The sequence below is a fragment of the Crocuta crocuta genome, unplaced genomic scaffold (assembly GCF_008692635.1).
Source record: "Crocuta crocuta isolate KB4526 unplaced genomic scaffold, BGI_CrCroc_1.0 scaffold32, whole genome shotgun sequence".
Lineage (NCBI taxonomy): Eukaryota > Metazoa > Chordata > Mammalia > Carnivora > Hyaenidae > Crocuta > Crocuta crocuta.
The window spans coordinates 3,433,234-3,557,178 of NW_027529424.1; the positions used below are offsets into that span (position 1 = coordinate 3,433,234).

The window sequence follows — 123,945 nt, forward strand, 5'->3', positions numbered from 1 at the left end:
TGGTATATTCAACTCGCGGGCCGTGTCCGGCCCCGCTGACCAGAGGGCCGTTACGGGCGCCCGGCGTGCCTTCCCGACCCCCGACTGCTCCTCGCACACAAGCTCCCGCGGTTGAATCCGATGTATCTCCACATCCTTGTTTGCGTAAGTCACTGGAAGCCCGAGTTCTTCGTGTCCAAGACCAGCATCTCGATTTCCCTCGTCTTTTGGTCTTTCCCGCCCAGAACATACGTTTCCTGCCCCCCTGCCTGCGGCCCACGCTCCCCTCCCCGTCGGCCATGCCCCTGCAGTGCCCCTTGAGGACACCCGCACAGCCCGATTCCCGCCCTTTCCGCCCCTGCCTGGCCCCCCAAGTCCCAGTCAGCCGCGTCCCCACCGGCCCCCTTGAGGGAGCCTCATTTATCACCACGAGGCACCTTTCTCCCAACTCCTCTGCTTTCAGCACAGAAACCGGAAAACCACTTCAAACGCTTGAACCATCATCTCGCTTAAAACCGGGCCCGGCTTCCCGCGTTGCGTGAGCGTAAATCCCAACACCTCAGACGCGGGGCGCGGTCCGGCCCGCAACGCCAGCGTCCTGGGCGTCGGCGTCGGCGTCGTGTGAGCGTGTGAGCGTGTGAGCGTGTGAGCGTGCGCACGGTGCCCTGCCCCCACCCCAAGACAGCGCGGGCTCCTCCTCAGCCTCAGGCCGCCCTTACTTAGCGCCACCGCCCGCAATCCCTTCTCACCAGCGCGGATGTCCGTGTCCACAGCCGCGTTACTCGCGACACACAGTGCCGCCTCCTTGGCTGCTGGGCCACCTGGCGAGGCCCGCGAGGCAGGACGGCCCCGATGCCCTCACAGCACCTGACACCGGCCTGCCCTCGGCCTGAGGGACGAGGGACACGTGGCTGCCGGCGCCCTCTCACCCGCACGGGCTTTTCACACACTTCCAAGCGCGGCTCTTGGTGTCCCTTGATTGAAAAGCGCCGCACGTGAAGGCGCGCTCTCATGAAGGCGCGCTCTCGAGGGAATTGGTGCCAGACTCGCCGCCCAGCCCCGTTGTCAGGTCTCCCGTTTCCTTCTCCCGAGGTTCTCCGCGTGTGCGCCTGTCGCCTGCGCTGCGGGAGCGGGGCCTGCTCGCCGCCACCGCCCGGCACGACTCCCTGCCGCTGGGCCGCAGGAGCCAGCACGCCCGCCGTGTAAGTCACATAACGCTTAGAGGAACTCGGTCTCAGAAACGTCTAAAAGTCGTTGTCACCGCTCAAGACCAGTCTGGTTAATATAAACATGGAATTGAACTCATCTTTCAAAGACGCGGATTTCTTCCTTTAATTTCCTTCCGTACTCTTTTCATCAAATTCTTCCACACAAATGTGAAACGAATTTGTACTTACTTTCATTAAAAAAAAAAAAAATTCCTAGCTACATACACTTGTGGTAAACACATGTATAAACTTGTGGAATCACTGTTGTGCACCTGAAACTAATATAACGTGTGTCCAACTATACTCAAAAAATTGTTTTTAAAATTCCATTAATAATTTATTCTGGAGGAAACTTATCTATAAAAATATTAGGTTAAAAGCCCTTAGAGAATAGCATTAGAACAGAAGTTCTTTTATGGCCCTGGTTCTGCTACAATTTTGGACAAGCGTTAACTTCTCTGGGCAGCAGTTTTCTGCTGTTAAAAAATAAAAGGAAAAAAAGGACAGGGAGGAGGGAAGGAGGATAAAAGGAAAAGAAACTGGGCTGAATAATCTCTAAAGCCTTTAACCACTCAAAATTTTCTTGATTCTATTAAAAAATCTGCCTCGGGTCGCCTGGGTGGCTCCAACTCTTGATTTTGGCTCAGGTCATGATCTCACAGTTGAGAAATCGAGCCCTGCGTCTGGCAGTATGGAGCATGCTTTGGGATTCTCGCCCTCCCTCTCCCACACGCACACACGCATGCATTGACTCTCTCTCAAAACAAAACAAAACTCCATTAAAAAAACAAACTTGCCTTTAACATAGAGTCTGCGAAGCAGAATGACAATGGTAGCCTATCATGTGTTGGGTTTAGAATGTACAACACACTATGAAAAGTGTTGCATGGGCTCTCGTTTAACAAATGCATGAACTTGTGGTTATTATTCACCTAACTTATAGGTAAGAAAACAGACTTAAGCTAAAAAACTCAGTCATGTAACGTGTTGTTTTTTTTTTACATAATCCTCAATTATTATAAAGAGAAATGACTGAGTAGATGGGAAAAATTTATGAACCAGAAAATGCACATCAAAACGAGACTTAAAAACAGAACTTTTGGGGGTGCCTGGGTGGCTCAGCGCCCAACTCTTGATTTCTGCTCAGGGTATGTGAGCGGCGAGCTCTGAGCTGACATCAAGTCTGTTTGCAATTCTTTCTCCCTCTCTCTATGGCCCTCCCCAGCTTACACTCCCTCTCCCTCTCAAAATAAATAAATAAACATTTTTTAAAAAGTAAAAAAACACAACTTTTTGGCAACATGTGCTCTACTGGAGGCCCATCCTACACACTATTTACTGTTCTGTAGCACAAAGTAAACATGTTTATTCCAACCTGACTAAACAGTTGGAACGTCTTCTCTTCAGAAGGTAGGATTTCAGGCCCAAGCCAATGAATTCACTTTCTAAATTCAACACAAACCTGAGGTACCTCAAAAAAAGAGATTATGCCAATAAAATAAAAAAGAGAATTCAAAACTAATCTTTAGAGGCATAAATGATATTTCAATGTAGGAGAATATTTCTTGCATATTATCCTATATTTACCATTCACATTAGGATAACCAACCAAAATTAAATATACTAAGAGGACAATGTAAAAAAGTCGATTTTTAAAAGTGAAATTTGGACTCAATGCCTGAGGAAAATTAATGCAAAAATTTAATGAGTCTTGCACCAAGAACTGTACTTTTTATAAAATATTTGCTAAATTTTGCTTGAGTCTTTTTATTATTTATAGTCCAATTTTTTTCAATTGATAGTAAAATACATCAACTTTTTTTTTTTTTTGGACTGGTGAAGTACCACCTTGAGGAAGCCAGCTTCCAGAGCTAAGTTTAAATCAACTCATGATAATAAATCCCTCCATTATGAGTTAACAGTCAAGTCCCTCATGAGCAGTTTATTTAAAAAACAAAAGTATTTTAAAGCACCTCAGTTTCAGACAACTGGCCTCAGGAATGGCATATGATATACTGAGTACAAAGATCGCAAGTTGACCTTTGTTTTTTTATTTAAAATACTAATATCCAAGTGATTGTAACTGAGAACCACACAAAAAGCTACAGTTTGAAACAACTGAAAAATAACTTTCTTTCTTCATTTTGCATAATCTGCCTTAACCACACAGAAAGGGGAAAACTCTGCTCCATTTCCCCATCTTCCTATGGGAACATTCATATGTGTTCTCCTAGGTTGAAAAGCTTACCTCCAACTAGTAAAATATTCCCTAATACACATTAGATAGATACCCTGGGAATGATTTCCTTCAAGCTAGTCCACAATGTAAAACAGTACACAAAGATCACGCAGCAGACTGTCTCAGCATAAAGCAAGTACTAAGTAAATCGGTATCATTGATAACCTCATCACCAATTAGAACACTGAAAAATAATTACTAAAATGGTGGCCTACGTGAACCTACCTCCCCAAATTTCCAGTATTTTTTAAAAAGGTCAAATTCTAATTCTCTGATAGTTTTACTAATACATTTTATACTAGTTGTACTATACTGATATTTTCATGGTTCTCTGACAGCTTGAGAAGTCCGTATTATTTTAGCGATATCCAAACCAAAGATGAACCAATAGAAAAGTTTTACGAAGATTCTCTCAAAGTAGGAAAAATATTTTCTACAGTAATATAAAGTTCAATGTTTTTTTGTGAAAAAGTAATGATTAAACAAGATCCCATTTCTGTATAACAAATATAAATTCACCCACCTACCCAATAGGTATAAAAACAGCACAAGAAACATAGATAAATCTAAACAGACTGAGCCAAAAGAGTGAGGTATTTCACACAAGGTATTTTATCATCAGAACAGTATGCTTTCCTATGTTTAAGATCTATTTATTATTTATTTTTACAAGTAGCAAAGTCCCTCCATTTTTTTTCTAGCTTAATATACATGGATATAAAAAGCTATTGATTCCACACTGTCTCCCACCCTGACCCAAGTGGGGTAACAGGAAGTTGTGAGCTCAGAGTAGTCTTCTGACACCAAGGTGGTCTCCTCTTTACCTCGGACTTCACTCTGGTGTTCTAATCAGTCATCCTCTTGCTGATTTCTTTTCTGTCAAGGGAAACCAAGATACTTAAAATGGCACATTCTAGGTGGGGTATATGTTCGGCCAAGATCATTTTTCCTGTCAGCAAGTATAATTTCCTAGAAGCCTTAGCCAAAGATATGGTTGAAAATCATAATGGAAAAACATGACTTAACTAATTCATCAGACAAGTTTATCACTTCGGCTCCTGGGCACATTATCATCAGGTATTTGAATACTTCTTTTTCTTTCCCATGCGCAAACATTCCCACACAGAAACACACAAGTACAAATACACATACTCCCCCTGAATAACCACAGTAGACATCCGGATCTCATCTTGCCCAATAACAATATGCAGACTTCCTTCAAAATCGGAAGTATTATGGGGTGCCTAGGTGGCTCAGTCGGTTAAGCATCCGACTTTGGCTCAGGTCACGATCTCACAGTTCATGAGTCAGAACTTCACATCGGGCTGTGTGCTGACAGCTCAGAGCCTGGAGCCTGCTTTGGATTCTGTGTTTCCTTCTCTGCCACTCCCTTGCTTGTGCTCATTCTCTCAATCATTAAAAAAAATTTAAAAATCAGAAGTATTGTGAAAATTATTAAAAAAGCATAAAAATCATAAAATACATTTTCTATCATTCTAAACAAATTATCCTTCAGCCTACTTTATATGTATTTCTTAAAAAAATTTTTTTTTAATGTTTTATTTATTTCTGAGAGAGAGAGAGACACCATGAGCAGGGGAGGGTCAGAGAGAGAGAAAGATACAGAATCTGAAACAGGCTCCAGGCTCCGAGCTGCCAGTACAGAGCCCGATGCGGGGCTCAAACCCATGAACGTGAAATCATGACCTGAGCCAAAGTTGGACACTTAACTGACTGAGCCACCCAGGCACCCCTATATTTCTTTATAAAATGACCTAACTCAGTAATTCTGCCCCTTTAATTCAGAATCACCAAATAAAATCTGGGTAGTATATGACTAAAATGAAATATTACAAAGTCCATTTGAAAATCTGAAAACAAAAGTGTACACATATGTGTACTAAGTATATATATACTTTACCAGTTTAAGAAAATCTATGAGTTTGTGAGCATCCTCCCCAGTAGACAGGTCTACAAAGTCCTTGGGAAGTCGGTAACTCAGATAGGGGCTGGGTTGAACTGTCACCTCACTGTTTGTGCAACGGAAAGCTGGAGAATCCTTTATAAGGAGGAAAAGCGAAAATCTGTGAAAAATTATCTTTTTAAGTTTATTCTTCAAAGTGAAAAAAAATCGTAGTATAACAATTTCAACTTCATATTCTCTTCTGTACTAGGTAAGGAAGAAAGTAAGATTTTTTTTTGAGACAGAGAGTGTGAGAGTGTGTGCACAAGCAGACAAGGGGCAGAGGAAGAGAGAGAGAAAATCTTAAGCAGACTCCACGCCCAGCAAGAAGCCTGATTTGGGGCTTCATCTCACAACTATGACCTGAGCCAAAATCAAGAGTCAGACGCTTAACCAACGCCGACTCCCAGGTACCAAGAAGATAAGATGCCGAATTAAAAGAAATACCAAGATTTTAAGAATACTTCCAGATGGGGGTGCCTGGGTGGCTCAGTCGGTAAGGCATCTAACTCCTGGTTTTCGCTCAGGCCATGATTTCACATTGCGTGAGACTGAGCCCTGTGTTGGGCTCTGCATGGAAGGATGGAGGCTCCTTGGGATTCTCAACTCTCTGCCCTCTCCCTCCACTCAGGTACACACTCCCTCCCAAAAATCTCAAAACTAAATAAGTAAACCTAAAAAAAAAGAGAATACTTCCACATCACTAGAAAATAAATATATAGTGTCTGAAAACAGTGTCCTCATGGGAGCTATGGTCGACCCCTAAATGCTACCAGCCACTGTGTCCTGCGTACGGGCTGTGGATTCCGTGGTCCTGGACTGGGCCCGGGGCCTATGGCCTGCTCTCTCCGGCCTTGAGCCATCTCACACAGGCTGCAGCTCTGTCAGTACTACCATTTTGTGCAGGTGCACAGTTGAGAAGTACTGCCCTGGAGAATAAAGTTAACAGTGAGGGCAAGCAAGTGCTATGAATTCCTACACTTCTCTGCTTCTCTGAGTCATTTAACTTACTTATTGATCTCTCTCAGCACCTATGGAAAACTGCCGATTTGAGTTTCATATTTAACAAGTCTTCACATTCTTCAATGTAGTTGCTTAGAGTCTTGCATTTAATATTTACATGTTGCCTTGTGCCAAACAAGGATTTCAGGGACAGAAGGCCTCGGGTTTGGACTTCATGGGTGGCGGATATTTAGGTGAGGGATGGACGGTGTCCAGCAGATGGAGACAGGCCGGGAACTTGAGTGGAACAGGACCGCAGAGCCCTAGAAAGCAGGCCATATCCTGTGACAGACAGACCGATCATCTGACAAATACTTGGGACACACCCACGTAGTGCTCACCTTGTCCTACGTATAGGAGACCAACTGGTAAACCAGACTGGCAGCCAGCCAATAAACGAGCCAATAAGTACAAGAGCAAGATCACTTCAGAGAGTAAGAGGTGTTTGGGAACTCTGACAGGGACTGAGCATGGCCTGGAAGGCAGTGGGCACAGCCAGGGCTGACTGCGAGGCCCAGAAGGAAAGTCCGTTCTCTAGCATGGGGGAGTAAGGATGGGGAGACAGGCAGGACGGAACACCGGGGAAAACGCAGGAGCCAGTTCAGTCCCCTGTCCTCCCCCGAACTCTGGTATAATGTTGTTTAAATTAAAAAGAAAGAAAAGATTTGGATCAGAGGGTGAATTCTGTACAAACTGTTTCTATCCACTGAATGTGACCCTCATCTTTAAAAATAACCCTGTGCTGAATAATTTACATTCTCTTTCCTTCACGCTCAGATTGAATGGCCCCCAACTCTTCAGACGCCAGCGCAAAGAAAATTCTTTCACTCGTTCATTTCACAAAACTCCACTGTGCCAGACTTGTGCCAAGCCGCACAGACATGTGGAGAACACGAGGGATCCTACCCCCGTGCTCAGAATCTTAGTCTGAGGCCTGACACAGACAAGTAAAGCACAGCACGGCAAGAGCCACAACAAGGAAAATACCCGTCGGAGCCACATCCACAAGAAGGAGGCCCAGGAAGGCCCAGGGCAGGGACGCCTTTGAGAGCTAGACAAGAGGCAAGACGCGCACACTGAAGGCGAGGCGGAAAAGCAGGAAGAAGCCCGGGAAGAGCGCTCATGTGACGGAAATCGAGGGGAGAAGTTAGGTGAAAACCTGGCGAGGTGACACTGCCGAGGAGCTAAGTGAGAAAAGGCGGGTGCATCGTCCACTGGCATCGGCAACGAGTCAGCGGGGCCCTTGCCGAGCACGGTTACCATGGGGCGGCAGGGACGGGGGCACCCTGGCTGCGGGTGGGGGGTGCACAGCTGGGAAGCAGGAGGCAGAGGCGGCCCCGGAAGGAAGCTGGCCGTCAGATGTACAACTACCAGGCAGCTACAAAAAGCAGGTCATGTACTAGTGTGAGTGAGGCTGCCACGGTCCCACTAGTGTGAAAATGTGTGTGTAGGTGCATACAAAAGCCTGCCCGGACAAATGTTAACGGAAGTGGTAAGGACGGCAATCCAATTCCGTCTGTGAAACTGAGCGTATAAAAACAAAACTTTTTAAAAACTATACAAAAAATATACACAAGGTAACACGTATGTAGTACCATCTCATTTAAACAGTTTGTGTATCGTTTACGGATGTTATACATACCAAATATGATATACCATAATATAAACCATGGTTCTCAAGGAGGTAGGATTATGGGTAATTTCAGATTTTCTTTACAAATGAGCATGTACTGGGACGCCCTGGTGGCTCAGTCGGTTAACTGTCTGACTTGGGCTCAGGTCATGATCTCATGGTTTTTGAGTTTGAGCCCCACACTGGGCTCTGAGCTGACAGTGCAGAGCCTGCATCAGGCCCTCTACCTCCCTCTCTCTGCCCCTTCCTGGCTTGTATGCTCTCTCTCTCAAAAATAAACATTAAAACGGGGGTAGGGGGGAGCATGTATTACTCTCCTAAGTAGAAAAAGGCAACACAAAGGTGTTGTTCAAAGAAAGTCTGGCTGTGAAGATGAGGAGACAGAGAGAAGGGCTGGCTGAAGACATGGCATTAAAAGGGGTTTGTCTTTAAGACAGAAGATGTGTCCACACAGATGGGAAGGCGCGCAGAGAAGAGAACGGGGAGCAGGAAGGAGTGATTGGCAGCACAGGTATCAACAGAAGCAGGAAGGAGCGGTGTGCTGAGCGTGAGGAACAATCAGACTGAGGATGAGGGACGCACGGACACTGGTAGGTTTGAGGACAATTACATGGAGTCAGTTCACTCCAGGGGATTTTCTTCCCGAGAAGAAGGACATGAATCATCTGCTGAGGAGGAACGGGACGATGGCCAGGGAGGTCTGAGGGGCGTGGAGAGGTGTGGGATGGCCACCGGGGGTGGAAGAAGTTGGTGAGGCAGACACCACAGCAGGGGCCCCTTGATGGGGCCATGACTGTGCCGAGACCCCAGCTCGGGCACCTGCAATTTTCCTCTCTCAGGGGGCGGCAGGAGGGGTTAGGATCAGAGTCAACATATGAAATGACCCAGGGTCAAGATTCTTCCATATGGGCAGGCCCAAAGGAGCCAAGAAAAAGAAAAACAACTAGAGAAATATATAAAAGAAGATCATTATTTGTTTTTAAAACCTTAAACGAATGAATCGCAATGCACACCCTTTGTTGGTTACCTCCACAGGTGAGTATCTATTGGCAAATCTGCGTTCGTGTTTGTGCCTAAAGAACAAGCAAGCAGTTATTTAGAGGAGGACAAGGTTTCCTGGTATCATCTTACCTGCTCCAGGCCTTCTCCTTCACTAAAATCACCTCTTAAGTTTCTTCCAGATATCAGTTCTTCCCAAGTAAACAGCAGTGAATCAGTTACTTCACCAAACGGATTAAAATCAATCAGCCACACCTTCCCCTGGAGTGAAGAGAGAAAACTTAGTAAGCACAGAAAAAAAACAAACACTTCCAGTCTGTCATCTGTCTTATCCAGAAGATCATCTACACCTTATTTTACCCAATGATAATCTTAAAAATCTTTTAACTTGTTTCAGAAGACCGTTCCTCCAGGTCCCAGATGAGGAAGGGTCACTTGCTTACAGAAAGCCAGGCGCAGACAGAAGGCTCCTGCCGATGGCAGAGAAGGCCGGGAAGGCAAAGGCCGCCTATGCCAACTCCTGCCCAGAATCACGCAGGAATTCAAAGTCAAAACTCCAAGCAGGAGAAAGGACAATCTCACAGCATAGTTCTACCCAAAGGGCATGACTGGGACGCTTGCAGGGTTGTCTGTAATTCTCTCTCCCAAGGAAGCCCGCCAGAGGCAGGGCAGAGTGGGCAGAGCTGAGAGCACCCTCCTTACCTTTGAGATCCTGCGGCAAAGGGGGAATTTTTTTTTTTTTNTAAAACGGGGGTAGGGGGGAGCATGTATTACTCTCCTAAGTAGAAAAAGGCAACACAAAGGTGTTGTTCAAAGAAAGTCTGGCTGTGAAGATGAGGAGACAGAGAGAAGGGCTGGCTGAAGACATGGCATTAAAAGGGGTTTGTCTTTAAGACAGAAGATGTGTCCACACAGATGGGAAAGCGCGCAGAGAAGAGAACGGGGAGCAGGAAGGAGTGAATGGCAGCACAGGTATCAACAGAAGCAGGAAGGAGCGGTGTGCTGAGCGTGAGGAACAATCAGACTGAGGACGAGGGACGCACAGACATTGGTAGGTTTGAGGACAATTACATGGAGTCAGTTCGCTCCAGGGGATTTTCTTCCCGAGAAGAAGGACATGAATCATCTGCTGAGGAGGAACGGGACGATGGCCAGGGAGGTCTGAGGGGCGTGGAGAGGTGTGGGATGGCCACCGGGGGTGGAAGAAGTTGGTGAGGCAGACACCACAGCAGGGGCCCCTTGATGGGGCCATGACTGTGCCGAGACCCCAGCTCGGGCACCTGCAATTTTCCTCTCTCAGGGGGCGGCAGGAGGGGTTAGGATCAGAGTCAACATATGAAATGACCCAGGGTCAAGATTCTTCCATATGGGCAGGCCCAAAGGAGCCAAGAAAAAGAAAAACAACTAGAGAAATATATAAAAGAAGATCATTATTTGTTTTTAAAACCTTAAACGAATGAATCGCAATGCACACCCTTTGTTGGTTACCTCCACAGGTGAGTATCTATTGGCAAATCTGCGTTCGTGTTTGTGCCTAAAGAACAAGCAAGCAGTTATTTAGAGGAGGACAAGGTTTCCTGGTATCATCTTACCTGCTCCAGGCCTTCTCCTTCACTAAAATCACCTCTTAAGTTTCTTCCAGATATCAGTTCTTCCCAAGTAAACAGCAGTGAATCAGTTACTTCACCAAACGGATTAAAATCAATCAGCCACACCTTCCCCTGGAGTGAAGAGAGAAAACTTAGTAAGCACAGAAAAAAAACAAACACTTCCAGTCTGTCATCTGTCTTATCCAGAAGATCATCTACACCTTATTTTACCCAATGATAATCTTAAAAATCTTTTAACTTGTTTCAGAAGACCGTTCCTCCAGGTCCCAGATGAGGAAGGGTCACTTGCTTACAGAAAGCCAGGCGCAGACAGAAGGCTCCTGCCGATGGCAGAGAAGGCCGGGAAGGCAAAGGCCGCCTATGCCAACTCCTGCCCAGAATCACGCAGGAATTCAAAGTCAAAACTCCAAGCAGGAGAAAGGACAATCTCACAGCATAGTTCTACCCAAAGGGCATGACTGGGACGCTTGCAGGGTTGTCTGTAATTCTCTCTCCCAAGGAAGCCCGCCGGAGGCAGGGCAGAGTGGGCAGAGCTGAGAGCACCCTCCTTACCTTTGAGATCCTGCGGCAAAGGGGGAATTTTTTTTTTTTTAAACATATGCAAGATGCAGGAAAATGCTCTGTGTTCTTTAACCTTAATGTAGCATGGGCTTTGTCTGCATGATAGAGCTGGTGGCCCATGAATGGAAGATGAAAAAATAAAACAGATGAATCTTATTTAAAAGAAATTTCTATCTTCTGTTCTGAGTAGTGATGGGCAATCTGATAGGCTCTAGCCTCAGGGTCACACTGAGATGCACACTGAGTGAGGTGCATCTTAGCATATAAAGCAGCAGAGCACTGTCAAAACAGACCTGGGGAATCTGTGAAATCCTGCCAAGAGAGATTAAAGCCACCGATGATCACAGAGATGCATGTGACATTTAGTAGATTGAGTGTTTCCTTGAAACTTTTATCTTTGCTCCTCTTGATTTTTCTCATGGAAACATTTATAAAACTGAACTGTTTTGTTGCTGGTAATTAATTTTTTCTGTAAATATGTAATCCCATCTTGATCAGATGTACATGCACAAAATTACATACACCTCAGGAACTGGCCTGCCGAGCCGGGACTGTTAGTATCTAGTACTGTTTGTCAACCGAACATCCGGGCTACAGGATAATTTTTAAGGAAGATGAAACATCTAATTAAGACTACCTTCAAACATCAGAAATGTCTAGTAAGTAGCCAAGAATCATTACAGAAGTTTGGACCACACACCTTTTGGTAAGTTTCCTACTATATACAAACCCAAGGAGAAAGCCTGTAACTCTTTCTTGCCTCTTGTTTCCTCATAGAGATTCTACGACCACTTGTACGTTGTTTGACTCCATGAAATGTCAGCCATTAATCATCTTCTTGTGTGATGTTAGCTTTTGCCTTGGGGTGATTACTAAGATGTCTTTAACAAACTGGATGTTATTTTAACAAAATGGGTATTTTCTAACCTCCAAAATCTTTCTACTTGGATTTTTATAACCAGTAAAACTACCACATTATTAAACGGGGTGGGGAAGACCCTACCGTACTTGTTAGTATAGGAATATTAAGCTCTGTAAACTAAAACTATGCCGTACTATAAAAAACAAGCAAAACAAATAAAAAACGAAAACACATCACCACTGTTAGGACTGACAGCGGGCAGGTGTGTTCTGTAGCTCAGAAGGCATCTTGCATTTTAAAGGAAAATGAAAGCAGCTGTAATAAGGCACGAAGCAAACCATCGAGATGAGGATTTTACAGCTGTACCATGTTTTTTATGTGACAGCTCAGGCACAAGACATCCTGAAAAATTCTGTTTTTTAGGCAATCCATCAGATAAGAGTGATCACGCTCATCTTCCTGATATCCAACAACTAACCACCCCCTCACCCACCCAAATAAATCTCTATGCACCAAACACTGCTAGGCACTGGAGCATAGAGACTGAGAACACAGATCTATTTCTTCAAAGAGCTCAGGCCAGGGCACGCATGTGTGCGTGCACACGTGTACAGGATTGTTCACAGGAGTTTGTGTAACACTACAAATAAGCTATGTATTCACTGACAGCAAAATGGCTAAACAAGGGGCGCCTGGGTGGCTTAGTCGGTTAAGCGTCTGACTTTCGCTTAGGTCATGATCTCGCGGTTCCTGGGTTCGAGCCCCGCGTCGGGCTCTGTGCTGACTGCCAGCTCAGAGCCTGGAGCCTGTTTCAGTCTGTGACTCCCTCTCTCTCTGACCCTCCCCTGCTCACGCTGTCTCTCTCTCTCCTAGAAATAAATAAAAAATATTTAAAAAAAAAAAGAAAGAAAGAAATATGGGGAAGATATATAAGAAACTAATAAAAGTGAACCTGCAGGACCACAGAGGAACAGGAGGAAGAGTGAGATTTTCTAATATATTTTCACACTGATTTAATTTTTGAGCAATGCAAATGTGCTATCAACCAAAAAGTTTAAAACTCAGAAGGTTTTACAGAGCAGTGTTTGCCAGAGGCTAGGGTACAGGGAGGGTCATGAGGAAATGTGGGGCAGTGAAGGAGTTCTACATGTTCACTGTAGCAGGGATTAACAACTGGATGTATTTGTCAAAACTAATAGAACTACACCCTAAAAAGGATGAATTTTACTCTATGCAAATTACTTCTATAAAACTCTAATTTTAAAAATGAAGTAGTTTCATTAAAGGACTGAAAATATAAAAGAAATCAAAACCCAAAGACAAGATACTATGAAAAAAAAAATACAAAGAACTGAAGTTACCAAATAGAACCTACAGAAATGACAAAATGTAGTGAATATAATTTACACTTAGTGAAAGGTTAAGTGTATCCAGTCGGACACAGCTAAGAGAGAACTAGTAAACCAGAAGATGTATCAGAAAATTACACAACAGAGTACAGAAAAAAAGGTGGAGAAAAAGAAGTTGCCACATATGAGGATAAAATGAGATGCACTAACACTCCCTCTAAACAGATTTCCAAAGGACAGAACACAGAATGAAAGAGGTAACATTTGAAAAGATAGCTGAGGGACACCTGGGTGGCTCAGTTGGTTAAACATCCAACTCCTGATTTCGGCTTAGGTCATGATCTCACGATTCATGAGTTTAAGCCCCATGTGGGGCTCTGTGCTACCAAAACCTGCTTGGGATTCTCGGTCTCCTCTCTGCCCCTCCCCTGCTCTCTCTCTCAAAAATAAAGAAACTTAAAAAAAAAAAAGATAGATGAGAATTTCTCATAACTGACAAAGGAAATGAATTCTTAGACTTAGGAAGTATTCAAAAAAGACAAAAGAAAAGGAAAAAAGACGCCAACAACAATGGAGCAATGTCTTCAACATGCTCCAGCAAAAGAAATTGTCAACCAAAACTTCTATACCCAGCTAAGCCTGCCATTCATGCTTAAAAACTAAAAAACTCTTCCAGCCAGTGGCTGAGCGAATTTCAACTGAAGAATATCCTACCAAAGAGAAAATGGGTCCAAAAAGCAGTGGTAAGAGACACTGGTAAGCAAAGCAAATGAAGGGCAACAGTCATGACTAATTTAGGGGTATTAAATACAAAGTGGAACTAAAAATCAGAAATCATATGTAAAATGCAAGTAGGTGCTGGGAATTACCAGGGCCTTATATCATGAGGGCAACAGGAAGTGAGATTAACTTTTGAGTTTCTTAAATATCTTTATTAAGATGTGACAGTAACTACCAAAATAAATAAAAACCAAAATTTCAATGTTTACAGGAAAAAAGGTAGAGTGGAAAGAATAAACAAAAACCAGTACTATAAATGAAAGGAGAACAAAAACACAGAAAAGCAAATTGAAAACTCAACATGGTATAAAACATTCAGATAGCAAACATAATATATGCCAACTATACTCCCCTGTTTAAGCCAGAAATTGTCAGTGATTAAAAAAAAACAAAACCCAGCAATGTGCCACTTATAAGATACATGCACACACTTAACACCTAACAGCTAAAACTAAAAGGAATGAAAAAAAGGTAAATTCTAAGACCAAAAAATAACTATAGTAATACCAGACAAACATACTTTAATGTGAAAACCACAAAAGCATTCTTAAGGACAGGGAAGGTCACCGCCTAACGATGAGAATTCGCTGGGAAACAAGACCACTATAAACTGGCATTTGTCTAAGAACATAACCTCAAAGTATGTAACACAAAAACAGAATTAGAATGCAGGAGATTTTAACATACCCTGTTTAGTAACTGATAAATTAAGCAGACCAAAAATTAGGGAAGATACAGATATTTTTTTCATGGTTTTTAAAGTTAAAAAAATTTTAGATGGAAAAATTTAAATACATACAAATTAGACAAAATAGTATAAAGAAACCGATAAAGCTACCACTTAGTTTCAACAATTATCTTGATGAACCGCATGGCCAGTCTTGTTACATCTCTATCCCATCCAGTCTCCCCACATTTATATTATTTTGAAGGTCTCCTCAGACATCATTCCGTCCATAAGACATAGTAGATTTTCACATTACTACCAGGCTTAATTGAACTAGCATCTACAGAATACTTCATACATTAGTTGTAATTTTTCAATCACACATAGAATAGTCACCAAAAAGGCGATCAAGTTGCAAAGCCAATCACAATAATAACAAAGACTCAAGGTCAGACAATTTCAGTCTGTAAAGCAATGAAAGTAATAACAAAACAACAGCCATCACTACAAGAATACGGAAGGAGACTGGAGTAATTTTTCAAGTTTCTGAAGCAGTTTTTCTAAATTCTAGTTATGCGTTGTCATCACTTAAAGAGCTTCTTAAAATACACTATTCCGAAGCCTCATCCCGGACCTACTGAGTGTACAGGCCACCTCTGACATGTATGATGGTTGGAATCTAACAACACTGAGTCAACTTGACCAGCTGCAGTGAGAAAGTACACACATCAAAGTGCTGCCACGCTCCAACACACTTTAGTCCACTGCATAGGAAACACCACCAGAGAGTTAGTATTCTACAACTGTCATTAAATCATGTATTCAAAAAAGTTCCTAACAGTGATACGTGTGCCACTGAGTAAATGCAAATGTGTTTTACATCATGGTTGAAATCTCTTCTCAGAAACTGTCAGGATGTTTACACTAGCATGCTTCTCACTTGAAAAACATGCAACCACTTTCAGTTCTGTTAGATCCTAGCAGTAATTATTTCTGTACATGTCCAACTTCAATTAAGGCGTTTATATAACTCTTTCACCAAATTACACATTTGCACCATCCTTCCACCATTACTGAATCAAAGCAGATCTTGACTTTTGCCAGGGAAATATGGAGACCTGGGAAAATTCCAAATTTTTAAATGCCATTAAAAGAACTGCATCAAAATATAATTGCTTCAGTTTTAATATCTGTAAAATGAGAACGAGTAATACATAACTCATAGGGTTATATGGATAACCTGAATTAAATACAAATAAAGTTCTTCTGAGCTGCACAAGAGAGTAACAGACTAGGTCTACGCACTAACTGATTTGATCCTGCATGCCACCAGGCCAATTCCCTGGAATGTTTAAGGCTTGAAGATAAGCTCCTTGTAGGACAGGACATCATCCTGCTGGAAGCTTCTTGTTAGAAACATAGCATCTGACAGTCCAGGCTCCCTATAAATGTTGGCTGCGTGAGTGATCGATGTGATCAGTGTGTACCTATCCATTAGAAGCAGAGCCAGGACTTCAGCCTGGGCTCCTGTTTGTCAGCTCCAATTTCTGTCCATTCCATCACACCAGCCTCCTACCCTTTCTCTAAGGTTTCTTTTCACTAAATAGAAAGTGTGAGTAACATCTCTCTTCCTTATCAAGTCTCAATTTGTAACTCCTCTTTCTAACTCTTAATATGTATCATCACTCTTGACGACAGGTAAAAACAGAATAAGTGATGTCTTTTGGCTAAACAGAAGCAAGTCAACATTTAACAGTTATTTTGAGACATGACCATATGGGCCATATCCTTGTGTCCAAAAATGATTCTAATGTATCGCCAGCATCACGACAGTGAAGCTGATAGGAGCTTAGAGAGGAAGTGAGAAATAGGTGGATAACATTTGGAAAACGAATGGTCACATATTCGGAAAACACACCTGCTGTCTTTTCAACAGCTTAGTAAATAAGCTCTAATCACAGAATGTTTAGTGACCCAATTTTCTTTGAAAAGATTGCATGTCTTGGGAATGAAATCTCTGCTGTGAAATTTATATGAAGTCAGGTTTTTGTTTTCTTTTTCATTACACAAGCTTCCATCACTTGGAAGATTTAAAGAATACACTAATCCTCATCTTCAGTCTAAAGATATAAGTGATTCCAATCATGCTAAGGGTATTTTAGTTGACTAAAAATAATTATCTAAATGTCAAATGAAAACTTCCTGGCCACATTTAAGTGCACAAACTGAACTTTTTAAGCAGGACTATACCACTGACAAAAGTGGAGAGCAGGATATAAGGCAGCCATTTAGCCATCTGCTAAATTAATAATCCTTAAACTGGTAAGACATCCAGATGGCCTACAGACACATGAAAAAATGCTCACCATCACTCATCATCAGGGAAATACATATGAAAACCACAATGAGATACCACCTCACACCAGTCAGAATGGCTAACATTAACAACTCAGGCAACAACAGATGTTGGTGAGGATGCAGAGAAAGAGGAGCCCTTTTGCACGGCTGGTGGGAGTGCAAACTAGTTCAGCTACTCTGGAAAACAGTCTGGAGGTTGCTCAAAGAATTAAAAATAGAACTACCCTACAACCCAGCAATTGCACTACTAGGTATTTATACAAGGGATACAGGTATGCTGTTTCGAAGGGACACATGCACCCCAATATGAACTATGAACAATAGCCAAGTATGGAAAGAGCCCAAATGTCCATCGATGGATGAATGGATAAAGAAGATGTGGTGTGTATATACAATGGAGCATTACTCAGCTATCAAAAAGAATGAAATCTTGCCATTTGCAACTGTGTGGATGGAACTAGAGGGTATTATGCTAAGCAAAATTAGTCAGAGAAAGATAAATATCATATGACTTCATTCATACGAGGACTTTAAGACACAAAACAGATGAAAATAAAGGAAGGGAAGCAAAAGTAATATAAAAACAGTGAGAGGGACAAAACATAAAAGACTCTTAAATATAGAGAATAAAGCGAGGGTTCTGGAGGGGTTGTGGGAGGCAGGATGGGGTAAATGGGTGAGGGGCTTAAGGAATCTACTCCTGAAATCATTGTTGTACCATGTGCTAACTAATTTGGATGTAAATTATAAAAACTAAATAAATTATAGAAAGTTAAAAAAAAAAAAGAATGAAACCTTGCCATTAAAAAAAAAATCCCTAAACTTGTGACACAAAACTACTGAAGATACTGTGTCTCCTGATGCTAAGTATATGTTAAAGGAGATTCTTGAGGACTGTGAATTTCAAACACCTTAGCTGGTTAGAGAAAATATTTTTTGAGTAATGGGCCCTTTACATACATAATGGCTAGGTACTCTGTAGGACCAGCCCTGATTTTAAAGCATGTCAGACAGATGTTACTTACCCTACTGTCTCTATATACGTCGAACACAACTGTGAAGGAGAAAAAACTCAAAGTTAACAATGAACTAACAGTTTCATTATCTGAGTCTCCTTTTGAAAATTAAAATGCATATTATTATGTTATACAATTAGCAGAATATAATTACATTGAGAACTTCATGCTTCTTAGTATCAAAACTTTCAAACATGATAAAGTAGCCTACAGTGTTTTACTTATATAATTTTGTTTTCCTTTTGTCTACCCTCAGCCAAAATCCTTTATACAGCTGATCATTAAACAATGCGGAGGCTAGGGGTATGGACTTCCCTCAAACTTAACTACTAACAGACTATTGGTGACCCAAATCCTTAACAATAACAAACAGTGGAATAACATATTTCATATATGTATATTAAATACTATATTCTTATAAACCAAACACATCATCTCATCAAATTCACCATTATAAACAACTTATACATACTTGTGAAAAAACATCAATCACTTAACTCATTTTATGAGGAATGATGTCAATACAACAGGAAAGCAAAAAATCGAGCTATGGTTATAGCATGATGAATCTTTTTTATAATCATCTGCCACAGAACCCAGGCTTGGCAAGCAAAAAAATACAAATCAGAGCAGATGCAATTTTAAGATCCATGAAAATTCTCATACACAGTACACTTTCTTAAAAAACAAGTCACAAATGTTTACTTTCTAACTGGTGCTATCTGATAATTCAAATAAAAAATCTAGAAAGGTAGATCAGTCAATTAACTAAGTCTGAATAAAAGAAGCATTTCGTTCTCTGTACACAGCTCTTTAAAGTAAATAATAAAATATCTACAGAGAGATAGAGAGATAACTACCTCGGTATTAAAAAGTGACTTTGATTAAATAAGGTAAAAATTAACATTCAGACCATCAGTAATACCAAAGAGTAATAAAGCGAAATGCTGAAAATACAGTGTTTCGAATCCAATTTTAAAATATGCGCCACTGTGAAATAAAGTTCAGTAACATCATGTACTTCATTTCTCTGGGTCGATAAAAATACTCACAGTCTTCATCTAAGAATTTGTACTGTATGTGCTTCTTGAAAAAGTCTTGTATGCATCTGCAAATCTCTTCCTTTTGTTTAGAAATATGATCATAGTACTGTGTATAGTCCCTTTGAGAAATACCTGACAAGAAAAATATTTTAAATCCATTATCATATAACAATCTTTTCAAAAACACCAAATTGTGATTTAAGCCTCTTTTTGAGAGAACCATAAAAGTAGACCAGATAATGAAGAATGCATGAGACATGATTCAGCATTTTATATAAATCTAAAACTTAACAGTTGTAAAAACTTACTCATTCAATGAGTTGTATCATAAGTTGCATATCATGCATTCTTACTTTAGAAATAGCGGTTATTTTTATTTAATACAATGGAAAGAACTCAGTCATAAATACGTTCATAATGTAGAAAATGAAAGGAACGCTTTTAAACCTTTGCTTCTTTGATTTTTTTCTACCAAACTCTCTACAAATTGGTATTCTTTTCCACTTTCCTTTGGGAAACTTAAAATATTCCATAGGTCTTCCATATTCATATTGTATTTCATAGCAACAGGCTATTTTTCCTGCTCATACATGCTACCTTGCCGTCACAAGCCTGATGTTTCAAGCCATGGAAAAGTCAACATTCCTTTCTTCAGAGTTACTTGCTGATTCTATTCCAAATACACTAAAGGGATTATTGTAAAAACTCTCTCAGTTTGCTCTAGGCCAAGGAAAAAGTTTTCTGCTCTGAAAGAAGGGTTTCCACCCAATTTCTTAATCACATGCCAATATGACTCCCTTCTTTAGCTGGACTTATACTGCAGTTTTTCCAAGAATACCTAACAATATGATAAATTCAGACACCCCAAGTTACTTTCAGGTAAATTAAAAGATATCAATATCACATTCACTAAGACTGTTGCTTTGATTCTATTCAAATCACACTTTTTTTTGGGTGAAGGTAAGTTTTACTTCACGGAAAACATGCAAAGACCAAAAAAATAAAAGAGATTTTCTTCACTATTTAACTTGAATACATCACAGCAAACAAAATAATAATCTGAGAGGAAGAAAATGGGTGTTTTTTTAAGTAATGCACTTACTTGTCCACATATTTCCTCTGGCTAGAATAATAAACACTGCTCCAATAATAGAAATAAAGATCCCAAAACTTGGCTTTTTATGATGCTTAAAATAAGCAGTGTGTCACTAGTAATACTTAGGAAAATCCCAAAGAGAAAGCAGGTAATAGGATACATCTTCACATACCCTAAATTGGGGATGGTCAAGACCATCACTTCCATCTCCAGAATCCAGACAGACATGATTAATGGACAAGATTCTTTTCTGTAGAAACTGAATATGGCCTCAGGATCATTGTCAATATAGAATTCCAAATTGGAGTACAAACTGATTAGAGGTATCAGAAATATAAACTGATTATTACCCTGTCCTAGTTACTAGAAATTCACTTCCATCAAAAGCTTGTCTTCTTGGGGCTCCTGGCTGGCTCAGTCAGAGGAGCATGTGACTCTGGATACTGGGGTCATGAGTTCGAGCCCCACGTTGGGTGGAGAGATTACTAAAAATAAACGAACTTTAGGGATGCCTGGCTGGCTCAGTTGGTAGAACATGCAACTCTTGATCTTGGGGTCATGATTTCAAGCCCCATGTGTGGTGCAATTTACTTAAAATAAAATTTAAAAAAAAATTAAAATAAGTAAACTTTAAAAAAATCAAAGGCTTGTCTTCTTTTAATGGGTAAAAAAAAAAAAAAATCACAACTCACCAATAAGCTTGTTTTCCTTGACAAAACATCGGAACTCAGCCCCAGGAATTAATTCACACCATTTTCGAAGAACAAGCTGTAGACAAAGAAAAAAATGTAACACAACTAGGTAACAAGGGAATGTTTACTGGTCTAACAAACAATTTTATATCAAGAGTATATCTTAACAATTGCCATTATCAAATAGTTTGGGGGGGAAATAGGCATCATTTCACTCATATGTGGATTTTAAGAAATAAAACAGATAAACATAGAGGAAGGGGGGAAAAAAAGAGAGAGAGAAGGGGAAGCAAACCATACCAGACTCAAATACAGAGAACTGAGGGTTGCTAGAGAAGAAATGAGTGAGGTGTGGAGGATGGACTAAATGGGGCACCTGCTGGGATGAGCACTGGGTGTTGTATGTAAGTGATGAATCACTGAATTCTACTCCTGAAACCAGTACTACACTATATGTTAACTAATTAGAACTTAAATAAAAATTTAAAAAATAATAAAGTAACTGTAAGGCTTGCATTTAGAAGACAGACCTCTGAATAGCATGTGGTAACACTTTTTCCTATGTATCTTTCCATGTATCATAAAATTGTAATGTTTACTTAATAAATACACTGCTCAAATTTTTTAAAAAGGCATCATAAAGCATTCTTATCATGAGATCTATTAATTTAGTAAGCAGGGGAAACACAATTAAAATTCTTTATGACAAAATGCATCTTCGTCACTTACTCATTACTTTGAGAGCTGTGACATAACGTATATATCCAAGGATGATGGAGTCGAACCCTATCATCATCGTGTATAGATACCCTGTAATTCCTATGTTCTTCACCCCTTTAAGTATATCAAAAAATAAAACAATTTCAGAGTTATCTACCTTAGCACCATTGTGTAGTATGCTGATAAAATTATTATGATTTATCACTAAAAATCCCTATAACCTTCCCATGATTTTCCCACTACTTTAAAGTAAAACAATTCTACCACCGGCACAAGTCATAAATGGGTTCTACTACCATAATTATTTAACATGTATAAATTCTCATATGCTATTGAACTGATACAATTTTATAAATAGTATAGTTGACAAATGTGTGCTCCTCAGTCTTTTTGTAAAATGGAAGAAAATGACTAGTCTTATTCTTGTGAAGTAATAATTCTAATAAGTGGCCAGTGTCTCCAGCCTCCTTTTTCCTGGCACACGCCTGGCTTATACCTCTCTGCCCTTTAGGACCTAAGAGATGGAACCTGAATTACTCAGAGCCTCATTCCTGGGATTCCCTCCAGTGTGCCCAGTATTCTCCCTTTCCATATCCTGTGCTCCCAGTTTCTGGTACCTAACATTCCACAGAAGACCAGACAGACCAAGCTGTACCATGATAATCTGATATCAGTCTCTCCTTCCTCCTCACCAGCAACTTCCTTAAGGGCAAGGAACTGGGTCTTACTCATCTTTGGTCCCACTGCAAGTGTAGTAACTAGCAGGTACTTAAGGAATGTTACAAAGTAAAACAGCAAATATATAAGATAAACAGCCACTAAAAATCCTGATATAAAAAAATAGCTACTGAACTGGAAAAATGCTCAAAATGCAAAATATTTAATGAAGAGAGCATATAAATACATGCATACACATATCTCAAGAAAGGGAAGTTAAATGCCAAAATGCTAACACTGAATCATATTTTCTTACACTTTAAAATTTTTGATAGTAAATTGCTTCTCTTAAAAAAAAACAAAAAACCTACATTGGGGCGCCTGGGTGGTNCTCTGACCCTCCCCTGTTAATGCTCTCTCTCTCTCAGAAATAAATAAAAACATTTCAGAAAAAAAAAACCTACACTATTGGGGCACCTGGGTGGCTCAGTCTGTTGAGCGTCCAGCTCTGGCTCAGGTCATGATCTCACGGTTCGTGGGTTCGAGCCCTGCGTCAGGCTCTGTGCTGACAGCTCAGAGCCTGGAGCCTGTTTTCAGATTCTGTGTCTCCCTCTCTCTCTGACCCTCCCCTGCTCACGCTGTCTCTCTCTCTCAAAAATAAATAAAACATTAAAAAAATTTTTAAAAACCCTACATTGTTAAAATATGTCTAAGATTTTTAAATGCACTGATTTCAATTTTCATTATTATGAGCTCTTGGTCAAGCTTTTTATGTGCCATATGTTTAAAAAAGAACTGAATTATTAAATGAAGAACCCCAAACTAAAAAATTACACCACTGTCATATATTAAAAGCTGATACTGGGGCACCTGCGTGGCTCAGTCAGTTAAACACCCGACTTCAGCTCAGGTCATGATCTTGCGGTTTGCGAGTTCCAGCCCCACATTGGCTCTGCACTCTGAGCACACAGCCTGCTTGGGATTCTCTCCCTCTCCCCACCCAACTCTCTCTCAAAATATAAATTAAAAAAAAAAAAAAAAGCTGATATTGGCAAACACAGTAATTTTTATTTAAGCAACAAAGAAATAGGCAATTGTGTAAACATTAGTTTTCTGAAGAATTTGCATAATGTTTACTGAAATGTTTTGGACAGGTAGCACATACACTGTAGTCAATTAAAAAAAATACATGAGGGTAAAAGGTGAGAATTCTGCTCCCAGCCCCCACCATCACATGCAGTCCCTCTGTCCTCTTCCTCAGAGGTAATGTCTCACATATCTTTCCAGAAGTAATCTACGAATACATGGGCATGGAATACATGTACATATCTTTTTAAATATACACAGAAGGAATACACGATTACACAGGATTCTGCTTAGAACTTTTTTCATTTTTATTACTCTAATATTACTTTCCTGAGCTTTTAAAACTGAGTTTTAAACCCTATGCATTAATATGACGATGGTGTGTTCCCAAAAAAGTAATAAAAGCGCAAATTGCTGGCAAAATGAATCTTGGAGACAGAAGATGTCATCTCAACAAAGATCATGACTCAGGGCAAGACTAGAGAACAATCTTTGTCACTTTGTGTTTTCAAGCAACAAGTAATAAGATAAGGCAGGTGTTTAATAGATGTTTGTTCAATGAAGCAAGTGATATGAACATGATATATACACAGAAATAATGTTATAAGAAATGTTTAATGATGTGGGAAAATGCTCATACTGTGCTATTAAGTCAGAAAAACGCCACTAATGATACATAAAAAACTCAACTACAAGTACTAAGAGATCCAGTCCGGTGGCCTGGTAGAGAGTAAATTAACTGTCCCACACCATAGCATGATCGCAGGAGACACAGCAATACACACTCAATACTTGATACGGTGAGTCAGGGACAAGTTCTGAAAGTACGTGTATACAAAAGTGACTGGAAGCAAACAGACAATGAAGAATTTTTTTTTAAAAAGACCACTGGAGGGGCGCCTGGGTGGCTTAGTCGGTTAAGCATCCGACTTTCGCTTAGGTCATGATCTCACGGTTCGTGGGTTCGAGCCCCGCGTCGGGCTCTGTGCTGACTGCCAGCTCAGAGCCTGGAGCCTATTTCGGAGACTGTGTCTCCCTCTCTCTCTGACCCTCCCCTGCTCACGCTCTCTCTCTCTTCTGGAAATAAATAAAAATTAAAAAAATAAAATTAAAAAAATAAATAAATAAAAAGACCACTGGACTAATTCTAATTCCTGTCATAAATCCCAAAATGCAAATAGTTTGTAATTATGGAGCAGGATGGCTACTCTCTTCAACAAATTATGAGCTATCAAGGTTTCAAAAGTATCACATTCTGAGAAGCCAAAGGCAAGAAGAACCAGGGGTAATGATGACCAAGAGCCCATCAGGGATGTAACTGAAACATGGAGTCAGGATTTCAAAGAAAAGTATGTTCCAGATTCACCGGTTAACAGCTGACATTGGGATGGGCGTTGGGGGAGGGGGGTGTAAAATACCCTGAAACAAGGAAAATATGAAATACAAATTTAGGTTTGCTAGGTTTGAATTCTTATAGCTATTTCTAATAACATTTTTCACTATTCTTTCATTCTTACTTCTGTATGTAATTTGCCAAATGAATAAACAATATAAAAAAATAAAAAGGGCCACTGGGCCTAAACGGTAAAATGATGATCACTATTTTTCTTCATATACCAGGATAAAAAGTTGACCCAGGTTAAGCCAGATGGTGGGTAAAAGCTATTTGTTTTATTACAAAATATGAACATTCTATAGTATATATGTACTTTGCATGCATGTGTGTATACATTTGTATACATTTTTCATAAATTTAAAACTTCAGTGCTTCTAGACTATCAGAGAAATTGATCCAAAAAAATTATTCATTTTGCTTAAGAATAAACAGCAATTTTCCATACATTTTCAACTAGGATTATCAATTTCATCAAGATTAAAAAAGTAAATTCTTACCTCATGTTCTATACAAGGATCTGGAGAATCATCAGTACAATGAATAAATCTTTAAGAGAAAAAAAGGCAGTTGAATCTTTTTTATGGTGCCAGTTTATGTACACACATTACTTACATTCAGTGTGAGAGTTAAGATTTTACTGGAAGCATTCAGAAACAGGAGGCTAATTCAAATCCAATAAACATTTATGAAGCACTATTGAACGTCAGACATTAGCTGACACACCCTGAGATGTTATTTCACGAGTCCTCAAAACAACCATATAAGCTACTGCTACTTTCATTTTTCCATCAAAAAAAAAAACAAAGAAACTTAGACCCAGAAAAGACCAAATTTAGTGAACAAGCCAGGAGTACAACTCAGAGTATCTAATGATAGATTCCAAATGAAGGCAGGATGGCACTGCAGTTTTACAGTACTCCTGGCCTTCTTTTTTATGGCTACATCGGAAGTCTACGTCTCTGCTGACATTAACTCTACCGTCTAAAGCCACACAAAGTTATAATCTAATCCTCCTGCATGCCATTAAAAAAAATATTTGGTAGAACTACTTATTCCTTCATTAAGTAAACTGCTTCCCACATTAAAAATCCTCTGTTTCATGAACAATTTTTCATGGATTTTCTAAATGCCTTTATTAAATACCTCCCTATGCCAAGGACTGGCTAGACATCAGAAATGCTAAAATGACTTAAGTCCCTTGTTCTTTAGGAGGTTAGTCTAGTCAGGAAAGCCTAACAAGTAGACAAAAAATTTAAAACACTGAGTAAAAATAAAAATACTCTGGCAGCACAAAGGAAAAATGGATTAGCTTTTTATTGTGTAGGGGGGAGTGAGGTCAACAAGGTTTTACTCAGCAGGAAGGGAAGGGTTCACATTTCAGGCAGAGGGAAGCATGTGCTAAAGCCAGAAGAGAAATGAGAATGGCCGTGCAGTATGCAGAGAACTACTGCAGATGCGTGCTGATGGGGAGGGCAGGGTGCCAGAAGACAGGCTTAGACCCCGCGCACCGCTGGTGGAAATGGAAGGTGCTGATAGGAGTGCAAGATGCCAGAAGACGGGCTTACAGACCTTGCGCATCGCTGGTGGGAATGCAAACTGGCACAGCTGCTGTGCAAAACTGTATGGAGGTTCTTCAAAAAATTAAAAGTAGAACTACCATGTGATCCAGTAATTCCACTACTGGGTATTTACTCAAAGAAAAGCAAAAATATTAATTAAGAGATTCATGCACAACTATGCGTATTGCAGTGTTATTTACAACAGCTAAGATACAGAAGCAGCCTAAGTGTTCACTGATACCTGAATGGATAGAAGAAGATATGGGGTTTAAACAAACAAAAAGCAGAAACAGACTCATATAAGAAACAGACTCATAAATACAGAGAACAAACTGATGGTTGCCAGAAGCGGGGGCAGTGGGGGGACGGGCAAAAACTGAAGGGGACTGGGAGGTACAGGTTTCCAGTTACAGAACGAGAAGTCAGAGGGTAAGAGGCACAACAAAGGGAATCCAGTCAGTGCCACTGTAATAGCGCTGTACGGGGACAGACGGCAGCTACACGTCCGGTCAGCAGACCATAAAACGCACTTCCTAATTCACTGTTTCACACTTGAAACTAATGCAACATTGTGTCAACTAGACTCCAATTAAAGGAAAAAAGATGAGGTTGGAGAGAAATTTTGGATGAGGAGGAGCATGCAGATTGCGAAGGGTCTTACGTGTCTCTAGGAAGGCTGAACTCTATTATACAGACAATGGAGCACTAGAAGTTTCTAAACAGGGGAGGGCTTTCACTGTGGCAGTGGTCCTGGATAGCTTGGGCAGAGGAGTGGCAGGTAGGGAGGCAGAGAACCAAGCGCCCTGGGGAGAGATGAGGGTCTAGCTGTCGCAGTGGGAGCAGGGAAGGAGAAAAGCACTAGAGACACTGAGAGGCAAAGCCAATATTGCCTGGTGCCCTTGTGAAATTGAGGGGTGAGGGAGAAAAAGGTTGGGATGACAGTCATTGATGACTGGCTGGCAGGTGATGGGAATGCCATTCACTGCGACCAAGAGAAAAGGTGATGGGGGAGCGAAAGATGGGAGAGAAGAACTATGTTTGCAGGTGGAGAATTGGAGACATCTCAGAGAACCACACAGAGATGTCTAGGAAGCAACTGTAAATTAAGAAACTCAAAGAGAAGGAGGGGAGGTAATCACACAGATATGAGAGAGAAAGTGGAGAAGTAATAGAAGGGACCACCTCAGGCACATGACAGAACCTTGGAGAACACTAACAAAGAGTGAGCAAAGCTTGCGGTGCGGAAAAACCGTCACAAAAACAAACAAACAAACAAAAAAAACCCCACACACATGAAACAAAAATTACTTTTAAAGATCTCTTTTAAGCAATGTAAAGTAAAATTGAGTTTGAAAAGCTTTTGTGACCTATACTACAAACAGTAACAATTCTAATTTATTTGGTTGGCTGAGGTCCTCAGAAAAAAACTTTAATCCCCACTAACCATTGGGCATCAGTTGATAAAACCCGAATTACAAAGGAAAGTACACCCAATGTGCTTTGTTAAAAAGCAGTAGGTTTTCCCTGTATTCGTGAATGGGCACCACAGGGAGGATCTTACATTTGCTATCTCATTTAATCCTTCCAAAAATCCTATGAGAAAGTGCTATGAATATCCACATGGGGAGACCAAGACTCTGAAAGAAGAGAGATCAAGTAAATGGTTGGGAGGGGAAGAAACCCACATGGACAAAGGTCCTCCAGCGGCTGCTGAAGCTCCTGGATATCAGCAAAAACAGACAACACAACACAACAAAATACCACAAATACCACATGCATCTAAATAAAAGTCTTTGTTCATCTTTTTTAATAGTTCCACAGGATAAACTTTTCATTTCAAAGGATTCATGTTTTTTCCTAGTTTTAGTCTAAACAATTAGAAAAAAAGCTAGTTATTTTATGAATCCTATTATAAAAACTCCTTCTACCTTTAAAACATTTTTCATTTCTCCTTAAAACACATATACCTACATACTTTAATTCTGACTTTTAATTTTAAGAATTAAAAAACACATAAAAGTACCAAGTGTACATGTATTGCTTTTATAAGAAGCTGATTCAAGTTTACCTTAGTAGTAATTTGGGAACACATACAAATAAGGAATCGTCATGTGGTACACCTGAAACACACTTAACGTTCTGTCCATTCCAACTCTAGAAAAAAAGTTAAAACTCTAGCTTCCAACTAACCAATAGTTCATTATCATGATACAATTGAAATAACTGCCTGTTTTTTTTTTTTTTAACATTTTGCTTATTTCTCAGAGAGACAGCGTGAGAAGGGGAGGGTCAGACGGAGAGGGAGACACAGAATCCAAAACAGGCTCCAGGCTCTGAGCTGGTTGTCAGCACAGAGCCCGAGACGGGGCTCAAACCCATGAACTGTGAGATCATGACCTGAGCCGAACTCGGCTGCCCAACCAACTGAGCCACCCAGGTAACTGTATCTACAACATACAGGGAGATGGAAGGAGAGAGAAGACGAAGGACAAAATAACAGGGTATTATTATCTTGACAGTTAGTGTAGTCACAGAACTAGGACCATGTGTATTTTTGAAATGTGATTTTAATCATGTGGGTGCCATACGTTTTATAAATCTGGTAACAGAGGATAGATCTTATAATATCCTATGAAGAACAAGGTGGATTAAGGTTCTATATCTACCTATTTTTAAACACTATAGGAAACCCAAAAGGCACAATTCCAAGACCCAGATCTTTGTTGTCTAATGTTTTTTAATTTTTTTTAACTTTTTATTTATTTCTGAGAGAGAGAGGGAGAGGGACAGCATGAGCAGGGGAGGGCCAGAGAGAGGGAGACACAGGATCTGAAACAGGCTCCAGGCTGAGCTGTCAGCACAGAGCCTGACTGGTTTCAAAAGGTAGACCTGAGAACGTCTAGGGTATGTGAGATTACTGTAGAAGGCTTTTTCGTATTAAGATGATTAGCCAGATGGTCCAGGACAGACCCTCCACGGGCAGAGTGCAGAGACAGTCAGTAACAACATTTTCAGGAGCTCAGCTGAAATGCTGCAAAGAACACTGTGTGTGAATATTTAGATTCCATTTACATTCTGGAGAAGACAGGTTTATAGAGCAAAAATGAGTAACATAATTACAGTACTAACAACACCAGAATTTTTACAATCCTTCTATATGAATTAATGAAACTTAAACTTGTTCTAAGAGTCTCGATTCGTTTTAGGAGTTTAATTAATTAAAACACTTCCTTTATATTATCTTTGAGACTTCTGTTTTTAAATTCGTACAGCTCTACTTCCTCTGGAGGGCTGGTGTACTGTTTCCTCATGTGTTTCTGTATTTTTGCCCTGAGCGCCTATTTGGTGCAGCTCATTTCTCTGAGCGTCCCCCAAGGCCTGGGTTGCCAAAGTCTTTCCAGAGCACTTTGTATTTGCATCTTCTAGGTGCCTCAAGGGTAAAATGATTCGAGGACTGAGGACTGACTTTTACATTAATGTCTAAGTAGGAGACCTCCAACCAGGCAGGTGGTTTGAACTGGTACTCCAAGTTTGTTGCAAGGGACAGGCCTGAGGTCTCAACATTTTAAAATGCAAAACCCAAAGTGCAAGGGGTTTCAGTCCTGCCACCCTGTCTCTGTGTCAGTGGATAAACTGTTTTCTAGTTCATCCTTTAGTGGAGGTGCAAAAGGGTTTCTTTTCCAGAACTTCACTTTATATTGGCTTAATGCTTGGCCTCCAGTCCCAGGAAGGGATTAAAGGTTATGTCCCTTATCATTTCTGATAACCGTCCCTAAAAGGCTTATCCACCTAACCCTCTGATTGTCCACCCTCTTTCCACTTCTTGCAGCTGGGATTGCCTTTTATTTCTTGTGAATTCAGCTGTGCCTTACATTTTTGTGTTATAGTTCATATTTTATCTAGCATTTTTAGATACCTGTAACAAAAGATTTTCCAAGTTATCTTAGCCTGTTACCTAGCTAGAACCAGAAATTAATGATCAGTTTCTTAAAGTTCTTTTACAATTACAAATAAGACAATTTGAATCTCATTTGAAGATCTCTGCCAACCTGAACGGCCTAGCTATTATTAGATTAGCACTTAATAGTNAAGTCTTTCCAGAGCACTTTGTATTTGCATCTTCTAGGTGCCTCAAGGGTAAAATGATTCGAGGGCTGAGGACTGACTTTTACATTAATGTCTTAGTAGGAGACCTCCAACCAGGCAGGTGGTTTGAATTGGTACTCCAAGTTTGTTGCAAGGGACAGGCCTGAGGTCTCAACATTTTAAAATGCAAAACCCAAAGTGCAAGGGGTTTCAGTCCTGCCTCCCTGTCTCTGTGTCAGTGGATAAACTGTTTTCTAGTTCATCCTTTAGTGGAGGTGCAAAAGGGTTTCTTTTCCAGAACTTCACTTTATATTGGCTTAATGCTTGGCCTCCAGTCCCAGGAAGGGATTAAAGGTTATGTCCCTTATCATTTCTGATAACCGTCCCTAAAAGGCTTATCCACCTAACCCTCTGATTGTCCACCCTCTTTCCACTTCTTGCAGCTGGGATTGCCTTTTATTTCTTGTGAATTCAGCTGTGCCTTACATTTTTGTGTTATAGTTCATATTTTATCTAGCATTTTTAGATACCTGTAACAAAAGATTTTCCAAGTTATCTTAGCCTGTTACCTAGCTAGAACCAGAAATTAATGATCAGTTTCTTAAAGTTCTTTTACAATTACAAATAAGACAATTTGAATCTCATTTGAAGATCTCTGCCAACCTGAACGGCCTAGCTATTATTAGATTAGCACTTAATAGTCATTTTCATATATACTTATGAGCATGTTGATTTTTTTTTAATTTTTTCCTGCATTCGTATTTTATTTTAACTTGGATGATTTCTTTGATTGAAATTTTCAACAAGGTAACAACGGAAAGTAGTATTAAAGTCGCTGCTTCCCAGTCTGGACAGAAAGAACGCTCCTGTACTGAATTGTAACCACAGTTCCCCCTAGCTATCCATTAGAACTGAAACACAAGTGTTATTAAGTGATGATCGTTACATTCCCTACAATGGGAATTAAAAACTTTAAAAAAATCCTCAATATACAAAAATAAAGATTTTATTTTGGAAAAAAAAAAAAAGGCAAGAAAACCCAAAGTCTATTCTGATGAAAGCTGCTATGAAATTACACCAGTGGTTTTTAATACATTTTTAAATTAGTTAACAGGAAATTTTTGGAGTAATGTTCTAGATCCGAATTTTTAAAAAGGAAACGAAATAAAAGGACCTAGCCCCAAACTGCAGGGGCTGTGCTTGGCCACCAGATGATGGCAGGCAGAGGGCCATCTTTTGTGTCCTTCATTTCTACTCAAGCTACTGCCCACATCATTCCCTTGACTTAAAATAAGGTTGCATTTCCCACCGGCCAAGAGGTCTGAGTATCAACAGGCCTAATCATTATGCCCTAAACATGTCTTAAGATTGACCTTTTTTTTCTGTGAACCTCCTAACTGTGATTGGCGAGTTTTTATTATGCTGTTCCCAATACTTCACACATCAAAAGAGAGTAAATACATTCAATGATAAGGACATGGATGTGTGGAACAGGGGAGTACAATCAGGAAAACATGGATGTATTGATCTAGCGTGCAGAAGACAGTGCACGAGGTGTCCCACGTCTGTTATAAGGAAATTCGGAAGAGAGGAAGAGAAAGGATACACGTACCCGCACCATGCTGAGCAGCGCTCCCATTAAGGAATACNCGCACGAGGTGTCCCACGTCTGTTATAAGGAAAGGAAGAGAGGAAGAGAAAGGATACACGTACCCGCACCATGCTGAGCAGCGCTCCCATTAAGGAATACACTGTGTAAGAAAGAGCTAGAGGGAGATGAAAACCAGTGACTACACCAGTGGAAAACACTGAAGTTGAAGACAAATCCTATTTGTTGGGGGTAAGGGCTGAGATTCTGGCACTGGAGATACAGATTTACCATACTACCTACTCAAATGATGTGGTCTGTAATCAGCGCCAGTCACATGGCAGGTAGGGGAGTGGAGAATCACAGAATTGGTAAACTTGGAGAATATTACCTGAGTGAATTTACTCTCGGCAACTTAGTATAGCCTAAGTCCACTGACTGAGATCACAGTTTCATCATTTTTATTAAGTAGTGAGAAAACACCATCACTAAAGTTTTCTGAAATGGCAGTAAACACAATCATTAATGCTTTAAAGGGGCATACCACCCTGGATGTTTACAAGAGCACAATTCTCATCAGTAAGCTTTTTTCAAAACTTGAAAGGTTACATTATACCTCCCAGGAAACAATTATTAAGTATAAGAAAAAGTGTAAATCACAGGTAGAATAAAAAAGAAAAGAAAAATGCAGAGCCAGGGGCCATGAAGCACCCAAGCTCTGGGGGTGCAGACTTTACTGTTTGTGAGGGGCCAAGTCAGGAGCACTGGTGCACAGATCCATTTCAGATCTCACCAGTGCTAGAAAAGGAAAGATAAAAATAAAATAAATAAAATGATACTGAAGGAAGGGTAATTGGGTGTGTTCATTCGAATTTCCAAAATTTTTCTTCAAAAAGAGATAAAATATGCTATCTAAAATTAATACAATCCACAGTAGCAAAGTGTCACCTAATTAAATGGGCCTTAAAAATCACAAGGCAAAGGGGCACCTGAGTGGCTCAGTTGGCTGAGGGACCAAATTCAGCTCAGGTCATGATCTCACAACTCGTGAGTTCGAGCCCTGCATGGGGCTCTATGCTGACAGCTCAGAGCCTGGAGCCTGCTTAGGATTCTGTGCCTCTCTCTCTCTCTCTGCCCCTCTACTGTTCATGCTTTGAGTCTCTCTCCTTCAAAAAATAAACAAACATAAAAAACATTTTTTTTTAAATCACAAAGGTACAGGTTCTATTAGGTCCAACTTGCACACAAAATTTTACTTGAGACTACTGAATTTTAGGCTTAATAACCAGTTTTGTAATAATCTTAAAAATGCATACAAATTACATCGAGCATGGTGGAGTTAAGTTACTAAGCCAAGCGAAATTTCCTGACCTCTAGTCAAATCTATCTCATAAGTGACAAGTCCCTCAGAGAAATATTTATGGATTAATTTTTTGATTCGCTCAGCCCTTTCTTCTAAATGCCAACTGAAAAGCAAATATTCTTTTCTTGCCTTAGCCTACTGAAGTGACAGCTACTCAATAAAATAATTACTGAAAGAGCCGTGAGATTTAACAAATCTAACCACGTAAAATGTTTACATCTGGGCAAATAGTTTGCTCAGTGAGTACACTGCAGCCACACTGCTTCCCAAGTGTCACACTTTAACTTCCACTTTTTAAAGCTTCCTGTGTACAAGAACCAGTTGAGGAACAGGAAAAAGAAGAGCATTTCACATTCTGTCTCAGAATACAGCTGCGCAGACATTACTAGTCTCCTTCTAGCTCTTCCTAGCCTCCATTTTCTAACAGATCAGGAAGCACTTGCATTCTCAGTCCCCTCCAGAATGCCAGGGATGCACGTGCTGGTTAATGTCTGTGGTCCTCAAGATGTGGGCCTGCCCAAGCATCAGCAGGATAGCCTGGGAACGTTTTAGAAATTATCTTCTTGGGCCCCGTTCCCAGCCTAGTGAACCGGAAACTCAGGGAGGGACCAGCACTCAGTGTTGCATCAAACCCATCAGGTGATTCTGATGGGTGCTTAACGTCTGACGGTCCCCAGTCTAAACCAGTCACGGCATTTCTTTCCCTGACAATCGCTGGATTAGGCTGGGTCACACTGTGTGACCAATGAGCCTGACAGGAAGTCTCCTGGGAAGCTTCCAGAATGCTCTACTTGCTCACATACAGAGAAGAGTAAGAGGAAACACACTACCCCTTCTATTTCCGGTTGAGATACTGTCAGGTCTCCACGTGATGCTCAGAACCACAGCAGCAATCGAGTAACCGTCAGGTGATAATCCCCGATTCCAAGCCAGCAAGCCAAGGACAGGGTTGCATAAACACAGAGAACTGGGGTCCCCCTGGAGGCCTTGAAGACCTGCTCACACAACCCTAAAAACACCCAAGCTCCAGAGTCCTTGTTGAATAATCTACTTTTTAAAACTCTGCATGTGTAAAGTGCTTTGAGTTGGCCGTCTGTTGACTATAATGTCTTTGTTTCTTTTTTTGAGGCAAGCCCTGAAATAGTATAAGCAACATGTCACTTTCATAATATTATATAATCTTAGACCTATCACAGATTACATAATATCCCATAATGTCTTATTACAGTCTACACTTAACATTTATTATTATAATATTATAATTATTTAATATTTTTATATTTAATATATAAAATATATTTTGTTTTAATAATTTAATTTAAATTATTAAATATTAATAATTTAATTATTATTAAATAATTTTTATTTAATTATTTGACATTAAATATTATTTAATAATTAAGTTAGTTAACATAAAATTAAGTTCTTTATAACATTTCCCTGTATTTTATTTTGAAGCATTTTTATAAGGAGGCATTTATCACCTTATTGAGTGAAAATACAGGAAACATTTAGAATGACGTTACTGAAATCACATTCTGGTTTGGGCTCTAGTAACTAGCTTGTGCAATCAAATTACTAAACAGATTTAGGTCTCAATTTTCTAGCCAACAGGAGAGATTAAATCATTGATACAATGCTGTCCACTTTAAAGATTTATACTCCTAATTTAACCTTTAAGGGGTCCTGAAAGGCCTAATATGACACAAGTTCATTTTTCGGTAGAGATCCTATCAATAAGGATTTCTATGCGGTGACAAGACTTACTGGCATGCAGCTTACTACCGACGAATGTTTCCAGAAATGGGTGATTACTCAGAGCCACCCAGATGAAAGGCTGCAAGCTCAGTGCTGGAGGTTTGCTCCTGCGGACTTCAATTATTTAGACTAAGAGAAGGATGGTATTCTAGGGGTAAACGCTCTTAATCTGGGGCCTCAAATTCACTTGCTGACTTTATTTGCCTCTTACGCAAAAATCGGAGTATAGAATGCAAAACCACCGACTGGTATTTCCATCTTCTATGGGAGTCCCAGTTAGATTCATGCACAGAACAGAGAGGAGAGGCAGGGTAGGAAGAAGCATGAGTTCACCAAACTGCAAAGGTGATGTAAAAACTACCAGCCACAGAGAATTAAAAGTGACTTACAGTTATTTTTGGAAAGGAAAAGATGTCCTCATACTCTCAATGCAACTAGCATTAAAGGTACATGACAGCCCATATCTGATAAACTAACCGATACAGAACATTTTTTATGTAATATATTTTAAGGCCTCTTTACTTAATGCATTAGATATCAAAAAGCTTTATAAAGGGGGTGCCTGGGTGGCTCAGCTGGTTAAGCATCCGACTTTTTAATTTTAGTTTTTGAGAGACAGAGCACAACCAGGGAAGGAAGAAAGTGCAAGGGAGGGGTAGAGAGAGAGGGAGGGGCAGAAAGAGAGGGAGACACAGATCTGAAGCAGGCTCCAGGCTCTAGGCTGTCAGCACAGAGCTTGATGCAGGGCTCAAACCCACAAACAAGGGATCATGACCTGAGCCGAAGTCAGATGCTCAACCAACTGAGCCTCCCAGGCGCCCTGTGTCTGACTCTTGATCTCAGCTCAGGTCTTGATCTCATGGTTGTGACTTCAAGCCCTGCACTGGGCTCCACACTGGGCATAAAGCCTACTTAAAAAAAAGGCTTTATAATGGACAAAGAAGAGAGCAATCACTTCTCTCCTAGAATGAAAATGCCACTGCATTACTACAATGTATTACAGTGCAATTTTACACTGCAATATTACAGCATAGTAATTACTACATTACTACCTAAAACGAAGGCTACCAAACACCTAATAACATCTGTGCTGGCATGATCACAAAAGGTAGATGATGAAGAATCAAAATGATATAAAGCTTTTCTCAGTAAATGAACCAAAAACATCAATACAGGTAAAACCCTTTTGTAATAAAATTACAATATGACCACACCCACTTATTATTACTGAACTTCATTTTTTGATTATTGTAATACTAAAGTCAATGCCCGAGGTACCAAACTCAGATGTAAACAGGTAGATACACAACTGACATGCAGTGAATTTACTGTTTGGTGCCGGGCTCCTCAAAAAAGGATTGAAGGCTGAAATGGGGCAAATGGCAGGGCGAACTACACGGACGGAGGGGCAAGAAGTGGCATGTGCGCACAGCGTTTGCACCCCTGTTCACCTGCTTAGTGGCTGGATTTTGTGAGATACTTCACTTTAGAGGTCAGTTTAAGTATCAGTTTAAGTGAGTTAACCAGTCTGTATAAGATGGGTAGGATGGAGGGGCACCTGGGTGTCTCAGTCAGTGAAGTGTCTGACCTCAGCTCAGGTCATGATCTCACAGTTTGTGGGTTCGAGCCCCGCGTCGGGGTCTGGACTGACCACTCAGAGCCTGGAGCCTGCTTTACTCTGTCTCTAACCCTCCCCTGCTTGCGCACTGTCTGTCTCTCTCTCTTTCAACTAAACATTAAAAAAAAAATTAAAAAGAAAGGAAAGATGGCTAGGATGGGAAATCTAAAAGAATACCTATTTGATGACAGAACAAGAGTATAAAGAGCCCATTGACAGGTCAACAGTGTGTTGACTGCCTACAATACAGACAGCACAGGGTCAAGTTCTTTAGCTAAGAATAAGTGGCAAAGAAAGGAAAACAGAAATTCCACTCCTAGAAATTTACTCTAAGGAAAAAAAAAATTAGGGACATGCATAAAAATTTAGCACAGGGATATTCAAGGCAGAACTATATACAAATTATGCCACAGCTATCCAGTGGAACACCACTAAGGTAATTTTAAACAAAGATATACAAGTACTTAATGACACATAAAGATGTTAGTTAGACATTGCTGTCTACTAAGCACTATGAACTACATGATCCCATTTCTGTATTTAAAAAATCAGAATATGGTTAAAGACAGGTGTATCTTTATTATACGTATGCGTAGAAAGAATTCTGGAATATATAAAACCAACTGTGGTGAGATCACGGGTGCTCTTCCACTGCCTTTATTTAGCTTGAATCCCTAATTTTGTTTTTCTATGATGAGCATATATTAGTTTTGCAATAAGAAAAAAATTATCAAAATACTCAACAGGAAGATATAAAGAAAGCCCTTGATATTTAGGAATATTCACTACGGAAAATTTACTATCAAAGGAAAAGGAAGGTTTGCTTTAATAGGTCTGCGATAAGGAACTGTGGTTTGGAACGGTGCTGCAAGTGGGGCTTCACCTTTAGGAAACCTCTCACAAGTACTGAAACGGCTGACATGGGAGATTAAGAGACATACTTACGGCTGAGTGAAGTCACGAGTGATGAAATCAGAGCTCTTGAACAAGAGAAAGATGTCGCTGAGGGTTTTACATTTCAGAGAACTGTTCATTGCTATCCAGTACGCGTCCTAAATGATAAAGCATGTGCTACTTAGTGTACATTCCAAGTTAGGTGCTATGAATGAAGCTCAGGTCTGTATATAGAATCAATAACGCACATTACATTTAAAGAAAAAGTTGAGGTAAGACACGTTAGCTGTATTGTCCAAATCAAATTATACTTCTAAACACCCAAGGGCAGGGCCACGGCATGGGGGGGCACTGGGTTACAAACACACATGTTAAGGTCCTCACCATCCCACTCAGGCCCAAGCACCTCCCTGTGTTTTTCTCCCTGATGATGAAAAGAGAAGTGAAGAAATAGAAATCTGACACTTAGCTCAACGATCAAGGTGTAAAGAAAGCCTGACCAGCTACTCTCTGAGAAAAAGGAGATCCTATCTCTCTTCTTGCCTCTGGGCAGTGAAAGTTAGGACACCGGAAGTGTGAGCACTGGAGTTCAGACCCACATCTCTCAATCTGCAGTTTTATCGCAGTTTTACACAGTGAATGTCTCACACAGATGAAGCAAAAAAAGGTAAGAACTGGCATGTGAGGCACAAAGCTTAGCAGAACATGCCTAAAACTGACAGACTAGTTAAGTCACTTACACAGCATACTTCTCCGATAGGTCAGACACAGGACAGGAATAGGATTTTGAGAAAATCAATGTTTGTAAAAAACTATCCAAAAATTATCCACACTATGTGAAAGAAAGCAGTGGCACATGGTAGGCACAGAATAAATAAAATATAAATGAACAAATAAATGACTCAAAACTAAAATAATATACCCATTTTAAGTGGAAAGCCTCAGCCCAGGTCAGCAGTAAGGAATGATTCAAATTACTGCTCTATTACAAACTAAAAATGAGTCTCAACGACATTATAATAACTTCTTTATCATTTCCCCCAATGAAAAAGATGATGAGCTTCTGATTGAAAATGGTATACTGACCACAGATTTCCCTCCACTGAAACAAAGGTTTATACATAGAAAACCATGAACTCCAGGGAAATCAAAAGGTTGAATAAGAAAACTACGTCATCCTGGGGCACCTGAGTGGCTCAGTCACTTAAGTATCTAACTTTTAATTGTGGCTCAGGTTGTAATCTCCCAAGGTTTGTGAGATCGAGCTCCACACCAGCCTCTGTGCTGACAGTGCAGGGCCTGCTTGGGATTCTCTCTCTCTCTCTCCCCCCCTGCCCCCCCACCTGTGCATGTGCAGGAGCTCTCTCTCAAAATAAAAAAGCACTTTAAAAAAAAAAAAAGAAAACTACATCATCCTGTGTAGTATGTATCAGTGTCTGTATTACCCTAACATCAGAAACAGGGAGTCCTGACCTAATGAAAACATGCTTATTACTCAAAGGAGAGTAGAATATAACGCAATGGGAAAGAGAGAGGAGTGAGGAGAATCTTCTCATTCCCGAGTGGGTCACAATAATGAGTGTTATACAATGGAACACTACATGGCAATGAGAAAGAATGAAATCTGGCCATGTGTAGCAACATGGACGGAACTAGAGGGTGTTATGCTGAGCAAAATAAGTCAGGCAGAGAAGGACAGATACTGTCCTATACCACTGTATAGGTGGATTAGGAAGAACTTAATGGAGGACCATGGGGAGGAAGGGGAAAAATAGTTGGGGAGAGGGAAGGAGGCAAACCATGAGAGACTCTTGAATGCTGAGAACTGAGGGCTGATGGGGGTGGGGGAGAGGGGAATGGGAGATGGGCATGGAGGAGAGCACTTGTTGGGATGAGCACTGGGTGTCATATGGAAACCAACTTGACAATAAACTATTCAAGGAAAAAAAAGAGTATTATAGCTACAGCTAAGTATAAAGGAGGAGAAAATAACAAAAGAACACACTGAAATATCTAAAAGCAGTTGCCTCTCAGGAGGAAGAAATGGTGAAGAAAAGAAGTGTTAGGGTCTGCTGGTTTGGGGAGCAAGCATATAGATCTTTGAAAAATTCAAATTATATAAAAAAATTTAATTGTATACATGTGTAACTAGTTTTAGTAAGTAAAACTACAGGCTAAATGAGGTAGAATTTATCTCCTATTTTAGAATAAGCAAAGATAGGCACATGAGATGATTTTTGAAAATCCTTTGATTCCTTAAAGGAGCTTTGCTGACATAGTTGTTTTCTATTGGATTAGAAAAAAGAGCAAAATTTTCCGCAGACCTTCATGTAAAATAAATCTTGTCAATGCAATATTATAATAAAACACAATTAAAGAAAATGTTGATTTCCCAAACAGCTCTATTTCTAGGTCTTGTGACATTTTATTTATTTATTTTTTTAATGTTTATTTTTGAAGGAGAGAGAGACAGAGCATGAGTGGGAGAGGGGCAGAGAGAGAGAGGGAGACCCAGAATACAAAGCAGGCTCCAGGTTGTGAGCTGTCAGCACAGACCCAGACACAGGGCTCAAACCCCATGAACCATGAGATACGACCTGAGCCGAAATCGGACACCCAACAGACTGAGCCACCCAGGCGTCCTGGTCTTGTGATTATTTTCATTTTCATTATTTTTCAAAAGAGAAAATTTCCTCTGTTACACTGAACAGCTGAAGTTTTGAAAAGGGGCAGAGAATGGGTTTCCTCATGTTCCTAGCATGATCGGCAACACATGAGTTGCAACTGTCTTCTGAGAAAATACACAGTATTTTACAAATCCAGGAAAGTGCCAAATCAGGAAAATAGGAGGAAAATAAAAATAAATTCCACAGTATTTTCCCTAGAATTAGGAATGAAATTATATCTGTGGGGGATATACAAAGAAAGGAATAACAAAACAAAGAATACTCAAACAGTGAGAAATTTACTGATGAGTTCCTACCCTTGGGGCACTCCAGTTAAGCTTAGGAAATACACTGCCCCCCAGGGAATTGATAGCTTCTTGGACCTTAGTGGTGAACTCAGGAAATTCTGGTGCCTATAGAGAGAAAGGAGAAAGCATTTGGGCACGTCAGTAACATCATAATAAATATAGAAAACAAGATCAAAATCTCAAGGTTAAGCAATTAAGCATGTTAAAAATAAGTCAGAATACAAATTACTATCAGAATTTCTGAACTGAGCCAAATAAAATCAATGGTCAAATATTTACCACAAAGGGGGAAAAAAAATAACAAGCGCCCAAATGGCAAACGGTACTTTCCAAAACCATCAAAGCCCACAAAGCTAAAAAGACAGACATCATGAGGCATCTGGGGATGTGAGGAAGGACTGAATGGTTCTCTTCACATCTACAGAACCCATAGTTACGAAGTGAAAAGAGACAGATGGAATGTCACCTGTACACATAGTGCAAAGTTCAGAAATAACACCTCCCATTTAAAGGGCCAGAAGCCTTTCCATCTAAAGGAAAAGATTCTTGGACATATCCTCAAAAGGCTTCATGAGAGTGAGAAATAAATGATGTGCTTAGCTGTATTTAAACACCACTATTTCCAGACAAGTTTTAATATAAACAACACTCAAAAATAGGACCTTGGTGAAGTTAAAATGTTCTTTCCTTTTTGGTTGACTTTAAAATGCATATTTTATTTAAGTAACCAAAACGTCCTAAATGTGTGAAGGAATGCTCTTCAGTGAGCCTTACGTCACTACCTAGGGAGCACTTGGACAGGAGTAGAGAAAAGGGGAGTAACAGACACCGAAGTGGAGCCTGCAGGGGACAGAACATGAAAATATGAAGTCAATACCGGCACATTATCCCTTTACATTTGCCGCCCCCTACTGGGCAACTGCAAATTCTGAAAAAGCCCAGTAATGACCAACTCCTCCAGAGTACAGAAAAAAGAATGTGTCTAGAATTAGCTCAACTAAACAGTCCACAAAGAACCAAATGGCTTCTGTTGACCCCCAAGATCTAATCCAGTTGCGAAAGGGAACAAACTGTGTCAAGAGTTTGGTTGGGAAACAGACCAAAAAATGTCAGTTTACAAAAATGGTGGCCTATTCCCCAAACTAGAAACCAGCTTTAAGCCACAGGCTAGTGAGTAAAGGGAGACATCAGAGCAGGCCGGACACCCAGAGGTCTATGATATCTAAACTGGTTGGCAGCACCTTTCGTATCTGCCACCACATCCACCTTGTCGGGCACCTTCAGCTTAGACAGGAAATTAAACTGCAACCATTCAGAGAGGCTTTCAAAATGCGTAACGGCCTTGCATCCTTTACTTTCCATTGGGTCTCCCCATGAGAGGGAATCAGGATCTCTATTAAGCCAGTAATTTCCTTATGATTCCCTGAAGTTGCTGAGGTGTCTCCGCTGGGGTTCTATCCAGAAAAACGATTCTCTAAAATCTGCTGTAGCAATATATTCGATGAATGGCAGTTACACAAATTTTAGAATATGAAGGGATTTGATCTTCAAAGACAAAACAATTTAATTTTCCTAACCCACAACATTTCACATTGCTTTAGATTTACATATCGAATTTTAAGAGATGACAAGAGTTCCTCATATCCTCAAATTATTCCACTTTAGGAAATCCTATCAGGATCTGAAAACAAATTTAAATTATGAAAAGTTCCCATACGGTGGAGAAAAAGATGTGCTTTGGTGGAAGACAGTATTGTGCACCCAAGAGCACAAGACCTATAGCCAAGTCGACAAGCGGCTTTACAGCTTGGTGAATGGTAGGTAAATGATGACAATGAAAAGTACTTCTTTTGGACAGAAAAATTCTATCCCGGCTGACAGGAAATCAGCTGTCTTCCCTCCCACCCTTGAGGGAGGCAAAACACTGACATATTCATCTCAGTATTTCTAATCTACAAAGGTGTCTCTTTGGATTCTGTTTGGAACCAGTTAAAATACCTGCCTGCCTAGCTCCCTCAAGAGCTACATAAAACCTTCAACCTGTGTTAAAGAGTTTTATATCAATATGGGAGCCATGATTTTACCTTTTTCTGAAAACTGTCTTTCAACAGATTTAACTAAAAGGATTCTTTTAAGTTTATAGCTCAATGAGTTGATTTTAAATATGCAAAACACCTCAGTTTTCAGGGTTAAAGGTTCCTGTCCTGAGATCACATCTACTCTTTTACCACATCTGTGGACCTTCTGGGATCCAAACTCTCCTGTCTTTTCAACTACACTACAATACCCGTTAAGAAAGGGTATTTCTTCTAATTTTTTTCAAATCATGAAATGTTTAAAATTTAAACATTTTTAAATGTTTAAAACACAAAAACATACATGTACTCATGTCCCTGGACCTATACATTCAACAATTTGGTATACTTAACCCAGACGTTAAACCTTTAAATCTCTTAAGGGAACAAAGTTACAATACAAACGAAGTTCCTTACCTCCTGACTCTCTTTCCTAATCCTAACCCCTCCCCCTCCCAACGTCGGGGAACAGACTTGGGAATATTCTCTTCTAGGGTCATGATTGTATAACTAATGGTACACGGGACTGACCATAGATTATAGCATTAAAAAAATTTAACATAACTGCTGTCACTGATATGTACACTTTCAGCAAACAGCGCTCACTTTTGAGATTTACCCACCTGGACTGGTTTAATATTTAATTCCATGTCTTTGTATCTAGGTTAATGGACTACTACCATTCGCCAATACGTTGTATTTCCCACCCTTGGAACCTATTCCTCCACTAGGAGTGCTCTACTATGAATGTTCCCCTGCCCAACAACATCTAGTTCCACCCAGTGAAACCCCATGACTTCAGTAACTTTTTGTTCTGAAATAATTTCAGACCTTCAGAAGCCTTAAAAGAAGAGTAACCAGAATTTCCGTATACTCTTCACCCAAGCATTTACCACGTCTGCATTGTGCTTCTCTGCCCTGAATCTCTCTTATAGATCTATGCAAATATATGCATTCATTTATAGATATGCACACGCATATCTTTTTTTTTTTACATTCTTAAAGAAGTATAAGTCCCAATGCAAAACTTTTTTTCTTACATTCTTAAAGTAAGATGTGTAAGTCCCAATGCCTTTTTACCCCTAAATACTTCAGTACGGTTCCTAAAAAGCAGTAACATTCTTTTATATAATCTAGCAAAATTATCAAAACGAGGGAGCTAGCAAAGATAGAATACCATTATCTCATCTATAGATCTTATTCACAATTCCATTTCCCCAATAATGTCTTTTACGGCAAAAGAAAAACTTCTGACTGAGGATCCAGTCTAGCTAGAATCATACCATTGCATTTAGCCGTCTTATATCTTCAATACCTTTTAATCCTTCTTTCTGTTGTTCTTTATCTTCCATGACCTTGACATTTTTGAAGAGTACAAGGCGGACATTCTGTATAATTTCCAAAATGTTGAGTTTGCTGGCTGTTTCCTCGTGATTAGATTTAGATTATGGATTTTTGGTAGGTGATGTGTCCTTCTTGGTGTACCCTATCAGGAGGCACACAGTGTCGGTCTGCCTCATCACTGACAAGGTTAACTTTGATCACTTGGTGCCATGTCTTTCCTCTATAAGGTCACTATTTTCTTCTTTATAATTAGTAAGTAATTTTGGTGGAAATATTTTTAGAATATGCAAGTATCCTCTTTCTCATCAAATATTCACCCACTGGTTTTAACATCTACTCCATCAATTACTATGATAGTTACCAAATGGTGATTTCCAATTCCTTCTACATTTTTGATCTGGTGCCTTTTCTACCCGAAAGCCCTTTCCCTTCTGCTCCATTTAGTTAATATAACCATTTGTTAGTAGGAGATCACAGACTCTAATTTTAATAAATGGTTACACTTCACTATGTCCCTGTTTTGAGACTCAGCTATCTGGCTGGGGGCTGGCCTAGCCAAGCTGGCCTTTAGGTCCTACTAGTCATGTCTGCCTCCTTCTTACTTTCTGACACAAGCTGTCACAGGTTCATCTTCACTTTTCTACCCCTGGTCTTGACTTTCTCCAAAGAGCTTCCATTTCTTTCAGTGGAGAATGGTGTCTAGAAACCACAATCAAAGCACATGGTGTGCTCACTGCTACCATGATTCACTGCATCACAGCTCCCAGGCCTTGGAGAACAGACTCTGGTAGATGCACATACATGTAAGTTATTAATTTCCCGATCTATCCATCTATTAGATAACAGGAGTTAGAAGTGGTAATCCTTACCCCTTTTAGGGTCCTTTTACACATTTCTAGATGATCTCCATTCTAACTATTGTCTGTTCTGACAGAACTTTGCCATCTACCCACAAACGGAGGCATCTTTCCCTGCTGGTTTATAAACCCCCTAATGGCAGGAAGCAACCCAAATTCATCTTTGCTCAGAACTCACTACAGTGCCTGAGTATGGTAGGTAGAACTAACATGTATGTTTAACTGAACAGGACTGTCATGCACAGAGAAGTGATTGCCCGCATGATATCCAGAGTAAAAGAAAAATACAGAAACTTTCCCTTTCTGCATATGCTGGCATGCTTTTTATACCTAAGGAAATATACAGATTTAGGCACCTCCACTTCCTTTTCTTGTACTGTACATACCAGGTCTCTTCCATTGAAATAAACAAAAGTATCTACTTATTTAGAATTATATTAGAATATAACCTCCCCTAAAACTCGTTTCCTTTATTGTGACTTTACATCTATCAGCAGAGGATTTTATAAAAACCTTCATCTTTTGCCTCAGGGTATAAGAAGTATCATTACCCACTATGTTTTTAGAAACACATGTTTTACTTCACTCATTCCTTTAAAAATATTTTTATTAAAAATCTATTTCAAGTTGAATTAGACAACAGCATTCTTATCCTCAAAGACTATAATATACTCAACTTCCACATTTTCATCTAAGATACTGGTTAAAGGCACACACTTCTCTACTCTCACTTGAAAGAAACTGTAATGTAATTTTTATGCCATTTAAATATACTCGAATAAGTGAATATAGATTTTACTCTAGGTTCCACAGATCTAGGAACCTCCAAGTCTAATGTGAGACTTGATTACTTCTTTCAGAGTTTAAAAAAACAAGTCCTAGCACCAACTATGTACTTTAAATATTTCCTTTGAAATCAAAGGGGAAAAAAGGGCAGGCCATGTTTGTCTGTAAATAATGATCCAAGTTATTTTCCAAAATAGTAAAAGCCAACAAGAAAATGGAGTAAATGGAAATCTATCGAGATCTGCATTGAAATCCCGAGACACCCCAGGTGATAGGTGAGGCTGAGTCCCCGCTGCCGCGGCTCTGCTCTTACCGTAAGCGTAGCCGTGTTCTCGTCATCCGACCACTGCGCGGAGAGGACAGAAACAAAATATTAAATGTGGATAGTGCACCAGGCTTCCCAAAAGCAATGCTCCATCTAAAAATGATACATAAATAAGAGACAACTTTTCCTGAAAACAAAGTTCATGTTAAAGTGAGATTTTCATGTAATTTCTCACTTTACCAAACACAAGCTAAGATTTAAGTATCAGAACCATTTCAGGGATCACTGGAATTACAACAGTCTACAGAATGGGTTATTTTATTCTGAACCAACCTGTATTTCTTCTGCTTCATCATCACTGTCTGGCTGAGAACATGTTGGTGGATCTTCCCTAAAAGAACATGAAATAAAAATTAAGCAAAAAAAAAAAAAGGCTTCAGTACCACGTATGTGGTCATGAGTTCAGTCATACTAAATATATACTTAAACAAGGGGGCATGGTTGGCTCAGTTGGTTGAGCGTCTCTCAATTTTGGCTCAGGTCATGATTCCCAGGGTCACGGGACCAAGCTCCATGATGGGCTCCATGCTGACTGTGGAACCTGCTTGAGATTCTCTCCCCCCGCCCCTTGGCCCCTCTCCCCTGCTCACATGCTCGCTTGTTCTCTCTAAAATAAAAATAAAAAGGCTCAGAATTGGAGGATAAAGTTAGGAAAAGTTCGTTTTCTGAGAGAGAAACTACTAAAAACAGATATAAAATAAAAAGAAAACAAACTTCCTGCCCTCTTCTCAGAAATCACTAGAACCAAGGAAAAGAAAAATTCGGCCCCCAACTCCGAGGACACTGGCAGGCATCTACAACTGTGAATCCCAGTGGATGAGAAAGTGCTGCCACAGACAAGGAAGATCACATGAGATGAAGAACCCAGACGGAACCACGGGAGGCGCGGTTCCACCGAGGAGTAGGTACCCCGGAGAGGCAGACTCCAGCTCTTGTTTTAACTAGTAAGAACAGAGCGTACGGGCTGGGGTCAGGAAGTGCCCTGGGCCTGGACTGGCACCGCAGAAACGTGTGGGGGAGGCAGGGAACGAAGACTTGCTGCGCCTCCTCCGAAGCAGCCAGCAAGCACAGCACGTGTGGGAAAGGACCACCGAGCAGCGCGTCCTCACCGCCCAGGGAAGAAGGGAAGGCTGGAAACACTCAGAAGGAGTAACACTGCTTTGGTCGCTCCTTAACCAGAAATAACTGGCCTATGAAGAATTCACCGCATCAATGAAAACAAATAATCCAAACAAGAACCAGCACAGGATCTGTAGCAAGAAACTACAAGAAGAAGGGAAAGGGAGACTGCTGGTGACCCTGGGCATTATCTATCCCATGCTCCTGTTGAAACTCCACTAAAACGGTAGGACAAATCTCAAAGGAAAAAGGGGTCAAAGAAGAGAGAGCTGCAGAAAAGAGACGGCAACAGAGCTGTGGAACACAGAAAGCCAATGAGGAGGATAACCCAGCGAGCAAAGGGGAGAAACTACGACTACCACCGCTGATGAGACCGAAGTTCCAGGCAACAAACAGATGACTTGTGTGAAGTCCACAGAAGGAACAGGAAGATACACGTAGCCTTCCTCAGCCTGCACATCATAACAACTAATCCTCCTCCGTGAACCAAGGAGGCTAAGCACTCAGGTCCACAATGCCCTGGAGGAACAGGAGGCTGAAATGTTAGAGTGTGACGAGGAGCCATGTGAAAGTCACACTGACAGTGAGGCCCCAAGTCCTCTCCCTCCCACTCCACTCCCAGAACACACACAGCTTACCAGATTCTTCTCTGCAGAAACTCAACACCCCAGAGGAAAGACCTACAGATCTTTCCAGGACACTTCCATCAATACCTGCTGACTGCTGGCACTCTCAGTGAGCCCCACGGGTTTTCACACAGCTTCCGTGTGTGTATGTGTGTGTGTGTGTGTGTGTGTGTGTGCGCGCGCGCGCACATGCGGGCAGGCCTGACTCAACCTTAAATGTGAATAAAGGCCTAGAATCATTAGCAAACTAAAGAAAGGCTCCAAGATGGAAAAAAAGTTTTTTTAAAGGAAGAAAACTATTTTTCAAATCATTAATATACTTAAAGATAAGATATTGCATCCATGTGAGAAGAACAGTTGGCTGTAAGAAAGGAACAGAGGGCAGGATTGAACCTGTAGAAAATATGGTAGCTGAAATTTAGTTGTGGCTTTTTTCTTCCTAATGTTTACTATTGAGAGAGAGAGAAAGAGAGCGAGAGCGAGAGCGAGAGAGGGCAGAGAGAGATGGAGACATAGAATCCAAAGCAGACCCCAGGCTCTGAGCTGTCAGCACAGAGCCAACGAGGGGCTCGAATCCATGGACTGTGAAATCATGACCTGAGTCCAAGTGAGATGCTTAACTGACAGAGCCACCCAGGCGCCCCAAGTAGCTGAAATTTAAAAATTCAATAGCATGAATATGGCAAAGTGAAGGAAATTTCCCAGAAAGGAGAACCAAGAAGACAAAGAAACAGACAACAGGGAAGGAATGATAAAATTCAGAGAACCCAGCAAGATCCAGTATCTAAATAATAGGAATTCAAGAAACAGAAACAAGAAAATAAGAAAAAATTATCGAAGATACAGTATTTTTAAACATCCCCAAAGTGAAAAATAGGTCTCTAGAATTAAAGGGCTCACACAGCATAGGGAATGGGGGGAAAAAACCCTAAATGATATGGAAAGATGGCCACAAAAATTCTCCCCATCGAGTCGGACATGCTCCCCTGCAGGGCGACTTTACCACTCTTGCCATCAAAAAATAGCATTTCTTTTCCCATACGTTTCATTTAAACGAGCTTCAAGACACATTGTGATCAGCAAAATGTAGCTGTAATTTCAGCAAAGTGAAAGCATGTAATTCAAAGTGTCAGAAGCCTTTACAACCTCCACTCTCACTTGGAATGCTGCCAACCCTATGTAAAGAAGCTAAAGGTAGTCTTTCTTCTTTTTTTAAGAAAATTTTTAACATTTATTTATTTCTTAGAGGAGAGGGGCAGAGAGTGAGGGTATGGGAGGCAGAGAGAGAAGGAGAGAGTGAATCCCAAGCAGGCTGCAAGCTGTCAACACAGACAAACTGGGTTCAAACTCAAACCATGAGATCAGGACCTGAGCCGAAATCAAGAGTCTGCTGCTTAAGTGACTGAGCCACCCAGGCGCCCCATAAGGGTGGTCTTTCTGAGGTGAGAGGCCACATGGGAAGAGAAGCCCGACATCAACTGCCAGACATGTGAGCGAGGCCACCTTCAAAGCATCCAGGTGTTCAGCAGAACCGCCAAATGATGACAGCCACAAGAATGACCTTAGTGAGACTGACAGAAGACTCACTCGGTGGCAAGAAGTATAGAGGGTCTGGGATTGTCCCCCACTTGGAAGCAAACGGGTTAGCCAGCCAAAGTTTCATGGACTCTGGCAGAAGACCTAAGACTCCTAGGTCAGAAACATAGGACTCTGACCTACAGCATAGCACACAGCACAAGAGCTTCGAGTCAGTTCCCCTGGTCTGTCTAGTCTCGTGGGAGGTCAAGATGTGGCCCAGGTCTGCATCACAACTGAGGAACCCTGAACTTAGCAAACTGCATCTTCTACAATGGGCTGCGGGTAAACCTGTTCAGTCTCCAACCCAAGGGCAGAGACATTGTCTTCACCAGTCCTAGACAAGAATGAAACCTGCTCTCTGCTAGGGAGGGAGCCGCTATCTCTGCCTTCCAAGGCTCTCTGCTATATAAACATCCTGGGAAAGATTACAAGCACAAAAGGCATCAGTGTCTCTGCCTGCAAGGTAAGCAGGAAGTGAGAGATCCCAGAGAACTGCCTCTCAACACCCAGGAAGCGATCAGTGACAAAGTGCTCACTGCTTTTAAGTCAATACATTTGGGCAATACAGACGGCTATTGTGAAATGTAAAAACATGAACGAGGAATTCTCAAAAACATTCATAAAGTTCGTGGGTTCGAGCCCCGCATCAGGCTCTGTGCTGACTGCCAGCTCAGAGCCNGAATGACATGACTTTATAGAAGATACTGAAAAATGCCTTCAAAATCGCAGGGAAATATTCTGCCTAAAATCCTGTACTAAGCCGATGCACCCCCTCAAAAAAATCCAGAGTAGAATAAAAACTTTTTCCAGGTATGGGAATACTCAAGAGTTTTCCTTCCTATGCATTCTAGAGCATGTGCTTCAATAAAATGGGTAAATTAAGAGACCCAAAAACATGATATCCAAGGAAAAGAAAACCCGGCACAGAATAGAAGACAAGTGTATACTCCACCCGGAGAGCTGCCAGGCTCGAACAGGAAGAGTGAGCCCAGGAAAGGAAAACGGGCCTGCCGGATCTGAAGTGTCCTTGAGAGTTTAGAGAAACAGCTAACGGGCTTATGACTTGTCTACTGGAACAATTACTAAGTATTAGTAACAGACACATGGGAATTAAGTAAATTTAATGAAGCTGGTTATTAGTTCCAGAGAAAACAAGGTTATAAAAAAAAGGAAAAGGCTGGGGTGCCTGGGTGATCTCGGGCTCAGGTCATGATCTCACGGTTTGTGGGATGGAGCCCTGTGTGGAGGTCTGTGCTGATGTCGTGGAATCTGTGTGTGATTCTCTCTCTCTCTCTCTCTCTCTCTCTCTCTCCCCTCCTTCCCCACTTGCATACATGCTTTCTCTCAAAATAAACTTAAAAAAAAAAAGTAAAAAAATAACATTTTTTACAAAGGTCATCACAGCACACAACGTGGCTCAGCAGGCAATGGTAACATCATAATGCTGTGACTGACCACTGACTGGTGGTTTACAAAAGCTGTAATGAAGATCTAGAGGATGTAAGAAAATGAAATCTTCAAATATCACAACAGAAGGGTGGAAACAGTATCTGTTTAGGAAATAGTTTAAATTTATTGTTAAGAAATACAAAGCTACCAACAATGGTTCTGTTCAAATCTGAGGGTGTATTATAAGGTTAGTGTTATGGCAGCAATCACTGGAACATCGTGCTTTATCAATCAAGAAACTGACACATGGACTCATCAATCATTGACTCAATCAGTCACTCTGTGGTCATTCTGGTTAACGTAGATCAGTAAGCTCTATGCCCAATGTGGGGCTTGTACTTCACAACCCTGAGATAGAGTCACGTCCCTACCTACTGAGCCGGTCAGGCACACCAGTTCTCCAAAAATTAATCAGCCCTCTGTAATCCTCAAGAATGGAGTTCCCAGATCCACAAAGCTAAGACCCAGACGCTGTAGTATAATGAGAATGCTAACACACTGTCTGTCACCTGTGAGTCCCTGCCCAAGGAGTTATAGCCTTTCTTTCTCTTGCATTTCTCTTTAAATACCACATATCCTTAAGTATGACATTATCATCTTTAATACGGCTTCACCTTACAATACAAAAGGGACTCAAGGAACTTGAAAATGTATTTTGCCACTCTAAAACACCACTTTTGTTAGCATAATGAAATATGTTGAAAAATCCTATTTGTAATTGGTATATTCATATAGTTCTTAGAAGGACTTTCCGCAACACCTACTCTGAGGTAGCTCTCCAAATATGGTCACTGTAAACGATGATGGACAGTATAAATTTGCCAAGTTTATTAGACTTTCTAAGGTATAGCTCTAAACCCTGAGGACTGGAATGGTCAAAGTATGATGCTAATATTTACAAGTATTCTGTATTTCCTGTATCACATCCAGCACAGAGCAGTGGGAACCCTTAAGAGCACTGGCCTTGGAAGGAGACATGGTTTGGGTGTGTCAGTTCTCCTACTGTAGTCGAGAGCTTTGCACCGTTATCCCATCTAGAAAACCAGGACAGAGGAGCTACTCTAGGCCTGTGAAGATCCAAATCATGAACATACGCAACGTGTGTTTTATAACTGGTGTCTATTATTATTCTGCCTTAAGGGAGACAGGTCAGGAAAGAAAGGACTCAAGGCCAGAAAGGAACAAATGAAGATTAGTTCTTGGAAGCCGTGAGTCAGATCACCTGAGTCAGATCCAACTGTGAGCCAAGTTCAAGTATCCCCTCTACTATAAAAATTGCCGGCATCACCCCAGCTTACAGTAATTATTTAAACTTCAAAAAGTTACCAGAATATGGATGCTTTTATTAAAAAAAAAACAAAAAAAAACCAGACATCTATTTACATCTGACTTGGCAAGTAAGGTAGGATAGTCCCCCATCTTGTTATGTCAGTGGCACGTTCAGCACCCATCTCATACTAGGCACCCAATAATGTGCAATAAAATGACTCACTTGTCTATACCAGAAATGCATGTTGCCAGCCTCCTTTCCCTTCCCAGTACAGACAGAAATAATCAAACCAAGCATTCTGTCTTATTGAACCCTGGATACAGCTTCAGAATCCTTCTCAACACATCCATCACTCCAGGAAGCCTTTACCAGTAGATCTGAGTGGGCAAACAAGATAAACCCAGTTATCATCCTTGGTCTTTACTATTCATCTGACTCCACCATGGACAAGTGAAGTAACCATGTTCATTTATTTATTCGTTCATTCAACAAATACGTATTGAGCCCAGACTCTGCACTAAGTTATAAATGTAAACAAGATCCCTTACAGAGCTGAAACTTGGAAGTGAAAAAAAATGTACTGTATGTGGAAGTAATGGGAGATTAGGAATGAAGAATCAAGAGCTACAGCAGACCCTAACACCCATTTCCCCAGTTCTCTGTTAATAAAGCCTCCAATCTGTTGAGAAACTTAAGTGCCCCTGTGCCTTTAGGACGTCTCCCTAACCACGCCAGTGCCTACAGACCAGAGCACCCCTCGTGGCTATTTCAACCCCCCTCCCAATGAGGGACCTACCCCTGACCGACAAGGGCCAGAGAGCTCCTGAGGTTCACCCTGCTCTTAAAAGAGGAATGTGAGACAGGATCTCCCTTCTTCTGGATATGACAGTGTTGAGACGTGATGTTTGAAACCACTATGGTGAACTTGGACTTTGGAGAGGAGAATCAGGAAGTTCACAGAGAACCTCTTTTTGAGTCCTAGCATCACTGACCTACTATACTTCCCAACAACTGCCATGTCTTAGGGCTTTTTCTGAAATAATTCACTTGCCTCCTTGTTTTAACCATGTTTAAAACTGGATGTTGTCTTTGTCTGGCTGCTAGAACAAAATATCGTACACTGAGTGGCTTAGAAACAGGGATTTATTTCTCACAGTTCTGGAGGCTGGCAGTCCAGGATCAGGTGCCTGAGGGTCAGGCTCTAGTGAGCCTCTTCCGGCTGCAGATGGCCACCTTCTCACCATGTCCTCACATCGCAGAGGGGCAGGGGAGTTCTCTGGCATCCCTTTTATTAGGGCACAAATGCCATTCATGAAGGCTCCACCCTCATGAACTCATCACCTCCTGAAGGTCCCACCTTCTAATACCTAATACCTTTAGGGGTCAAGATTTCAACATATGAATTTGGGGGCCACACAAACACTCTGACCATAGCAGACATTCTCTATTTGCCATCAAAATCACCCCCACTGACCCGAGGAACAGACACAGGGAGTACTGGGGGGCAGGTTAAGGAGATTATGCAAGAGCTGGAAGACCAAAAGGGCCACATGAACTTCCTGGGAGATGAAACTGAAGAAATTATATTCACAGCCTTGGTCTGCCTTTTAATTTCTTTGTAACAACTACCGTGGAAACATACAGGAAAGCACTTAATTAGGAATTCCATTTTCTGAGATAGGTACCCTAATATATTAGCGTTAAGCACATAAACTGGTACAATGGTTACTGAAAACTATTTGGCAATACTGGTCAAGAGTCTTAAAACTTTTTATAACCTTTGCCCTATAACTGGAGTCTAGAATTCTTTTTTTTTTTTTTTTCCTAGGAGAGAGAGAGAGACAGTGTGAGCAGGGAAGGGTCAGAGAGAGAGGGAGACACAGACTCTGAAATAGGCTCCAGGCTCTGAGCTGGCAGTCAGCACAGAGCCTGACACGGGGCTCGAACCCACGAACCGCGAGATCATGACCTAAGCGAAAGTCGGACACTTAACCGACTAAGCCACCCAGGCGCCCCTGGAGTCTAGACTTCTTATTGTATAGAAATAATCCTACATGCAAAGTGTTCCATGCAAAACTATGCTCACTGCGGAATTATTTTTCTGTAAACTTGCAAATAACCTCAATGCCCAAAAACTATGAAATTAATTATAGCAAGTACATATACATGGAAATTATGCAGTTATTAAAAATAATTTTGTGCCAGGGCGCCTGGGTGGCTCAGTTGGTTGAGCGTCTGACTTCAGCTCAGGTCATGATCTCACTGCTCTTAAGTTCGAGCCCCATGTCGGGCTCTGTGCTGACAGCTCAGAGTCTGGAGGCTGCTTCGGATTCTGTGTCTCCCTCTTTCTCTGCCCCTCCCACATTCATACATGCACGCTCTCTCTCTCTCAAAATATAAACATTAAAAGGGGCACCTGGGTGGCTCAGTCGGTCGGGCGTCCAGATCTGAACGTTGGATCAGAGCCTGGAGCCTGCTTCAGATTCTGTGTCTCCTTCTCTCTCTGACCCTGCCCTGCTCATGCTGTCTCTCCCTCTCTCTCTCAGAAATAAATAAAACATTTTTTAAAAAGCATGTGTTACATAAAATATATATTATATAAAAACTTTTGTAACATATTTATGTATTATACATTAGATACAGTACATATTCTATAAAGGCTAACATTACATATTATATAAAACAGGCTAAAAATGTGTTTAAAAAGACTAGAGAAGATGTGCCAATATTTGAACAGGATTTGCTTTTATGTAGTAGAATTATAAGTGATTTTTTTTCTGCTTATGTTTCCTGTATAAAGTTTTCAAGTTTACCATAGTGAGCAAGTATTCCTTTGGTAATTAATTATAAGGTGGGGCATCTTTTACACATGACGGAATCTCCAAGCATTCATATTGCTCCCACTCCATACATTTCAAAATTCATCTTACCAAACAAAACGGAGTCCTACGTAACTCCCATAGTCTATGCTAAGGAAAGATGCCTCATCGACAGATCTCAGTGTCTAGCAGCCGTAGTTCACTACTGGGTTACTGACAACAGAAAGAATATTCAGTAAGTCTAGTCCATTAACCCCATTCTATTTACCTGTAACTATAATACTGTATTACTTGATGCAGGGAAGCATCAATGAGCTAGAATGTCCACATACTAATAGATGCAATTGTGGTGCTCTATAAATAATATTTTAAATACACACACACTCATTCAACCAACTGTTACTATCTGAACTCAGGGAGAAATTACTGCCAGACAGGCGCCAACCTGGATTAGTGTGGCCGGAACACAGATCAAGTAGGACTTGAATAGCTGAACAAACGAAACCACTGGGAAGTCCACATCCGAGGCCATAAACCCTACTGTCCATATGAACCCCCGGAGGGGACTGCGCTGTTTTCCCTAGGGTAACGTGGTCTGTTGGTCAATATCTTGGATGGATACGTGATGTGATATTGTAACCAGTGTGTCTAGATTTTAATCACCTGGAGGTAGTTTTGTTCTCCAGGGCCACCCCAACCACAACTGTTAACCCGTTTAACGTTTTATTATCCCTTCGGGTTAAGTTAAATTATGTTCTTTTGGGTGTAATTAGGGCTCCATGGGGTGTTCTCGTTTTACTTTTTTATCCCCCTACTCTTGGTGGGAAAGTCAAAAAGATGAGGATAGCAAGTGCTGTCCGAGCTGAGAGCCAGCACTCCCCTTGACGAGGACGGAGGGCCTCGGGCCTGACCACACACATTCGGTTATGACACTGCCAACTACTGTGACGCACCTAACCATCGTTTTCCAAGAAACAGACTCCTGACTATGGAGACCAAGCAGCTGGCCACCAGAGGGGAGGTGGGGGGGGAGGGGGCGCGGGTGAGAAGGTGACGGGATGGAGGAGCGCACTGTCGTGAGGAGAACCCGGTGATGTACACAAGCGTGGGGCCACTGTGTTGTATACCTGCAGCTACTTTACACTGCATGTTAACTGGAATTTGAACAAAAACTTTAAAAAATATACATACTCACAGATTAAAAATAAATAAAATAGCATGGAGTCCAAGAAAAAATGAAAAGATTAGAGTAGGAAGGAATATACTGAGAGGGATACACAACCAAGCCCACACACAAACACTGAGCTTTAAAAAGACACTAGCTGGCTCAGTCAATAGAGTATGTGACACGTGAGCTTAGGGTTTTAAGTTCAAGCCCTGCACTGAATGCAGAGATTACTTAAAAATATCTTTAAAAGGGGGCGCCTGGGTGGCTTAGTCGGTTAAGCAACCGACTTTCGCTTAGGTCATGATCTCGCGGTTCGTGGGTTCGAGCCCCGCGTCGGGCTCTGTGCTGACTGCCAGCTCAGAGTCTGGAGCCTGTTTCATTCTGTGATTCCCTCTCTCTCTGACCCTCCCCTGTTCACGCTGTCTGTCTCTCTCTCTCTCTCTCCTAAAAATAAATAAAACGTTAAAAAAATATATATATCTTTAAAAGAAAAAGACAGGTTTGAAGAAAGCTACTTAGCAATGAAATACATCAACACACATGAATCTCAAAAGCATTATGTTGAGTTAAAGAAGCCAGACACAAAAGAATACACACTACCTGATTTTGCTTATATAAAGGCCTTGAAGTGACAGACAGAACTAAGCCATGGAGACAGAAAGCAGACTAGTGCCTGCCTGGGGTGGGGTTGGGGGAGGTTGGCATGATCAACCAACAAGGGATTGGAAACGCTTGATGTTTTTATTCTTTTTTTTATGTTTATTTTTGAGAGAGAGAGAGAGAGAGAGAGAGAACGATTGGGGAAGGGGCAGAGAGAGGGAGACACAGAATCTGAAGCAGGCTCCAGACTCCGAGCTGTCAGCTCAGAGCCTGATGAGGGGCTCAAACCTATGAACCACAAGATCATGACCTAAACCAAAGTCAGACGCTTAACCAATTGAGCCACCCAGGTGCCCCGGAAATGTCTGAAACTTTCAACGGCAAGGTGAGGAAACAAGTGCATGTTATTTATGAAAACTCATCAAATGTTACACCAAAGACCTGTGCATGTTACTGTAAATGTTATCTCATTTAAATTACACCTATAGGGGCACCTGGGTGGCTTAGTCGGTTAAGCGTCTGACTTTCGCTTAGGTCATGATCTCGCGGTTCGTGGGTTCGAGCCCCGCGTCGGGCTCTGTGCTGACTGCCAGCTCAGAGCCTGGAGCCTGTTTCAGTCTGTGACTCCCTCTTTCTCTGACCCTCCCTTGCTCACGCTGTCTCTCTCTCTCCTAGAAATAAATAAAACATTTAAAAAAAATAAAATAAAAAATAAAAATAAATTACACCTATAATTTTCAAATGTTTACCTATAAAAATAATCCCATCTACAATTACTGCCCTTTTCAATTCCGAGGTTTTTCTCAGCCTAAGCAAATGACACCTTTGTCCATCCAGGTGTTCAGCCAGAAATGAGAGGGTACTTCTTGCCAGCTCCTTCTCTGTCACTGAGTTCTGACGGCATAGCTCCAAGACACCCACATCCATTCGCTTCTCGCCGCCAGTGTCACCATCGTAGTTCAGGCCACAGTCAGTTCTCACTCGATCCAATGCAGTATCCTTCTTACTGGTCTTCAATTCCCACACAATAACCGGTCCTAGATCAAAACCTGAAATGTGCTCAAGTCGCTGTCTAGCTCAGGGCTCTTCAATGCACTCCTACTGACCTGAGAATAAATGCTAGGATCCTTAACAGGACTCCCACACACGCCCTAACTATCTGCCCCATGGCACCAACCAACTCTTGCAGCTTCGGCCCTCCATGCTCCAGCTGCATGACCCCTTGTAGTTTCCATGCCTCAGAGCATTCCTTAACGCTGTTCCCTCAGCCTGGAAGATTTTCCCTCCATCCATCAACTGACTACCTTCCACCCAAACTTCCTGACTCAGAGATTCTTAAGTTACTTCTTCAGGGTATTCTCTGCCCTCCCTCAGTCTTAAGCCAGCCCACCATCAGTGATTTAATGTCTCATCAGAATTTTCAGTTACACGTTTACTGGTGTGCTTGTTTAATGTGCAGGCTGAAATCAATGATGGTGAGAACAGGTAGTGTTTCTTCTGAGCATACAGTAAACCAGGCACTGGGTGAAACATTTTATACATTGTCCCTTTTCATCTGTGCAAAAACCCATGGTGAGTTCTAGGGTATCAGTCACCCCATTTACAGACAGGGAAACCCAAGCACAGGGCACTAGAAATTACAAAGACATGATGTGCCAGCAGGCGACGGGACTGGAGGACTGACACTAGGCTACATCCACTCCCACAAACTTGAAGTTGAACTGTCAACTCCAAAAGGGCAGGACCCCTCTCTGACTAGGGCACTACCGTCCAACAGCAGTTAGCAGGATGCACCTGCGCCACGAGCTCGCGCGAGCACCTGGCCAATGGAAAACAACACAGGAGCTCTTCAATATGCTTACAATACGGAAATCTACCCAGTACTTTTTAATGTGAGAAATTATTTTCTTTATAGTCCAATTTATTTATTTTTGAGAGAGAGAGAAAGAGAGCACAGCATGGGGAGGGGCAGAGAAAGAGGGAGAAAGAAAGCACAGGGAGGGACAGAGAGAGAGGGAGAAAGACAATCTCAAGCAAGCACCATGCTGTCAGTTCAGAGCCTGAGGTGGGACTCAATCTCATGGACCATGAGACCACGATCTAAGCTGAGATCAAGAGCAGACACTTAACTAACTGAGTCACCCAGGTGCTCCTATAGGCCCACTTATATAAATAAACCCATTATTGTTCTAGATTTGAGAGTAATAAAATTACGTCTTTAAGTACCCCCAAAGTTGAGTCTTGCCTAACTAGTGTACCGTTTCCTTATCCTGCAACTACTCCAAGTTAATGAGGCTCAGTTAACAATCTTCAGGTTATTATGAGGCTGAGAATACCAAAAACAGAAATGTAATCCAGGAAGCTACACAGAAAATTCATCAGACAAGAAAAAGGGAGGACGGGGTATGAAATCAGTGTCACTGGAAATATAGACAATTCAATTTCAAGTTCCTTCAAAGTTCCTTCATCCAACAACTGTCTACCAAGCACCTCTCGAGCATCAGGCACTGCCCCAAGCGCCAGGAACAGACCTGTCCAAGTCCCAGTTCTCATGAAGCCTGCATTCTAATAACAGAACAATTATGGGAATTATGTCCGATAGAAATATGTATTACACAGAAAATTAAAGTGAGGCAAGGAGTAGAAGTGAGGCACCAACACGTGACCACTCATACCAAGGAGCAGTATTCAGCCTTAAAAGAAATCCTGACACGCCGGAGCATGGATGAACCTGGTGGGCATCATGCTGAATGAAATAAAGCCAGTCACAAAAGGCCAAATCCTGTACGACTCTGCTCACGTGGGGTATCGTGAATACTCAAAATCACAGGCACAGAACGCAGAACGGTGTTGCCAGGGCCGAGTGGGAGGAGAAATGGGTAGTTAGTGTCTAATGGGGGCTGAGTTTCAGTTTTACAAGATGGAAAGGGTTCTGGAGGTGGATGTTGATGATGGCTGACATTATAAATGTACTTCGTACCCCTGAACTATACACTGAAAAATAATTACGACAGTAAATTTTATGTTATGTGCCTTTTACCGCAACAAAAAAATATTTTTAAACAATTCCAAGGGAGGGAGGCTTGGGTGGCTCAGTCGGTTACGCATCTGACTCTTGATCTCAGCTCAGGTTTTGATCTCAGGGTCGTGAATTCAACCCGTGTTGGGCTCTACACTGGGCAGGAAGAATACTTTTTAAAAAATGATAATAATCTTAGTAATTCCAAGGGAAAATTATTTCCAAGCAAGAATCCTACAAAAAAGGAGTTCTGTACACCAAGGGTTCCTGTTAGGCTGGTTCAGAAACGAGGTGAGGGATGAGCACTGAGGTAACATGACCTGTGAGCAGAAACCTGAATCAACAAATAGGAACTTCATTACATTCTACGACTCTTAAACTTCTTCAAGTTTGCACTAAAAAGACTGAAGCATGGTAACGTCTTCCCTTTGCAAATAGAGGAACTACAGCAACAGAGAAGGTGGAGGTGGAGTTAACTGTGAGGAAGAAAAGGTGAAGGAACTACATGAAACACCCTAGTAAAGCTTTCTGTTTATAACGGACAATTAATTTTTTATCTTAAAAGCGGAAAGATCTCAAAAAAAAAAAAACAAAAAACAAAAAACTGAAGGACTTCAGAGGGTCCTAATGGACCCTCTTCCTGCCCCCCCACCTCCATTTTCTCAAGCAACAGATGGAAGGAACTGACCAATTTCCACAACCAGTAACTATCAGAGGAAGCAGTACTCAGTTTTGAATCTTATTAATTGAACACTGACAAGAAACACAAGACAAAAATCAGGATGTACTTTTAACTAGGGAAAAAAGGGGAGAGAATTGTGCCAAAGCTAATGTATTTATTTTACCTGGTAATTATGAGATTTAATCCCGGAAACATTTCTTTATGATAAAGTTGAAAGAACTTTTTCTGGTATACTTTACCTTCCTGAAACCACCAGAGTTCCATCATCGAGTAAATAATCCTTCACATTCTGAGGAAGTGGAAGAATAACACTAAAAAAAACAAAAACCAAAAAACAACCATTTACCAAAAAGGCATCATTTTAAAAGACCAATCATAAGCAGAGAGAAAAAATTCCAAATTCAGTGTTACCTTTAACATAAAATGGGAAATGTTAATGATGTGTATTTAGGAGACTAAAAAATTAGAATAATACGAATAAAGATTGTGGTAAACTAAATTCGGTTCATATATTACCAACTGTGGTAAAGAAACAAAACCAACCAAATCCATAGAACCACATTGAAATTACAGCGCAAAAGGCACAAGCTCAAGAGATTTTGAGTGAGAACGTGTGCCTTCCAGAAATCAGACACCAGCAGATATTTACAGCAACACAGGAAATGCAGTAAGCAAATCAGAAATTTACAGCATCTGACCACCTTGTAAGACAGAAGACAGAGGTAGACTTCAGATCTGGAAACCACTCTGGTTGGCAGTGAGCACATAAGGCTAAGAATTCATCTTGCATCCAGAAATGTTTTGGTGGAATTCCAGTCAGTGGACTGCCAGAGCCATAAAGCTGCTTTAGTTTAATTTGTTTCAGATAATTCGGGGATGGCAAAGCCATAACTTGAAGTCACTTCAGAATCTCATGGGATAATTTGTTTTTTACTCTGTAATAATAAATTATAAAGAAATTCTGCAACAGGTACCTAAATGTAATGCTATTATTTTGACCTTGAGGCAGATATCTTTAACAGGTGAAAAGAAATGATGGCCTGTTTTCATAAGATCAAGAGGACATTGACTCATGCATCATTTATTAAGTTTTCTGGCCAATTAAAAATGGTTTATGTGCACAAAAAAGATTGTTCGCGGGCGAGTTCAGTTTTTGAAACTAGTATCTGACTTATCGAATTTATAATTTTACATTGAAAAGCTTAATTCTTCAGGTTTTTAAGGTCAACCACTAGATCTTACTACTGTATTTGTAAATCTGCTAAATTTTAACCAATTTCAAGCAAGACTTTGAAACTTAAAAGTTGCTTTAAAATTTTTAACTCTATGATTAAATAATCTATTCAGTTTTTAAGTATGTCAATTGTCTAATTACAAACAAGCGTTCCCAAATAATTACACTCGTAAGGAGACCAGCAAATTAAATTGTAAGTACAGTCAATCTAAGGTTCTTGCAAACATTCCACCGCTATTTAAAAACTTGGAAAAATATTCTTACTCCTTTTCCAACAGAATTTTGGAAGTTTGTCTTCTCAGGGGCCTGCTGGTAGGAAGGCGAGCTCCTAGACACCTAGGGTGCTCTCCTTGCCCGTGATGAGAGCACACAGAGCCCTTTCAGGCTAGTACTATCTCTAAGCCCCCAAATCAATGATTTCAGAGTCTACATCCTCGCTTCTGAATGATACTAACCCCAAGTCTGACTGGAATCTCGACTTTCCCTCCAGGTTGTATCACCCCTTGCCTGCTTTCAAAACATCTGTTCACTGCTGGATTCTACTCTGAATTCTTTGCATATTCTTCTTACTGGAGGGTCTACAACTCTTCAAGATCTGAGCTGACGTCGACTTAGATTCTGCTTACTTCTCAGGGGTCACTGAGTTCTATGATCACAGTACTAAAGTCACCCTAATGACAGTATCTTGCATTACGTTATGTAAATCAAGGAGAACACCAAATGATTCCATTTAGAGCTCAAAGCCTATGAGGGAAAAGATACAAAGAAAAAAAAAATCATGGCATAATATGTTAAGTGCTGTACCAGGCGAAGATGTGCTTTACACATGAGCTACGAGGCTGTCAGGAAAGAGTTTAGATCGGTCACTGAAATCCAAGTGCAGGTGAGAGTCCAATGAGGCCAGTCTGATAGATGTAGAAGAATTAAACGACAAAGTACCTACCCCATTCTATATCCCCTTCAGTACCTTATACATGCAGTATCCTATTCTAGATCCTAGAATCCTAGATCCTAACCGATTCGAGATCAAGGGGACATAACAGTATACACACAGACAAGTTATTCTAATACAATTTTAAAGGTAAAAAGGAGCTTTCAAAGATTATTTTAATATAGCTTTTTTTGTTTGAGGAAAATAACCGATTTCAACAAGTAAAGGGGATGGCCCAAAGTCACCTAGCTAATGATTCTTAAGCCTGAGTCAAGGTTCCAGAACTTATCAAAACATAAACTTGTATTCTTACCCACCTAAGTCATCTCTGAACCATGATTAGTAGTAAACACTGAATAATAATGCTGAGTCAATACCAACAATATGGTCTCCTCAGCATTAAAGCTGCCGGGGACAATGACAAAGCTAACGCAACCCCACCGGATTGGTGCAGGTTGTGGAGGGCCATCCTGCCATGGGTTAAGTGCCAGGGATATTACCAGAGAACTAAACAGACTGAGGAAGTAGTTTAAAGACAGAGTAAAGAACAGTTTCAGGCAACACAGCTTAGTTGTGTACTTTTAGAAAAACCCACCTCCTGGTTTATTTTTCACTCTCAGCCTCGTATGAATGGTACACACTCTAAGTGAACTACAATTATTTTGCTTCAGTGGAGCTTTGACTAAATCCAAAATGCAACAACAAGCAGCATTTCCGTGAATTTACTACATGCCAGAAACAGTGGCAAACACTTTAAATGTTTTACCTCATCTAATTCCCACAGCAATCCTATTATTTCTTCAAATTTCCAGACGAGGCTTAGAGACATTATTATAAGCAATTTGCTCAAGATTCTGGCGGAACCAATATCCAAAGCCAGGCAGATGGCCCCGCTTCCAGAATCCAATTCTTAACCATTAGACTTCACTGTTGAAGGCAGAGGAAAACCATGCCAGAGATTACAAAAGGCACCTGCGCACACTGCACATCGGCTTTTAGTGAACTCGGTGGGAAAACGTCTGACAGGTTCACAAAATCCGTCTGTCACACCACCACAATAACTCCAGCCTCACACCAGACCCAGAGCTGATTCCCATTATACAATGTAACGAAAGACTGGAATATCCCAGAGGAAGGTAACCTCTTAGGATGCAACGTCTACTGCTGCTCTTGAAGCTCTTCCTTTTGTTTTGATGTGACTTCAACCACCTTCAAATGCAAGAACTATCTTCCTTTGAGCTGCTCTAACCTCCAACTAGAAACAGATCCTACGGATGAGTAACAGTATGGAAAAGAACTGTCTCCTGAATAATCTCTTAAGGCTCTTCCAAATCCCCAAGACTTCAAAATCGTTTCCCTCTCTGTATTCACACTATGCACCAAGAGAACCAAATGACCAGAGGACACGTGGTATCTAAATAAGTGATAATATAGGCCTAAAGGGGGAGCGGGCAAAATACAGAAAATCCTGTCCATGAATATGCAGTTCTTTGATCTATCCCTCTTAACGAGTGAAAGCCTGCTCCCGCATTATTCTACAGGGGCTATGATTGCTTTTGAACATTGTGGGTATTTTCCCAGCTGCCTTGCCTGTATTACCTTGAAGGACCCAGTGAAGAAAGAAGTTACTCCCCTGTTAGCCCTGCAAACCAGGGATGGGTCCCCTTTTGTAGGTCAGAGAACTAGAAAACAAATCCCGTTTCACTCCTTTTCCAGGGAAGGCTTCCTGTCAAAGTACATCCCAATCCCTAAAAATATATAAGGACACCGATGCTTCCTTGTTACGCTATCTTACTGGAGCTTCGCAGGGGGATTTCAGGCAGGGTCTGTATCGCTGTTCACATCTTAACAGCGACTGAAAGCAATGAAGCCTCCGGCGGGTTAGTCAGTGGCAAAGTCCAGACTCCCCAGTTCTGATCACTTCCCCTCTCTGGCAGTTGTAAAAGCAGTGACGGTAAACTTCCAAACCTGAACCGGCTTCATCCACTAGTCCCCCCACCATCCGACCTTCAAAGAACCATGACCTGCCCTCCTACCCCGCCCCCTCCAGCACACTCCCTGAACGCAACACGACGCTCAGCAAACATGCACTGACTTCATCACTCTCCCCGCCTGAAACTGGACTAGGAAGTCGCAATCTGGGCACCGGCGCTCCCATCCAGTCGCTAGAAGGCCTGCGTTTTTTTCGTCTGATGGAGCTAGGACTCGCCCCAAATGTCGCAGTTCCCTTTTGCCTACCGCCCCGGCGTCACCCCTCCCGTCTTACCTCTTGATGGTAAGACTTCGGAACAGTGGATACCACGCGGAGAACTGACAGTGCAGCACATGCTCCTTCTTCATCCTCCAGCCCCCGCCGCCGCCGCNAGGCAGTAGCAGAAAAGAGCGGAGGAGAATCGCGGGGCGTCGTTCCCGTGGCCACTCGCACCCGCACGCACCAGCACACGCGACGCGTCCGCGTCCCGCGAAAGGAATTCCGGAAGTGTTGAGGAGCGGCTTCGAAGGCGTGCCCCGCCCCGGAAGGTAACTTTCTCAGGCGAGGTCACGGGCGGGGATTCTACGGGAAGCGGGAGGGGCCGAGCTCACAGCCTCATCACCGCGAGGTGCGGCTTTGCCTTCAGCAGTAGTACCGGTGTCTTCTGAGACTGCTGCCCCGGATTCGTGCTTTCTTCTTTCGTCCCCCTCCCCAAAGGAGTACCCTCCCCTTCGCCCCACACCTTGGAGTAGGTAACGGGGCGCGGGCCAGTCATGCACAATCCCCTCTTTGGGGACGAGGGAGGGAGCACATCTGGTGCGTGCGGGCAGCCGCACGCGCGTGTCCCAGTCTGCCGGCTGGGTGCGCGACCCGGGAAGCGAGGGGGCGGCCGCTGCGGCGGCGCGGAGAGGAGGGCCAGTTTAGAGAAGACCGGGGAGCGCGGGAGAAGAGCCCGGACTATTCGGAGAAGGGCAGGCAGGAAACCACTGCAGTTAACTTCATTTGAGTGCAGTGGTTGAAGCATCTGCAAAGAGGGTGACGGCACCTCTTCGTACGCGGAGGGGGCCTCTGAGGGGACAGGGAGAGAATCCTGGCCGTGCGCTCCCGGGGAGTTCGGCTTTGAAGGTAGAGGAGGAGAGGTGAATTTGGGAACACGGACGAGAGGGGAGAAGTGTCTCCTCTGAGCGTGAAATGCATTTCTTCCAGCCCTGCCAACGGAGCAGCCTGGAAAAATACACCCAGATTGTATCAGTAGCCGGGCCGGGCCGGGATCCTAAGAGTGGAAGAATTCTGGTCTAGTGAAATTTGCAGTATCATTCTTTTTCCTTCTCTTGTCTCCCATCACTCCGTTATTTTCCGTATCTCTTTCGTAATGACGTTATCAGTTGGCTACCAGATAACAGAATATTTTAAAAGTACACTTCTGTTTGTTTTTCAAAAGAAATCAGTTTCTAGTTGCTGAGAAATGACTTTTAAAACCTCGCCTCCTTACAGTAACATGCCTTAGACCTGCCGCAGTCACGTCTGTCTCAGGGCGCAGATTTTAGGTATCTCCTTAAAATTGCACACTCTTCAGGTGATCTCCAGGTCGTGAGTTCAGGCCCCACGTTGGGTGTAGAAATTAAATCTTTTTTAAAAAAGTGCACAGTCTGGTGTAAGCAGTTTTGTATCAGAAGGTAGGAAGCCCGTCAACTACAGGCCTCTTCAGGAAAGTATTCATTAGGAGAATTACAGGATCCTCTGCCTGTTTGGAGTGAAAAGCTTTTCCCCGAAGAGTTCGATGTTTTGTTTTTCTCAAAAATGTTACTGGCTAAGTGGTTTAGTTGGGAGCATCGCTTTTAAAGATACATTTTTCCCAGTAGAGGTAAATTACAATGCTGCAGTATATTCTGGGGGAGGGGCGGCAGTAGCTTTTCATGAAGTGTTTTGAGAGCCAGGATTATGCAGTCCTTTCTGTTTTGAGGGGAAATGAAGCAATGCTCCATACGCTGCCAGACTGCCAGATTTAAGAGAGACCTAATGTGGGAGGTAGGAGGGGGGGTTGGAGCAATCACTCTAAATGTTTGTTTTGATTTGATCTAGAAATAAACAGGTTCCTACTGAAGGAAATGTTAGTAGTGCTGGGGTGAATTGGAGTAAGGTATTTTCTGTTGAAGATAATCAATAGATGTGTAGGTGGAACTAGAAACTGGGAACACAGTCATTCTGGAAGAGTCCTATGTTAACAGCCCAGGAAACCTGAGTGTAGAGGTTGAGGCAGCTGCAAAGCATTAATACAGAACTGCAGTTATTTGCAGCGAAGCAGCCAAATTTGTAAACTTGAATATAAACTCTGCTGGGAAGGAATTTTTCACAGATGTCTTTTAGTCAGGCTATCTACTTTAGAAGCGTGTTCAGTGACTTTTTAGTCTTACAGTTGATTTTAAGTAACTAATTACACATTTAACCAGCCTCGAATAAGTCAGCATTACTGCCAGATGCACCACTATTCTAAATGGATACAGCTAAATTCCCTTCGATTATTTTCTTAGCCACCATATTTGTCTTTTCTTCACTTAGCCATCAAGTGTTTATACTCCAGTTTCTTCAATAAAACCTTTACAACAGTTGAAATAGTTGCTTTTTCTCATGCATGCCTTAAAAATATCAGTAGTTAAGTGATTGTGGGGGAAGTTTTTTTTTTTTGCACAGTTCTAAATTATGAAAAAACGTTTCTTTGCTTCCCTGAATCCCACCATATGACTTCTCTTCTAAATTAAAACTTTCATTTACCTGCTGGTTTTACCCACTTGGATATCTCGCTGCTATCTCAAACTCAGTGTACCCATGTTTGAACGCTGACATCTTGGAAGTAGCTGTGGAAACCCTGTCCTAGACACTGATTTAGAACAATAAAGTCTCATGCAAGCTTCCTGGCCACTGCTGTCACTCTATACCAAACCTACATCCTCTCTTGCCCGAGCTTCTTTACTGGTCTTATTACTATAGAGCTGTAACCAATTAACCTTCCCAAGGGTAATTAGTTCCCAGCCAGAAGTAAATGTGATGATTATAAATCACCCGAGTAGCATAATTTCAGTAAAATGTTAGTTACCTCTCTTCCCCGCCCAACCCCCACTTCTGTCCGAAAGGAAAAGAAAAGAAACTCCGTGGCTTTCCATAATTGACAAATTAACTACAGGAAGTCTTCATTATCAGAGGATCATCTTTGTCAGCAAAGGAAAGTTCACGTTAAGTGGATCCTTTTGATGTGGATACGAACATTTTACCATGAGCAGTACCAAAGAAGGACCGATCAAAATATTATCTTTAAAAGAAACTAAAGGTTTAAAAGTTTTATGACTATAAGCAAGACTGTTAAATGTACCCATACTAACTGATTCGTTGCTCATTGTAAATCAAGTGATTTTTTTCTGTGTAATTATTCTGAAAGAATGTAGAATGGCATCTTGGACAGGCCCAAGCATTTGATGCTTAACTTTACAAGATCATAAAGTTATTTTTGCAAAAATTAATCCTCTCCCACTTAATTTCTTTCAAAATGCCTTATTGTAAATTTCTCAATCCAATCATTAAACTGTTCCGTCTGCCTGACCTTGGTCCATCAGAAGCTTTGCTTATGATTTGAGTTTCCACACCTTTTATTTTGTTGAGCATAAATGGTATTTCCAGTACTCAATTTGTACCTGAGAGAGAGTAGCCATGGTGTTATTTCCTGTGATTTTTGCTTCACTTTGCAACCTCAGCAAAATGCAGGAATGCCAATATGGTAATAACTGAGTAATGACAAACCTGAGTGCAAACTCCTCTCCCTCTTAACCTGAATCCAGCTCATTACTAAGACTGAAATACCTAAAATTGGGAAAAAGTAATCCTTTCTCTTCCTCCCTTCAGCAGAAAATTTTAAGTGCTGTCCCCAAGAGGAGCTTACCTAGCAACAGTCAGGGTTGTGGCAGGTCAGTCAGGGTTACCTGCAAATTTGGGGGAGGGGTCAGACGTCGAGCCACATCTGTGTAAGCCCTAGGAAATGTGTTTGCAAATGTTAACATCATCTATAATATGCATGGGCTTTGTTTCCGGAGTTTTGTGGGTTTTTTTGGAGGGGGTGGGAGGGAAAGGTTGAGAACAACAGAGTTTGCCCAACTCTACTATAATTTCTCAACCCTTCCCCCATTAGTGTCTCTGTTTATTTATCTGGTTCCTTCTACTTCAAATTCTCTCCCTGCCTTCTTGGTATCTAAATTATAATATCATACGGCCTCTTAGTAGTAGCCTTTACAAGGTCTGCTATGTTCCCTGCCTCCCAAGTGGATATGATTTCTCACTCACTTAAAACACCCTGATGTTGCATTATCTCTATGATAGGCATTACCCTCTGGTTCTTTGCAGTTTGAACTATGATGTCCCCGAGGGCAGGAATATGGCTTAGTTTATACTTAGTATATACAAACCCAAATGTTTGAACTGCCCATGCTCAGAAAGCCAGCTAGCCTCCTGCCTGCCACTGTGTGGCACTCTAACAATCCTGTGATGTTTTCCCTCACTAGAGTTGTTTGTGCCCTGGAAAAATCATACAGCTAACACATCAGAGACATTCAGTGTTTCAGACCAAACTAAGTGAAAATGCATCCTGTGAATTAGAACTCAACAGAAAGTCTAATGTGCATATTAGCAAAACATAGGTGATTTGAAATGCTAGCTAATGAAGTGGAGAAAATGTACACTTTACTTTTAAATCTCAAAATAGCATTGAGTCAACTAGGGAAAGCTCTTTCACAGTAAGGGGGGGGGGTGCAGCTTGCGTTGGAGCCTCATTTGTTTCTGTACTGCCTACGTGTAGTGACTAGTCCCCAAATGGCACCATTGAGTTTCTGTTTTTGAAATGGTGCAAAAATAATATTCCTTTTTTGTTCCAGTAGTGTTTTTGAGATGCTTTTATAATCCTGAACATTTTGGGAATCACAGGGTAAAGAATATACTTTGGAAATCACCCTGTAACCTTTTTTTTTTTTTTGGTTATTTACGCTGTCAGCAGATTGCTACAAAATACTGTTGCCCCTTGGGGCTGATTGCATTCCAAGTAATTACCCTGGAGAGGTTCAGCCCTGTTTGCCACTTTTTTTCTTTTAGGTAATTTTTATGTCCATAGCTTGTTTTTTTGTTTTTCTAGCTCTCTAACATTCTAGCTTCAATATTTTTAAATATGATCTGTTGAAACAACTGTTTAGAGCTTAACATTTGCTGACCAAAAATCCAGCTTTTGATTACAGGAGAACGTTTCATAAGGGATTTTAACTAACATGGTTGATGAAGAGTAGATGAAAAAGAGTCCTTTAGAAAAGTACTTTTTCGGGGCACCTGGGTGGCTCAGTTGGTTGAGCATCCAACTTCGGCTCAGGTCATGATCTCACGGTTTGCGGGTTCAAGCCCCACGTTGGGCTCTGTGCTGACATCTAGCTCAGAGCCTGGAGCCTGTTTCAGATTCTGTGTCTCCCTCTGTCCCTCCCCCGCTCACGCTCTCTCTCTAAAAAAAAAAAAAAAAAAAATACTTTTTCCACATTTTGGCCATCTACAATCCCTTTGACAATCTGAGAGAGGCTCTCAAGATACAAAGATAAGGAGACACGCAGATAATTTAAAGGAGCTGGTGGCCCTTCTGCCCTTAAAGATCCTCACCTGGGGGTGGCGAGCTTCATTTTGTGCAGATTTACTGGTAATCCAGTTAAGAACCCTTTCCATAGAAAAAGTTACAGATTATCTAGCTCTTCCTTTACGAACTTTTGGTGGTGTTTATACTTTTGAGGCCTGCAGTTACCTGTTTTTAAGACGTTTGGATAAGCACAGAACAGTTACCAAAATGCCAGTTTTCAAAAAGAGGTAGAGGGGCACCTGGGTGGCTCAGTCAGTTGAGCCTCCAGGTTCTGCTCAGGTCATGATAACACAGTTGCGGGTTTGAGCCCCGCATCAGTCTCTGTGCTGACAGCTAGGAGCCTGGACCTGCTTCGGCTTCTGTGTGTCCCTCTCTCAGCCCCTCCCCTGCTCATATTCAGTCTCTGTCTCTGAAAGACAAATAAACATTAAAAAAAATTTTTTTTTCAAAAGAAGGTAGAAAATTAATCCAGGCATTTTGCCCCGTTCCAGACAGATTACGTACATTGTGCAATAAATGGGGTTGCGTAGTTGCCTAAAAGTTACTTTCTTTTAAGTGTTAGAATTAAAAGCAGAGGAAATAATCCTCCGATGTATATGTTACTAATAAAAAGGAATGGAAATCTGGAAGATAAAAATGTAGGTAGACAAAGTTCTTTTATCCGGGTGTAGAAACCACAAACATTGACCAGTAGCCAACCATCGATTTAACATATGGTTAGTTTTCATGCTGCTTTGATTGCCTTGAACAATGTAGGTTATCTGTCATATATAAACCAAAGCTAGTTAAAAGTTAACCAGAAGTCACTGCCGGTTTTCTTATGCTGTTTGCATAGAACTAAATGACTGTCTCTACATCCACATGGGTTACTGTTGTATGACTTTCAAGCCTCTCTTCAAATGTCACAAAATTAAAGGGGGCTTTCTTTCTTTCTTTTTTTTTTTTTTTAATTTTTTTCCAACGTTTATTTACTTTTGAGAGACAGAGTCCGCACAAGCAGGGGAGGGACAGAGAGAGGGAGACACAGAATCCGAAGCAGGCTCCAGACTCTGAGCTGTCAGCACAGAGCCCGATTCGGGGCTCAAGCTCACAAATGGTGAGCTCATGACCTGAGCTGAAGTCGGACACTTAACCAGCTGAGCCACCCAGGTGCCCCTAAAAGGGGTTTTCTTGACCACTCGACACACACCCCACCTTCTCCACTCTTATTCTTCCTAATCTGCCTCTGGAAAACGTGTTGCCTCTGACATAAATTATGTATATTGTTCTCAATTTTCTCCCTTCCCTCCCCACCAGAATGTAAGTGTGTGGAGGACAGGACCTTTGTCTGTTGTGTGCACCGCTATAGCCCTAGCATCCAGGAGACTGCCTGCCTTTTACTGCGTCTGCCGTTGGCTGTGTGAGCCGAGTTACCCAAGATACACAGTTGATGTTTGTTTGGTTTTTTACAAACATTAATACAGTTTGTGAGTATTTCTTCAAGTTTCTTCTTTAGTGTGAAAATGTGTCAACATTTCTTTCTCTCATCTTCATTGAGTGGCTTTTATTTCTTCAGCATGAAATCATTTTTTTTCTTGCCTAGGGCCTCAAGTTTTGCTTCTTTGCCAAAGTCCTTATTGGAAATTGAAATCCTAGGCTTGCACACATAATAATCCACAGCACCAGTGTTGATCACCCCTTAATAACACAACAGAAATACGCTTAATTTTAAACAGAAATATGTGTTGAGTATTGGGCAAAATATACATCCAGAGGACAGTAAAATGGTTACTTGTAACGCAGAGCTCCTTGACTTGTCTCCCAGGCTTTGTCAACCTTTACATTTAACGTGGCTTTCAGCAAGCCAACTCTTTGTCTCTTGGGGATTTTAAAACTGCAAAGGTGATTGTTTTGTTAAGTGAAATGCAATTCACATACCGTGAAATTCGCTTTCTTAAATTGTAAAAATCCCTGGTTTTTAGTATATTCGCAAAATGGTGCCACCATCACCACCGTTTAATTCTAGAACATTTTTCATCAAAAAGAAACCCCATACCCATAAGCAGTCACTCCCTATTCTCTCCTTCCCCCCAGCGTCTTGGCAACCACAAATCTGCTTTCTTGGTCTCTGGATTTGCTATATGGATATTTCATATAAATGGAATCGTACAATGTTTGGCCTCCTGTGTGTGGCTTCTCACACTTGGGATCAGGTTTTCAAGGTTCATCCATGTTGAAGCATGTATCAGTACTTCGTTGCCTTTTTTTTTTTTTTTAGTTTTATTTGGAGAGTGCACNGGGGAGAGAGAGAATCCCAAGGAGGCTAGGCAAGGTCAGTGAAGACCCTGAGGCGGGGCCTGAATTCACAAACTGAGATCTTGATCTGAGCTGAAGCCAGGTGCTTTTTAACCATCTGGGCCGCCCTAGTATTTCATTCTTTTTTATGGATGAATATTATTCCACTGAATGGAATACCACATTTTATATATCCATTCATCAAATGATAGATGTCTGGGTTGTTTCCACTCTGGGCCTGTTACAAATGATACTGCTTTTATTTCTCTTGGAGTGAAATTACTAGGTCATATATGGGAACTTTATGGTTAACCTTTTGAGGATCGTTTTCCAAAGTGACTGCACCATTTTATATGCCTTCCGGCAGTGTACACCAGTTTCTCCACCTCCTCACCAACACTTGTTATCATCTGTTTTTTATTATAGTCATCAAAGTAGGGGCAAAGTGTGGTATCATTGTGGTTTTGACTTACCTTTTTTTAAAAAAATTTTTTTAATGTTTTTTTCTTTATTTCTGAGAGAGCAAGAGAGACAGCGTGAGCAAGGGATGGTCAGAGAGGAGGAGATACAGAACCTGAAACAGGCTCCAGGCTCTGAGCTGTCAGCACAGAGCCCAACACAGGACTCAATCCACGAACCGCGAGATCATGACCTGAGCTGAAGTCAGACGCTCAACTGACAGCCACCCAGGCACCCCTGACTTGCCTTTTTCTGATAGCTAACAACACTGGACATATTTTCATGTGCTGATTGGCCATTGTATATCTTCTTTGAAAGTCATTTGCCTATTTTTAATTGTTATTTGTCTTTTCAATTATTGGGCTTTAAGGGGTTTTTTGCAGATTTCAGATATAGTTCTATCAGATTTGTACATTTTTTTCCCATTTTGTAAGTAGTTTTTTACTGTCTTGATGGTATCCTTTGAAACACACAAGTTTTTAATTTTGATGAAGTGCAAGTTATTTCTATTTTCTTTGATTGCCTGTACTTTATGTGTCGCATCTAAGAGATTATTGCCTAACCCAGGATCATGAAGATACACACTTATTTTTTTTCTAAGAGTTTTGTAGTTTTAGCTCTTACATTAGATCTCTGATCTATTTTGAGTTAATTTTTATATATGGTGTTAGGCAGAGGTTCATTTTTGTCCTTGTGAATGTATGGGTCTAGGCCCAGAACAATCTCTTGAAAAGTCTATTTTTTATCCCCTTGGAATACTTGGCACTTTTGTTGAAAATTGGATGAGCAGGATCACCTGGGTGGCTCAGTCAGTTGAGCATCCAACTCTTGATTTTAGTTGGGTCATGATCCTTCGGTCGTGGATTGAGTCCCACATCAGATTCCACACTGATAATGGAGCCTGCTTAAGATTCTTTCTCCCTCTGCCCCCTCCTCTGCTCTCTCCCTCTCAGTCTCTCTCTCTCAAAAAAAAAAAAAAATCAACTGACCATAAATCCGTGGGTTTAATTCTGGAGTCTCTTTTCCATCAGTTTATCTGTCTATCCTTATGCCAGTACCCACACCATCTAGATAACCATGGAGCCTGTTAAAGAGTCTCTCTCTCTTTGTTTCCCTCTGCCCTCTACCCTGCTTGTGCTTTCTCTCTGTCTCAAAAATAAAAATAATAATTTTTTAAAGATGATAAGAAAACAGAAAATAGAAATGAAAAAGGCAAGACAGAAGATCAGCTTAGGAAGTCCAACAGTTAGGTCAGTTTCTGAAACAAAGAACAGAGAAAATAAGGAGATTACCAGTGAAATAATTCAAGAAAAGTTCCCCATAAAGAAGCACACTATGGTTTCCAGATTAAAAGGACCCACTTGACAAAATAAGAGAAGGGGATTAACAGGTACAGATTTCAGTTATAAATAAGACAGAGGGATGTAATGTACAGCATAGGAATAAAGTTAATAATATTGTAACAACTTTTGTATGGTGATAGATGGTGGTAGACTTACCATGGGAATGGCTTCATAATATGTGTAAACATTGAACCACCATGTTGTACACCTTAAACTAATATAATATTGTATGTCAACTACATTCAATAAAAAAAAAGGAAGGACCCATTTTAGAACCCAATGCAGTAACCTCTACGTGAAGACAAGAATAACTACAGATTTCCAGAGAAAGAAAACTGGCCCTGTAGAAAAAGGGTCAGGAATCAGAATGACTTCAGATTTCACAACGGCAGCACCAGAAGCAAGACAACTGAGTTGTGCCCGCATATTTCTGATAGAAAGTTATTTTCAGCCCATAATTCTGTATGCATCCAGGTTATTCAGTCCATTTCAAGGGCAGAAAAAGATCTTTAGACATTGTGGGAGAATAAGCCAAGAACAGAGGATGTAGTAGCGGATAACAAAAGAGATGAGCCTTTTCTTTCCACCACGGACATGGTGATACTTGGCAACTCATGGACAACCATGACTGTGATCCGTGTTAAAACTTCAAAGTGAACAGGCCACAACAATGGGATTGTGTTTCATTCTCCTGAACTGCACATTTTGAAATTATCAAAACGGTATATCCATTTACTACCAGTTTTAAATATATATATATTTATGGGAGCCAGAAAGAGCCCCTACAGCTCTTACAGTTGAGCTGTAAAGGGTAGATAAGGGACAGTGGTTAAGGGGTGGGAATGGGGAATGGTATACAACTTTTGTACTGTTTCCCCTTGGAAAGTTTTTAAATTTGGAGTCAGAAAATGCAAGAATGGAAGTGTCAGTGCCTGGTGCCGGCCCCGGAGGAGCTTAGCCAACACGGGCTGAATCTAACTGGAACGGCTGCCGGCTCTTTCCTGCATATATCCTGGGGCCTCTGCACTGACCCGCCGTCTGGGTCAGTCTTCCCAGGCTCACGCAAGCAAAGCAGCCTTGATGACAGATAAGTCTTTAACCATTTTAAGTACTTTGACAAGCAGCCTCTGTTCAGATGTTGCATTCAGAAAAATAAATGTAGCCTAAACAAATCTTACTACTCTTACAGCGTGAACGTCTTACCTGAGGACTAAAGACTGACCGGTTTGAAAATGGAAAACCAAGAGCCAGCAGATCCTTCTCGAAATACCAAACAGTCTATTATTTCAGAGGAGGTATAAATTATTTTTCACTACCCTGCTCTCTCCCCACACAGAGCTGAGTCCAAATGAAATGTGTAGACTATCATTTCAAACGATTGCATTTAATTCTTAAAGACAGCTTTTGAGCAGTGTTCTGCTCCCGTTTTAGGACTCAGGGGCATTTTGCTCTCGTATGGGAGCAAGAGTGTATCTCTTAATTATATGCACTAGTGAAATCAAGACTGTTTTAAAGTGGATTGTGGCTGTTTGTATAAAAATTCTCAAATTTTAAAAAGGTTTTCCCGGGTAGAAGAACAAGTCCTATGGGAGTTTTAGAGTTTAGACACTTCATACTTAAGTCTTGCATCTTCGTAAACTGTTTATGGTCTCTGTACATATGTTTAAGAACAGTAAAAATCTAAGTTGTTAGTTGTAGTCTGAATCCCAGAACTAATGTATGTCTGACATGTGATGCAGTTTAGTTTTTAATAAGTCTCTTCCCTCAGGAACCATTGGAGTGGATAAAATTTAAGTCCTTCATCTTGGAACTCAGATCTTGACACCTTCCTGAGGTTGTTTATAGTTTAAAAATCTTTCCATGTTGTCTGTGACTAGATCTGCTGATAATCAGTAGGGTGCTGCTGGCCAGAAGTGACAGATAGGATAGTAAGGAGGACGCGTTGCTTTATGCCTGCAGTGACCCTCCCCTCTCAGTTCAGGGTAGTGCCGGCAGTAAGTTAGTCCTCATAACTGAAACTCAAAACCCGGTGTCCAGGCAGAACGACTCGGGCTGCCTGTCTCAGGTTGGGTGGGAAGCACATGTGCCACTGCAGTCATCGGACGTGGTCTCCTCAGACAGCCTTCCCTGTCGTCACTGATTGTAAACCGCTACTGATGGCTTGCTACCTACTGAACACACCTGTGTGACAAGCAACGGGCTCAGGGGATAGATCACTGGGTCCCAGAAAACCCCTCACTCCTCCATCCTCCCTGTCTGCCCGCCACACCCCCACCCAGGAGTGTTTCAACTATCATTTCTTTCCACCTCTCAGTATTACTTCCAAAACCCCAAAAAGCAGCAGAACCACCCTTCAGGAAGACAACTTCCCAAACTTTGAACTGAAAACCTGCACTAATTATTGGGAGGGAAACGTGATCCCCGGGAGGGCCACACAGAGAAAATCTGAAAGAAAACACCTTCTAAATAAAATCCTCGGTTTAAAAGCTTCCCAACTTACTGTCTCCTTTTAGTTAATTTCAGAAGGAAAATGGGTCAAGCTTGAAAAAACGACGTACATGGATCCTACTGGTAAAATAAGGTAAATGGTTTTTTTTCCCTTTTGTAAAATGCTCAGTATTTGGGTTCTTGGGGTCTCCACTTAGTGTCTGGCATAAACTGATACTTTTTTCATTGTAAACTCGGTCTTAAATGAAAAATCCGTATTTTCCCACTGTCAGAATGTTTGGGTTACTTCTAATCGCTGAATACAATTACATTGTAAATTTGTTACATTAAGTAATCAGGAATTGATTTTAACACCATTCGCCCTGAGTAGATTAGATTAGAATGAACCAGAAATTTGGGCCAAGCCCCAACTGAAGCTGATAAAGCAGCAGAGTAATTAACAATCCACATTTCCTCCTCTGAGCCACACCAGGGTTTTTTTTTCTTTTAATTGTTTTTAATGTTTTGTTTATTTCTGAGAGTGAAAGAGAGACAGCATGAGCAGGGGAGGGTCAGAGAGAGAGGGAGACACAGAATCTGAAGCAGGCCCCAGGCTTTGAGCTGTCTGCACAGAGCCCGACCAGGTTTTAATTTCTAAATTAGAAGGAGGAAGGAGAGAACATTGCTGGGTTTGAGGTAAAACTTACATGCTTTACACCTTGCTCATGGAAATGTAAATTGTAAAAGAAAAAAGAAAAAAAAAGTTTTGCAAAGCATTTCACAGTATGTACCAACTGCCCATAAAGATTTAACACCCGTCAACCCCAGTAATCTCACTCCTGAGACTGACTGTCTGGGGTCATTTAATGCATGAAAAATGTTCACAAAATTTAAAAAAACAAAGTCAAATTGAAAGCACCCAGTGTTCACAAAATTTAAAAAAATTAAGACAAACCGAAAGCACCCTAACCATCTTAAAGCTTGGGAAATAATTGTTCTAGTGTAGCATAATAAAAATACATACAGTATAAGGGCGTATAATCTATAATACTATAACAGCTTTGCAGGGTGACACATGGTTACTACCCTTATTGTGGTCACCATTTTGTAATGTATATAATTATTGAGTAACTGTGTTCTACACCTCACATACAATATTGTATGTCAATTCTCAGTTTAAAAACGGGGAAATAACTTTTCAGTGTATTCATTTGTTAGAATATATGCAGTTATCTACAAAGCAGATTCTGAAGACAATCTAGCAAGTTGAGAAAAGTTATTAAGTTGATAATAAAGTAGGAAATTGTGTGTATGCTTTTTAAATTCTTTCCAAATAATATATAAAAAAAGATTAGGAGGAAAATTGGCGAAACATTAATGGCAGCCGTGTGGTAAACCTTTTTTCTTCTGTTTTCCAAATTTTCTGTTTAGAATTTTTTTAGCTTCTTTCACCCTGCTCTGAAGAGAAATTTTTTATATTAAAATTATCAGAAAAAAGTGTTAAACATTTCCCTAGTGAAATATAAAAAGGAATGAAATAGAATGAGAAAATACAAAAATAAGACTAAGTTTAAAAGTATGCAGATTATATGATATAAATTCATTTCAGAAAAAAACTCCCATGTGCTAAGGAATCAAGTAAGAATGTAGACTTTCTTTGTGAGGAAATACTTCTGTCATCAGTGTGAGAGTACATGGACTTACCAGTAATTGAAACCACTTTAATTATATCTACTAAACGAGCAAAAATACTCCAAAGGGCGGTGTTGGAGGGCTGTGGGAAACATTAAGCTATCCAGACCACTATTAAATTAAAACCTCAAAGTAAGAAAGCCAAGTGCGCTACCACCCATCAGCACAGGGGAAGCGTTCAGCAGAACACTTGTTTAAAGAGACTCTGATGTGCAGAACTAAATAGGGAATGAACAGCAGGCGCAGGGATACAGCACAGAAATGTGGCCGGGCCCGAGCCTAAGGAACACAGTATGTTCAAACCAACTGATACTTGTGAAAACATAGACGGGTTGGAACCCAGTTTGTAATGATACAGTTTGGCTCTCTTTCAACTGTGGAGTTTGTAACACAAATATGACTCTTAATCATATTAAGACGGATTAATCTAAAGAATGCGTGTGCATTTGCCCCATCTCCTTTCTTCACTGGACTCCTCTTCCTCCTTCAGCGTTTCTTAATCAGGGACGTGCATCCGAATCACGTGGAGACTCTTTTCGGGATACTCGTGTCCAGGTCTCAGTTCCGGGGAGGCTGTTTGAGTAGCTGAGGCGTGCACTCTAACGCCTGCCTACCAAGTACCTGCTTATGTGGCCTGTTGATAGCATGTTCACCTCCGTTCTTGCACGTGTAGGTCTTCCTTGAGCTCTTGGGTAAAGCACTGACATTTCCTTCATACCAGAGTGTCAGGCTTTGAAGAGAGAATCCTGTACTTTGCCGTAGGTCATGACTCATATACACTGATACAAAAGCATGTCGGTAAGGATGAAGTAGGAGCTAGAAATCCTTTGTTCTTCCATGTTATTCGTGGATAAGGACACGGAGCTGAATTCAGGAGTGTAAAAACACACTGGCAGTATGCCCCCTGATGGATACAGGGGCAGAGCTGAAGTCACCTTTGTGCCCTTCCTGCCTCTTGTGTTTGTGGACCGGGGGAAGAACACAAAACAAGCTTTCTCCTATGGCAGTTACTCAGAAAATGGAGTAACTTAACTAGAATCAGAATTCTAAAGCCACGAGAGGCTTTTGAGCTAACATACTCTTAATTCCCTAGTTTCACACCTGAGGGAATGGTCTCACGTGATGTGTGGCTGTGGGCTTAGCTGGTGGGCAGGTAGGGCCTGAGATTGCCTGACTCAGTCAAACGCTCATCTCTCAGAGTCCCTTGAAGATGACTGGAGCTCCCATGGGGCATCCCGATTCCAGGATCCTGTATAAATGGATTTATGTTTCATTGCTCATGATGCACGGCTCGTTACCGGTTATTTTACATCATCTTAACCACTATAATGACGCTACTCTCTGTGCCTCTTGTCCCAGGTGTATTTGGGACGGCCCCTTCACGGCCCCTCCCAGCACTACCTTCTGCAGTCTTAGGACTAACCCTAAGGGGCGGCAGAGAGAGCTGAAAAGGTGTCTCCTCTCTTGCCATCTGTACTATTTACTTATCAGAATTGCTTGTTGGTTGGCTTCTTGTTACTAACAGGAATGTTGGGCGGTTATGAGTCGTCACAGCAGTGTGTAGTTTTCATAGGCTCATTTTGACACATTCGCTGTTCGAATCTGGGTATAATACCAAGAGATCTACAGTTTACAGAAAGGTGTTTTTTTTTTTTTTTTTAAACTAGATTAAGTATCTGGATTTATAGAAATGTGACAAAGAAATAGAAAATGTGACACAGTCCCGGCCTTAAGCACAGCCATTTAAAAAGTGTGAGGCTCCTCTGGGCGGTCCGTCTCATCATACCCGCTCTTCCTGAGGGAGGCAGATGTTGACACCTTCCTTACCCCGGTCCCCAGAGCCACTCAGACGTCTTATTTCTCTTGGATCCAAAGTTGATTTGCTTCTTCACTCCCATTGCTTTCTACTACTTCTTTCCGGTCTAAGGGATAAGAGTGAAGGGGACTTCCCTTCATATGTCCTTCCCCTTCAAACACCATTGTACCAGTAAGGGGATTCTCAGGACGTTGTTCTCCAAAAAACAAATAGCCCATCAGGAAGGAATAAAGCCATAAAAGGGAGCAGGAACTTACCATTCCTCATCTCACTTTTTTCCCTTAGATGAGAGCGATCACAAACATAAAAAATAGAGCACTCGCCTAAATGTAAGAATTCCTCAATTAGTAAATGGCATGGCCCTGCTTTCTAAGACTGTTAGATTTTAGGTTATACATAAATAACTGTCTCAGTGGTTCGCATTCTGCAGAGTATCATTCACTCTTAGCAAAAAAGCTGGAAATTCTCCTAGGAGCTTAATTTGCACAGACTGCTCAATAGCTTCATTTACTCCTAACCTGTAGATTTATGATCCAAACTGAAATCTTCCCAATGAACAATTTGAAAGACAGCTTAAGCGACCAGTAGGCCTTCTGTTTAGATACCATTCAGAGGATCAGATGTAAGGTGGCTCATGTTCTTTGGAAAAAGTTTCAGAAGCTACAGGAAAGCACGATTAATTGGCTTTTCCCTTATGGATCTGTATTGTTGTGGTCTCCTTGGCCATCATCATTATCACACTTGCATGCTTCACATTTGTAAAGTTCTGGTTGTGGACTGAAAACCCAAGGGTGTTCTCCTCTGTGACACTAGTGATTTTGTTTTTGCTTCTCTGCCTGAACAGAACGTGGGAAACAGTGAAACGTACGACCAGGAAGGGGCAGTCGGCCGATGGTAGGAGCACAAACCCCTTACAACTCTTCATGGAGGAAGTCACCATGCTTGACGGCAGGAGGCGGGGTTCTCTTTACTTTAACCCAGCCCTCAGAGCAGCTCTCTTCGATTATGATCTGTTATGTTTAAGTCTGGTGTTCCTTTTTGCAGTGCTTTGTGACTAAATCAGTCTTTCTCTGTAAATAACTTCTGGCCCCTGTTATCTAGGCCCCGTCCCAGTGGTTTTGAGGGGAAAGTATAACTAATATTTATAGTCAAACAGAAGTCCATATAATGTGAAGCCACATGCCATGTCTAGGTAGGACTTCTAGAAATCCTCTGAGTTCTCTTCAGAGGACCTAGGTGAGAGCCTTTAGTTTGGAAAACTATTTGGAACTACTTTATGATGAACCAGTTGGTTTATAAATTGACGAGGGCATGGAATTAGGAGAAGAGACCGTCTGTTCAGTTCACGTGCCCTTCTGTGTCTCTGTCCTGGAAATGAACAGAGTAGCTGCAATGGCTGCTGTTTTTGTCCCTGTCTTTGTCTGCCCCGAGAGCTGGGGGGAGGGAGGGAGCCCAGAACTCCTTGTAGGTAGTTTCTGTTTTCCAGAATGCACTGGGGTTTTGTCTGTGTTCTCTCAGAAGGCCAAGTAAAATACTCCTTGGGAGAAAAGGTCCTTTATCCTAAAACAATAGACTCTAATTTAGTTAGCATCTGCTACAGACACTGGGACTGACTCGATTTATCGCTTGAAGGAAATACAAGCGCACATAGACCAGTATAACCTCACCAACGGTCTGGCTGCTGCAGGCTGAGAACTGGGTCTCTGCAGAGGTTCGCGTAGGCGGGAATTCTGTCCTTGACCCTGTACTAAGTTCTCCCTGATTTCATGAGGGGCTTCCTTGGTTTTCTCTCCCGGTCCCAGGTGTGGCGGTCATCCCAGTGCTGCAGCGGACGCTGCATTACGAGTGCATCGTTCTGGTGAAGCAGTTCCGACCGCCCATGGGCGGCTACTGCCTGGAATTCCCCGCAGGTGAGTCCTTGACCGCCGGGCCCAGCACCTGGAACACCTAGAAGGCCAGCGCTTGGACACGTGACACCTTATCTATTGTGGGTGGTTTATGTTAATAAAAAAATGCGTCCCTCAAATGCACTCTTGGATGCGCTAACCCCCTGAAGGGAGGCGAGGGTGTGGTCCCAGGCCACCGACCTCTCAGCAGTATTTTCTCTGGCTTCTCTTTGAGGAATTGCTCTTCCCTCATTTGCCAAGTGAGTTCATTTTCTATCACTAGCAGCCTGCTTCTGACAAGAAACTCACAGTAATAACTAGGCCAGACTCTTAACTCCAAAACCTATGACTGGAAAAGATATCTTGGTCTTCCTGTATGTACGCAGGTGGGGAAACTGCCTTAAATTCCACTAGAATATTCTCTCGAGTTGCACAGAAAGTAGAGCTTTCCAGAGTGTGGGGCACTGTGTCATCAGAGCACCTAACTGGGCTCTTCGCGTCTGAAGAGAATAGATCTCACTCACTCGGTGGAGTACGTTCTGTGCTGAAATTCTAGCCCACGAAAATGCGTCACAACTTTTTCTTTTCTCGTGTACCTGCCATTTCACTGAAGAAATTAAGAACTTTAAAAGTAACTAAATAGCCTGCGTTTCACTTTTTTCTTTGCATCATTTCCTTTTCGGGTGAAATAATCTGCGTTCTACGGTCCTCCGCACTCAGCTTCCCTGGTTAGTGCTCGCTGCGAGCACGGCCCGTGTCTCGAGTCCGCCAGCCTCCCTTCCTCCCTCGCAGGTCTTACTCATCCTGGCATTTCTTTACGGACTCAGTATCACTCTGCGAGGGAGGAAAGCAAGATAGGTGACAGGGTCACACGAGGAACCTGAAAAGAGTGACAGGCTTCCTGGGCCGTGCCACACAGCCGGGTCCATAAGCTGGGCCATCAGGCCGTCGGCGCCAAGCCAGTTAGCAGTCCACACGGGTCAGTGCTTTCTGTGCTGCTGAGAAACCTGCGGGTACAGCCGGGGTCTGAGTAAGAGGAACAGATGACAGCTGTCAGGACCTCCTTACTCTGCCTGGGGTGTTATTCTTTTGCCCTTTTTTTTTTTGAGAGACAGGGTGAGTGTGTGAGCAGGGGAAGGGCAGAGTGAGAGAGAGAGAATCCCAAGCAGGCTCCACGCCCAGTGCTGAGCACAACGCAGGGCTCGATCTCATGACCTGAGCTGAAATCAAGAGTCGGATGCTCAACCTACTGAGCCACCCAGGCGCCCCTGCCTTTTCTCTTTGGAAAGCTCCAAGCCTCAGTCAGTCTGACCCATACCACCAGTTTTCACAGTCCTCTGGTCCGTCTCACATAGCTCAGCAGCAATAGTATCAGAAGGAGAGGATTTCCCTCTCGCCTCACGAACAGTTTGGACTTGCAGGTCTCATCGATGAAAACGAGAGCCCGGAAGCAGCAGCTCTTCGGGAACTCGAGGAAGAAACTGGCTACAAAGGTGACGTTGCAGAGTGCTCTCCAGGTTTGTACTGCTCTCCAGGCGTGTACTTGGGGACAGACCCTTGACGGTTCACCAACCAGTACACTGTTCTCGGTGTAAGGGATATTTCGCTGAGGCTAATTCCCAGGGGAGAAATCCTAACTAGGTTCAGTCCCTGTGTACACGTGAGCCTCCCCTCCGCACGAGGCCCTGAAGCCGGAGAAGAGATGGCAGATTGGCTTACCTTCCACAGTTTGCCAGATCCTAAGCTTTCTGACTTCCCTCCTCCACGTGCCTCCTCACTAGATTTTTCTTCTCAACGTGGTGAAAGGATCTGACAACATCAGTATTGTCTCCCCCCAGACTTCGCGTGCTTAACCCAGGAACTCTGGGGGGAAATGTGTGTGCTGTGCCGTCCTCCAGCGTATGCTGAGCGAATCAGGCCAAGCATAGTTTCCTGCCCGGGCTCTGTGTGCACTGTGAGTCCTGAGCCCAGTTTCCTTCCGAAGGCATCTGAGTAACGAAACCCGTCGAATCTGACTGGTGTCCTTGAAGGTGATTGGTTGCTTCTCTCCGTAGCTGTATGTATGGATCCCGGCTTGACAAGCTGTACCACACACATTGTGACCGTAACTATCAACGGAGATGATGCTGAAAACGTGAGGCCTAAGCCAAAGCCAGGTGAGTGCGCGTCGGCTACGGGTAAGGTGGTTCTGGTGCACTGATGATTGGTTACCTCGCTCCGAACTGGGTTTCTCCTTGGTGAGAAGAGAAGAGTGACAGGTCTGTAGATACTTCGTCAGTACTCCAGGCCCTTTTGGGTCCTATAGTGTTTTTAACACTCAGCTGATTTTATGCATTCTTTATAAAATGTTAAATTCTCCCATTTCCCTATTTTCTGTACGGAGTTTATTCCCACTTAGTAACATGAGCGCCAGGTCTGAAGAGGAAACAGTGGAAATCTTCAGAATCACAGACGTGTGCCTTCGCGTGGCTGTGACAGTGGCAAGACTGGTCGTTAGAGGCCAGCGGCTGGTTGTTGTGGACTGAGCTCCCTGCTTAGGGAAACGCTGGGGAAACTCCTTGTTCTCTTAGACTTGTTAGCAAGTTGGGACTCCAGCTTTAACGCCTGTCAGCTCCCTGTTGTCTCCTACCGCATTGAAGGGGGTGTCACACACCACAGCCACATCCTTCCGTGTCTCACCGCCTCAGTGGCTCCTGAACGTGTCGGTGCCCCTCACAGCTGATTTTAAACACTCAACGTTCAGACTTGCAAGTGCGCATAGAACTTGCCGTGGAGGAGTCTGCCAGTCCTCAGAGGTGAAGGGAATTGTCACAGGAGCCAACAAGACCCCTCGGAGGTTTACACCCCAAAGCACCGAAAGCAGGGGCTCAGAGAGGGACTTGCAAACCAGTGTCCACACAGCATCACAGTACCCAAAAGGTGGATGCCACTTGTGTCCACTGGGAGATGACCGGACCAGAAAAACATGGTGAATATGCACAGTGGAGTTCCAGCCAGCCAGCAGCCCGGGTGCGGCTTGCTGAGTGGGGTGACCTCCGGTAACGTGGTGCTGAGTGCTTCGTCAGGCCAGACAGAGAATTAAATTGGGGCACCTGGTTGGCTCAGTCCGTGGAACGTACAGCTCTTGATCTCAAGGTTCTGAGTTTGGGCCCCATGTTTGGGTGTAGAGCTTACTTAAGAAAAAAAAGTTTTTAAAGTATAAATATTGTGATTCCACTCATGAGGTTACCTAAAATATTCGTAGAAACAAAGTAGAAGAGAGGTCCTCACATATGGGGACATACTGTTTAATGGGCACCCAGGTTCTGTTTGGGTTGCTGAAAGGGTTCTGGAGAAGGATAGTGCTGATAACTGCACAGCAGTGTGAATGTATTTAATGCCTTTAAATTGCACCATTAAAACTGGTTAAGGGGCACCTGGGTGGCTCAGTCAGTTGAACGTCCAACTTCAGCTCAGGTCAGGATCTCATGGTTCATGGGTTCGAGCCCTGCGCCGGGCTCTGTGCTGACAGCTCAGAGCCTGGAGCCTGCTTCGGATTCTGTCTCCATCTTTCTCTGCCCTTCCCCTGCTCACGCTGTCTCTCCCTCTCATAAATAAACATTAAAATAATGGTTAAAATGGTAAATTTCATGTTTTAACAATTTAAAAACACCTAGTGTATTATCATAGAACATGCTTTAAGTTTTGCTCTAAAACATTTGATTTGGAGAACAATAATTTTGTACTGTTGGATTGTTTCTTATATAGATCTATTAAAATCTATAGAATCTAATATAGTCTACATAGATTGTACATAGAATCTAATGTACATAGGTTAAATTAGTAGAGACCCAGGTCTCTGTTGAATTCTTACGCCCTTTTTGGTGTGTCTTGCACCAAACTCATGCAGTGTTTTAGGGCAGCAGACCTTACTGCAATGTCCTCCTTCTGTTTTTTTCAGGAGACGGAGGTATGTTACCCAGCTCGCCGCAGCTGACGTGTCTGGCCTAGCGCGGTGGAGATGGCCACAGGCATGTCGTGGTGTTCTGGTAGGCTCTCTAATTCTTGAGCTTCGTTTTCACTTGCACTTTGTTTGTTTAGAATTTGTCGAAGTAATTTCCTTACCAAAGAATGACCTGCTGAAGAGACTTGATGGTAAGCATTCTTAAGACTATTCCCCAGTTTTCTTGATTTTCCCCACCCCCAGTCCCATTCGGTGAGGAACGAACTTGAGTTGCACTCTTTACACTCTTCCTCGTTAAAGTCACATACCTAGAAATGTTGTAGAGCTGCAGTTAACCAACAATTTTCCTTGCTGGGTGGCATAGAGTTTGAAAATATGAGCAAAACATTCTGTGTCAAGTTGAAAGCTTTCGGTGGGTTTTTTTCCCTATAGAATAGCCAAAGTCATCTTCCTGCAGATGAGCCCAGACTTCTACACCTCGTGTCTGTAACCCATGGCATTGCAGAGGCCTAAGTACGTATCTTTTAGCTGATCCTCAAAAATGCTAGCGTGTTGGATGGTACTTCGTGCAGGGTAGAAGTTAAAGGAGAATTTAACAAGATTCTCTCTACAAAGACTGAGGTATCTACTATATACAAAGAGCAATATGCTGATATAATAAACCAAACTAACAGCGTCACCCTAGTAAACTACTGGTCATGTAATTACAGTGTGTAATTTCTGGCCAGCCCATCTACTCAGGATTTTGTAAAAAATTGAATAAGGTTACGTGGGCAGATGTCCTTTGGTAAAACGACATCAGTCTATGCTCTACTGGAAACCTGACCGAGGCCCTTCAGGGAGCATCTCCATGCCGGCTGCTAAGTCCCCATTCACTCATTTGTAAAGGAACAGATAATCGTCCTAACTCGAATGTTTAACAGTTTTTACTTCAAAAATTCGCTTGAAACACTATTTGACCTGAGGCTTTGGGGGCTCTTTCTCCCCTTCCATAACTACCAGTGCTTACAATTTTATTTCTAATGTCTCTGTTGTTTTAAAAGTAAATATGAGGGGCGCCTGGGTCGCTTAGTCAGTTAAACGTCTAACTTCAGGTCGGGTCACGATCTCACGGTCTGTGGGTTCGAGCCCCGTGTAGGGCTCTGTGCTGACAGCTCAGAGCCTGGAGCCTGCTTCAGATTCTATGTGTGTGTGTCTCTCTCTCTCACCTGTTCCCCACTCATGCTCTGTCTCTGTCAAAAATGAATATTCATAAATTAAAGTAATATAAGCTTCCAAGAACTACTGTAATTCAGCTTTCCTAGAAAGCTTTCCTTCCTAGTTTGCCTTTTTAAAAACTAGACCTGGAGCGCCTGGGTGGCTCAGTCAGTTAAGCGTCCGACTTCGGCTCAGGTCATGATCTCACACTTTGTGAGTTCGAGCCCCACAACGGGCTCTGTGCTGACAGCTCAGAGCCTGGAGCCTGCTTGGGATTCTGTTTCCCTCTCTCTCTGCCCCTCCCTGCCTCGAGCTCTGTCTCTGTCTCAAAAATTAAACAAACGTTAAAAAAAAATTTTTTTTTAAACTAGACCTAAGGTAGGTTAAGCCCCTCAAGAGCTCAGAGTGAGAAATGCGCCTACTGGAGACAGGCAGCCCTCGTTTCCTCAGAGAAAAGCTGGGCTGCCAGTAACAGGCAGCACAACTTTGAGTCTGTCGGGTCTGACTAGGTCTGAGGTTCAGCCGACTGTGTACTGGGTATAACCTTGAAAACGTGCCACAGCCTCTCCGGGCTTTTCTCCGAAAACAGGAAGGAGAGATCACCCCTGTCCCCTGGGAGCGTGAGTACAATTAAACAAGATAATGTTGGCACAGAAGGGCTTAAATGTTAGACGCTGTATGTCTGTACTGCGTTTTTATAGGAAAGAAGCGTTCCTTTAAAGAACTTCTTTCTCCCTTCCATCTAACTTCACCTCCCTAGATCTAGCCTTAGAAGAGGGGACAATAAATAGTGCGAGAGCGAGGGAGGGAGGGAGGAAGAGAGGGGCAGCTCTATAGAAAGAGGAAAACGGGGAAAGAACCATTTTTCCTAGCTTTATTAGAATTGAAATACAGTAATCAAACCATTTATTCAACAGATCACATTTTAGAGGCTGAGAGGAAAGTCTCTCGAGGTCAGTTGGTTACGCGATAGAGCTTTCAGCACTTCCCAGCCCCTGCCCTGCACAGAGGAGTTAGGACACCGGCCTCCCTTCAGGGATCAGCATGCCTCTGAGCTTGTGCCTAAGCTAATGGCTAGGAAAACAAGTGACAGATTCCAGGTCTGCTCCCCTCCGCCTGAGCAAAACAGAAGCTCCCCTCAAAGCCGCGGGCACGACTACGCTCCCGTGACCTCATTGTGCTAGTGCAGTGGTGCGTGCGGCTGACCTTACAGGTGCAAAGTCTGTGCTCCTGGCAGTGGAGAAGATGCTCGGATCCCGAGAGAAGGACCTGGAGGGTCACCCCCTGCCCCCATCCCGAGAGTGAGCTCTCAAAGAAGTAGCGATGACATCTATCAACTTACAGCTCTGCTGTTCTGACGCATCAAGCCCTCACCTCTGATGTGTGTGGTCTCCTGCCTTTCCTCTTTTTTCTTCTTCTGGGCTTTTGCTGGAAATGTACTCCTGCTTATATATCCTTTCGTCTTCTGACTAGGGCAAGATCCCAGAAGGCAGAATAGGTCTTGTTCCCTGCTCTATCTCCATCGAGCGTGGGAACTGGCACATAGTAGGAGCTCAGTCCGTATCAATTGATTGGTAAGGGGTATTCTCCTTTATTTTCTTCAAAATCTAACTTGTATTCTTTGCTTCCTGTAGCTTTGGTAGCCGAAGAGCATCTGACAGTGGACGCCAGGGTCTACTCCTATGCCCTGGCACTGAAACACGCAAACACGAAGCCCTTTGAAGTGCCTTTCCTGAAGTTTTAAGGCCAAAGGACAGTAGCCATGATTTTACAAACAAGACCACACACCTGGCCTCCCTCACTCAGACTTTGTATTCAGCTCAGCTTAATGTAGATTTGAAACTAGCCTTTTTCATTAAATAAAAGCAACACAGAATACATGTGGTGATATGGAATTATAATTACAGGGGAAGCTGTAGCCTTCATATTTCAATGATAAACTTCAGCAAATATTAACAAAAAAGAACATAAATGCAGGTATGTTTAATCCAGTTCTGTTTAAATCTCATCTAATCCAGGAGATAAGGGTATTTCTAGAGGAAAAAAGACCTGAATTCCAAATTAGGTCAACTATACCCACCCTCAATTCCCATATAAACTTCTGTAAGGAGGTACACCAATAAGTATTTACTGTATTAATGTCTAAACAAAGATTTTAAAAAAAAAAAGACCTACTAATTATCTTCTAATTATCTGCTATATGGAACTAATAAACATCCCTGCAAAGCAGAAAATGTATAATCAACACAGTAACATTCATGATGAGCAAATGTTTACATTTGGCCAGTGGCCTTCTACCTACCTACTGAAGGTCAACCAGCTCATAGGTAATGAAAAGTGGTCAATGCCATTCACCGTGACAAGGTTAAGAAGCAAATGAAAATACAGGGCCCTTCCCTCAAGCAAGTATATATACTTAGGAATTTTTCTTTCCTATCCTTAATCTCCACAAAGCACTTGACATTTCTAAAACCAAATCCATTTACCTGGCTGGTGGGCCTTATTGTCTTGGTGTTAAACCATGAGTGTAGCCGGCAAAGTTAGTAAGTACTGGAAACCCAGTACAACTCCCTTAAAGACCAGAATGGAGGACTGTCTGCAGCCCATTCCATGCCTAGAGCCCTTGTAATTCAAAACTTCTACCAGTGTTGTGGGCCATTTTCTCATCCTTCGCTGAGCTCTGCTCTTGTGGGGACCTCTGTGGTCTCCAAAAGCTCCGGTTAGCCCCCAGCCGAAGTCTCACGGTGATGCTCCCTGGCCAGCCCAACGCTGGGTTTCCAGCCTTGGGCTCAGGCCCCTCCAGCCAGATAAAACCAGGATACTCCTGCCAAAAATGGTGTGATACAGTTCATTTGTCTACAGGTCCCCTGTTACCCAGAGAGGTCTTTGTGAGCAAAAAATACAGGATTATACACCCTCAACAAAGGGGGAAGGTATGGAAGTGGAGAGCTGTCTACATCCCATCTAGTCTCTATACATACTGCAAAAATTAGGCCCAACTACTTGCTCTAATAGTAGCCTTCCCCTGGGTCCCTAGACCCCTTCTTAAAAAAAAATCCTTATTTTTAATCATGGGCATCCAGGCTCCAGAGATCTTACTCCTCCTCCTGAGCTCTCAAAGACCAAGTTCTGTAATTTCCCTTGTTACTGCCCTCCTTCAAAATCAAGAAACAGACGAGGTATAGAAAAGCTACAGACTTAGGCACAGACCAGTCTCCAAATGGACCAGTTCTTCCAAAGCACCTCCCCACAGGAATTGAGAAACCTACTCTGAAATGTTGGTCCAAGAGAGAGGTTTGTGACCCCGGACCTGTCTTGCCTTTTTCTCTTCCTCAGAGTGCACATTAGAAGTGACCGCTAAATCCTAAACATCCCCCGATGCCATTTATGTTAACCTTTCAACATCAAGGGCTGTACTTTGGAAGTCAAGTCAGTGTGAGAGTTGGCAGCCTAGGTGTCTCCCCTGGCTGGCACGGTTCATTTACAAGGGGAAGGTTTCCTATAAAAAGCCCTATTTCCACCTTCTCTTGAAAAAAAAAATCATATATGACAACACTGGATCCACATTTCTATTCTAATAATGGTCTGAGGCCCTTAGGAGATGACCCCTGTCCCTATCCTGCCAGCCTCTATCTGCCTGGCCCCTATAATTGTTTGGTTTTGTGATCCTAGGCTAAAAAAGATATACTTCCTGCACTTAATAAACAACAACAGAAAATCTTACTTCTGAAAAGGAACTTTCAAAAATTAAGTTTGACTTTGGACAACAGAACACCTACTTTAAAAAAATTATAAAGAGTTACGCGATTTCAAATGGAGGCTGGGATGTTATCTGAGACCACTGTTTTCCTATTTGTAGTATCAGTCACATAACTGAGCACCTTGAAGTTGGTCATTTCCTCGACCGTTTTAGGATTAAATACTAAACTGATTACGTTTGATCTCTTACAACAGACCTCTCAGGATGGGTTTCGTATGACAGCAATGAACCGTATATACAAATAACCTTAGAAATCATTTAATGTCCGATTTTATTTTTCCAACACAACTGAAACAATTTTATTAAATAAAGGTTTATTTTCTACTGTTTACACTCATCTTGCTGCTGTAAAGTACAACAACATACACAAATTCCTAGCATGAATTACTCATTGTTCACCCCCACTGAACTACAGGCATTGCTTGAGAATTAGATCTTTGCTCTAGGGATTAAAAAAAAAAAAAAACAACTGGGGCATCGTATCTTGAAAGCATATTCTCCAGTGATGGGCTGGAATTCGAAGGCATAGCCAATACAGTCAAACAGCACCGACTGCTGTCACTAGGGAGGAAGGAATGAAAGTCAGTGAGTCCTTACAAGCAGCTGTTTCCAGGAACAGCTGTAACCAAAACCTGATTCTGCCCGTCTGGGCTGAGTGGCAGCTTTGAGGGGACGAGAAGGGCGGTGGATGGAGAGGGAGGAGGGGAACGTGGATACGATGAGTTAAAAAAAGTATAAAAAGTTAATTATATCTAAAATACAGATTAGATATAAATGTTCCAGAACTCATTAAATAAGCTCAAAAATACTGGAAAGTGGCAATCTGAACTACATTTATTTTTAAACAAGTGGGGGGAATATCGAGTGTTTTGAATGTTGTGTGCAAAACTGATCCACGTCACCATCTCACCGTCACAACTGAACATGGCAAGGCGGGCACGCTGGTTTCCAGCATCACAGGCAACACTACGAGTACATTTTTTAACGAGTAATGTAAACTTGAGTTTTAAGGCAGCTGGTACTAACGCTGCACACAGGCTTAGCTCGGTGCCCATTTCACGAATGGGACAGTCAGCACTTGAAAACAAAGTGTGAGGGAAGAAAAGGGGAACCAGCATTATATGACAAAAACAATGTGTCAAAGTGATTTTCCCTTTCACACACACAAGAAGAAATACTGGAACAGTTAGAAAAACAAAGCACCCATCCCGCCAACTTCAGCCTGCTCCTTGACAAAAATTTCAAAATACTGATAAATAATGGTGACTGCGAGCAGAATCCCAGTGCCGGAGCCGATGGCCCCGAGGAAGTCGGCTAACACCGACAGGGCGCCGATGCACAGGCCCCCGAATGCGGCTGCTGTGGGGATGTACCTGGAAGACAAAATCCTGGGTCAGGCGGTGTAGGCAAACAGGAAAAGGTGCAACAGTCAGAAACAATACACTAACGCATCGCTAAACAAGCCCGTCGTGAACTCCATCAGGGAATGACCTGTCTACCCAATAGTTACATGTGGATGAAAACTTGACCATTAAGGGAACCATGTGACCCTGATTTCCAGAAACCAGTAAACAGCCAAGAAAAAACAGTACGTGATTTTTACGGCAGGTTAGAATCCTTAACAGACTTAAGTGTCAAAATCGTTAATATTTTAAATAGGTCATCTTTAGCTCCCTCTTGCAGATGAAGAGTAAATTTCAAAATGCTTTCTAAGTATCAAATTTCTGTGACAAGATGTGAATGATCCTCTTTACAGTAGTTCAACCTTAACTGCACATTAGAATCACCTGCAGAATTGTTTAACACAATCGAATTATATTTAAAATACTCCAGAAAGGGGGGTGGGGAAGACTGAGGAGATGGCTGATGAGCAGAAACGGCAGAATGATGCTAACTAACTACTGAAGCCAGATACAGCTGGGTGCCCGGAGGTTCATTCTACCACTCTGCGATCTACATGCTAGAGACATATAAAAAATTACATAAAAATACAAATGCCTGTTCAATAAATGGTTCTGGAACAACCAGATATCCACATGCACAAAAAGAAATCTGGGACCCTATCTCATACCAAACACAAAAACAGCTCCAGGTGGACCACAGCTGAAATGTGAGAGCCAAGACTCCTAATGGAAAATAAGAATAAATCTTTGTGACCCTGGGTTAGGCAATGGTTTCTTAGATAAACACCGAGACCAGCACAACGCAACCAAGAGAAACTGAACTCTTGTCAAAATTAAAAACTTGTGCAAAGGACACCAAGAAAGTCAAAAGACAACCCACAGAATGGCAACAAATTATTTGTAAGTCATACACCTGAGAAGAGGCATATCCAAGATATTGTTATAAAAAATTTTACAACTCAGGGCACCTGGATGGCTCAGTCTGTTAAGTGTCCAACTCTTGGTTTCAGCTCGGGCCATGATCTCACATTTCATGAGTTCAAGCGCAGAGCCTGCTTGGGATTCTCCCTCTTCCTCTCTTTCTACCCCTCCCCAGCTCATGCACACTCTCTTCAAACGAAAAAAAAAATTTTTTAATAACAATCAAATAATAAGAAATTTACAACTCCATAACAAAAAGACAACCCAATTAAAAACGAGCAAAAGATCTGAACAGACATTTCTCCAAAGAAGATACACAAATGGCTGATCTAACACATGAAAAGTTGCTCAATGTCATTACTCAACAGGAAAAAGCAAATCAAAACCACAAGGAGCTACCATTTCATACCCACTAGATGGCTAGAATCAAAAATCATGAACTAGTGCTAGCAAGGATGTGCAACAACTAGAAGCTTCATCCACTGCTGGTGGTGGGAACGGAGAGCGGTATAGCCACTCTGGAAAACAGTCTGGCAGTTCCTCGATACGTTACACACAGAATTATTGTTAGGACCCAATGATCCCACTCTTAAAGGAAGGAAAACATATGTCCACACAAAACATGTACAAGTATGTTCTTAACAGCATTATTCATGAAAGTCAAAAACTGGAAACAATGAAAATCTCCATCAACTGATGAACAGATACACACAATGTGGTACAGTACATCCACATAATGGAATATTATTCACAAATAATGGATGAACCCTGAAAACATTATGCTAAGTGAAAATATTACAAAAGATCACAATTCCACTTAAATGTAATGTCCAGAAAAGGCAAATTTGTAGAGATCAAAAGTAAAAAGTGGCCTGGGGCATGGGAGGGGGCAGCAGGAATGGAAATAACCAACAGGTAAATGGTGTTTTTCTTGGTGATGAAAAAAATTTTTTAAGTTTAAAAAGTAATCTCTACAGCCAACGTGGGGCTGAACTCATGATCCCAAGACCAAGAGTCACATATTCTTTCAACTAAGCCTCCCAGGTGCCCTGGTGACAAAAATGTTTTTAAAATTACATTGTAATCATTACACACTCTGAATATACTAAAAATAAGCAAAAACACTACACCATACACATGAGTAAATTACATGGTATGTGAATTAGCCCAATCAATAAAGCTATTATCAAAAAATAAACTAATGCAAAAAAAAAAAAAAAAAACCCAGAAGGAGGGGCACCTGGGTGGCTCAATCGGCTAAGCATCTGACTCTCGATTGCAGCCCAGGTCAGGATCTCAGGTTCCTGGGATCGAGCCTCCTGTCAGGCTCCGCATTAAGGGTGGAGCCTGCTTATGAGCAGGCGCCCACAAGCGTTCTCTCAAAAATAATAAACTAATGCATGGGATCCACCTTAGACCAAATAAATCCTAATTTCTAGAAGTGGAATATCAGTTTTTTGTTGTTGTTGTTAATTTTTTTTTTTTTTTGAGAGACAGAGGAAGAGCGGNGGGCTCAAACTCACAAACTGAGATCACGACCTGAGTCAAAGTCGGACGCTTAACCGACTGAGCCACCCAGGCGCCCCTATCAGTCCTTTTTAAAAGCTCCCAAGTGATTTTATGTGCAGCTAGATGACAAGGACCTCCAATCAAGAACATTTTAATACTCGGCTGACCAGTGACAGGAACACAATTTTTTTTTTAATTTTTTTTTTTGGTTTTATTTAATTTTGAGACAGAGAGAGACAGAGCATGAATGGGGGAGGGGCAGAGAGAAAAGAAGGCACAGAACCCGAAACAAGCTCCAGGCCCTGAGCTGTCAGCACATAACCTGATGTGGGGCTCGAACCCACAGACCGTGAGATCATGACCTGAGCTGAAGTCGGACGCTTAACCAACTGAGCCACCAGGTGCCCCACGGGAACACAAAATAAAAAATCATTTCAATGTCAATTTTGCTGTGTGTTAAATTTTGGTTCTTCTGTGTGATGTAGAAGAAAAATGCTTCATATTTAAACACGAAAACATTTGACAATAAAGACTGACAAACCAGGTACATATGTATGTACACACACACACACGGGTTAAATTTCATGACCTTACCTATTAAGTTCATGAACCATAGAGGTATCTCTGTGGCCCCTCATTACCATTTGCTGTTCTTTAAGCTGTTTAGCAACCTGCCAAGAGAAAAACAACTTTTAAAATCAAACTCTAGGGGCACCTAGTCGGCTCAGTCAAGCATCCAGTTCTTGATTTTGGCTCAGGTCACGATCTCATAGTTCACGAGTTCAAGTCCCTGGGCTGATAGCACAGAGCCTGCTTGGGATTCTCTGTCTCCCACTCCCACCCCACGCCCCCGCCATTGCTCCACTCTCTCCCTCTCTCTCTCTCTCTCAAAAATGAACATTAAAAAAAAATTCAAGCATGGGGCACTTGGGTGGCTCAGTCGGTTAAACATCTGACTTCGGCTCAGGTTATGATCTCTTGGTTCAAGGGTTTGAGCCCCGCATCAGGCTCTGTGCTGACTGCTCAGAGCCTGAAGCCTGCTTCATATTCTGTGTCTCCCTCTCTCTCTGCCCCTCCCCTACTCATGCTCTCAAAAATAAACATTAAAAAAAATTTTTTTAATCAAACTCTAATATTTCACTGTTTACTATCTACCAGGCTCTGTGTAAAGTGCTTTCCACACACTAATAAATAAAATACAAGAACCCTGGAGCAGGTGCTGTGATATCATTAGCATTACACTTGTGGTCCAATGCTGTGCAACCACCCATACACTAAACCAGTGTTTCTTATCTTTTTTATTTATCACCTCCCTAAACAGAAATTAAATACTAAGGAAAAAGAATTTGTTGGGTAGGGTTAAGCTTTGGAGGGTCACAAACCATTGTAAAAATCTAAAAATTTTTCTACCTTCAGAAACTGGCTTTTAATCCCCCACAGGTGACATTACCTCATTGCAAATATATGACTTAAAGCTGAAATTACAAAAGTAATTAAGAGTGTTCCAATTACCATTTTTTGACAGCTAAAAATTAAAAATGTCTTTTTTTTCATATAAAACAAATACCTACATCTTTGGCTGAGGAACCAGACACCTCTATCCACGTCTTAGAAAAGAATGCACATGATCCCAACATGAAGATGATATAAACAACCACATGGACGGGATCCTCAAATATGGCGCCCATGGACTCGGGAGGAGAAAGATAATAACAGAGGCCGCCCACTGGATAAGAACGAGCAGGTCCTCCACCACTGACATCCTACAGGACAAGAACAAGAAGGGGAAACGGTCAACCCAACTGCTTAAGATATATTTTTATGACTTTTCAAACTCAACAATTAATTATGTTTTAAGCTCAAAGCACTTATAGCTAATGGTCCTATGTAACTTAAAGATTTACTTTTTATATCTGATATCTTCACTCCTTCCAAATTATTTATTTAATATCTTGTACATAAAGGACATTGTGAATATATTATTAACAGAAGAGTGACCTTTTAAAAACCAACATTATAATACACCTACGAAAAAACCTTCCTTCTCTTCCTAAAACGGTTACAGAACTGGGAACAGTGTATATTCTCGGGTATTTGGGGTGGAAAGCAATTTCTGGCCACAATGATTAAAATGTCTTGTTCCTGAATATACATTTCAAAATGTTTCTTTACTGTGGCCCTGCAATCACTAATCTCCAATCAAAAGCACTGTTTATAGACAAATTCAATTACCCAGTAATTATCTCATTAAAAAGAATCTTCGTTAGATCACAGCACAATCTATATACAACCACTCAGTGTATTTATTGCTCTGAAATTACCATAGTCATGAATTTGCTGGATTATTAGCTTGCAAGAGGAGGGACTGCATCTTCCCTCCTCACAGGTAATCATATTTCTGTTCCATGAATGGAAAAAGAGTACTATGGATAAAGGGAATCCTATTTCCTTCAACTAATACTCAAGAGTTGCTGCCTTACACTGTCAAACTTTAAATTAAAAAAAAAAAATGACCTTTAGTAAAAGCAGAAAGATATGTCACTATAACTTGCAATGGGAAAGCCAGCATATTAAGATAAAGGCATAGAGCAAGCACCATATTTCAGGGCTTATTAACGTAGTTGGTGAAATACTAATTCTACACTAACATGTTCTGTAAAAGAATAAAGGCTGAGTCTCCTTTAATTCTATAGTTGTAAGGGGGAAAAATACTCCGTGGTCATATGACAGAATTTAAACCACTTAAAATTCAATGTGACAAGAACTCGCACTCCAGTAACGATGACATGGCTGGGCCTCTTTAGAAGAAGATATGCTGACAGGATCTAAAAGGGAAGTCAGAGAGTGCCAGATTCTATTTCTGGTAACTGTTCTCTCCTCAGGCCAATAATCACATGCCTCTCTCTAGCCCAGTTCATCACTACTAGTTTACTGCCATTCAGGCCGTGAAAAATGGGGGGTGAAACAGTAGATCTCAATACCCCACATGCAGTCAGCAAATAGCTTCTTTAAAAAACATTCCAGACAACAGCAGAATAAGATAATGAAACAGGGAGGCGCTTTCATGAGGCAGCTGTCACTTTAACCTTAAGGTCCCTCCGGTGAGACGTGAAAATGCTTCCTAGACAATAGATTAATACAAAGAACCTGGCCAATCTTAGTTTTACACCACTCATCAATCCTTTAGAATAATGACAAATTCTTCTCTAGGTCAGTGAATGTGAAAATGCTCTAGCAACTGCTTCAATTTTGGCTCATCTCTTTTGACTAAAAATATAACCATGAAATGCAAATTACAATAAATGTGAATGCTTAGGATAAATAACAAAATACTCACAGCCCACTGTCCTAGTAAATTTACCAAAAAGTTGCCACTAAATCGAACAGACAGCATCTGGGAAATAACATACAGGTTTGACACTAAGGCCGACTGGAGAATTATGGGAATGTTCGAGGTGTAGAAGAGCTTGATGGGATAGCTACTGTACTGTCCTCGATAGCGGGCCGACTTAATGGGCAAGTCAACACGAAATCCCTAAAAAATGAAAAGGAAGAGGAAGTTAACAGTAACTGCCCACATCAAATCAAGAACATACAGACGGCAGGCAGGGCCGCCGCAGTGGGGCGTATGAAAAGGCAACGCTAACGTTTTCCCTTGCACACATGCACACAGAAAGGGAAATCCTGTTTCAGGCCATAACCATCAACATTTTGCACCCTGAAGTCCAAAGAACAGAACTATTTGCTTGACTACATTCTGCAACACTTGTTAGATGCTAACATTTCAAACGGCATGCTCTTCTTTAAAAGCAAAATAAAAGCCCACATCCCATGTACTTCAGTGAAGAAAGCAGACTTACCTGAAAATATATGACAACAGCAAATACAAAAACTGTGGCAATGAGGTTCATGAGGTTGGGTAAGTTCTGCCGGTAGAAAGCCTCCCTTAAAGCTCGGACCTTGTCTGTCCTGGTGGCCAGTAAATGAAAGAGAGCTATGACCGCACCCTCAAACTCCGTACCTGATAAATCAAGATAGAAATGGACTGTAGACTCGTTACCCCAAGTTGTCCCAGAATCAAACAAATAACCTTGACACTCCAGTATATGGCCAAAAATGGGAGTCAAATAATTCACCAATGTTCATTATTCTATAACTCTACAGCCATGTGTGGGGCTTCTAAAAATAGCTACATCGTTGAGGCAAATGTATTTCTTTTAGCACAAATCTCAAGCTTTCTCAAGGGACTGTTCCTGATGAAAACAGTCCAAGTAGAATGAACCTAAGCAAATATTTAGGTCATAATGATTTGCCTCTCCTTTAGTTAAGGGACGTGAAGGGGAGTATTTTCAGATGGGGTTGGGGGGAAGCAGCAGCAAAGCAGAATAAAGATGTCAGAATCAAAAGATCTATGTTACTCTATCATGCTTGCTTTTAAGTTGGTTTTACCAAGAATATTAACAAACCATCACTGCTATTTTCCTAAGGCTGGGATCACTCTAGATGGTAACCACTATGAACGTTGCATGGCATTTGAGAGAAATGGAAACGGGGAAGAGGAAAGACAGAATGAATTATGTCAAAATTTAGTTGCTGTTACAAAGCCAAGTAGAATAGCAGCAAAAGTATTAGTGCTTCTTCATATAATAAATAATAGTTTTTTCATTTGAAAACTCTTAATCCACTACCTTTTTATCCCCCTGGGAATGTGGAAATTCGTCAAATCAATGACTTCTGCAGCAATGGCTTAAGCGAGTAACATTTTTGAAAAGCTGCTTGCAATCAGTCAAATTTTGAACGAGCAGAGGCTAAAATTTAGATACTATTCTTTTTGAAGTAATACTTCATACTCCACAAATCTCTGCTGCTTAGCTCTTGAGCAGTCAGCGTCAGTGGTCCCCTGGGAGGGCAGACCCCTGGGAGGGCAGACAGGGGGTCTCCAGACATGTCCTGCTCCAGGACAGGTTACTTTCCAGCACACATCCAGCAAAACTCGTGCAGTCGCAGACACTGTGCAATGTACCTCTGCCAGTGTTAATAGTAGTGGGACTAAAGGCCTTCCAGACAATGGTTTCACAGATGTTGGTGGCAATAAAGAGGGAAATACCAGACCCCAAGCCGTAACCCTTCTGTAGCAGCTCATCTAACAGCAGCACAATCAAACCAGCAACAAACAACTGTGGGGAAAGAAATGCAAGTAAGCTGAAGCAAGAATCAACTCAAGAAAGGGGAAGATGAACACCGGTGACTACTTTCAATGTACGGGCATTTTTAAATTTAAAACCTAACTATTGCAGTATCACTGTTACCACTCTGCATCTTTTTAACCCCTCATTAGTATAGACAGAAGGCAGTTCTGCCAATCAGAGGAGCGGAAATATTGTTATATTATAAAGTAGACATTTCGACCTTTAAAGCATATTTATAAACCATCTGAATAGTTTCTCTTATAATGTTTAAATAAGGCCTATTGAAAAGCACACTGAAAACAAAAATGTTCAAAGTTGTTGAATTAGGACAGCAAGAAACTGAAAATATTCCAAATCAAAGACCAAATGAAATAAGGTATAATAACAAGATGCAACCGTATACCATCATTAAAGGACAAGTATGTGAACTACACTGATACCTTTCTGAAGTCATTATATGTAACACTTTATAGATTATGTTATATATACAGTTGACCCTTGAACAACGTGGGTTTGAACTACACAGGTCCACCTATACAAAGATATTTTTTATAAATACACTGAAGCACTATAAATGTATTTTCTCCTCCTTATGATTTTCTTAATAACATCATTTTTTCTCTAGCTTACTTTATTGTAAAAATTCATTATATAATACACACAACACACAAAATATGCGTTAATCAACTGTTTATGTTACCAGTAAGGCTTTGGGTAAACAGTAGGTTATTTAGTAGTTAAGTTCTAAGGGACTCAACTGCAGGAACCGGGGGGGTGGGGGTGGGGGGGGTCAGCACCCAACCCCTATGTTGTTCAAGGATCAATTCTAATACACATAGAATAAGTAAAAAAGAACACAAATTAAGATGCACAGAGATTATAACAATGTAAAAAATGCATTCTATACATACAGAGACAAGGACTGAATGTAAATTTGAAGACAAGGATTTGCCAGGTTCTTAAGCTCATCATTTTTTAAAAAGTAAAAGCATACTAACTTTAGTTTATGTAAAATTGAAAATTCTTAATGCTCCTCTTGGAGAAGACATTTCTATAAAAGCATGCATCAATTAAAAATAATCTATAGCCTTGCAAGTGACCTCCGCAGTCGTGACACCTTCCCTGAACTTCAGTAACCTGATCAAGAGGGGAAGAAAAAAATGCTTCGGTGCCCCCAACCTCACACCTGTCCCCATCTTAAAAACCATCCTACGTAACTGAGGAAATGCCACTTCCATTCTTCCCAGCTCTGAACCCTCCCACCCTCATATTTACTCAGTTTACCCAACATCCCCAGGTAGAAGAGAGAGCAAACAACTACCGTACGCCATTTTACGCATGCTTACCTGCTGCAGGTTTTTTTTTCCTTAACTGTCATTTCAGTGCTTGGAGACAGCCTATTATGTCTATTTACAGTCTTTTAGTTTGACTTTCAAAGGACCGGAAAAAGGGTACAATTCTTCAAACTTCTAAGAGAGCTCATGAATCCTTTACTGTCTGAAAACCAAGTTTACCACTTTGACAAGATACAAGAGAAGTTAGGACTTAATACTGAGCTTTTATTTTTTTACCACAATTATGTAGTGAGTACATAAACACTCCCAATCAGAAACCCAACCCTGTGCAGGGGATAAAAGCTCTCCACAACATATCAGCCCACTGAAAGGTAGGATCCTGAGCTTCGGACTAAACGACCTGTCGAGAGTCACCGTCACTCTGAAACACCTGTTAATTCTCCAAACCCACTGTTCAGACCAATGACCCTCAGACTAGAAAGGGATTCATGTGTATCCTGTGAAAATCAAACTCCTATTTTTCTAACTGGAGAAAGGAATTCTAGAGAAACCTAAATGAGAGACCACTTCTACAATCAAAGGAATAAGATAAAAGATGGTGAAAAGTATATGAAGTATGCCTCTGACGGGGATGAGAAACCAGCAAGTTACCGCACCTCACTGACCAGAACGGTGACAGAAAGTGAGCGCTTCCTGCACGCTCTTGTAGAATGTACCATACGTGTAAGTCTCTAAAGTACGCATAAAACAATTTAACTCTGCTCGTGCATGCGCGCACGCGCACACACACACACACACACTTAGTTTGACAAAACAACACTTACCTTTCCTATGTGCCATGCACACTGATAGTTTCTATTCTTTTATTTTCATCAAGAGCAACTATTTAGATTTCAAANGCACACACACACACACACTTAGTTTGACAAAACAACACTTACCTATGTGCCATGCACACTGATAGTTTCTATTCTTTTATTTTCATCAAGAGCAACTATTTAGATTTCAAAACTCACTAGTTGAAAGACATGACCATGAATGAAATAAGATAATTAAGACGAGAAATACCGTACACAAAGGTATTGCAAAGTTTTCAAAATCTACATTTCTAGGTGAAACTCACTGCTCCAATTGTATCTCTTCGGTCTACCCAAACATTTTTAATGTTAGCAATGCCTTAAAGGGACGGTGCTACCCGTCTATGATGAAACAAGACAAATTTTTCTCTACAGTAACACTGTAAGAATCAATCTCAAGTGTTTGTATGCCAGAATTTATGTTTCAAAAAAGGATATATCCACGTATTCATTCCTGGAATATTACTATTCCTTGACTTCTGATACTGGAAAAAAACTAAAATGGCTTAACTCCATTTTATCTCAACTTCAAATTCATAATGACTCCACAGAAGTTAATACTTCAGCCCAGAACTGGTCAGATGAGGTTCTTAAAAAATCTGAAAGTATCTTGGGAAGCCTGGGTGGCTCAGTGGGTTAAGCATCTGACTTTGGCTCAGGTCATGACCTTGTGGTTCATGGGTTTGAGCCCTGTGTCGGACTGACGGCTCAGAACCTAGACCTTGCAACAGATTCTGTGTCTCTGTCTCCCTCTGCCCCTCTCCAATTTGTTCTCTGACTCAAAAATAAAAACAGTTAAAAAAATTTTTTAAGAATCTAAAAATATCCTTACTAAAATACTAGAAAATTTTTCTGGAGCATAACGTTCTAATAGTTAAGTGCCAATTCTGTCTTGTAAAAAATCAGGGTTATTCTCAACTATGGATTGCATAAAGCAAAGGCTATAAAGAAACAGAATACCGCAACAAGTGATGTATCAGTATCCTCAACAATGCCAAAAGCACGTGATCCTGAGCACTGACAACAAAATCACTTTTGAAATCTTCTCTCCCAAGACATTCCAACTCTTCTTCCTCTAATTCTCAAAGGTTATAAATTTGCCAATCAAGTGTTTTTAAAATAGAGAAATAACAATAATGTCATTCTAAAGAATTCTACCTTATAGGTAGGAATTCTCCTACCAAATAGGAGCTCATTAGGGCTCAGAAACCTACCAAACTCTGATAATCCATTGAAATTCCTCCCCTTGGTCAAAAGACAAGATATTTCCATCTAGTGAGAAGAGTCCTCCCTGTTGTTAATGATACCAATAAATATACTTGAACATACTAATTCTCCTTGTTCTCAATCATACTCACTAAATTATCTTATTTTGATTTGCTTCCTATATAATGTTTCTCATTCAAAAATAATGGCCAACCACGCCACTCTGAAACGATCCTCTTTCTCAATGTATATATTAATAATTTGGTATTTCAGTTTTATTTATTTCTAACCTTGATCTTTTGGCGATTAAAAACACGTTCCTACACGTGCCTGGGTGGCTCAGTTGGTTAAGCATCCAACTTCAGCTCAGGTCATGGTGTCACAGCTCATGAGTTTGATCCCTGCACTGGGTTCTCTGCTGTCAGCACAGAGCCTGCTTCAGATCTTCCATCCTCCTCGATCTCTCTCTCTGCCCTTCCCCGGCTGGTTTGTCCTCTCTCTCTCCCCCCCTCCCACCTCCCCTTACCCCTCAAAATAAATAAACTTAAAAAAATAAAAAATAAAGACAACAGAGGAAGTCAAATGGTGTCCCTTTAAAAAAAATGTTCCTAATGACTCCTAATTCCAGAGTGAACAAGAGGCATTTCCAAAATAATCAAGACTCTAAATGCTCTAAATGCTATTTTTAACTTCTCAAACTTCTTTTCAAAATCTCACAACTAATCTAGAACTTAAGTACAATCCATTCTTGAATAGCTTCTCTAAATGATTTTTAAGGATTGTACATTAGAGAAATACCTTCTAAGTTTGACACACTTTAAGATACTTAGGAAGAAAATTACGTTGGCCTTTAAAAATTCAATTCCAAAAACTTAAAAACTAAAAAATAAAAATTCAGTTCCAAAGGGTTTATTTTAAAAATCCATGGATTATATGTATGTGGGTTCACGTATTTTACTGTTAAGATGTTGTCGTGTCATTATTTTGTGTACCACTAAGAGAAAAAAATACTGTCAATTAAACTATGGCACAGTAGCTTATCAAAGTTTTTATTTTCTACCTATAAGGAAAGTTACTTTCTACCTAACCACACATTTGTCATCTAGTTTGCTCTGTGCCTTTGTGCCTGTACAGTGACTGTTCACAACAAATTCTAGGCTCTTCAAGACATTTTATTTATTTATTTTTTTAATGTTTTTTATTTATTTCTAGGAGAGAGAAAGAGACAGCGTGAGCAGGGGAGGGTCAGAGAGAGAGGGAGTGACAGACTCTGAAACAGGCTCCAGGCTCTGAGCTGGCAGTCAGCACAGAGCCCAACGCGGGGCTCAAACCCACGAACTGCGAGATCATGACCTAAGCGAAAGTCGGACGCTTAACCGACTAAGCCACCCAGGCGCCCCTCTTCAAGACATTTTAAAGAGCAACCTAACTCAAAAACACGTTACAGCAACAATGCACAAAACCAACTGACGTAACGACCACATGAACAGCCTTAACCAGCTGACGCATGCACACAGGCAATGACCACCATCACTACTGTCGCCCGGCTGTCAGCGACCGGGAGGCACCATCAGCTCTAAGAAAACATCCTGGCCTCAGAGACGTCAGAAAGTAAAATATGTGCATCTTAGAAACAGCGAAATACAGTTGCTCCATAATTCTTTACACCATGTGGCTATGAGGCTATTATAATAAATTTTAATTTTGTACATCAATACAATTTTTATGTGTCACTTCAATAATCAAATCTTATAATTAAATAATCCAGATATTAATCTATCAGTCACGTAAAGAAATGTTAGAAGAGAAAAAAGAGATCAAACTGTTATCTGCAAAAGAAAACCTGGATTTCTTACCTGAATGATGATGAGGAGACAGATGCCGGCGCCCATTTCAGCAGGGTCCCCATACATGCCCGTCATGACATACACAATGGCTTGCCCAATGGTAATGATCATACCAAAGACTGACAAAAATCGGGGGGGAAAGGAGTACATGCTTACAACCAAAGAAAAAAAAAGACTAGAAAAATATCTTTACCACAAAATTCTCCAATTTGGAAAAGACTCTAATTGCATTAATAGCTCACGTTTCTGGGCTCCATTGAACAGAGCTCTATCTTTGGGTGTATCTCCAACTTCAATGATTTTGGCTCCAGCCAGCAACTGCATAATCAAACCAGATGTTACAATTGGGGAGATGCCCAATTCCATTAAAGTTCCTGCAAAGGAGAAATAAAGAAGTAAATAACCTTTACTATACCCAATGCAGATTCATTTAAAAGTGATGCAATCCTTAATTATGTCTATTAAAATACATGCTCAAATGTTAACAAGCAGATTTTCACCCTTTAAACATTAACTGCTTAATAAATGAGAGGATTTTTTTCTTTTAACACAACCTTGCAACAATTCACTGAAATAAAATTATGATACCATAAAAACGTACATTTCTATAAAGTCTAAACTTAAAATATTAAAGAAATCCATTGAAAGGAACCTTCCAAGACTTCTGTCCAAATCATTATTTTTAAAACTTATACTTAACACTTTATTTTAATGCAAAATAAGAAGTTACATACCAATCCTGAAACTTAAATACGAAGTTAGTAAAAAACAATACTTAAGAATATCTGTGACTCTGGGGTACCTGGATGGCTCAGTCTTTTAAACAACTGACTCTGGATTTTGGCTCAGGTCATGATCTCATGGTTAGTGAGTTCAAGCCCCCATGTGGGGCTCCACTGCACAGAGCCAGTTAGGATTCTCGCTCGCTCTCTCACTCTCTCTCTGCCCCTCCCCTACACGAACATGCCCACATGTGCACTCTTTCTCTCTCAAAATAAATCAATAAACTTGAAAGAAAGAAAGAGAGAGAGAGAGAGAGAGAGAGACAGAGAGGGAGGGGAGGAGGGAGGGAGGGAAGCAAGCAGGCTAGGGCACCACCTGGGTGGCTCAGTCAGTTGAGTGTCTGACTTTGGCTCAGGTCATAATCTCACAGTTCACGAGTTCAAGCCCCGTGTTGAGCTCCATGCTGACAGCTCAGAGCCTGGAGCCTGCTTTGGATTCTGTGTCTCCCTCTCTCTGTGACCTAGCGCCCCCACTCCTGGTCTGTGTCAGTCTGTCTGTCTCTCTCTCTCCATCTCAAAAATAAATACATGTTTAAAAAAAAATACTGTTTAAAAAAGAGTATTTCTGATTTTTCTAATTCAAAATCTAAAATTACATAAAGAGTCATCTAAATCAATGTTGTAGAAGATTTAGTGACATGAAAAATATTCACGACATGTTGGATAGCAATAAATATCTGGAAAATAGTAGTACAGTTTGATTTCAGTTAATACTTAAGTGGAAAAATAGTTTCCTGATATGGCTGCTATGATATGATTATTTTTACCCAGTGAGGTTATAGATAATTTTTATTTTCTTCTTCTTGCCTCCCTTTAAGTTTTTCTTTACAGAAAATACATTTTGTATTTATAGTGAAAAATAAGAAAACCAAATACACCCAGTGTATAAGTTAACACATAGAACTAAGTAACTCTACAGCATCAAGAATATGTTTCCACTTGTCATTTTGTCATCTTAAATCCTGGCTTTTATAAATCCTGAAAAGGTACCCTTAATATGAGAAAAGATTCCGTTCTAGAAAGATTCTTTATGTCTTCTCAAAGATTTCTTCAACAGTAAAAGGTAACAACAGTCCCTACTGTTAAAACCAGTAGGTAGAGAAATAGGTAGGAAGGTAAACATTTTTTTAAGTCAAATCACAAAAAATCTGTTAACTGTCAAAAGGCTCTAGTCCAAAATAAATCCAGTCAAACTTTGATGACAATTTCACAAAGGAAATATGGCACCTCAAATCAGTAGGGAAAAACACAAATGGACCTTACCAATGACTGGCCATCTATAAAAAATCATTCCTGCATTTCTTACCTCATGACTTATATCAAAATAAAGGCCTGATGTACAGAAAATTTAACCATAAGACACAAATAACTAAAATACTAGAAGTGAGTATGCTTATCATCTTGGAAAGCAAAAAGCCTTCCTAAGCATGACAAAACACCTAAACCCACAATGAAAAAGACAGATCCTCTGGTTAGATAGAGCTATGAAGAATCCATGTGGCAAAACACTGCATAAAAGTTGGAAAAGAAAAAAAAAGAAAAATATTCAAACACAGATGACAGAGAGTTCATATCTCTAATATTCAAAGAGTTCTTACAAATCAATTAAAAATGAACAAACCAATAGAAAACAATTATAAAAAGGAAAAAGAGAAACACAGTACAGCTGCTCCCAATAATGCGCTTTCTCAGGAAATACTGACAGGAGGGGAGGGGTCCCAGCACTGAACTCCATAACCCTGAAACTACCCAAAGCTGACAGAGCGCAGTATAAATCCTGTAATTTGGAATTTTGAGCTAAGAACCAAAGAATCCAGGAATTGGGGATGTTAAAGCCCCAGAAGGCGGCTCCCAGTCCCTGCTGCTGAGTCACCAGCTGCCCAGGTTCTCTGTCCCTACCCAGGCTTAGTTTTTCTACCTCCTCTATGGATTTGAAAAAATAACCAGTTATCCTTCTAATAATTCCATTTTTGTGCTTGAACTAGTAAAGTTTCTCTTACTTTAAACAAGTCCACGTAGAAAAAAATTCAAATCGTCAATAAAAATATAAAATGATGTTCAAGGTCACGAATATATGAAGAAATACAAACCACATAACAGATACCAATTCTTACCTAACTTTCAAAGACTAAAGGCCAAAATAATATCCACTGTTGGAAGAAAAACGTCAGTCTCATATACAACTGCTGAGAGTATAAAATATAAATCTTTTGGAAAATAATTTAGCACTATCTATCAAAAATTTATGTGTATATTTCTTGCAAACAGTTAAACTTCTGGAAACTAATTGTATTGAAAAATTATACGAGACAGCATAACAGTCATGGCGTTCAAGGTAGCACCAGTTATGATACAAAATTGGGGACAAAACTAAATGTGTGACATGAGAGGACCCTACTGGCCTGGAATCACACTTAATGTACATTCCTTCATTTGCCTACAAGCCATTTAGGATCTGGCTCTTGGACTCACTGTGTCCTACCACATTACTCCATTTCTTCCAGCCACAATGACTCATCATTCTTTGAACATATTAAGCACACTCCCATCTCAGGGCCTCTGGCACATGCTATTCCCTAGAATGTTCCTTCCCCAGATCTTTGCACGGTCTTCTCTCTCATGTCCTGCAGGTCTCTGCCCAAATGTCTCTCCCCTCGCCCAAAATACACTTCATGCAGAAGCTACCTCCCCAAACAGAGTACTATAAATTCCCTGACAACAGGGACATTGTTGTGACCACATCTCTAATCTCAGCACCTTGCACAAAGCTTGGCACACAGTTAAGAACTCAATAAATATCTGCTGAATAATTAAATAAATCATGGCGTACACGTCTAATGGAACGGTATACAGCCATTAAATGAAACGGCTCATCCAAAATAGTAAGTAAACACACTAAAGTAGCAGAATAGTGCCAAAGTTTATCTTATTTTTAGTTTAAAAGAAAAAGTACAGTTGACACTTGAACAATGTAGGGGTTAAAGACACTGACCCCCATGCAGTCAAAACTCCATGTATAACTTCTGACTGCCCAAAAACTTAACCAGTAGCCTACTGTTGACTGGAAGCCTTATCAATAACATCAACAGTCAATTAAAACATATTTTATATGTTATATGTATTGTATACTGCATTTTTACAATTGAATAAGCTAGAGAAAAGAAAATGTTATGAAGACTGTCATAAGGAACAAAATAAATTTATAGCACTGCACTTTATTTATTGGGAAAAAAAATCCATGTGGAAGTAGACCCACACGGTACAAACCCATGTTGTTCAAAGGCTGACTAAACATAAATTTACACCTGTGAGTGTATATGCAGAGAAAAGGTCTGGATAGATATTCACCAATCTATTATCTTCCCAGGAGTTAACCCTGACATGGGAGACTTTCATTTTCAGCTTTTTTTTTTTTTTTTTTAAATGTTTTATTTATTTCTAGGAGAGAGAGAGACAGCGTGAGCAGGGGAGGGTCAGAGAGAGGGAGTCACAGACTCTGAAACAGGCTCCAGGCTCTGAGCTGGCAGTCAGCACAAAGCCCGACGCGGGGCTCGAACCCACGAACCGCGAGATCATGACCTAAGCGAAAGTCGGTCGCTTAACCGACTAAGCCACCCACCCACCCCTCATTTTCAGCTTTATATAAAACCGTATACAAATTTTGGGGTGCCTGGGTGGCTCAGGTGAACATCAACTTTGGCTCAGGTCATGATCTCACGGTTCATGGGTTCAAGCCCCACATCAGGCTTTGCGCTGACAGAGCGGGCGGAGCCTGCTTCCACTTCTCTGTCTCCCTCTCTCTCTGACCCTCCCCCCACTCACACGTGCTCTCTCTCAAAAAAGAATAAACATTTTTAAAATGTTTTTGTTAAATTGTATACAAATTCTGGTGCATTTTTTAATAATTGACTAATATGACTATTTTAATCTAAAAAAATTACAAACAAAACCCGTCATGATCCAGCCCCTACCTATCTCTTTAGCCACTGCCTGACACACATGTGCAGTTAGCTCAGGCTTCCCTCTGCCTTGACTCCACCCGCTAAACTCCAATTCAGATGTGAGGCCAGCACTGTCGCTTCTCTGACACTGCTCGTCAAGGTCGTCAGTCCCACACAAAACCCAAGGACAGATTTTGGAGGGTCTGTGAATCTCCTGAGGTTTTATGCAAAATGTGTGTGCATGAGTATATATGAATTTTTCTCGGGAGAGTAAACGTAAATTTAATGAGATTCTCAAAGGAGACATGACCCATAGAAGGATGGAGAGTCGTTCCAGCCAGTGCTATCCCTATGTTCCCTGTTGTACACTCCGTACATACTTCTATTCTTACAATACGTACACTTTTGTAAGTATTTACGTGTTGGCCTCTTCTCCTAGGCAACCAGTTTCTTTTACCATATGCTCCCCACCCCTGTAGACATCAAAACAGTTGTTTCCCCATTTTCCTATCTATCTGATGTCGGTACTAACAAGCATGGAGGCAAAAGCGTAAGTCCATACCTCTGTTGGATGCAAGAATAACTCTCATCCAGTAGAAAGGATCTGCAGAATCTGATGACATGATTCCAAATAGTGGGATCTATAATATTACATAAAACAGTTTCTAAAAATGCATTCTGTAAATTAAGTTGGAGCTTAATTCATACTTCAATTACTTAATATTTGCAACACTTAAAAAAAAAAACCCATTACTTCCCATGTTCTGTAACAAAACAAGTGTACCTAAAGGTAAAGTTTTTTTCTAACAGAAATCACTACTTACAGCAATCTATTAGTAAACACACCTATCAGGATGAAGACTGGTTGTACAACATGTAAATGCACTTGACAATACTGAAATGTACACTTAAAAATAGTTAAGACGGAAGGGGGGCCTGGGTGGCTCAGTTGGCTAAGTCATGATCTTAAGTCATGACTTCAGCTCAAGTCCTGATCTCGTGGTTCACATGTTCAAGCCCCACCATCAGGCTCTGTGCTGTCAGTGCAGAGCCCACTTCGGATCCTGTTCCCCCTCTCTCTCTGTCCCTCCCCTGCTCATGCACTGTCTCAAGAATAAATAAAACATTTAAAAAATAGTTAAGATGGTAAATTGTATATTTTATGTGTTTCACAATTAAAAAAAAAAAAATACCCTACCAGGGCACCTGGGTGGCTCACTCAGTTAAGCATCCAACTCTTGATTTCAGCTCAGGTCATGATCTCACAGTAGTGAGATCAAGCCCCACATCATGCTCTACGATGACAGCACAGAGCCTGCTAGGGATTCTCTCTCTCCCTCTCTCTGCCCCTGCCCTGCTTATGCTCTCTCTCTCTCTCTTTCTCAAAATAAATAAATATACATTTAAAAAATACCACTACCAATAAACTATAGGATATATCTACCTAGTCACAGAATAATTTTGCTAAGCTATGGGTACTAATGACAGCCACAGACACACTCCCAAGGTAAGACTGAGGATTATACATACAGTGGAATATTATGCAGCCACTGAAAATTATACTTAAAACAGCTAATAATAGCATACAGAAGTACTTATTTTGTAATACTAAGAATGACACTGTGGTTATCAACCCGGGGCAGTTTTGCCTCCCATGGGACATTTGGCAATATGTGAAGACGACTGTTACAACTTGAAGGGAGATGCTACTGGCGTCTAGCGGGTAGGGGTCGGGGCGCTGCTGAACATCCACTAGCGCCCCCAAAACAAAGAACTGACCAGCCTAAAATTCATCGCCATTGCTGAGAAACCCTGGGATAAAAAGAAAGGTGCAGAATTGTATGAATAAAAGCTAAACACTGTAAAAATATGTTTAGGAGATAAAACTAAGTGTAAATATTTACAATCTTGAAGAATACTAATCTCTAGGGGTAGGATTACAGTTGACTTTTTCTTTATTCTTTTCAGCATCTGTCAAGTTTTCTAATAATGAGTGCATATCTTTAACCAGAAAACAAATCCTTAACTTCCAAACATTTCCTATTATATGACCAATGTTTAGGACACAGCACCAGGCCATTTCCCTCCCCTCTCTATGTGGGGACTAGACACAAAAGTACATTTCCAATCTCAAAAACCTTCTTTATAATAAAGCTGATTTTCTTTTTTAAGTTCCAAAAGATGTTGCCAACAATTGTGAACAACCATCTGGTCAACCTAAACCTCTCTGGACATCTGGATTTATTAGCTGGGTAGCAAAACTGGTGAAGCAAGAGATTTTATGTGTACCCTAACGCTGCAGACACTCTTCAGCTAATGTGAGAAACAGGGAGGAAGAAAGTTGCTATATTAAAACTAATTAACACTACAGGACAGTCCACATCACAACATTCCCTAAGTGGGAAAGAGGTCAGTCAGTCAAATTACACTCCTTAACTGCACCTGATAGAGATGGCCATTACCTCCACAATTAGATAATCTGTGGGACACTGAACAAGAAAAAGTTGGCCAACCTCTCCTAAGTAATGGCATTCCTTCCTTTCCCGTAGTCAACAGGATTATTAAACTCCGTGTCTAAATTTATTCCTCTTAGTAAAATCCATAGTTATAGGTTTACATACAATATTTGGGCAGAAGCAAGAGCTATTTTCTGGGACCCTGTCACAATTGCAAAGTTCCAGACCTTGCCCTATATTACATACAATAATCATTTTCAACTTGACTAAATACAGTACAGTACTTATGAGAAATAAGCAGTCCATGTTTTAATGAAAACCCTCAATGGATAAGGTAGACAAAAGAAAATTAGCACGAGGGATTCCCAAAGGCAGTGGGACTGGAAAACCAAGCAAAATATTGTGGGCTAAGGTGGCGAGCTGCAATTCAGTGATGGAATATCCTCCACAGTGCATAAGAAAACACATTTTTTTAAACATGTAAAATAGTAAAAACTAGTAAGATTGAAAAAAAGCTACAGAAAAAGAAAAAAAAAATCTGTGAAACAGCCAAAGAAGAAAAGAGATCGTAAACTTGAAGCACTGGTGGTCACAGGCGCGAGAAAACCACAGACAACTGAGGAGCAGAGACCCAGCACCAAGGCAGCTCCAGCCTTCACAATGGGAGGGCAACAGATCCCTCAGAATTCCCGGAACATTCCAAACCTGGAGAACAGCAATCTGCACAGACAACCTTATCTTTTTTGCCTCTTTTGGTTAGAAGGGACTAGAAACAGCAGCTGGGAAGAAACGGAAGAGAGAAGTGAGTGGTCGGGCTCTCTGCTGGTCGAACTGACAATTACAGGGCTGCCCTGAGCTGGGAATTAGGGACCTGATCTGAAGTCCGGAACCGAACACAGCCCTCCTCAGTGGCGTGGTGAGAACCACCCAGGAGAAGAGAGAACAGCCTAGCTCCCCTCCTGCCATTCCCTCATGGTAAAGAAAACTGCGCAGAATAGGAGACCTCAAACCCTTTAACTGTGGCTGGGAGGTGAAAATAAACCTGAGATTCTATAGTAAAAGACTCAAGAAAGCACCAGCAGAACTCCTAAGCATGAGAAAGACAAAAAACACAGCTTGGCAACTATGCGATCACACTGTAGGAAAAACAATAAATAATACAGTAACATAAAATGCATCATTTAATTTATTGCAGGAAATAGTCGTGAGAAACGCCACAGTTTTTAAGCAACACGGGTCCTATGGTTCTTGGGTTCTAGCTGCCAAGCTTAAAATATTTACTACCTAGCCCTTTACAGAACAATGTTTGCTGCCTCTTAGATTAGAAGAATCAATATTGTCAAGAAAGTAATTTTCTCTAAATTTATCTATAAAGTCAAAGCAATACAAATCATAATCTCTACAAGCTTTCATATAGAAACTGACAAGCTGATTCTAAAATCTATACAGAAATACGAAGAACCTAGTTAAGCCAAAAACCATTTTGAAAAGGAAACACTAAGTCAGAGGATTTTTATGACCTGATCACAGGACTTAATAAAAGTTAAAGTAATCAAACAGTGTGGCTGACCATAACAATAATGGAATATACATTGATGAAATAAAACAGAGTATAGAAATATACTCAGGCTTATATGGCTAACTGATTTTCAACAAAGATGCCAAGATAATTCAATGAAGAAAGGACAGCCTTTCAGCAATTGGCTATCTATACAGAAAAAAATGAACCTCAACCTTACCTTACGTTATACACAAAAATTAACTTGGAATACATTACAGACCAAAGCATACAAGCTAAAACTGTAAAATATTTACAAGAACACAGAAGAAAATCTTCACCACCTCAGAAGAGGCAAAAATTTCTCAGATAGGAAACAAACACCATGGGCCAAAAGAACCTGATTCAAACTTGGGATGTTTGCTCTTCAAAAGATATAAAGAAAATGAGGGGCGCCTGGGTGGCTTAGTCGGTTAAGCGTCCGACTTTCGCTTAGGTCATGATCTCGCGGTTCGTGGGTTCGAGCCCCGCGTCGGGCCCTGTGCTGACTGCCAGCTCGGAGCCTGGAGCCTGTTTCAGTCTGTGACTCCCTCTCTCTCTGACCCTCCCCTGCTCACGCTGTCTCTCTCTCTCTCCTAGAAATAAATAAAACATTAAAAAAAAATTAAAAAAAAAAGATATAAAGAAAATGAAAAGGCAAGCTGTAGACTGGGAGAAAATATTCACAGTACATCTATCTGAGAAAGGACTTAAATCCAGAAAGTATAATTCAATGGACAATAATGTAATTTTTTTCAATGGGCGCAAGATTTGAAAAAGACACTTCACAGGAGATAAACACCTGATCAGTACATGAAAAAGTTGCTCAATACCATTTAGCAGGGAAATGCACATTAAAACTCCAATATCATTTATCAAGGCAATGCAAATTAAAACCGTACCCATTAGATGACTAGTACTAAACCACTCAACAATACCAAGGGTAGGCAAGGAGGCAGAGAAATGGAACTCCAATCCGTGACTGGTGGAAATCGAAAACAGGACAACCACTTAGGAAAAAAGTTGGACAATTTCTTAGAAAGCTGAACCTATAATTACCATACGACCCAGCAATTCTACGCCTAGGTATTCACCCAAGAGAAAGGAAAACAAATATTCACAGTAAGTCTTGCACAGGATTGTTCACACTTTATTATAGCCAAAATTTGGAAACCCAAATGTCCATCAGGTGAAGAGATTAACAAATCATGATACAGTCCTACGACAGAACACTACTCAGAAACAGGGATAAACCACTGCTACACCAAACACATGGATGAACCTCAAAAAGCTAGTGATGAAGTTGGACGCTAAGGAATAATACTGTATGACTCCACTTATGTGAAATTCTAAAAAATACAAAAAGAAAAAAACAAACTCTAGGTACAGAAAGCAAATCAGTGCTTGTCTAACACTGGGGGTGAGGTACAGACTGACTAAAAGAGATTGTACAAAACTTCTGGAGTGACAGAATGTTCTATATCCACTGAGGTACTAGGTATGTGGGTGTATACATTTGTCAAAATACTTCAAAATGTACACTTAATAAAATGAGCGTATTTTACCATACAGAAATTATATCTTCATGAAGTTGGCTTTTTTTTTTTTAAGGAAGGGAACTTCTAAAATGTTAAAAGTAAGTGGTAAAAAGACGACTATTATTTTTTCTACTTTTCCATTTTTTAAAAAAGTTCTCACTCCCTGGCCACCCAAAACAATCTTAAACTAAGTACAGCAGTAAAATATTTTAATGATCAAATTGTTTCACTCCTCAAAAAAATATATTTGGCTTTTCCCCAGATTATGGACTTAATGTACTCCACTGCTTCCTAAAACAGTTTTTTTTAATTTCCTTACATGTATCTCAATAGCTTTTCAAAATCCTCAAAAACTTGCACCTAAATTATCTAATTTAATCCACACAACAATCTCATGACATGGACGGGTCACATTTTATCCTCATTTTGTGAATATCCTCATTTTGCATTTAATCTCTGCAAAATATCACTAAAAATCATCACAGAATTTCATCAGCGTGTACAGTATATGACCGGGGTTCTAGTGTTTGACTTTAGGGTAGATTTTTAAACTAATACATGCTATTTACAACATGATTAAAGGCAAACAAAATAGGAAATACATTTGCAATATGTATGTCAAAGGTGTAACCCATTTATATACAAAAATCCATCTTAAATCAGTAAGAAAAAAATATCTCAGGGAAAGAGTGGGTAAAGATTATTAACTGCACCCTAAGGAAAAAAAGAAAAAAATGTTCAAACCCACAACTAAAAAAAATACACAGAACAAGATAACCATTTTCGCCATCAAGTCAGATTAAAAATAACAATGCTCAAATGATTCCAGGTATTTGTTGTTTTAACTAAAATAAGTTTCTGACACTCTAACCAACCAACACCCTCAAACAACTGCATACACACTGAATTAATATTTGGTTTACATACCTGACAACATACTAAGAAAATGAAGAGAGTTATAGCCGTCCACAGTACCTTCTCTCGAAACTGGATCTGTAAAATGCAATGAGGAGGAGCCATCACAACCAGGAAATAGCAAACACAGAGCAAAATTCCACACGGAAGCATAACATTCCGTGTCATGACATGCTCCATTTTTTTACTGTTACAATACTCTCACCTAGTTAGTAGCAGCCAAAGCAAAAAGCTCAACTTTTCAAACAGAGCTTTTCTTTCCTTTTCCAAGAATTCAGCAGATTACATCCAGGCAGGCCTCAGCACGCTATACTACGTTAACGGAAACCGAAAAGGATGATGTGCAAGACACAGATCCAATATGCGTGCATCTCAGTTAACAAAGCACTGTGCACAGCTGGTACTGCCCGTTAATTATATGAGATGAAAATTTCATGGAATATGAAAAGCTAGAGCTTCCTGGGAGGCCTAACATGGACCTGGAACAATTTTTAAAACCTCAAAGCAATAAAAAAAAAATATATACTTCTAAATAAAACAATAAGTCTAACAAAAGTTTTACTTCTCTCTTTCTACATCCTTTTTCCTGTTAGTTTGGTGAGATATCACAAGTACAGCAAACAGACTGTCTGGGAACTGGCCAGTTTGGGACTAACAATAGTTCTGAATTCAAAGGCCTTAACTCTAAAAGTGTACAATGATGAAAGAACAATTTGATACAGTCACATTATTTTCTGGATGCAGTTCCGTAATTTTTCTTTGTACTGAATGATCAAGAAATGGGAGATCTATGCTAGCACAATGTAACTCATTTACATAAAACGGCTGTAGTTCTCAAAACTGACCCAGCAGACTGGATTCTCAGTGAGATGGGATCACTAAAGATAGAAGAATATCTTATCTAACACGGAGGCCAAAGAAACACTCGGTTTGGAAATGTCAACTTCAAATAACAAGTCCTTTTTAAGACCACAAGATAACCTACCTGGACTTAAACTGGCCCATACTAGTTTTACTCACTTTGTGCCCCTTGTGAGGAGGAGCAGGTAATATTTCTCCAAACACACCAGAAGAGGGTTAGGGACAGTAAACCAATCAGGAGCATAAGTCATTTATCTGCCCTCTATATTACCAAAATGGTATACTTACTTTCCTTTCAGGTTTCTGGATTTCTGGTAGAACTGCACAGAAAGGTTTGATAACTTCTAAAAACTTGACTGTTAAAAAAAGAAAAAGAAGAAAAGAATAAATTTCCCTATTATGTAAAGTTTTTTTTAAAACAGATGTACCTTTCTACAGAAACAAATACAAATGTTCTCTAACTTTCAGCGGCAACCCATCCCACTCCTACCTCCAAAGGTAATCATGGGGCTCTCCATTTCAAACACCTCAGGGAAGAGCAATAATTCAAGGGACAAAAGAATCCAAAAGGTTTAAGGTGTTAGTCAGTGGGAGCAAATACAAGCATCCTTTTACCATGATTTTGCTTCTTCATGCTTATAATATATAGAAAAGGAATAATTCAATGAGTATCAAAATACATTAAAAAAGCAAATGCAGTCTACTACGTTACCCACAAGGCAATGCACTAGAGAAGAAAATAAGACCTATCAGAGGAGGAATACAGGAGGAAAAGTATTCCTAAAGGAATGCACTAGACTGCAGGCCTGACTTTAGATGGAAAGATGCTGAAATGCATTTGTGAGAAAGATCACAGAATCGCCATCTATACATATAGTTTTTTTTTGAAGTATACAATCTCTACTTCATTTCACTAAGTCAACATTCACTGCCTGGTTGCCTCTCCCACATAACAATCTCAAAGTACGTGTGTATGTGTAGTAATCAGTCCCGAAAATGACAATTACGTTTCATTAGAAAGGACTGCTTTCCCAGATAACTCATTATATACAAAAGTAAGATAAACCAAGGTTCTTTAAGGATAGACACTATCTTCTGGCATAGCTTATGTCAATTCCTGCCAAAGAAGGGGAGAACGAAGATGATATTCGCTCAGTCTCTGCCAGCGTCTGTAATGTGCAGAAACACAAGAAGGCACAACCAGCTATTAGCTATGATCATCTTCCCCTACAGACACTGGATTCGGTATGTTAATATCATGAGATTGTTTTAACAGGGACCTGAGTAATTACGCTCCCAAAGTTGGGTGATCTCATGAGACTCTCAAAATGATGGCAGTCTCTGATGTTTGACAAAAGAATTCAGAAATTCTCATGGGCAGATATTCATTGCCCAAGTACCATTCTGGACTATTTGGAAAGCAAATCAGAATTATGGAAGAATTATTCTCTAATGCTAAACAAATATTAATCACATCAGGAAACTTCCTAGACTCCTTCATCCCTTTCCTGTCCAACCTCAATCCAAACCCCCTCCCAGATTTCTTAGCATGTTATTATCATTTGTGTCAGAGAGTTCAAACAATGCTTTTGTCAGCCACTTGTCTACTCTCGTGTTACGGAATTTCACCGATTATACTGTAAATTCAAGGTCAGGGGTCTCCTCTACTTCCTTTCTAAATGTCCACTAGTTGGCCAATGGGGGCACGGCTCTGGTTTCCACTCATCCAACAAACATCTGAACAGCTATGTAAGTATCTATGTAAACACATGTGGTGTGGAGTGTTTAGGAGACGGCCCTCAATGATGCCCATAATTCAAGGCCTTGTCCCTACCCTGAGGCTTATACGAGCTTACACACAGTGAGTTTTCAGTAAACGCTACAAAATGACTGAAAGGAAAATTTTAGAGAAAACGCTATGCGATCAATCGCGCTTCTTTCCTCCCCTACCATATATGCCATGCATCACTTTTTAAGAAACCAAACAAGTCAGGAAGCTTTATTCATCCCAACTAACACGCCAGGGAAGGGTGATATGGGAATAAAAATACGAGCTGCCTAAGCTCCTGAAAAATCAGAAGTGGTCCAGCTTTCGCTCGGTTCCCGAACTCCCCGCCCCCAAAACCAATGGCCTCCCCTCGCCGTCCTCGGCTCCTCGCCACCCAGCGAGCGCAAACCCCGGGCCTCCGGGTGCTNCTTGCTGCGGAGTTTGCGGGCTGCTTGGGCGACACCGTGGCCATGGCGGCCGGGGCCTTCCGTGCCTGAGCTCGTCTCTCAGCTTGGTGTCAAGCCGTGGCAGTTTCCTCGACCGCCTGGCCCGGATCAGGCCTCGCGGGCGCTCCGTCGGACGGGTCAAGACTGGGCGAAAGCGACCGCCCGAGGGTCGCGGTCCTGAGACGTGGGTCTAAGCCGCCCGGAGAAGCAGTGTTGACGCTAAGAGCCTTTTTTATTTTGTTCGCGCCTTATTGGAACTTCTCGGAAGTTTTCAAATATCTGTGACACTTTGCCTATGGTTAATAGCTTACATGTGCTCCATCTTCAGCTCAGAATTTTGTTCCCTTTATCCCTTCCCGGACAGCGTGATGTAAAGGAAAGCAGTTCTAGAAATCAGCCAGCCCCACAGTTTCATCCCCTCCTCTCCTTCTCAATGGCTTTGGGCAATTAACCTTTCTGAGCTACATCAAGAGAATAAGGATAATAGCTACGAACTACAAGTGTGAAAATTAAAGGACGAGACTGACACGCATAAGCCTCTCAAATGTATTTCCTAACTCAGTTTTAACTCCCTGCAGTTGTAACTTCTGCTCTTCTCATGAAACAAGCTATTTCAAAGGTCACTAATGACCCCAAATCACCAAATCCAATGATCTGTTCTAATGCTTAGATCTGTGTCCAAGAAGGAAACAAATTATTCGTGTGTATGTGAGAGAGATTTTTTTTTCCTTGACCAAACTCATCCCTTTCTTCACTAGGCTTTACCTTGCACTAGAGACTAAAATCGGAAAAAATTTCTGACAGCTCCATCCCTGAGATGACCCTAGCCCTCCCTTGAGAATCTGCCTTGGAAAACTCAAACTGCCACAAGAATTTACCAACGCCTGAGGATAAGTGTTTCTGTCTCCCAGACTCTGGGGAAGGGTAGGAGCCTGACCTCCGTAAGCATCACTTAACAAACCCATGAGGGTGTCACATGGGCCAATCCCTCCCCCTTCCAGCTTTTGGTAATTTTTTCACTTCTCTGACTCTGCTGAGCCCCACCACCCAGTCCCTATTCCTTGAATTTCTCTTTAAAACTCCAGTCATCTCTGTACAAATTAAGAGTTCAGTTCACGCTGGACTTTTTCTCCTACAATAGTATACTACTGATTAAAATCTGTCTGACCACTGTAATTGGTGTGCAGCTTTGTTTATCTCTGAACACACACACACACACACACACATACACACACACGCAAATTTAGGCTGGAGATGCTTAGGTCTCTGCTCTAACTGGGGTCTTCTGGGACAACTCCAAGAATTTAAATAGGCTCTCTCACAAGTCCAGCATTTGCAGCTGGCTGTCGGCTCCAGTAACTCCACGTGGCTGCTTCTTGGTGCCTGGGCTTCCTCACACATGGCCACTGGATGCCAAGGGACATCCTTGTTAGTCACCCAACACCACCTTCAGTGCATTATATTTACAGAGGCATCCACAAAATCCTGCTCAATCTCGAGATGGAAGGGAGACTCCACCTCTAGGTGAAGTTGTGGCAAGGTTCTGGAAGGGCAGGTGGAGCAAAATACTGCTTTAGCCACTTTGGAAAAATCCAATTTGCCCTAGTTATAACCTCACATCCTATGACTTCATTCTTATCTCATTTTTTGTATTAGTCATTGTCATGCTTGTCTAACCTCCCTACTATCCATAAACTTTTAGATGGCATCATCTACAGTGACTTGCAAAGGGTTGACTTACACACAGTTTTGATCCTAGATTATGAGGTAGTTTCATGAATATAATACCTTTCAGTAAAGTTGCATGAAATTGACAGGAGGAAAGTTGCTTGCATTCCTCTTTACTTCCTATTTCTGGGACAGCTCCATCTTTCAAGTAAGAGCCTGGGAATAACCTTTGACACTAGATAACTGCTGTGAATCAGCCTTCCAACATCCTTAAGTCTTTCTCTACTACCTGCTACCCAAGACTTTTCCTTGTATAACCACAAAATGCCACCTAATCCACATCTGTCAGGAATCTCACTCTACCTTGATGTCCCACACTGTCTTAGCACATCCAGCAAGAACATTTCTCTCTACATGTAAAATACTGTGTCATCTCAAATAGACAGTTAGTGCACTGAGGACAAACGGCAAACCATGTTCTCTTTTCCTCCTGTGTATTTCTATTGTCCAGAACAATGCCATATATTGGCAGTAGATGTCCAATAAATTACTGAGGAAATACCATCCTACTCTTACAGGGTCATTTCTTATTTTTGTTCAATTGCAGCCTGTTCTCCATATGAATCAGAGGAGACCCAGGGAAACAGCACTAGAGTAACACACTTTTATTAAAAGTTTTCTAAAATTAACTGATTTTGCAAATGTCAATGGGGAAATGACAGTCTGCTTTAGACTATCTTTTATCAGATTTAAATACAACCATGACAATAAACTGCTACTTCCATAGAGTATTTTAGGATTTGTTTATTTGTGCTGTAGTGGGTTATGAACATTGAGGATTTAAGCATGCTGTCCAAATGTCCTGAAAAGGTGATGGTTTTAGCCTGAAACTTACGAGAAGCTGAAGATGAAAACCAAATATCCAAGTAAATCCAAGAGAAATGGAGGTGAAGCTTTTGGGACCTCAGGATTTCAAAGTCTTGACTCTTATCTGTGACTTCCTTCCTGTATAACCACTAATTTCCTCCGTAAACTGTATTTCCTCAATTTTGTAAAAGGGATATGATTTCTAATGTTAGTCAAGGAATTCTTTGATTTTTTTTTTTAAATTTCTGAGAGAGAGAGAGAGAGAAAGAGCGTGAGCAAGGAAGAGTCAGAGAGAGAGGGAGACACAGAATCTGAAACAGGCTCCAAGCTCTGAGCTGGCTGTCAGCACAGAACCCGACGCAGGGCTCGAACCCATGAACTGTGAGACCATGACCTGAGCCGAAGTTGGGTGCTTAACCGACTGAGCCACCCAGGTGCCCCTCAAGGAACTCTTTTAAATAATAAAAGTTCAGAGGAAATTAGAATCAGACTAAAAGAAGGTATGCTTTAGATTTACCTCATAGTATGCACACAGAAAACTGAGAAAAAATGGTTTTTATTTTATGTTTTATTTATTTTTGAGAGAGAGGGTAAAGTAGGGGAGGGGCAGAGAGAGCAGGAGACAAAGGATCTGAAGCCAGCTCCATGCTGATAGCAGAGAGCCCAATGCAGGGCTCATATTTATGAACCATGAGATCATGACCTGAGCTGAAGTCTGACGCTCAAGCAACTGAGCCACCCAGGCACACCCACCCCATTTTGTTGTTTTATTTTTTTTTTTTGAGAGAGTGAGCAAGTAGGGGAGGGGAAGAGAGAGAGACAGAGGAAAAATGGTTCTTAAGGAAGAAAAATTTATTTTACTATGAATATGTCACTTCAGACAAAATGAACCTTTTTTCATGGTTGTTAAAATTTCTATTCACTGAATATCCCATTTGAGCCTGCTCTTCACTGAATATGAAATTAATTAGCATAGGTATAAGCAGGATACAAATATCACATTATCAACTTTCTCTGAGAAATACAGTAAAATATTTTTATTTTATTTTGTTATGATATTTTTATCCCATACTTTATTATGGGAGTATTTGATTTGGAATTCTTTAAATGGTCCCTTCCTACAAGGTGACTCAAAATGCTGACCCATGTTCCAATAGTGATTGAGAGTAAGAAGGTTAAGATGTAGGAGATAAATTTTTTTCCAGAAGACACATTTATATGGCTCAAGGTGGAGATGTAATCAGATACCAGAGAAGAAAAATTACCAATTTAAAGAACTCTAAACTGAACTTTTAAAAAATGAAAAAAAAGGGGCACCTGGATGGTTCAGTCGGTTAAGCATCCGACTTTGGCTCATGTCATGATCTCACGGTTCATGGGTTCAAACCCCGCGTTGGGCTCTGTGCTGACAGCTCAGAGCCTGGAGCTTGTTTCAGATTCTGTGTCTCTCTCTCTCTGACCCTCCCCTGCTCACGCTGTCTCTCTCTCTCTCAGAAATACATAAAACATTAAAAAATTTAAAAATAAATAAAAATAAAAAATGAAAAAAACTAGTTTCCCATTTCATTATGTGGTTAAACTTTGAAATGTTTAACCCAAGAAACCAAGAGATCTGAAAAATATGACAGTGCTTTTGTTTTTCTAGTTCAGTATACAACCTTGATAACCATTTTCATTAAACAGACCTTTGTAATTTTAGCAGCACTAGAAATTACTGATGTACATGTATGACACTAAATTACATGATTTATAACCTTGACACAGGAAGGAAGCATTAAGGTACATAGGAATAAAAAGGATGTGAGTTTTACAGCATTATTAAATCAATACACTAATGCATACATTTAAGATGTGAATCATGAATCCACTTCCCGTGGCCAGA

The 123,945-nt window shown here is 41.1% G+C and overlaps 3 protein-coding genes and 1 pseudogene across 8 annotated transcripts; 2 read left to right on the plus strand and 2 right to left on the minus strand.

The window, feature by feature from the left end:
• Positions 1-4,015: 4,015 nt before the first annotated feature.
• On the minus strand, positions 4,016-64,995 carry CDC123 (cell division cycle 123). The gene is made up of 13 exons (XM_077758511.1): positions 64,905-64,995; positions 60,713-60,784; positions 46,417-46,474; positions 46,132-46,164; positions 40,766-40,861; positions 37,834-37,940; positions 25,414-25,462; positions 21,058-21,133; positions 19,279-19,401; positions 18,236-18,264; positions 10,616-10,744; positions 5,348-5,485; positions 4,016-4,302 (listed from the first exon to the last, which is right to left on the minus strand). The coding sequence occupies exons 1-13, from the start codon at positions 64,976-64,978 to the stop codon at positions 4,276-4,278; spliced, it is 1,011 nt and encodes a 336-aa protein (XP_077614637.1). The 5' UTR covers positions 64,979-64,995; the 3' UTR covers positions 4,016-4,275.
• Positions 55,855-55,973, plus strand: LOC144227044 (U6atac minor spliceosomal RNA; annotated as a pseudogene).
• A 13-nt stretch (positions 64,996-65,008) lies between the features above and the next one.
• NUDT5 (nudix hydrolase 5) lies at positions 65,009-89,177 on the plus strand. 6 transcript variants are annotated; one of them, XM_077758507.1, is made up of 10 exons: positions 65,009-65,158; positions 71,557-71,726; positions 75,526-75,631; positions 76,850-76,917; positions 81,116-81,165; positions 82,074-82,181; positions 83,579-83,674; positions 84,212-84,313; positions 86,098-86,185; positions 88,932-89,021. In XM_077758507.1, exons 3-9 carry the CDS (start codon positions 75,569-75,571, stop codon positions 86,145-86,147), a joined length of 537 nt encoding a protein of 178 aa, XP_077614633.1. In that variant the 5' UTR covers positions 65,009-65,158; positions 71,557-71,726; positions 75,526-75,568; the 3' UTR covers positions 86,148-86,185; positions 88,932-89,021. The 6 variants fall into 6 exon arrangements, with proteins under 6 accessions (XP_077614633.1, XP_077614632.1, XP_077614636.1 ...); XM_077758510.1 differs by lacking the exons at positions 65,009-65,158; positions 71,557-71,726 and adding exons at positions 65,208-65,358; positions 86,238-86,291 and having other exon boundaries at positions 86,098-86,106; positions 88,932-89,177; XM_077758505.1 differs by lacking the exon at positions 65,009-65,158 and adding an exon at positions 65,208-65,358.
• A 2,134-nt stretch (positions 89,178-91,311) lies between these two features.
• Positions 91,312-117,709, minus strand: SEC61A2 (SEC61 translocon subunit alpha 2). The gene is made up of 11 exons (XM_077758503.1): positions 117,603-117,709; positions 116,466-116,531; positions 110,570-110,648; positions 105,527-105,658; positions 105,294-105,403; positions 99,914-100,067; positions 98,751-98,911; positions 98,228-98,425; positions 96,462-96,653; positions 95,485-95,561; positions 91,312-92,430 (listed from the first exon to the last, which is right to left on the minus strand). Exons 3-11 carry the CDS (start codon positions 110,628-110,630, stop codon positions 92,244-92,246), a joined length of 1,272 nt encoding a protein of 423 aa, XP_077614629.1. The 5' UTR covers positions 110,631-110,648; positions 116,466-116,531; positions 117,603-117,709; the 3' UTR covers positions 91,312-92,243.
• Between the last annotated feature and the right edge of the window lie 6,236 nt (positions 117,710-123,945).

Bases quoted from the DNA above. Each gene is read 5' to 3' on its own strand.
- SEC61A2 (XM_077758503.1), bottom strand. From the start codon at position 110,630: ATGTCATCAGATTCTGCAGATCCTTTCTACTGGATGAGAGTTATTCTT. The intron at 96,654-98,227 runs GTGAGTATTTTG...CTTGTCCTGTAG, and splicing joins ATTTACTAGGACAGTGGGCT to GATGTCAGTGGTGGAGGACC. The intron at 92,431-95,484 runs GTAAGGTCATGA...TTTGTCTTCCAG, and splicing joins ATGGTTCATGAACTTAATAG to GTACATCCCCACAGCAGCCG.
- NUDT5 (XM_077758510.1), top strand. From the start codon at position 75,569: ATGGAAAACCAAGAGCCAGCAGATCCTTCTCGAAATACCAAACAGTCT. The intron at 76,918-81,115 runs GTAAATGGTTTT...CTGCCTGAACAG, and splicing joins GATCCTACTGGTAAAATAAG to AACGTGGGAAACAGTGAAAC. The intron at 86,292-88,931 runs GTAAGCATTCTT...TGCTTCCTGTAG, and splicing joins CCTGCTGAAGAGACTTGATG to CTTTGGTAGCCGAAGAGCAT.
- CDC123 (XM_077758511.1), bottom strand. From the start codon at position 64,978: ATGAAGAAGGAGCATGTGCTGCACTGTCAGTTCTCCGCGTGGTATCCA. The intron at 5,486-10,615 runs GTAAGATGATAC...CTCCTTATAAAG, and splicing joins AAGGAGAAGGCCTGGAGCAG to GATTCTCCAGCTTTCCGTTG. The intron at 4,303-5,347 runs GTAAAGTATATA...TTCCCTTGACAG, and splicing joins TCATAGATTTTCTTAAACTG to AAAAGAAATCAGCAAGAGGA.